The 144,179-nt window shown below is 41.7% G+C and overlaps 7 protein-coding genes, 1 long non-coding RNA gene and 1 pseudogene across 22 annotated transcripts; 5 read left to right on the forward strand and 4 right to left on the reverse strand.

Moving 5' to 3' along the window:
* Positions 1-8,380: 8,380 nt before the first annotated feature.
* On the reverse strand, positions 8,381-33,597 carry LOC147854266 (uncharacterized). Of its 5 annotated transcripts, XM_087330900.1 has the most exons (16): positions 33,144-33,283; positions 32,350-32,433; positions 32,188-32,259; positions 17,823-17,969; positions 17,586-17,731; positions 17,344-17,486; positions 16,988-17,064; positions 16,220-16,285; positions 15,260-15,372; positions 13,826-13,864; positions 11,388-11,498; positions 11,205-11,303; positions 10,071-10,380; positions 9,866-9,984; positions 9,297-9,440; positions 8,384-8,872 (listed from the first exon to the last, which is right to left on the reverse strand). In XM_087330900.1, the coding sequence occupies exons 3-15, from the start codon at positions 32,227-32,229 to the stop codon at positions 9,341-9,343; spliced, it is 1,512 nt and encodes a 503-aa protein (XP_087187026.1). In that variant the 5' UTR covers positions 32,230-32,259; positions 32,350-32,433; positions 33,144-33,283; the 3' UTR covers positions 8,384-8,872; positions 9,297-9,340. The 5 variants fall into 5 exon arrangements, with proteins under 5 accessions (XP_087187030.1, XP_087187026.1, XP_087187029.1 ...); XM_087330903.1 differs by lacking the exon at positions 32,188-32,259; XM_087330902.1 differs by lacking the exons at positions 32,188-32,259; positions 32,350-32,433; positions 33,144-33,283 and adding exons at positions 30,645-30,790; positions 31,165-31,549.
* On the forward strand, positions 18,411-19,998 carry LOC147854267 (uncharacterized; annotated as a pseudogene).
* LOC147854268 (uncharacterized) lies at positions 20,533-21,303 on the forward strand. The gene has a single exon (XM_087331494.1). It carries the CDS (start codon positions 20,674-20,676, stop codon positions 21,301-21,303), a length of 630 nt encoding a protein of 209 aa, XP_087187620.1. The 5' UTR covers positions 20,533-20,673.
* A 22,335-nt stretch (positions 33,598-55,932) lies between the features above and the next one.
* LOC147854269 (protein kinase STUNTED-like) lies at positions 55,933-61,111 on the reverse strand. Its single transcript, XM_087331196.1, has 11 exons — positions 60,433-61,111; positions 60,177-60,232; positions 59,971-60,092; positions 59,274-59,389; positions 58,307-59,098; positions 57,944-58,195; positions 57,689-57,849; positions 57,515-57,594; positions 57,113-57,260; positions 56,859-57,011; positions 55,933-56,605 (listed from the first exon to the last, which is right to left on the reverse strand). The coding sequence occupies exons 1-11, from the start codon at positions 60,626-60,628 to the stop codon at positions 56,321-56,323; spliced, it is 2,361 nt and encodes a 786-aa protein (XP_087187322.1). The 5' UTR covers positions 60,629-61,111; the 3' UTR covers positions 55,933-56,320.
* A 6,634-nt stretch (positions 61,112-67,745) lies between these two features.
* On the reverse strand, positions 67,746-71,764 carry LOC147854270 (uncharacterized). 4 transcript variants are annotated; one of them, XR_015531000.1, is made up of 3 exons: positions 70,012-71,764; positions 69,874-69,933; positions 67,746-68,385 (listed from the first exon to the last, which is right to left on the reverse strand). It is a non-coding gene; the product is annotated as an uncharacterized LOC147854270 (long non-coding RNA). The 4 variants fall into 4 exon arrangements; XR_015530998.1 differs by lacking the exon at positions 67,746-68,385 and adding an exon at positions 68,584-69,556; XR_015530997.1 differs by lacking the exon at positions 67,746-68,385 and adding an exon at positions 68,584-69,561.
* A 4,719-nt stretch (positions 71,765-76,483) lies between these two features.
* Positions 76,484-92,197, reverse strand: LOC147854271 (uncharacterized). Of its 4 annotated transcripts, none has more exons than XM_087331786.1 (20): positions 92,178-92,197; positions 89,511-89,672; positions 88,700-88,779; positions 88,241-88,484; positions 87,210-87,357; positions 86,851-87,041; positions 86,038-86,181; positions 85,710-85,903; positions 85,380-85,548; positions 83,979-84,320; positions 82,887-82,952; positions 82,491-82,585; positions 82,263-82,407; positions 79,935-80,048; positions 79,477-79,569; positions 79,189-79,363; positions 78,573-78,715; positions 78,295-78,494; positions 77,763-78,116; positions 76,484-77,433 (listed from the first exon to the last, which is right to left on the reverse strand). In XM_087331786.1, the coding sequence occupies exons 2-20, from the start codon at positions 89,637-89,639 to the stop codon at positions 76,755-76,757; spliced, it is 3,705 nt and encodes a 1,234-aa protein (XP_087187912.1). In that variant the 5' UTR covers positions 89,640-89,672; positions 92,178-92,197; the 3' UTR covers positions 76,484-76,754. The 4 variants fall into 4 exon arrangements, with proteins under 4 accessions (XP_087187912.1, XP_087187911.1, XP_087187913.1 ...); XM_087331785.1 differs by lacking the exon at positions 92,178-92,197 and adding an exon at positions 90,310-91,171; XM_087331787.1 differs by lacking the exons at positions 83,979-84,320; positions 92,178-92,197 and adding an exon at positions 90,310-91,170.
* Positions 92,198-94,590: 2,393 nt separating this feature from the next.
* LOC147854272 (uncharacterized) lies at positions 94,591-107,881 on the forward strand. Of its 2 annotated transcripts, XM_087331157.1 has the most exons (9): positions 94,591-94,706; positions 95,093-95,116; positions 95,894-95,999; positions 96,089-96,157; positions 96,732-97,225; positions 97,375-97,636; positions 98,095-98,303; positions 98,430-98,461; positions 107,673-107,881. In XM_087331157.1, the coding sequence occupies exons 1-9, from the start codon at positions 94,702-94,704 to the stop codon at positions 107,705-107,707; spliced, it is 1,236 nt and encodes a 411-aa protein (XP_087187283.1). In that variant the 5' UTR covers positions 94,591-94,701; the 3' UTR covers positions 107,708-107,881. The 2 variants fall into 2 exon arrangements, with proteins under 2 accessions (XP_087187283.1, XP_087187282.1); XM_087331156.1 differs by lacking the exon at positions 107,673-107,881 and having other exon boundaries at positions 98,430-98,718.
* On the forward strand, positions 103,673-107,280 carry LOC147854273 (pentatricopeptide repeat-containing protein At1g15510, chloroplastic-like). 4 transcript variants are annotated; one of them, XM_087331154.1, is made up of 4 exons: positions 103,673-105,932; positions 106,123-106,228; positions 106,318-106,386; positions 107,110-107,280. In XM_087331154.1, the coding sequence occupies exon 1, from the start codon at positions 103,877-103,879 to the stop codon at positions 105,845-105,847; it is 1,971 nt and encodes a 656-aa protein (XP_087187280.1). In that variant the 5' UTR covers positions 103,673-103,876; the 3' UTR covers positions 105,848-105,932; positions 106,123-106,228; positions 106,318-106,386; positions 107,110-107,280. The 4 variants fall into 4 exon arrangements, with proteins under 4 accessions (XP_087187280.1, XP_087187278.1, XP_087187279.1 ...); XM_087331152.1 differs by having other exon boundaries at positions 106,123-106,386; XM_087331153.1 differs by having other exon boundaries at positions 106,123-106,369.
* A 2,682-nt stretch (positions 107,882-110,563) lies between the features above and the next one.
* On the forward strand, positions 110,564-112,461 carry LOC147854274 (uncharacterized). Its single transcript, XM_087331158.1, has 2 exons — positions 110,564-111,111; positions 112,334-112,461. The coding sequence occupies exon 1, from the start codon at positions 110,664-110,666 to the stop codon at positions 111,099-111,101; it is 438 nt and encodes a 145-aa protein (XP_087187284.1). The 5' UTR covers positions 110,564-110,663; the 3' UTR covers positions 111,102-111,111; positions 112,334-112,461.
* The last annotated feature ends 31,718 nt before the right edge of the window (positions 112,462-144,179 follow it).

The following is a 144,179-nucleotide window of genomic DNA, read 5'->3' on the forward strand; positions in this document are numbered from 1 at the left end:
ATAGATCTTCTGGTTAGTGTAAGCAAACGTATGAATTATTATGGATCTTGTGGCGCTAGCATAAGGATACGTAGGAAATGTTATAGATCTTGTGGTTAGTGTAAGTAAACGTATGATTTATTATGGATCTTGTGGTTAGTGTAAGTATACGTAGGAATTTGTTATGGATCTTGTGGTTAGCGTAAGCATACGTAGGAATTTATTATGGTAAACGTCGGAAATTTGTTCATGTAAACCTGGGAACTTGTCTTTCCTTTGTCGTGTTCGATCTCCATGCCATCATCCTTGACGCCTCAATTATAGGTACTGTCACCTCTCTTCACACACTCTCACACACACACAAACAAAAGAATTGATTTCTATTGCTTATTTATTTATTCAATCATTCTCCAAGACTAATGAGTTCGATCTACGATCCCTTCCTTACAAGAGGGCTATGTGTGTGAAGTTTTTGTTTTCTCTTATGTTGACGTAAACCCCTAGGTATTGGTACATATATGATCACTTTGACTACATAATGGTGCAAGGGTTGAACAATCACTCATTTATTGGCACCTTCCTCGCTCTCTCCCTCTCTCCCTCTTTCTCCCCTCGTCTATCACAATAAATTATTAGTATCACTCGCTTAAGGCCGTAGAGTGGCTTCTTTAGTCGGCAAACTGCTTTTGGATGGGTGCTCGATTCAAAGCCGAGTGGTTGTACCATGTACACCTCCTCTTCTAATTCATCTTGAAGAAAGGTGTGCTTGACGTCCATTTGATGGAGGTGCTACCCTTTCGTTGCTATGAGTGCAATCATGGTCCGCACAATCGTCATCTTTGACACCGGGGCAAAGGTCTCTTCATAGTCGACACCGTGTGTTTGTGCGTAGCCTTTTGCTACGAGTTGAGCTTTGTAGCAGTTGACAAAACCGTCAACATTATACTTCACTTTGTAAATCCACTTGCAGCCGGTCGCCTTTTTGTGTGGTGAGTGGGGAATGAGACCCTATGTCTCGTTCTTACATAGTGCATGCATCTCCTCATTCATTGCTTCAACCCATCGTGGATCCTTGGCTACTTCAGAAAAATTTTCCGGTTCTCGAACTGCTGCCACCTTCGTCATAAACGCATAATGATATGCCATATAGTCATTGTAGCCGAATCGGCTAACCGGATTCTTCTCTCAGGTGGAGTGACGGAGTTTCTCATTTGATGTGGCAATGGCTTTCTCTACACAAGGTGTCCTCATGATGGGTACATCAAAGCCACCGAACTCATTGTCGAGTGAGTGAGTTGATTTGTTGCCGTTGAATTATTGTCTTCATATTCCAACATTTTGGCCTTGCCTTTATCCATCTTCGGACTTGGGCGAGATGTGCTTTGGTTGCTCGGGGCCTCTTGTGGCCCATTGAGCCTGGTCATGATTGAACTTTCTTCGAACGTATGCCTCAATTGATCTTCGTCTTCTATCTCTTGGTTGGTCAAATTCAGGCCAACCTTCTTAGTAGAGGGGTTGAAGCACTTGTACCCCTTTTGCTCTAGTGAGTATCCTACGAGGATACACTTCTCCGACTTGGGATCTAGCTTTTCTTGCTTTTCATCGGGGATCTACACGTATGCAATTGAACCGAATATCCTTACATGGGATAGATCCGGTTTCTTTCCATAGTACTTCTCGTGCAAGGTAAGTTCGTGCACGCCAGATGCTGTACACCGATTCATGAGGTAGATGACAATATTTGCTGCTTTTGCCCAATATGTCTTCGGCAAATTCTTTTCGTTCATCATGGCCCGTAATACTTCGAGGATGTGTCGATTTTTGTGTTTGACCAGTCCATTTCGTTGTGGTGTGTGTCAACACGAAAACTCTCATCGGATTCCTTCTTGTTGAAGGTACGTCGTGAATGCACCGGAGAAGTATTTCTTGCCTCCATTTGACCGAAGACATCGTACATGCCGGCCTGTGGCTTTCTCGACTTCATTCTTAAATTTTCGGAAGTGTCCGAACAATTCGCTCTTTTACCTCATGGGGAAGATCTAGGTGTGCCTAGAGAAGTCGTTGATAAAGGTGACGTAATATCGACAACCGCCGAATGTAGCCATATGAGCCGGTCCCCACACGTCTGAGTGGATGACATCTAGGAGGCCTTTGCTCACGGGGAATGGGTACCAATGTTGCTTGCCGAATTGGCAGGCTGCACAAATGCCTTCAATCTCTTTCTCTTTGAAGGTCGGGAGCCCGATGACGACTCCTTTCGATTGCATCACCTTGAGTTTATTGAGATTGATGTGGCCAATTCTCTTGTGCCATAGCTCTATGTCGGTGTTGGCTTTGGAGCCTTTTGCAAACATGGCCAATTTCATCTTGTGCGAATCGAGAATGAACATTTGGCCTTCTCTTCGTCCATGAGCGACGAGTCGGCCCTCTTTTTCGATGAAGCAACCGCCTTGGTTGAATCGGACTTGCATGCCTTGCTCCACAATTTGGTTGACTGAGACCAAATTCTTCGTGATGGTCGATACATGCAAGACATTCTTAATGTATGTTTGGTTGCCCTCTTTCCCGAATGGGACATTGCCGATGTGTCGAATCGGATGAGTAGTCTCGTCTCTGGTTTCGACATAGTCGAGTCAATTTGGTTCTCTGAAGTTTCAGAAGCATTCTTGATGAGACGTCATATGGTTCGAAGCACTGGAGTTGACGAACCATACATCTTCTAGACCGGAGCCACTAGTTGAAGTAAAGGCTGACATAGAATTGACTCTATGTCTCATCACGAACAATCCGCCATGGTCATCATAGTTAGAGTTGGTGGCGTAATTGGTGAGTTATCGGCATGTGGAAGCCGGCTCATGCTTCTTCTTCCGACACACTTCTTCGTGGTGGCTAAATTTACCACAATATCCGCATTCGGTTGAGTTTTGTTGGCTTGGGCCGGCATGAAAGATCCCCCTTCTTCCGAATGTTCCTTGATTGTTTCTGTTTTCTTGCTAAAATTGGGAGTTATTTTCATAGGTTGGACCTCTTCTGCCTTGTCCTTGGCTGAATCAGTGTCTTCTTGGTCAACCGCTATTGTGATAATCCGTCACTATCAACGGATCGTGAGGCGGAACTCCCGGGGTTATGGACTGGAATAATTTGTGCTCACCCGTACAACACAAGCAATATTTGAACATAAGACAAGTCGGAGGGAGAAAACGTTCGTTTCTTGCAAAAGAAAAATAGATTCTTTATAATTCTAGAATCATGTTACAATGGATTAGATATGAATATAAAAGATCATTCTTGAAAGAAAGAAGCCAACAACCATGTAAGGAGTGGTCCGATCTTAATATGAGAGATTATTCTTCCCCCAAGGAATGGGAGAGATAAGAAGAGAAAAAAACAGAAAAAGAGTGGAACATATACAGAGTTCTTTGTTGATCAAGCCGAGTTGACTAAAGGAGTCGGCACATCCGAACAAGTCGGAGCAAGAGGCGACGGTTGCAGAGTCAAGTGGAATAGAGCCGACCGGAAGAAGAAAGCCAAGACCCGAACATGGTCCGATGTTGTGAAGGGCTTGAAAATGGGAGACGAGTTGGAGACTACCAACTCGGACAAGAGCAGGAATGAATCGGTTGCCCCGTTTGTATAATTCGGCCACATGATCCAATCATCCATAAAGTTCAGCTAGTGCGTAATCCGTACGTGCATCACAACCAAACCATGCGTTGCAACCGAATTGTAGACGCGTCCGTGCGCGCAAGTCCTGACCAAATCATTTAAGCCATTCATTTATCCACACAATTTAGCCCAAGTCACCTTGAACAGTTTGTGCTTCACACATAAACATATAATAATAGGTTTTGGCTCTCCTTATATACTATGGGCCTCCAATGTTGACCTGTCTATCTGGGATATCTCACAGTTTGTATTCTTAATCTTCTCAAACTTCACACTCACATAACTTGATACTTGTTTATCCGTTTCATGTGTAGTAAAATGCGTTATGAAGCTCTTGAAGACATCTATCTTTCCATATCAATCCATTAAGATAATCTTAAATAATTATTTTACTAATTTTCATATCGTGTGTGAAAAACCACACGACACCGCATCCTCTTCCTTTGTCCGAGTGTGTGTAGAGCATATATGGCCTTCCGAGGCATTGCTCCTTGTTCGAACGTGGTTTTCCTCAACCACCAACATTGATTGAAGATTAAAGAAAGAGGGAGGATTCTCCCTTGCTAGGACAACGGTTCTCATCGCACCAAACCGTGGTGCAAGGCCGCCTAGGCATATTTGCACCATCTCATCATCCTCCACGTTGACGCTTATTGAGCTGAGTGAGTCACAATGCTCCTTGATCTCTCAAGGTGTAGCTTGTGATGGACATGTCCCTTGTTGAATATTATTTAACTCTTTAGGGAGTTGGAGCTTTCGTGCTGTCGTATTAATGACGAATATCTTCTTAAGATTCTCCCAAGCTTCTTTCTGCGTCTTGGCTTCCCAAATGTAGCCAAGCATGTGGTCATGGACACATGTTGCCAAGCAATACATCACTCGGCTTGCTGCTTGCTCCCACGTTGAGTATTCGGTGTCTTTTGGATCAGGTTTGTTTTCTTGTGCTCCTTGAATGTAACTGGGCCAATAACCTTGGCCGACAAGGTATTGGTGCATCTTGTACTCCCAATATGCAAAGTTATTTCTCTCCAACTTCTCGTTAGGGAGAGTGCTCCCCATTCGAGTATTCATTATGTCAATGTAGATTTCCTTCTTCTTTTCCTTCTCTCTCGAACATGAGCTATGTAGTGACACTACAATAGCGATGAGCCGATTCTTCTTGAATGGCAGCATAGGACACAACACACTCGGATGGGCTAGATCGTGCTATCAAATCGCTCTGACACCATGTAAAGAATCATATATGATTCTATGCAACGGAAGAGATGCGTGTTATGTGTGTGTGTGTGTGCGCATGTGTGTGCGCATGTGTGTGTGAAGAGAAGAGGAGAGAAGAGAAACACAAGATAGATAAGAGAAATGAAGTACTTAAGAAGATGTATATTAACAAAGAGAATATTTAGTACAAAAATGTAGCATTACAAGGAGCAATATCTTGGAGTAGCAAAAAGAAGCCAATCGTCGCTCTTTCGAGCACAGAGGCTAAATATAGGGGTGCGACTGTGTCTGCATGTGAAGTTGTCTGGTTGAAGCGAATCTTGAAGGATCTAGGCGTTCCCATCAAGGATCTGACTCCCCTTTACTGCGACAACATGAGCTGTATTTATTTGGCTCGGAACCCGATGTTCCATGCATGCACGAAGCATATCGAGGTGCACTATCACTTCAAGGGAGAGCACATTTAGGCTGGAGATGTCGACCTTCAACATATCAACACAAATCTTCAGACAAACGACATCTTCACCAAAGCCCTTGGAGCCGACAAGCTTCGACAATTCATGATAGACCTTGGATTCACGATACCTGACTTGCGAAGCTTGAGGGGGAGTACAAGAGAGAACCGGATACCGTCTGAACTAGAAGTAGCTAACATAGACATCAACTGAAAGAAGCCGATACAAGTTGAGCTTGAGGGGCTGTGTTGAGGATCAAGCTCAACCTATACTAGTGTGTCAACACACCTTTGAGAATTTATGAACATTCAAAGGTCAAAAGTCACCACCACTTTCTACACATTAACTATGTGTAATAAAATCATATTCTATGACACATAACTAATGAGTTCCATATTCCCCATGACTAATGAGTCTCCACGTTCCCCCAAGAATTTAGAGAGAGAGTTGACGTTGTAGTGAGTTAATGAAGAGAGAGGGTGACCTTAAATAAAGCTCCCTCCTTCTACTTCATATATTGTCGGTTGTTGCTCCTTATAATGCTACATTTTTGTACTAAATATTCTCTTTGTTAATATACATCTTCTTGAGTACTTCATTTCTCTTATCTATCTTGTGTTTCTCTTCTCTCCTCTCCTCTTCACACACACACACACACACACACACACAACACATCTCTTTCATTGCATAGAATCATATTCGATTCTTTACACATTTGAAGTAATGTCTAAGCCCATTGTCAAGAGGCAATACCAACAAGTGGCAAGACATATGATCCCAAAAGAGATTGTTGCACAACAAATGTTAAAATGAGACAAATTGTTCCTTAAGTTTGGCCATATTGGAGGAGCCTTTATTACTAAGCTTTGGACACATTGTCTCAACGCATTGTTTTGCCGTTTCGGGGATACTTTTGGAGTTTTTCCCTAAAACTTAGAGACATGTGCTTATCTATTGTAATGATTTCATTCCCATTTTGAATGCCATCCATTTTCACATTGATTTTGCCAATGCAATGTCTTGTCATAGCTTTCTACAATCCAAGATTTTGGATGGGTGAGGAGTAACTTTCCTACCACACGCCTAATTGCAACTTGTATGTGGATACCTTACACGCCACTTCCCTTTTGAACATGAAAAGGAATAAAAAGAAAAGGGATAAGACATGAGTAACATCCCACTCCTTTCTTTGTTTTTAATATATGAGATTTTCTTTCTTTAGGTTGCCTTCCAAATGTGTGCCTTTTCCTTTTTCCATTAAAAAAATGAGTTTTTTAAAGCAAAATGGAAATTGAGAAGAAGAAAAAAAGAAAGTGCTCAACAATGGGAGATGCCACATCATATGAAAATCAAATGGTTCCCTTGATTGATGGGCTAAATGATCCAACATTTGTGATTTTCTAGAATCAATGTCACTAGTGTGTCGTGACCACCCTCTCTATGAACAAGATAGAGTGCTCTTCCTTTATAGCCAGTGTCTTACTTAGACCCTTTTTTCTCATACAAAATTGTTCACTATGGCTCATAGTATTGAGCACCCATATCCTTCACAAGTTAATGCATCTATGAATGATACCCCCCTCACCAAATCCAAAATTGACACCAATATAATCATCATTACTGCCGCCCTCTTGTTTGTACTCATCTTGGCCCTTGCCATGAATGCTCTCATTCAATGTATACACCGGTATACCATACCACCTCAATTACATGCCACCACCCACCCAAGACCCACTAACATTGGCATCAAGAAAGAGGAACTCAACCTCCTTCCTAGTATTATCTTTCATGGGCAATCAACTCATAATGGAGCTAACTACATGGATCACAACTTCACACAATGCCCCATATGCTTGAGTGATTTTAAAGAAGGGGAGACAATTCGAGTACTTCCAATGTGTGGACATGGTTTTCACATTAAGTGTGTGGATAGATGGCTATATCGGCATACATCTTGTCCCATATGTAGAGGAGACCTAGGCTCCACACTCATGCTTTCAAGGAGAACCACTCAAGTAGAACTACAGATTGTGATAAGTTCTATGGAGCATAATGTAACACCATTAGTTTATAGGGTGTCATCAACAACCCTCTTAGGAGGACAACAACGTTCAACAATTGTTCCTTTTCCCCAATCACCATCTTGAACTACCGACATTAATAACATTATATAATATCCATTACAGACATACTAAATCAACTAGAGAAACATTTGTATGTTGTACATGTCAAGGGAATTTAGAAACTTATATCACTAGCTTGGTCTTAAATTCCTTACATAGTTCAATAATGGAATAATAATAACACATCTTCTCAATAACCTTTAAGCCTTGATCTTCATATGTAATACATGAAACGAAGGATGCTATATTATTGAGGGTACACAAGTCATGCAAAGGATATTCTGTTATCAAGGACACACAAGTGTAGCTTAGCATCTCCATTATTGTACATATCTAATCAATAAAATCATAATATCCATTCAATATGCGTATATATTGAATGTCCAATCCTACACAATGTTTGAGAATTAAGTTTCCATATACCGATATACATCGTACATCATTACCTAAAATTTACACCAGTTTAGAGTTACACTGTATTACAACATTTCTCATATCATCAGATTCCCTCCATGTTTTCATATGCTATCCAAAGTTCAATACATTGGACTATAAACAAACAAAACAAGACAACAGCTAATGATCCAAGCATCAGCTATTTTCGTATCACTTTTGACATCAAGGTTTACAGAGTTATGACAAGATAGCAGATCATACTTCAGTGTGACAATGTGAATATATATCATTTCTCAATACTGAAATTATTCATCAAAAGCAACAATGACAAAAAAGACTTGAACATCTATAGGCCTAAATGCATTGTGTTGGACCGTTGATTTGTCTTTTATGAAAATTAAACCCTCCTTTCGAAGATCAGGATGAATCAAAACTTCAAAAGCACAACCTCAACGTGATAAGAGGAATCAAAAATTTCAGTAGGTCACTGCAACCAATTAAAAATAGCACAATGACAGCATCGACATTAGAAAAAGACTTGGGACATTGTACAGAAAAAAATGACCATTTTGGGCATGACAATTATTCTAGGCCAATTTTTTTAAAGACCAAAGAGATCCTAAAAGTTCCAGAAATTCGATATCATCAGGCACCGGTTATGAGCAAAGTATCATGCCTAAAGAGAATAAAGAGATTGTAAAAAATTGTAATGTCCCCACTCAAAATATCTCTATCATTGTTGTGGAAAATGAAGATCTACTTTTAAACAATTTACTTATTGGGTCTAAAAAATTTCACTTCCAAAATACCATAACAAACAGTGATGGTAATATAGATACCAATAATAGTTCAGACGATACAAACGATGTCCCAAGTTCCAGCAACAAACTCTAAAAAGGTATGGAGAATATTTGTGGAAAGCATCTTTAGTCCAAAATGACCGATATAAAGCCCTCTACTGTTTTCAGCACAATAAAAGATTTACTAGTTCCATATCTTTGGTTTTGTTCCTTTCCATAGTCACATTATTAAAGCCTGCAAATTGCCAGACAAAGTCATCCTGTGGCATATTATAAATAGAATATTAATACCATGCAGATTAATGGATTCAAAATAATATGAAAATTTTACACTTACATCAATAATCATTTTACAAAAATATTTTTTCTTTCTGAAAAAGAAATCCTTAGCAGGTGGACATGCATGCTAGATGTCTGCCTATGTGTATGCATAGTGGGTAGTGTGTAGCAAGTACATATACAATAGAAATTAGAATATCGCTAATTTATATCTCAGTTTTACCTAGAACAAGTTGTGTCTGAAATACGGAAGAGAATCAGAAACCTCAATTCAGAAATTGAACAGCATGAAGATCAGCGTGTACATATATATGTATGTATGTGCACATATACATATGCAATAGAAATTAGAATATCGCTAAATTATATCTCAGCTTTACCTAGTACAAGTTCTGTCTGGAAATACCGACAAGAATCAGAAACCTCAACTCAGAAATTGAACAGCATGAAGATCAGCAGAGTGCCGCTCATCATAAAGACGTTGCTTAAAGGCTGTTGGAGCGACACGTTTGAATTTCAGGACTCTACAGTGCAAGTCAGATGAATACGTTATAATCATTTTAGCTCTACTACAAATTCCTAAAATACTGTAGTTTACAAACAATAATCGACACTGCACTTGTTACATTAGATATTGCCAGTACAATTGCTATATGATAGAAACTTATACAGTAATACAGATTTTGTTTCTGATAAAAAATAACAACTTACTACTGAAATACTTGACCATACGCATGCATAGAGACCAAATGCATACTAGATTACAAGTTAATACGTAGAAAATGCATTGATAATGGCCTATATACAGCAGTTAAAAATAGATATTTTAGATGCATAGATTCATTGCCAGCATAGATACACGAACATTCATGTAAGAAGAGATTAGTCGTCAGATACTCATGCAATTTTAATATTGGGGCAAAAAATCAAATCAATGAAAATTATGAACCTTTGAAAATAAGAGATTTGATTATCGTCGACTTTTGGAAGCACCGCTTTCTGAGGACCCACTGAATGTATTTTAGGCTTCTGTACAGTCGAGATGGGTACATTGTTCTGACTACTTCCCTGCGTACATAGAAACTTTAATTTATCAACGGTTTGTGTAGCAAGTTTTGCCATCAGAAAAAGATGCATCAAGTGTGAGAACATACCCTATCAATAAATTTATTCTCAAGTGATTGAGCCTCAATGGTACTTGGGCTTTCCACATGATATGGCTCTTGTGACAGCATGTCCCCCTCTATATGGCTTTCTGTTCTCTGGTCCAAAGTCTCGGTCACCATGATTTGACTCTCTGTATTCATAGGACTTGCGGATCTCTCTATTTTACTAATCCCATGCTTTGGAATAGGAGGCAAATGCTTTTGAATAGGCGGCAACTGCTGTGGATATGGCATCACAAAGCTGGTAAGTGCTGATTCACGTTTTTGTTTTCCAACAAAAGCAGCCTGCTCTGCATAACTGATTTTTTAAAAGAATAGAAACAGTTAGGATTATTTTCACATACTAAATAAGAATAATATGCTCAGAAAAAGTAATTACAAGCCTACGAGTTTAAGGTTTTTTTTTTCCCTATCAAAACAACTGAAGTGTATATCATTTGAAAAATGGTTGTGCATCTTTTCTTCCTTTTTGGAAATTAATGCGTATCTGTATTTCAGTAAGAATTCATAACTAGATATATGACCACTAGAGGTGCCTGACACTGGTGTGTACCCAACTGGGTGATACAACCAAGACCAAACTCTAAATAGTTGCAGCACTAAGGTGTGAAACTAACTAGTGAAGAGAGCTGCAGCTCAACAAAACAGAGGTTACTTATGGAGGTCAACTAGTCATCATGGTATTGATTTTTCTAACCTTGATATTACATGCCTCCTCTCAGCATATATCTACATTCTGTTTGACATTTGACTCCATGGCTATCTTTCCACACATTGGCATCTTCTATTTTCCTAATCATAGGCAGGACACTTCAGGCCTGAATGTTATTACTGATTGATGGCAGGAGATGGCAGGAGACAAGTCATATTGACATCATAGAAAGTACAGAATAAGTTAAGACAATATATCGCATTATCTGGATTTTCTGTCGGTGAAACTTCTCATCTCACTAATAACCCCACAAAACAGATTTTATCAGCCCATATGAAAAATAATCTCTCAAAACATTGTTTTCTCACAGGAGGCCATCTATCATATAAAGAGTTTTACTCATTCAGTTAGAGAAGTTGAAGTTGATGCATATGAATTGTTGCTTGATAGCTGGCTTATAGTAGGTGTACCTTAAATTTAATGGTTCATTACTGGGGATAGTGGGTAGAACACCTGGAAACAGTTCACCTGTAAAGAGATCATATGGCAAGGACTGATGGAAATTTCTCCTGCATTTTTTCAATGTTTAAAGACGTTTAATTAATTGGTATATAACATTCTATTAAAATGAGTCATTGTTCATATATGATTGCCTGATTTTCTGCTTGCACTCAATAAGAACCTGCAATCCTTGGCCTAGGTTGGCATCTCTTGGAGGGCAACCTACATCCGTGCCTAATCTCCTTGGAGAGGTTGGCTTCCAGCTTTAGATGTAAAACAGAAAAAGGTAATTACCATTGGAACATACCAAACGAGATTATTATTCTAGAATACGTAATTTATGGCAGTTTACAAAGAGCTATTGCATAAAACACAAATGTAAGCAGAGGGGGAATGATATATAAAGGAAAGGAGATGAATGGGCAAAAGAAGAAATAAAGATAGATCAATGTCTCCTGAAAAAAGAAATCCTCCTATGACACAAATCATGATCAGAAGAATAGGTAACCTAAGATCCATATTAAATAAATAAAAGCACAAAAGATGCACGGAAATGTTCTTATGCATGAGGTGGCTTTACAACTAGTAATGATTCTTAAAATGGTTTAACGAGAATGAAGTGCAAAACTACTATGTATGAAATGAGCAATGGTGAGCAGACATGGTTTACAATATTAGTTGTGTGGAGTGAGGCAATGACAAAGTACACTGATTGCATCTGAATGTTAGGTGGCGACTCTGCATCCCATGGGCTAATATAAAGGTCTATCTCTCTGCTTTTAAAGTCCATAAGGATTGTGGTATATAAAAATGCATTCTAGAGGAATAGCTAGATAAGCAATCAAACATATTACAGAATCTATAGGTGAAATTATTAACAAGAACTAAACTTCTGACAAGACATCATATTTATATGTCGGTGGATTGACACTATAAGTTAGATAATAAAATGGTGCAACAATGCAGTTGCACATCCACATGCTAGAAAATGTGATGCCAAGATAGACATACAAAATCAATTGCCTTAACTTTGCCTCATGCTAGATTTATGTGCAGAAGCCATTAGATATCATTGTTGGGGTAAAAGCCCTAGGCTCCCCTTATCATGTGCCACCTATTCTGTAATGAAGTTGCCAAACCTACTCTGTAATAAGTGTGGCAACATACCCAGCTGTTGATTCACATATTTTTTATGATAAAAGAGTGCCCCGCCTCTCCAAATGATTATCCCCTGACATTCGAAACCCTGTGAAAGTCAGGGACTTTACCCTAACCTCGTGTGCTTTTCTCTAGGTGGACAGAGCCCCCTTTTCACCTTTCTTGGTTTCCATCCTGCTTTTATTTTTTCCTTTCACCCAGGTGTATTCTTGACAGAATTTTACTTACAGCAAAGTCTGTATCTTCTGTACCCTAACCTCCTCTATCTTCTTATTTACTTATTTACTTTTATGTTTACTTAGTAACATTTATTTTATTTTGATTTGTTGTTCTCAAATAGGAGACAACACTTTAGATGTAATCGCTTGTTTGGTCTTAGAGGCCATTTTGGCCTCTTAAAAGAGGTTAACATATCTTTCTATATACTTGACTTGTTTATCTTACTTTTTTTATTATCTTTAGTCTCTTTTTATCTCACTTTATTTATTTATTTATTTTGATTTGTTCTTCTCAAAGATGAGACAACACGTACGATGTAATCTCTTCTTTGGTCTTATAGGCCATTTTGGCCTCTTAAAAGACGTTAATATATCTTTCTTTCCATAGAGTAGAAACCTGGAGACTGAGTCTTAACAAGGAAAATAACTGGAAAGGTTAAGAGAGACCTTTAGTCTCAATGATTGATGCATGATAATGAGCAAAGCATCGGTGCCCCATGATAAAATCTGGGCAGTGATGGGACCAGCCCCTATAATCAATGAGGCATTATTCTCATCCATGACTTGCACCCAATGGCATTGGGAGCTCCCTAAACAAAGGTTGGCATTTATGTCATCAAAACAGCTTGCTGAACATGGAGATATTCATTGTTGGTATGCTGAAATGCAACAATGGATCAAGTCACATGGGATAAGCATAAATGCACAACCTCTGTTCTAGTATCACATGGATTGCCCCCATCTAAACATGACCAAAGTAGAAAAGAATAGAGTGATCTGAACTAATATTATTAACTTGGAAAACAAGATAACATGGATCAGCCCCAAAACATCACTTCGTAGGAAGATTTTGAATATTAAGAACAAAAGGGAAATTTATCACCCTTAAAGGTTACTCTGGCCCACACAGTGTGAAGATTTTCAAGCAGAGATGCATTGCTAAAAAGATGAATACATGTGTATGTGAGATGCTTCCTCTTTGAGGTTCTAAGCATTCATGGTTAATCATTTCTGCATCTGCCATTGTTCCAGAATTAAAGAAAAAAGGAGTAGAATGGGGGAGTAAAGCATTAAAAAACATGGGCAAGGAAGATAATAACATGGACAGCCAAGGGTTAGCAGCAACAAAAATCTAGTCATTGTAGGAATACAGCCATCATGACATCCTTTTTAAACCATGTCACGCAACCAGTGGAATAAGCTGAAAACATTACCTATGAAGGTTCCTCAAAAATTTTGCAAATTTATTGTACCTGCAAAACGTATTTGAAGGAGAATTAAAACATGATTATAATAGGACTATATAAGATGGCAAGCGCCAGAATCACATACTTGTAGATAAAACTTTAACCAAGTATTCAGGAAGGTTTCATCTTATGCATTGTCTATCCATGCCTTATGACCATGTCAGTATTTCTTATCATAATTCCAGTGCAGAAGTTTTGAAAGACTCCCAAATCCTTATTAATGCAATCATCATCTCAAAGGCAGTCATTCTCTAGGGGATAGATTGTACTTCAGAGTACTCCAATGTCGTGCGAGGATGGTCAATGCTATTATCCCTATTTATGTGTCAAACCAGCTATTGCACATGACCAAAGGCATGGTTTGGATATACCTTGATGTATTTATACCCAAACGGTCTGCATAAATCTTTGGTTATCGTTTAAATGGTCAGGTTGTGAAGGAAAAAACAACCAGTACTATTGGCAGCCTTAGAAAAACCAGAAGGATGATTCATGATCAGTTTCAAAAATTAAAGGCTTTAGATATCAGTAATGGTACTCTTAGAATTGATTGTACAAGGACTAGTTCTACCGAACTTTATTAACAGATTTAAGTTATAATCACCCTATACCACACACAAAGCCATTCTTATCTGAAGCAATTGAAAAATCTAACAATCAATGGTTGAACAGAAACATAGACACTAGCAACCATAATCAGGGTGAGCCTCATAAAACAGACACGCTATGCAGGGTGAAGAAAAAAGGTTGAGAGCATTAAGGGAGAGAAGACGCATGGAAGAAGCACAAATCGGGAATCAGGAACAGAAGCTGAAAATTGCAGCAACTGGCCATTGCATGCAGCATAGCAGCACAATTGCCTGGAATTTGTCATGCAAGCAAAATGTGAATCTGCCATCATAGAAGATGCAATCCTTGAGACTGTTTTCTGAGAGGAAAATGCCACAAAAGAAACGGTGTCTCTCCTGCCTTTTTCTTAGACATTCAAAGCTGCAATCTAAGACTATAAAATGTGCAGAGACAAGTACCAAAACTGCTGAAAACTTTACTAACCAGCCAGATACTCCAAGGTATTATACTTGGATGCAAAATAGCCAAGCAAATATACATCCTTTAATCATGGTTATACCATACCATCTATGAATGTGATTGTCATATATTTTGTAACTAAAAAACTCATTGTTAATGCCAAATTCTGAAACAAGTACCAAAACTGCTGAAAACTGCTTACCAGCCAGATATTGACACTTACATCTCCAAGGTATTATACTAGGATGCAAAAGAGCCAAGCAAACATACATCCTTTAATCATGGTTATACCATACCATCTATGAATGCGATGGTCATATATTTTGTAATTAAAAAAAATCATTGTTAATGCCAAAATCTAGATTGTGGTACCTAATATGACCAGTTTTCTCACTATCTGAGTAAGAGAGAACTTCATTAAACTCTTTTTCAGAGAAGTGCACGCCAAAAGCCTCTAAGCTTTTCCGAAAATTTTGATAGTTAATCTGCAGAGAAAATGGTCTATTGAAACATTAACAATCTAAATCATAAATAAATTGCTGGATTTTCTCGGCATTCATACAAACCAAAGAAGCAAAAAATGACGATATATTAACGTCACTGAAAGACCTTAGTGGTCTATGAAACATAACAAACATTACAACTAACGATTCCCTTGGAGATAAAAGGGTTCATATATAGAATCGAATCTTCCAAGATAATATAAACAATTAATTTTATGCTTAAACCGTAATCTAATGGGATGTGAATCCTGCACACACTGGGCAGCTCATAACGTAACAGTTTCAGGTAATGACTCAAAAATGCATGTGTAAAAATTCTAAAAGATAACATTCACTAGGAACTCATGTATAATTAAAAATGTGCAATACTAGCCAGCTTCAGCAAGTTTAAGCTAAAGAAGACATAAATGTGTAAACCCATTGCAAGAAACCACAGAAATATTTATATATTTGTAAAGAGGGTTTGCAAATACATAAGGGTGTGAGTGTCTCTCGAACACTTGTACTGAGGAATAATGCTCTTTAAAATACAAAATAGATCAGTTAAATTTTGATCTGTCTCACAAGTTTGAAAGGCCTCAAACATCCTAGTGATTCCAAAAACTGAAAACCCCTGAAGGGAAAAATCTTTTAGTTACATGTGTGGATAAAAGAAAAATGTAAACCAGGTACCATCCATTGATGGTTAGCATCCAACCAGATAGCTGAGAATGCTACAAAAAGATGCAACTGATCCACTACTTCAAATGTTCAAACTCTCTCATTGTGTTAAGTTTAAGATATTGCATAAATGTCTGTAGAAAGGAAGGCAGAAGATAAAATTCTTAACCTGTCTTGTGTTTCCAGCATCAAATTTATTACATACTAGTGGCAGCATTCCGAGCTTTCCATAAACCTGGAGAAATGTCACTGTCAGATGACTTCACATTAGGCTGAATAGCTTGAATTTCAAAAAACTTTTAACTACATTAGAGCAAAAAGAAATGGAAAAGCAGAGCATATTCATGTCCATAGAAAGATTGTGTCTTTGTTTGCATCAAGACTAATAATATAATTATAAGAACTCTTCATAAGGTTTCTATTATTTTAAGGATAATAAAGAAGATCATTTCGAAGTGATCTCTACAGAAACTTCAAGACATCAACTATGAGACTTTGACGCTTCTTTATCAAGTGCAAATGTTGGACAATCTACCGATAATCAATAAATTTGTGAATTTATCATATGCTCAAAAGGTACATGATCAAAGAGAAGTTTGGGTTGTCACATAATTCATACCATTAAAAAAGGGAGGTGTATAGCTGATTTAATAGCTATAGAAATATCTCAAGGAGCAGGGTGACATCTTGAATGTAAAAAGCAGGGATTAAATGTAAATATAAATCCCAATAAAACGTTATATACACATATCCAACCATGCCATGAGATCTATTACTGTCACATCCATGTAAAGCTAGTTACACAAGACAAATAAGAAATTTTGGAAGCTAGAAAGAAAATATTAGTAAGTAGAAGAGGAAGAGCATCATTCAAGATTCACTATATTTCGTGTATATATTCAAGCTTGCTTGAGAAGACAAATTCTTTTGTTCTTACTTTATCTAGAATCTTTTCAAGAGAACCCCTTTCATCTCTATGTGGTGGAAGTATCTTTTTCTTCATCCAATTCACACCTGGAATAAACAGACGGACTTACAGTATGCATGCATTCTTATTATATGAGGAAAACCTTAATCTTCAGTCAGCTCGTGTAAAATTTATTTATTTAGACTAAGACTTCACCCACCCCCTCCCTCCTTATTGCATAGTGACATTGGGTACACATTTCCAGGACAAGGAACACAGGATGAGATAGGAATGAGAGAAACTTATGCATTAGAGAAATATGGTAAAGCTTGGATCTGTAAAGAACATGCCTAAACCTTGTGTTTATTGAAAGGTAAAGCACTTACTTTTATGAAGTGAATCTTGGTTCTCATATGTATATATAGGTTCAAGTGGGCTAGAAGTAATAGTTCTTCTGAATCCAAACTGCCTTTTACCAATGTCAATGTCATAGAGATCAAGGCCTTGTCCGAATATTGTCCTATTCCGCCTATATATTGTGATTAAATATGGAGTTGTTCTGTTAATACACATTTAAACAAAGAATATGTAGAACTTAGAAACATGATGAGCATTCATCTCTTCTTACGTGTGTGTCTTTTTAGATGGGTGAAACCCAGCATCATCAGTATAATCATGAGAACACCTGAGAAGCCTTTTACACATCGAAACTGGTTTGGTGCCAGGAATATCACTTGTATCTAACAGATCTGTCACTCTTCTAGAAAAAGGGACCTGAGGTAGTAAATTTCATCCATGAATCCACAAATATTATCACTTCGCTTCCTTTACAGTTAAAAACAAATCACTTGGTAAGTATATATACCATGTCACCGCAAGGTAATAGACATTTTCCAGAAGGCAACTTATACTTAGGATCAAGGGGATTTACAGACCGACATGTATCCAAGCTTTTGTACTTAATTGGCGGTTTTCTTGGCATCCATACTTCAGGAAACATCTTATCAGACACCTGGATAAATAGAAGCACAGTTCTTAATATGTTGACTCATTTTTCTACTCATGAAACTGCAAAGAATTCACAATCTACAATTAATAAAATTAGAAAACCAAAATAACTACATCCGCAATGAGATCTCTAATATGTAATTTGTATAAAAAGGCCTTTCTTTGCTTAAGGGAATCATAATAATGAGAGTAATCTAAATCCAATGAGGTGGAGTACAAAGATAGTGGAGGACAGAGAAGGGCACCTTTACATAGTAGCTTCAATTCTCCAATAGTCAAATGACAGTCCAAACCTTGGATTCCCATAATTGTTGATCAAACCATTCAGGAACATTACAGGCGTTTTGTGCATAAAGAGATCCTATGGTCAGACTAGAGGTGAACTAAGTGACAATCTTCAAAATATATGCAGCTTGAGTCATCCTGAGGTTATACAGTGTGGGCTATGCCAGTTGAACCTCTGACATCTGTCTGCTTGGAGGTCACAGTTGTGAGACCACAGTTTGACCCATCTACAGGAATCCTAGTTTAATGAAGATTGGATATAGATTAAGCACTCAGAGATATTTAAAACCTGACAATGCGAAGAAAGGTAGGTAGATAAATAGATAGATAGATATTTTTAAAGGCAAGTCCACGAGCTTCATATGGAAGAAAGGAAGAGCTACAACTAAAATCCATATCAACTTAGTGTTGGGGTAAAGGCCCTAAATGACCCCCTTATAGTGTGTACATGTGTATAGGCCTATTTATAAAGGCCAAAAGTCACTAACCACATTTCAGTGTGAACTTGGCCAACCCTAAATGGGTCATATAAAACATAAGTTAAAAACTTTTGGATCACTTCAAAGGTGACCTTCTCCAACTATTGCTCTCTCTCTATTTTTTCTACCATAGCTCCACTATTGCATCTAAAGGGCCTATACTAGAGTGAATCCTGAGTATTCCTTAGCCCTATTGACATCATTCCTAACCCTTACAACTGGTATTAGAGCAAATTTAGGACTTCTAACTAATGAATGGCTCCTTGATGATAAGCTCAAAGCCATTTTCCTGCTAATGACCCTACCCAACTCATGGAAGACATTGGTAGTCTCATTGTCTAATAGCCCCAACTTACGTTTCATGGTGTTAGGGGCTCTATACTCAATGGAGAGATCAGGAGAAAAGCAAGAGGAGAAGGTTAGAGGTAGGAGTTAGGACAAATAAGAGAAGTAACTATGCACATAGGAACAAAAGTAAAAGCCAAGAAAGGAGAAATAGCAGCAAAGTTAAAAGCAATGACATAACATGCTATCAATGTGCCAGGAAAGGCCACAAGAAACCTGATTGCCGCTCTTACAAAGCAGAACTTAAAAGAAAAAAGAATTCTGGAGATAAGAGAAAAGACAAGACTAATGCACATGACAGCCAAAAGGACGAAGAGAACGCTAATTTGGCCTCTAATGTAGTAATAGAGGAGCTATCAGATGTTGAGGGCATTTTATGTGCTACGTTTTCAGCTAATGATACTTACGCATATGATGCCTCTCTAAATATTCATTCAGAGGACATGTGCATCACTAAGAATGATCTTATTGATGCTTTGCTGACTGTCAATGATGCATTGGCCCAAACATGGATAGTTGACTCTGGTGCTTTATTTCATGTGATTCCGATCAAGGAGTGTTTTTCTACTTTTACTGTAGGCCGCCATGGCCATGTATACCTTGGAAACAATCATGCATGTTCCATTGAGGGTATTGGCACTGTGCGCTTTTCTACAAATGGCATTAATGAGCTGGTTTTGCATAATGTGCATTATGTACCAGGGATCAAGAAGAGCTTGCTTTTGGTGGGGCAAATGGATATGCATGGTTCTAGGATTCACTTTGAGAGAGGATCATGGAAAATGACAGAAGGTTCGAGGCTGATAGTGAAAGGCACAAAGAAAGGAACTCTTTATTGCTTATGGAAATGCTATATCAGGCAAATTTATTGCTTTGGTTGAAGTTCACTCCCATATGGAGTTGTGGCATAAGAGACTTGGCTAAAGGCACAAAGCTTGATTTCAGTAATGAATGCCAATATGGAAAGCAAGTGAAGCGTTCCTTTTACTCTAGTGTGTCTCGTAAGTCTTGTGTACTGGATCTGTTCATTCTAATGCGTGTCGCATGCCCACCAAATCTATGGGGGGTGCAATGTATTTTATCTCATTTGTTGATGATTTCTCTAGGAAAATTTGGGTTCAATTGTTTAAATCTAAGGATGAAGCCTTAGTTGCATTTAAGCGTTTTTATGCATTTGTGACCACTCAAACAGGCAGAAAACTGAAATGTTTGCGTACGAACAATGGTGGTGAATATACAAGTGCTGAATTCAAGAAATTTTGTGAAATTTTGGGTATTAAGAGGGAGCTTATTGTTCCATACAGCCCCTCTTCTAATGGTGTGGCTGATCGATATAACATGACACTTTGTGAGAGAGTGAGATGCATGCTATCCACCGCTAATCTCCCTCATGGATTTTGGGGAGAGGCACTCAAAACTGCAGTGCATGTATGCAATAGATCCCCTCACGCATCTGTAAAGGGTGACATCCCTTAAGATGTTTGGTTTGGCAAACCTGCTTCATATGATCACTTACGTGTATTTGGCTGTGAGGCTTTTGTACATATAAGGCCTGAGCTGAGAAACAAACTTGATGCCAAGTCCATTAAGGGCCTCTTCATGGGATATGGTGAAAAAGGAGAAATGCGTTATAGGATTTGGATTCCCCAGCTCAAGAAGGTTATACACAGCCGACATGTTGTTGTCAATGAGGCAAGGCTGCTTCAAAACAATTGTGCCTCAAAAGATGACCATAAAAGGTTTAGTTATCAGCATGACCAGCCACCTGTTAGACCCAGTTTTGACCATCAGGATCCACCACAAGGGACTGAAAATATTGATCAATCAGTGGTTTTGGAGCCAGAAGATGTTGGACAGCAAGATGAGGATCCTGAGAGGAATATGCAGCCAAATAATAATGCTGAAAATGGCACTGAAAATAATGGACAGCAGCCTAACAATGATGATTTAGACATGCCACCTAATGTTGATCCATTACCTAACAATATGGATCATTGGGTGAGACGTTGTACTCGTATAAGACGAAATGTGAGTAGATTTGACCCCTCGTTGCACTACATAATGTTGACCAATGAGGGAGAACCTCTTACATATAAAGAGGCAAAAGCATGTGAGCACAGCAATAAGTGGGAGCTTGCTATGCAAGAAGTGATTAAGGCTTTGCATTCAAATAATACTTGGGACTCGGTTGAACTGCCCAAAGGAAGGAAAGCTATTCCTAACAAATAGGTATATAAAACCCGTTGATGACAAACCCAAGTATTGTAAGGGTTAGGACTGATGTCAATAGGTCTAAGGAATACTCTGGATTCACCCTAGTATAGGCCCTTTAGATGCAATAGTGGAGCTATGGTAGAAAAGATAGAGAGAGAGCAATAGTTGGAGGAGCTCACCTTTTGAAGTGAGATCCAAAAGTTTTTAACTTATGTTTTATATGGCCCATTTAGGGTTTGCCAAGTTCACATTGAACTTGGCCCAAAAATAACAAAAAAGGTGATGAATGACTTTTGGCCTTTATAAATAGGCCTATATACATGTTCACACTATAAGGGGGTCATTTAGGGCCTTTACCCCAACAACCTCCCACTTAAAGGCATAAATGACGCCTTTAAGCTACGTGACTCCCACCATTTGTATACATATCTGATGTTGTGCTTTGGGTAAGCACTTGGTCAGTACATCCACAGGGTTCTGTGATGTGTGGACCTTTATCAATGTGATAAGGTCATCCTCAAGCACTTCTCGAATGAAGTGATATCGCACATCAATATGTTTTGTGCGTGCATGAAACATAGCATTCTTTTCCAAACAGATGGCACTCTGGCTATCACAACCAAGAATGGGTGCCTTTTCAGGCAAACCAAACTCACTGCATAGACGTGCTAACCATATTGCTTCCTTGTAAGCCTCGGTGGCTGAGATATATTCTGCCTCAGTAGTGGACAGAGCAACAACCTTTTGCAGCCTACTACACCATGATATAGCACCACCTGCAAGTGTGAATACATAGCCACTTGTGGATTTCCGTGTATCCACATCACCTGCCATGTCAGTGTCACAAAAACCCTTCAGCTCTAATGGGCCTTTTCCATAACAGAGGCATTTATTTTTAGTCCCTTAGTACCTCATAATGGACTTTACTACATTCCAATGTGCCTTGCCCGGATTAGCCATGAATCGGCTTACAACTCCCACTGCATAGACAATATCAGGTCTAGTAGCAAACATAGCATACATAAGTGAACCACAAGCTGAAGCGTAAGGTACACATTGCATTTCACTGATTGCTTCTTGTGTCTTAGGACAATCTTCCTTAGAGACTTTATCATATGGCTGTAATGGCACTCCTAGAGGCTTTGCGACAGCCATACAAAATCTGTCCAGCACCTTGTCAATGTATTTTTCTTGAGATAAATACAATGCGTGTTCCCTTTGTCTCCTAATTCTTACTAAGTACATGCTCAGCTACCCCAAGGTCTTTCATTGAAAATGCAGATTTCAGCTGCATTTTAAGGACATCAATAGTGTTCCTTTTCTTGGCAGCAATGAGCATATCATCAACATATAGTACAAGAATGATTGGGCTGCCACTTTCATCTCTTTTAGTATACAAACAGTGATCAGCATGGCTTCTTTTGTACCCGTGTATGAGCATAAAAGTGTCAAACTTTTTGTACCATTGTCTAGAAGCTTGTTTCAGCCCATACAAGCTTCTATTGAGCTTACATACCAAATGTTCGTTTCCAGGAATAACAAAGCCCTCACGCTGTTTCATGTAAAGCTCTTCGTCAATGTCACCATGCAAAAAAGCTGTATGTATATCCATTTGGTCTAATACCAAATCAAGTGCAGCCACTATAGCAAATAGCACTCGCAAAGTGGTCATTTTAACCACAGGAGAAAACACTTCCTAAAAATCTATGCCCTTAGTTTGAGCATATCCTTTTGCAACCAGCCTTGCTTTATACTTGGGTTTGTCATCAACGGTCTTGATTTTATATACCCATTTGTTAGGAATAGCTTTCCTTCCTTTGGACAGTTCAACCGAGTCCCAAGTATTATTTGAATGCAAAGCCTTAATCTCTTCCTGCATAGCAAGCTCCCACTTATTGTTGTGCTCACATGCCTTTGCCTCTTTATATGTAAGAGGTTCTCCCTCATCGGTCAACATTATGTAGTGCAACGAGGGGTCAAATCTACTCACATTTCGTCTTATACGAGTAGAACGTCTCACCCAATGATCCATATTGTCAAGTAATGGATCAACATCAGGTGGCATGTCTAAATCATCATTGTTAGGCTGCTGTCCATTATTTTCAGCGCCATTTTCAGCATTATTATTTGGCTGCACATTCCTTTCAGGATCCTCACCTTGCTCTCCAACATCTTCTGGCTCCAAAACCACTGGATAATCAATATTTTCAGTCCTTTGTGGTGGATCCTAATGGTCAAAACTGGGTCTAACAGGTGGTTGGTCATGCTGAAATCTAAACCTTTTATGGTCATCTTTTGAGGCACAATAGTTTGAAGCAGCCTTGCCTCATTGACAACAACATCTCGGCTGCGTATAACCTTCTTGAGTTGGGGTATCCAAATCCTATAACCCATTTCACCTTCTTCACCATATCCCATGAAGAGGCCCTTAATGGACTTGGCATCAAGTTTGTTTCTCAGCTCAGGCCTTATATGTACAAAAGCCTCGCAACCAAAGACACGTAAGTGATCATCCTTAGATTTAAACAATTGAACCCAAATTTTTCTAGAGAAATCATCAACAAATGAGATAAAATACATTGCACCCCATAGATTTGGTGGGCATGCTATACACATCAAAATGAACAAGATCAAGTACACAAGACTTACGAGACACACCAGAGTAAAAGGAATGCTTCACTTGCTTTCCATATTGGCATTCATTACAAAAATCAAGCTTCCTGCCTTTAGCATCAAGCTTCCTTAGATTACAAAGCCTAGTGAGACCCTTTTGGCTCATATGGCCAAGTCTCTTATGCCACAACTCCATATGGGAGTGAACTTCAACCAAAGCAATAAATTTGCGCGATATAGCATTTCCATGTAAGCAATAAAGTGTTCCCCTTTTTGTGCCTTTCACAATCAGCCTTGAACCTTTTGTCATTTTCCATGATCCTCTCTCAAAGAGAATGCTACAACCATGCATATCCATTTGCCCCACCAAAAGCAAGCTCTTCTTGATCCCTGGTACATAACGCACATTATGCAAAACCAGCTCATTAGTGCCATTTGTAGAAAAACGCACATTGCCAATACACTCAATGGAACATGCATGATTGTTTCCAAGGTATACATGGCCATGGCTGCCTACAATAAAAGTAAAAAAACACTCCTTGATAGGATTCACATGAAATGAAGCACCGGAGTCAACTATCCATGTTTGGGCTAATGCATCATTGACAGTCAGCAAAGCATCAATAAGATCATTCTTAGTGATGCACATGTCCTCTGAAGGAATATTTAGAGAGGCATCATATGCATAAGTATCACTTGCTGAAAAACTAGCACATAAAATGTCCTCATCATCTGATAGCTCCTCTATGAATACATTAGAGGCCAATTTGGCCTTCTCTTCGTCCTTTTGGTTGTCATGTGCATTAGTCTTGTCCTTTCTCTTATCTCCAGAATTCCTTTTTCTTTCAAGTTCTGCTTTGTAAGAGTGGCAATCAAGTTTCTTGTGGCCTTTCTTGCCACACTGATAGTATGTTACGTCATTGCTTTTAACTTTCTTGCTATTTTCCCTTTCTTGACTTTTGCTTTTGTTCTTATGTGCATAGTTACTTCTTTTATTTGTCTTACCTCTAACCATGTTGGCTGAGTTGAAACCTTCTCCACTTGCTTTTCTCCTAATCTCTTCATTGAGTATGGAGCCCCTAACACCATCAAAGGTCAAGTTGGGGCTATTAGATGATAAGACGACCAATGTCTCCCATGAGTCAGGTAGTGTCATTAACAAGAAAATGGTTTTGAGCTTATCATCAAAAGGAGTCATTCCTGAGTCTTGTAGCTGTGATAAGGTACCTGTAAATAAGGACAAGTGTTCAGCTGCACTCTTGGACTCATCCAATTGCATGCCAACAAGCTTTCGCATTAGGTGTACTTGATTAACAAGTGTATTGTTTTCATATGTAGCCTTCAACTTTGCCCATATTTTAGAAGCAGATTCCAACCCTTTGAGATCTACCAAGATCTCATCAGAAATAGCCATCTTAATATATATGACAGCCTTTTTGTTTAAAATTTGCCATGCATCTTCTGACATGTTCTCTGGTTTTTTTGCTTCCAACGCCCTCTCACAATCCTTCAAAAAAAGAATTCCTTGCATTCTTTCCTTCCACAAGTCGAAACTTGTTCCCTCAAATCGTCGAATCTCAAAAAGATTCTTCACTTCTGAGGAGGATGACGCCATAGCTTACAATAAAGAGGTCTGAACACCTATTCTTTGTTGTACAGCAACTATGCAAAAGTTTAGAAACCCTAAATTCGCTCTGATACCAGTTGTAAGGGTTAGGACTGATGCCAATAGGGCTACGGAATACTCAGGATTCACCCTAGTATAGGCCCTTTAGATGCAATAGTGGAGCTATGGTAGAAAAGAGAGAGAGAGAGAGAGAGAGCAATAGTTGGAGGAGCTCACCTTTTGAAGTGAGATCCAAAAGTTTTTAACTTATGTTTTATATGGCCCATTTAGGGTTTGCCAAGTTCACATTGAACTTGGCCCAAAAATAACAAAAAAAGTGATAAGTGACTTTTGGCCTTTATAATAAGCCTATATACATGTACACACTATAGGGGGGTCATTTAGGGCCTTTACCCCAACAGATCAAATTTCTTTTTTGCCCATGGGTGTTGTACAATGCATGTACAACAGATATTGCCTTTGGAAATTTATCTGCAAATCTGAAATTTTCTGTTTTCAATGTGGCTATATGTATATCATTGGCTGGTACTTGTTTGTACCTTAGTTCACTTGTGTGAGAGTCCAAGCTTGGTTTTTTTTGCTTAAGTTGGTCCTCCTTTTGGGCTAACAAATCATGATTGGCAGCAGTGACAATAGCCATCTTATGCACATCAAGAAGATTGAGGGCGCACATAATTTTGCGGTATGGAAAAAGCAATGCTACAACATCTTGCTGCAGAAGAAGCATGCAAAGCCTATTAAAGTCGAAGGGGTAAAGCCTACAAATATAGACCAAGATGATTGGCAAGAGTTGAACGAGCTTCCATGATCAACTATTAAGTTGTCAATTTCTGATGCCTTGTTTAATATTGAAGGTTTGGACTTTGCCTATTCTATATGGACTAGACTAGAGGAATTGTATGCCCAAAAGATGGCAGCTAGCAAAGTTTATTGGCTTAAGAAACTTATGGATTTGCGCATATGACAGAGGGCACACCCATGTCAACTCACCTGAGTGAGTTCAATTCCATTTTCAACCAGCTAGTTGCCTTGAAATTCATCATTGATGATGAGTTTAAGGCCACGTTTTTATTTTCACCTTGTCAGAAAGTTGGGATACTTTCAGGACTACTATGAGCAATTTAAATGCAATGTTTCTTTATGCTGATGTAGAGAGTTCTCTACTCAAGGAAGACATGAGTTAGCAAAACAATGCATCCAATAAGTCCTCTAGTGCATTGCATACTAGGGGTAGGTCGCAGCAGAGGCAAATTTAATAGTTATGGTCGTAATAAATCACATGGTAAACAGGTAGAATGCCATCACTGTGGTAAAAAGGGTCACTTTAATCGTGATTGTTTCAAATGGAAGAAAGAGAAAGGAAAGGGCAAGAAGATAGATCATTACATAGAAGAGAAGAGAGACATTCAACCGAGGAAAAGCAATGCTAAAATTGAAGAGGTGAATGTAGTCACTCATGACAGTGATAGTGGAAATGATGTACTCTTTGTCTCTTCATGCCATAGAGAACATGCTTTACTTGCAGATACGAATGGTGACATGCACACTTAGATACCCGATTCCGGTGCTTCGTTTCATGTCACCCCTCATCGTGAGTGTTTTCAGATTACACAAGGGGTCGACATGGTGTTGTCCATCTTGGGGACAACTATACATGTGAAATCATAGTACGTAAAATTCATGTTCGTCTAGCATAACATTCGTTTTCCTACGTTGGAAAACAAATGCGAATGTTATTCAAACATTCTTGTGTTTTTATTTGTTTTTTTACCCCTTTTTTAGGTTTTTTCCTTTTTTTTAGGTTTATTTACCTCATAATAAATAGTTAATCCAAAAGTATGGTATTTACCATTCTTCGAGGGTGTTTACCATACTCAAATGTTTCAATCATTCGTGAATGATCATGCACGTATGGTACATGTGGTTCATGCTATGTGTGAAATTGCAGGTACTAGCACTATGCAATTACAGTTTCAGCATGGTTCTGCTTTCACACTTCAGCATGTACGGCATGTACCTCAACTCAAGAAGAGCTTGGTTAGCACAGAGGACAGCTAGATGACGATGGATTTCAGACCACCTTTGGTGATGGGAAATGGAAGATTTGTAAGGGACCTAGAGTTATTGCCAAAGGTAGTAAAAGTGATACTTTGTATCCGCTCCATGTATCTAGTGTGAGTGACCATGTTGTTGCCATAACCGAGCAGCCAAGTGTTAAATTACTAGATAGCTATTACACTTTAAGAGAAAAAGGTACTACAGCTATTGACTTATAAATTGTTGTCTCTACTCTTCAAGGTTTAAGGTAAAGAATGATATAAGAAAAAAACATTTCTTTGTGGCATGGCCGGTTGAGACACATGAGTGAAATTGGTATGAAAGTACTTTCTCGTTTGGGCTAGTTGCCTTGTCTTCGTTATGCTGATTTTGAGCATTGTGATCATTGCTTTTATGGTAAACATGTACAAACATCTCATAAAAAGTCTCTTTCACTGAAGTCTTTGTTGGAGGGTGGCAGCTCCAGACATGCACTCTCTTTCATCTTTATTATCTTTGTTCTAAATTCTCTCTTTTCCTAGATTCTTCTCTCTCTAGAATCTGCGACTCTTTAAATGCCTTCTTTGTCTAGAATCTGCAACGCTTTAAACGCCTTTTCTCTCTTCCACTTTTTCCAAGATATTCCCTCTTATTCCTAGTTTATTGCACCTATTTTGTATAAATAGGCTTTACCAACCTCTTTTGTAAAGACTTTTACTTTTGTTGCTACTTAAAAACATCTTTTGGGAAAATCGCATGCATAAATAACCCAAAAAGACCGAGGAAGTACGTAGGGTTGTATTCCCAGAAGAAATACCTTTTAGATAGAAAAATGTGCCCACTGAACAGCAGCAAACACCTGCTGTAAACTTACCTGCAAATGCAGAAAATGAGGCTGGAAATGATCAGCCAGCTTTTGCCCATAATGATGAGCCACCAAATGTGCAGGAACAGCTAGAACAGCAAGCTGTTAATGCTGATTTGCAGGCTGAAATGACTGGATAGCAAGTTGAAAATGATGATTTGCAGGCTCAACAGCTACCAAACAATGAGCATTGGGTTAGGAGATCGTCTAGAGTTATTACACAGCCCGACAGATTTGTTCCTGATGCAAACAGTGTGGCTGATTATGTCATAGTGACTGGTTGTGGCGAACCGTCTTGCTTCAAGGAAGCAATGGACAGACAGGGCAACAAGAAATGGTATAAAGCCATGTTGTCAAAGATGGAATCTCTTGAGAAAAATGACACTTGGGATTTGGTGCAGTTGCCCAAAGGGCAGAAAACACTTCCATGCAAATGGGTTTATAAACCCTAATCCTCGCGCTACCCTTCAGCCATCAATTGCCAGAGGCTTCGATGTAGACACAGCCTCATCATCAATGACAATGAGAGTACAAAAGTAGTATATACAACTTCTAAGCCAATGAGCAGAAGAGCTGTGAGAAAACCATTGTGGGAGCTGTACTGCCATCCCAGCAACTGATTATCTATGAATGAGCTGACGCCATCAATTGCCAAAGCCTTCGATGTAGACACAGCCTCATCATCAATGACAATGAGAGTACAAAAGTAGTATATACAACTTCTAAGCCAATGAGCAGAAGAGCTGTGAGAAAACCATTGTGGGAGCTGTACTGCCATCCCAGCAACTGATTATCTATGAATGAGCTGACGCCATCAATTGCCAAAGGCTTCGATGTAGACACAGCCTCATCATCAATGACAATGAGAGTACAAAAGTAGTATATACAACTTCTAAGCCAGACGATCTCTATCTCAACAATAAGCAGAAGAGCTGTGAGAAAACCATTGTGGGAACAGTACTGCCATCCCAGCACCTGATTATCTATGAATGAACTAACACCATCAATTGCCAGAGGCTTCGATGTAGACGCAGCCTCATCATCAATGACAATGAGAGTACAGAAGTAGTATATACAACTTCTAAGCCAGACAATCTCTATCTCAACAATGAGCAGAAGAGCTGTGAGAAAACCATTGTGGGAGCTGTACTGCCATCCCAGCAACTGATTATCTATGAATCAGCTGACGCCATCAATTGCCAGAGGCTTCAATGTAGACACAGCCTCATCATCAATGACAATGTGAGTACAAAAGTAGTATATACAACTTCTAAGCCAGACAATCTCTATCTCAACAATGAGCAGAAGAGCTGTGAGAAAACCATTATGTGAGGCCATCAATTGCCAGAGGCTTCGATGTAGACACAGCCTCATCATCAATGACAATGAGAGTACAAAAGTAGTATATACAACTTCTAAGCCAGACGATCTCTATCTCAACAATGAGCAGAAGAGCTGTGAGAAAACCATTGTCGGAGCTGTACTGCCATCAAATATTATGGAGAACAAAAACAAAGGAAAGGCAAGATTACCCCAGAGTTGACATCAGATCCTCTATTTTTTGCACCATTGCCCTGGAAAAACTCATGCCATACAGTAGTAAAGGTCTTCAACATGATCAGACCTTTAATACTGAGTATCACAAGAGTGCAAAGTAATATATACAATTTCTACAGCCTGACTATCTCCATCTCAACAATGAGAAGATCTGCGGAAAAAGAATCATTGTTGAAGGGGATGTACTGCCATTGCATTCACAGAGAACAAAATCAAAGGAAAGTCAAGTGTGCCCTGGACGAGCTCATCTCATACAGTAACAAAAGTCTTCGACATAGACAGAGCTTCATCAACAAGTATCACAAGAATACATAGTAATATATACAATATCTACAGCCTAAATATGTCCAGCTCAACAATGAGAAGACCTGTGGAAAAAGAACCATTGTGTAGGGGGTGTGCTGCCATTGAATTCACGGAGACCAAATTCAAAGAAAAGATCTGCATTCTTCTAACGCTGACCAATTGCGCATCCCATGAATTGCTTATGCATGATAAAGCTCATGCCATATAGTAGTAAACAATGCCTTCGATGTAGATGAAGCCCTACAGAGGGTGTTATAGCTATTTAATTTCACAATGAACAAATATAGCCCCAAAGTTGAAATCAGATTCTGCATTCTTTTCACCAGTACACTGGGAGAGCATCCCACTAACCTGGTCATGCATGACTGAGCTCATCCATACAGTAGCAGCCAAAGTCTTTGATGTACATGGTGCCTCATCACCGAGTTTGACAAGGGTACAAAAGTAATATAACAGTTTCTACAGCCAGAATAACTCCATCTCAACAATGAGAAGAGCTGAGAAAAGAAACATTGTGCAGGGATGTTAATGATGTAGAAAGAAAGAAAGATATATTAACGTCTTTTAAGAGGCCAAAATGGCCTATAAGACCAAATAAGAGATTACATCTTAAGTGTTGTCTCGTCTTTGACAACTCGTCTTTGAGAACAAAATAAAATAAAATAAATATTTCACAGTAAATGTAAAAGTAAATAAGATGAAAAGAAAAGAAACAAGGGAATCTGGTTTTTCGCACATGTGAGATTCTCAAGTTAGGTATATTGTAGCTTTTGTCTTCGAAAGATCTCTAGCATAGGTTGATCTAGAATGGAAATGTCTCTACCACAGTAGAGAACAAAGGCAAAAGTGGTCAAAAGTTGATATCAAATACTGCAATTTTTTCACCGCTGCCCTGGAAGATCTTCCCACTAATTGTTCGTGTATGAATGAGCTCACACCATACAGCAGCCAAAGACTTCGATGTCAACAGAGCCTCATTGCAAGTATGACCCCCACTAACTGACCATGCATAATTCACTGCATGCTACATAGTAGCCAAAGTCTTTGATGTAGATGAAACATCAACGCTGATAGTAGCAAAATCGAAGTAAATGCAATTGCCCCAACGTTGAAGGACTGAGATCATTAAATGCAATAGCCAAATTCTTCAATATAGATGGAGCCTCTTCATCAAGCATGTGAGACCATCAGCTGTCCCTGATACACGACGAGGTGATATTGGAAATGATCATTTGTACTGCAGATAATATCTGTATAATGGAGCCCTAAGCAGCTAGCCTGCAAGTCAATCAGTCTTGCACATAGTAATCACTCCTAACACAAGCAAGAACATAGCCCACTCTGAGTGCCCGCTACACACTGGTGACCTTGCATCCACAATCTTCCACTGCATGTACACAACTGACATCAAATATCCGGAGACCAGATGCATATAAACAAACTGGGAAATGCACAATATCCATTGGGTAGCAAATGTCATACTGTATAGAAATGGCATCATGTTGTCCAAACAGTCTAACCAGAATGTAATCTCCCAATCCACCCAGAATATGAAAAGAAAGACATCATAACATCTACCCATGTATCTCCCAATTTCAAAGTAAACAGCAGAGGGGCTGTCTCTCTCAGATCTAATATCGCCACTTAAGCAGTGCATGAGAACATGCATCTTCATCAAACTACTTCATGCTTCGTGAATGATCCCACTGCCCGGATATGAATTCAAGATAACAAATTAGAGTATGCATCAATCCTGTGGTGGAAAAAATGCAACTGAAACTCAGTTTTAGTATCCATTGTAGATTTAAATGTCGGTTATACATGAGAAAGTAGGGACTATGTCTCATCAAAGAAATACTACTTTCCAGCTGAGAAGCAGGCAGGGATCCTCTACCTGCACAGTATCTGAGCAGTAAACAGAGATGGCATCAATCATCTTCAATAATACTCGAGAAATACCATACACCTGGCCAATAAAACCAGCATTCATAAAGGAAGTGAAAGTTCATTGCAGGGCTAACATCCCAACCAACCCAATCAACATGTGCACCCTTACCTAACTTGTAGTCCTGAGAATCTCTAGCACAGATAATCCAGTAAGATGTTGCTGCTCAATCTCCTCTCGAGAAATAAACGAGCACTGGATACGGAACAATGGAGAAAAACTTAACTCTATAAACTGGAACATGTAAAGGGAGAGATGGGATATTAGAAAGCTGTGTCAGTCTAAAGAACTGCAGCAAAAAAGTCTAATTTCTTTAAATAATCTATGAATAATTAATTTACTCTATACATCATGTTTGCAACTTCGGGTCGTCCATAGAGTTCTTTGAAGGATGATAGAATATTTTTCACATAGTAAGTATAGATAAGGTAATCATATTCAATCTGCCATGCAATTTCGGAAGCTTTGAGAAAGGTTTGCCTCATTAAAAACCCAAAATGGAGCTCACGTTCAATAGGGCAACCAGCATACAGCTACAGAAACATGAAACTGAGCTGTTTAATCACTAAGTTGCGAATCTGAATATGGCCTTCGAGTGCTTCTGCCCAATCAAAATTAAAATTTCCTATACATAATCAAAGTTTTAAACATAGTATTTCTTGAAGTTCAATACTTGCAAGCTTTGACATAATTTAGACTTTCGAAAACCATTTTACGCCTCCCAAGTTGAGGCAAAGATTGAAAACATCGAAGGCTTTCAAAATGTAAGGCAAGATTTTAAAGAAATTTAGGATTGCATATTCAAAACTTTGCAAGATTTCAAAGTTAAACCTTTGAATTTTTTGGGGTTTGAAATGTGAGCATAGTTGGTAGGGAAACGTAAAAGGCGGAGACTTTGAACTTACTTGGCCATGGCGGTACGTTCTAATAGACGGAGTAGGTCTAGCCTTATCAACATCATCTGTCGCGAGGCTATATGTCATCCCTGCAGGAGGAACAATCCGAAAACGCTCTCCATCGCTCGCATAAGGAGCCCAATCAACAGGGCTCGACATGACGACGACGACGACGACGATGATGATGATGACGAAGACGATGAAGGTTTCTGACAATCAGGGAAAAAAAAAGAACAAACGAGTGATCTTTCTAATATTCAGGGGAAGCTGTGGCGAGAAGGCTGATTAGGGTTAGGGTTAGGGTTAGGGTTAGGGTTAAGGTTAAGGTTAAGGTTAAGGTTACATGGTGTGTGATATGGCGAGTTGCGCGCTCTTTCTCGCTCAAATGTCTGTGTGTGCGTCTCTCTGAGAGAGAGAGAGAGAGAGAGAGAGGTGCCGAGAGACACTACTATTTGCATTTGTTTAATGAATTTACAAAACTAGCCTTCTCCTACGTTTGGCTTCTCTTTATAATTACATAAAAGTCATGGAAATCCCTCCTTTAACAAAAAAAAACTTTGGGATCCTGACCAATTATGGGTTTTATTTGGCAACAACTATAGAAATTATAACATTGATGCCGAAGGTCCTTTCCTTTATCTATACAGACCGAAGAGCACATTGTGGGTTGATCGGCATTCACGAGGTCAGGCGCCATTTTACAAGTGACTACTGATATTTTAGGGTGTCCCTGAGGACGGCAATCGTAGGCTGAGATTGAACAAGAATGGAGTCAGGTTTTACATAGGTCGACTCAAATTCAAGAGATAAAGAGATCGTTTTCATTGTTTCCTACGATATTCGGGATTGCATCATGTTTGGGAGATGAGCAATGCTTTTTGTATTTTATGATAGGCATGGAATGGAGTAAGAGCATATGTACAAATATTGAAGGGATTAGTTATGTGATAGTTTTATTTATTGGAGGAAGTCCAGATTGTTTCCTCGATGTGAGTGTTCGTCTTGCTAATTGGTTATTCAAGATGTCCCACAACCCATTTAACAATGACACCAGTCAATTGTAATATCACTTTAGTGTTTTTCACACATACAGAGAGAGAGAGAGAATATAGAATAGATTTTTTATCATCCATGAGGAGTCCAATTTTGACCTATGGAACCAAATAAACTTATCTTTTGCTATCTGACTCCTTCATAAGATGGGGGGTTACTACTCTATAGTAAAAACGTGACATGTGAAAATTATGCACACACACATGTGCTCACATTATTGGTGGGGATTTAAGTATTACACTTGCATGTGTAATAAGACATCATAATTCAGCATAACGAGAGTACGTGGTATTCATCCATCATTAGATTTTCACTGCATACATTGCATATCTTCACACTAGAGTCACAATGTCACAATGCCATAATGCTAACTCAACACCTAGCTTGTGTGATCAGTTCAAAGAATTATTAAGGCTCTTCAAGATCCAAGGTTCGTAGGGGTAGTAAGATGTGATACGTTCTAACATTTTTGCCTTGTATAAGGACCAACATTGGGGGTTAACATTTGCTCAAATGTGCACCACAAGGATAGGCTCCATCGAAATTACTCATTGGCGATGCACTATAAATGCATGGTGGACATAGTGTTAAAATACCCATGGGAACGGTACTAATGATGTACTTGGTGTTGATGAGAGAGACCGTATAAACCATGTTTAGGTGAGAGCTCTAAGAAACAAGAATTTGACATATGTTTGCAAATTCTTATTGTTACCCGTTCCTTTGGGTGAACACCTTCGATAGATCTACGTCTATCGGTCTTCAAGGGCATGGTACGTGAAGGCTCGTACAGAAGCGTCGAGAGAGATACAGGGCTCAGAGAGAAAACACTAGCGAGGTTTTGATAGGCGTGGCGGCGTGAAACTCATAGGTATAGATCGAAACACAGACTCATGCAGCAAAATAGGCACAATTAAAATATATTACTATGGCAGAAAAGGATTACAGAACACGGCCTATGGCCGGTGACCTTACGAGTTTATCTAATTCGAATGACTAAGCTAGTGCTTCCGCCTATAATTTTCTTCTCCCCCTTTTTGAGGTACTGCTCCTCGTTTAAATAACTTTTCCCCTAACACACAGCCGAGCCATCGGTGGCCCGTGATACTCGGACTCGGCGTTTGCTAATTTCCTAATTTTACATTTCTGTCCTCTGGACAACACCTGGCACGCTCGTGGGACAGGACCTTGTCCGTCGGACCCACGACTTACAAAATACTAAAATATTACAAAAATTACCTTTTAGGCGTGATCCTCGTTTCATTCCTCCTTTAAGATGTCGAGGATGCTTTTGGGGTCCGGGGTGGTGGCAGGGTGGTCTGGTTGGACTGTCGGTGCGGGGGGTTGAGTTTGGTCCGGGGGTGGCATATCTTCTCGGGCGTCCGCCCCGGGTGCGGCCGATTCTTCTGGTGGGGGTGTGGGTTCGTGGCCGCTAGCCTCTCCTTCGACAGGCTCTGGTACTGTGTGGACGTCCATGGGATGTCTGTTGGCCGGGGCAAGTTCCTCCTGTGCCGTGTCCGTGATCTCCTCGCTGGGAGGTTCTTCTTTCTGCTCTGTGGCCGTTGGAGGGCTGGTGGGGATGGCTGCGAGTCGTTCTCGTTCGAAGGCTTCTGCTTCCAGGCGAAACAACATCTGATCGTCATTGAAGTCCTCCATTATTTGCTCGATTGCCGCGGTGTGAGATTTTGCCAGGGACTATTAATCCTCGGTTAAATCTGCACGCAGGTTTTGAATGCTGGCTTTGTCCATTTTGTAGAAGCCTCGGCCCCCCTTCCGTCGATTCTCGGCGTCGGCACGTAAAATATGCAATTCGGCAGCTTGGGCTGCCCATTCGTCTCCCGCGCGACTTAATGTTTCCTCGACCTTTTTGGTAAGGTGTTGGCGCTGTTTCTCGAGCAGTATGTGGATGCGTGTCTCATCCATGCCGGGTTGTGCTCGGATGGCTGTTAATTCCTGTTTTAAGCCGTCGACCTCGGCCTGAATCTTCTGTGTCCTTAGCTCATAGATGGTCTGATTGTTCTTTGCATCCGCGGTTACGAGCTAGAGAGCCTGCTCGTAACGCTTGGTGAGTTCTTCGGTGGCCTGCTCCCGTTCTTTCTGACACATGGCCCGGATTTGTTCCCATTCGACGATTCTCTCTTCTTGAAGGGCGAAGTAGGAATCCGATAAGGCATCTTTTTGCTCCGAAAGTAGCTTGCATTTGATGAAAAACTTGTCAGCCATCTCTTTAAGGGTCGTCCACTGACTCTGTAGCTCGGCATTCTCCGCGTTCATCCTCTCCTCCCGTTCGCGATTTCTTTCCTCCTGCCGCCGGTTCCAGTCGTGTGCATTGTCGAGCGCGGCCTGTAGGTCTAGAACCTCCGTCTCTTTCTTCACCACTGTGGCTGCTTATTCCTCCAGCTTGCTTTTGAGTTCGGCTTCCTTGGCCGCGGCTTGCGCTTGTACCCGACCCAGTGCTTTGTTCTGCTCATGTATCCTTTGGTCGGCCTGGGCTCTTATCTCGACCATCTGCTTGGAAGCTTCTTCTTTTAGGCGAGCCATCGCCTCTTGATGCCGTTGCTCGTGTCTCTCGGTTCGCCATTGTTCTTCTTTAAGCTCCGCACGGTAATCCCGGAGCGGGGGTTCTGTCTAGGTTGCCACCTCCTTGGTTGCACACAGTGCGGGTAGTTCGGTTTGCTCCACGGTCGTGGCCGCCTCGGTTGTTGTGCAGGCATCAACCATTTGTAACGAGTCCGTTTGTGTACTGGCCTGCACCTTCAGGATGGAGTCGGTGATGGTGCTTTCATCCATCATCGTTATACGTGGAGGCGCTGGGAGGGCCTCGGTGGTCGTTACTAGAAGGCTCGGGACTTGTTGTTCCAGCCGGTTTTGCTCCCAAGCTGCCAGCTTCTGGTTCGCAGCGTGCCATAGTTCTGTAGCCATCTTAGCCTGTTTTTGGGCTACTTTTATCTTTCGGGCCATGTCTTTGGCTGCCCGCATAGTGCGATCCAGGTCCCGATATGCCTCGATAAGGGTCGTGTTCAACTCGGGGACCTCCATGAGGAGAGCGGCCTGTTTTGCCTGCTTCTTCCTTCCGATTTTTTGTAAAGCCCTGTCCTCCTGGGGCTCAATTTCACCTATTAGCGCGCGTTGAATCATTTTTGTTTCGGCGTGCTCTTCCGCCATCGGAGCGGCTGCTGCGACTTGGGCTCTGGCGAGGAAGTCGACCAGCTCGAATGACGTACCGAGGCGGAGGAGCGCACTAAATTCGTAAGCCTCTGCGGGGAGGTCCTTATACCCAAGGACTTCATCCTCCGAGATCTGTGTTGTCTGCCCATGCTCGATCGTTCCCTGGTTCAGCGATGCCTCCGCAGGGGTGATGGCCAGGTTGCTCTGTCTGACCACTAAGGCTTGCTCCTGATGTGGCTCCTTTTGTTCTTCCGAGGACTCGCGGTTGAGTCGTCTTCTTTTGCTTGGTTGTGGTTGGGGTTCCGGGGCCGGTAGTGTTGTTTCCTCCGCCTTCTTCCTTTTCTGGGGTCTTGGTGGTGCAGCCTGCTGTGTGTTGGAGCGTGGGCTAGGTCCTGGGGACGTTACCGAGGGGTGCAACGTTGGCTGTCGAATGGTGACGTCATCGGCCGTGTTGTCTGTCGTGGCTACCTCCCCCTCCCATTCTTGGCAGGTCTCGGAAACTACCCTTTTTTGTTGGGGTTGGGCGGGTGGTGGAGCAGATGCGGTTTTCTGGTCGGCGGCAGGGGGTGAAGGCGATGTGGGCTCCTCCCATGCTTCGTGGCTGATGGCCACGAATTTCTCTCTCTGCCTCCGTGGTGGTGGTGGGGACGTGAGTGCGCGAGGGGAAGGAAGCGAAGAGGGTGGGTATAGCACCATCAAAAAGTGGGTAAGAACAGACAACATCTTCTTACCGGACTGAAATGAAGCTAAGGCGGCGCGGAGTCCTTCGCCTGTGATGATTCCCCAATCGATTCTGTTTCCTTCATAAGCGCTGATGATGATGGCTGCCTTGTTCTGCGGCATGCTCGTTGGGTTCGTATGCACGAACGCATACTCCATCAAGATACGAGCAATCTCCCCGAAAGCTTTGTTGGGCCCGCCATACGTGCGATATGCCTTCCCTGTGGCTGAGTACTCACCAAAGTACACCTTCATCTTTGATGCCGGGGGTATGTCGACCTCATGGTCCCCTCCCTGTTGCAAGTCCAAAACAACCCGAAGCACGTTGTTGGTGATGGCTTCGGGACTTATATGTTTCGCCACAGTTTGGGCATCTGGGTGCGGGGGGGCATCGATTATCTTCATGTAACCGCCCATTCCTCGTTCCTGGAGCCAGGCACGGGTTTCTGCTGAGGCGGTAAGAGGCATAGTGGAGATGGAGGCTGGGTTCGACTGTGTGGAAGCGTGAAGCAAAGTGATGAGGCGAGGGCGAGCTACAGCAGGAGCAACAGGAAGTGGAAGTCCAGCAGAGAGGTTATGAGAGCGGAAGAGGGCTTGAGAGCAAGAGCGCTTCGCATGATGAGGGTGAGATGGGGTTTCTGATCTTGATGGCAATGGAGATGGAGAGCGATAATGGTCTGTGCTGCGTTTTGGAAACGGTTTTGGTAACTTATTCCTAGGGTTTTGTGCCTGCAGCGAATCCTGAAGATTCTGAGTCGTGGGTGCCATAATAAGTGACTAGCACCACGTGTCCTGAAGGTGAGTGGGGTGCTTCTAGTGCTTTGCATGTGGTTTGCATGTGTGAACAACTTAAATAGGTACTAACTGAGTGGTGGTGAGGGGTGGAGCATAGAGAGTTGAAGGTAACTTGAACTAAGAGTGGAGGTGAGGAGTGCTCCTAAAATTGTGGGTGCCTAAGTGGGTGGTGTAGGTGTAGCTAAACAGTGGCTAACTATGGTTCATCCTACCTACTACTACTTTTATTAATTTCAAGAAGGTGGGTGAGTCCTTATTCAGGGGGACATGTGGCGTCCTCCGTGGTGATCTCCTGAGTCTCGTTGGTGCCGTGTGGCTTGGTAAACGGGTTGGGTGGTGTAGTCCCTCGATATGGTCTAAGCCGAAAACCATTGGCCCAGCTTTTGACCGTGTCGCCAGCGAGTGTGTCGAGCTAGAACGTCCCGTTGAACTCGTCGATAATCCAGAATGGACCAGTCCACCGAAATCTTAATTTTCCCGGCATTGACCTAAGTCGTGTTTGAAAAAGAAGAACTGGTTTGCCGATGGTGAGCTCCTTCTCCAACCCATGTCGATGTCGATCCACGAAAGCCTTGCGTTGCCGTTGGTGTCGTTCGAGCTGGGCCATACTCTTTATCCTATCTTCCCCGAGTTCGAGGAGTTGTTCCAGCCGATATTGCTCGGATTCGGCCTCGAGGAGCCGTGCTTTGACTTGAACTCGGAGGCTCGGAACTTGGAACTCGACGGGCATTACGGCTTCTAACCCGAACGTCATTCGAAAGGGGGTCGATTGGATGCTTGTTTTGAAAGTCGTACGATACGCCCACAGCGTGCTCTGGAGTTTGTCATCCCAATCGGTCCTGTTTTCATTGACGATCTTCTTCAGTATGGTTTGGAGGATTTTATTTGTTGATTCTGCCAAGCCGTTCGCCTACGGGTAGTATGGTGTGCTTTTCTTGTGCACCACCGCGTAGTGGTGTGTAAGCTCACGTATTATATGATTGATGAAGTGCCCACCTTGGTCACTAACGAGCTCGATTGGACATCCGTAACGGCACCAGAGGTGCTCGTACACAAATTTAGTCGTGGATGCCGCCGTGTTATCTCGGAGTGCCTTAGCCTCGACCCATTTGGTGCAGTAATCCGTGGCAACGATAATATACCTATTCCCTGTTCTGGCCGCGGGTGGTTTGAAAGGGCCTACAAAATCCAAACCCCATTTTTGAAATGGGTCCAACGGAAGAATCGGCTGGTGTGGCATCCGTGATTGTTCCATTGGTTGCCCCAGACGTTGACACAAATCGCACTGCCGACAAAATTCGTGAGCGTCTTTCTTTGTTGTCGGCCACCATAATCCACTTTGCCAAACTTTCCTTGCCGTGGAATCCCCGGCATAGTGTCCCCCAGCTGCTCCCTGGTGGGCTTCCTGAAGAACAGCGTTCTTCTCGAATTGCCGAATCGCTCGGCGCCATATGCCGTCTGAGCCTTTGTGGTAGAGAATGTCCGAGACGAGGCAAAAATTCCGGCTACGCACTGCTAGACGTTTTCTCGTGTCCAGGGTCATGTGCTCGGGAGGTACACCGGTAGTGAGAAAATGAGTCATCTCTGTGATCCATTCATCTCCGTTATCGTCTGGTACCGTGGTCAGGTTAAATAGGCTGGCGTCCGGTAGCTCGTCGTACGTTGTTTTCGCTGGTTCTCCTGACTCAAGATGGCTCAAGTAGTCGGCGACGGCATGTTGTACCCCGGGTCGATGCTGAATTTGAAAATCAAACTCTTGTAGTAGGAGCATCCACCGAGCCAACCGTCCGGTGAGGGCTTTTTTATTGACCAAATAAATAAGGGCCGAGTGATCCACGTGAAAGGTAAATCTTCGGCCCAAGAGGTAATGCCGAAATTTATTGATGCTATAAATCATTCCGAGGGCCTCCCGCTCGGTGGTGGAGTAATTCTTTTTCGCGGTCGAGAGCCGTCGGCTGGCGTAGTACACATGCCTATACCAATTCGGGGGTGTGCATTGCATCAGAGCACTTTTGATGGCGATGTTCGAAGCATCTACGAAGACGTGAAACGGTTGGGACCAAACAGGAGACTGGACCACCGGGGCATGTGACAACATTCGTTTCAGGGTCTGATAAGTCGTATCCTCGACTGACGTCCATTGGAAAGGAAGGCGATGGATTGCCGCGTGTAAGAGTGTCGCGAAATTGGCCAAGTGTCGTATCAGTCGGCTGTCCCACCGGATCTGTCCCAAAAAACGGCTTAGTGCCTTAACATTCGAGGGTGCAGTGGCATCCAGGATTGCCTTTACTTTATCCGGGTCCATAGCGATGCCTTCTTGACTAACAATGTGGCCGAGAAGGTTGCCGCTGGTGACTAAGAACGCGCATTTCGCCGGGTTTAAACTCAATCGAGCTTGGCGATATCGGTCCAGGCAGAGTCGTAAGTGGGTCATGTGTTCCCGTCGATTGCCATACACGGCGAAATCGTCGAGAAAAACTTGCATGAACGTCGGGATGTAGTCATGAAAGATTTCAGTGATGATGCGTTGGAACGTCGCCGACGCTGTTTTTAGACCGAACATCATAACTTCTGCTACAAAAAACGCCCCATTCCGTGACGAAAGCGGTTTTCTCCTGATCCTCCGGGTGCATTCTTATCTGGTTATAGCCGCTGAACCCGTCGAGGAAACTGTAGCATTCGTGGCTGGCTACCGTGTCGAGGACGCTATCCGTGAATGGGAGAGGGAAACCGTCGGTGACTGTTGCCGCGTTAAGCTTCCGATAGTCGACGCAGACGCGAATTTTTCCGTTCTTCTTTGGGACTACTACGATCGGGCTCAACCATGTAGCCCGTTTAACAGGGCGAATGAAGCCCACTTGGAGTAACTTGTCAATTTCCTCTTTGACTTTAGCGGCGTAGTTGGGGTTCATCCTGTAGCGCCTCTGCTGAACCGGCCGAGTGTCGGGTAAGATGTGAATTTGATGTTGGTAGTATTGAGGATCCAACCCCTTCATATCGGTGTAAGACCAAGCGAAAACATCCTGGTAGTCGGTGAGTAATTTTACGAGGCATGCCCGTTCGCCGGTTGGTAGATTATTGGCAATTTGTACCGTACGGGGGTTCTCGTCCGAACCGAGGTTTATTGTTTCCAGGGTTGATGCTTTCACTCGTTGTGAAACGGCGAGTTCGCGTTCGAAAGCTTCCCGAGCATGACGTAGCTCAGCAACTGTGGTTGCATCGGGTTCATCCTGGGGTGGTGACTCCTCCGTGACTTCCTCGTTTTTAGATGGCTCGATGGTTGGTAAGGCATTGATTTCGAAGAGAGGAATGATCGTGGGATGCTCATCTAGGAAGTCATCGACCTCCTCATCGGCCAATCCGTCGAGCATATGGACCCCTTCCGCGTATAACGGCGAAGTGTTGAGGGCGACGGGTACTCGTTCTTCAGTGATGATTCAGACTTTTGTCTTCCCTCTTCGGAACGAGATCATGTTGCGTTGCCAATGTTGCTTGATATTCGCTATGCGCAACCATGGTCGACCTAGTAACATTGGGTAGGCACCTTGTGTCTCCAGTCGTAGCACGACGGTCGAGATCGTGAACATGTGGCCGCCGAGTGTGAAGTCGAGATGGCGGATTAAACCAATGGGGCGAACGGAGCGGGTGTCGGCCATCCGAAGCCAAAAGGGGCATGGTTCCCATTGATTCAGGCCGAGTTTGAGACACGTTGATTCGCTAATAACGTTTACGCCAGATCCGCCGTCGATGATGCATCCGTGCAGGTCTTGTCCTTTAATGATGATTCGCACAGCTGGGTTCTGAGAATCCATGAGTGGTGGACCGATTCCTGCTTTGGTGAGGTGTACCGGTGGTGTCACGGCCGTAGTATTGGCCTGTAGTGCCGCCAAGGTGTCCCGAAATCTCGGCATGAGTGGTAGCAGTTTATGTAGGGGCAGCGAGATGCGGGAGTTGGTAAGAACATCCCATAGTTGGTTGTCCTCCGACGACGTGGATGGTGCCGGGGTTTGTGGTACTTCACTGGGCCCGTCCTTCATGTCAGTTTGCATGCGTGCGACATTATTTTTATTGGCCGTGTCGACCCATTCTTTTGCTGCCTGTCGTACTTCATCCTGGATTTGCCACTGAGTAGTCTGTGCTTTACTCCGGGTAGTGACCGTTTGAACATCGGCCATGATACTGTTTACCGCGGGTGCCTTGCCACGGTTGGTTGTCGGACATTGCGTGGCGTAGTGGCCTGGTTGGTTACATTTAAAACATGTCACATTGGCCGAGCTGCTGGTGTCCGGTCGGTCTGTGTGTGGGAGCTGTTGTTGTTGATCCTCGGTCTCGTTTGGTGGTGGGTTGTTCCGAGGTGCGTTGGAGTTGCGCTGGTCATGTTGAGGAGCGTCCCGTCGGCGGTTGTGATTAGGTCTTCTGTTGTTGCGTGTGTTTCGCCGATCCATGCGTGACTTCCTTCGGTCATACCGATCATCGCGATCGTCATCATATCGAGCATAATCGTCGTGCCGGTCATCGCGATAATAATCACGGCGATGATCACGTTGGTAGTCGTCGTTTCGGCGCCATCGATCCGGGGATCGCGGTTGGTCGTTATCCTGGTCGCGGTAGATATATCGCTCGTCTTGCCGAGAGTATGTATTTCGTGGCTCGATCTGGCGGACCGGTGCCGCCGTTGTACGGTTCAACATATTATATTCGCACTGCTCGACCGTGTGAGCTCAAGACTGACAGATCGGACACTGTGGTCGGTGGGGACATTCGAGGGCTAGGTGTCCTGATCCTGAACACGCAGTGCATTGGAGGGCTTGGCGAAAGCGATTGTCCTCTTGGGGAAGAGCGTTGTGCAAGGATGTCATCGAGAAGGTCGTGCCGTGCTGGTTCCGATCGAGGGCGAGAACGCGCGCTATGACTTGTTCAATAGTATGGTTGGCGAAATTTGTAAGTGCGAGAGTCGTTCGTAGAGGCTCTCGTAAACTGGATAGGAAAGTGTCTGGTATATGTTGTGCCGAGACATCATCGGCCACTTGTCTGTAGAGATCCTGGAACCGGATCGTGAACTGCGCGACCGTTTCGTGCGGTTCCTGGCATATAGAGAAGAATTGTCGTAGCAGTTCCCGTTTAGGCACCTCGCGATGAAAAGTTCAAGGAACTTTGTGCGCACGATTTGGAAAGTGGTGACCTCTCCTATTTCGAGACGAGAGTACCATCGTGCGGCAGAGTGTGAACTCGGCAATCTTCGATGCATCGATTTCGGCCCGTGTGAGGCGGTGCATGGAGTGGTTAGCCTGCCACGTGGATACGAAGGCACGGACGTGTGACTCCGCGTCAGGTCCTCGGCATATCGTGGGTATGGGTACGACATGATGTCGTACTGTGGTTCTTCTGGTAGCACCGGAAAAGGGTTTAGTTCCGGTTGGTTGACCTCCAGAGGGCTCGACGGGGGCACTGGTGGTGAATCCACTTGCAATCGAGTGTCCGGTGGCGAGGATTGCACTGGACAAGCCCCCGATTGCTCGGGAAAGGATTGGTCAGTGACCGCCGAGTCGGAAGTTCCTTCGACTGGCTCAGGGCGTCGTAGTGACCGCCGAGTCGGAAGTTCCTTCGACTGGCTCAGGGCGTCGGGCAGGTGGCCGAGACCTCGTGGTGCGAGAGGGCGCCGTAACGGCGGCTGGTGGTTACCTTCAACGAAGTTCGCTGTGCACTCACAGCTATAACCGGGCGTGCCAAATTGTGTTACCCGTTCCTTTGGGTGAACACCTTCGATAGATCTATGTCTATCGGTCTTCAAGGGCATGGTACGTGAAGGCTCGTACAGAGGCGTTGAGAGAGATACAAGGCTCAGAGAGAAAACACTAGCGAGGTTTTGAGAGGCGTGGCGGCATGAAACTCATAGGTATAGATCGAAACACAAACTCATGCAGCAAAATAGGCACAATTAAAATATATTACTATGGTAGAAAAGGATTACAGAACACGGCCTATGGCCGGTGACCTTACGAGTTTATCTAATTCGAATGACTAAGTTAGTGCTTCCGCCTATAATTTTCTTCTCCCCCTTTCTGAGGTACTGCTCCTCGTTTAAATAACTTTTCCCCTAACACACAGCCGAGCCATCGGTGGCCCGTGATACTCGGACTCGGCGTTTGCTAATTTCCTAATTTTACATTTTTGTCCTTTGGACAACACTTATTAGAAGATGCCACTTACCGATATGGTTGAGTGGGAAAGATTGTGGTTGATCATCTTCAACTATTTCTTCAACTTCTGTTTTCTTCTTTGTGTTGGATTCTTAATACATGAGTGACCTCCATATGTTGTTGGATTCACACTTCATCCAAAGATGGAGGGAGAAGAAATTTAGAGCTTCCGGACAGAGCCATTGAAGTACATAAGGAAGACTTAGATGCTAATGAAGCTTAGGAACTCTTTGCATGACTAGAAGTCAAACTTTTCATCACTACTACTTACAATATGAATACAAACAAAAAGGTGGACCATTTTGGCACCAAAGTTCTCAATGAAAAAAAAAAGAACTTTGGCAAAGCGAAGAGATAACTAAGGGGCATCGTATTTGTGGATTAGATAGATTGAGACTACTTGACTAACATGGAGGTTATTGCTAAAATGAACCACATCCCAATTCTCGAGATGAGTTTGGGATGCTTGATGCTTGGTATTGCCATGTTAAGGGAAATATGTTATATCCAAGTCAATAAACCCTAAAATTATGCATGTGATTGGGAAGCACAACGTCATGATGAACATGTTATACATAGTTAGACGAGGAAAGTGAAGTTTTGTTGTAAGACAAAGATGTGGGTCTTGATTGTTTTAAGTCAATGTGTGTGGTTATGAATTGTGCAAGTGCTTGCTACATTCAAGGAGGATGGTTATGAAAGAGAATGGCTACATATAAGATAATCATAAGCCCAATGACTACATATGCCTCATGGTCTAAAGAGGAGGCATATAAGATTCAAAAGAATGCTCATAAGTACTCTTTGCAAGGAGGATATCTACGAGGGACACCCGAAGAAATGACTATGAGCACCACTCTCTGCAAGCCATCTCACTAATGGAATTTCGTGATAGGAAATGAGAAAGACAAAGGGGCAGTTGGGAGACATTCGCGAAGTTGAAGGAGAAACACTAGTGGTTGGGAATGTAGATAGAGGAGTTACGATTAGAAGATCATGTGAGGCTTGTTAATTTCACTCAAATGTATGATACAACTAACAACCTGATGGGTTAAACCCAAATTAATAACCGAGACAACATTATTTTTATCTAACAAAGCAACTCCAAAATGCTACTGTAACAAAATGAGCAAGAGAACTCATTGTTTGGGGTCACTGTTTTGCAAATTTAACCACCCAAGCTTCATCGAGGGACTAAACTACACGGTAGTGAATGACGAGGGTGCATGGATAACCAAGGCAACATGATCCATTGATCATAGACTCACCATGCTGAAACTCAAGGATATTCCCTTGACACTCTTTTGAATCTTAATTTTTTCTTTCTCTTAAAAACTTTACAATATATGGAAAAGGGTTGTCCAAAAGATGTAATTTAAATCATTCAATCCATGTCGTCGAATTTGATGTAAAATATGAGTTCTATAACCACAATTCTCCTTGCATTTCTATGTTATAATTACAAGTGTATAATGGGATTATTTTGTTTTACATTTCTGACCCATTGTAACTTAATGATCTAGAGCTCTTACTTTGTCCCCTTAATCTTCAATTTGAGTCAAATAACAATTAGGTTAAGAGCTACTTAAGCTAAACCTTAATCACTTTTGTGGATTCCATGTACTCACACCTAAACATGTCTACTCTGTACCCTTAATCTTCAATTTGAGTCAAATAGCAATTTAAGTTAATAGCTACTTAGGCTAAACCTTAATCATTTTTGTGGCTTCCCTATACTCACACCTAAACATGTCTATGACTCGATGGAGTTACCTCCCGTCAATATCCTTGTGTCTAGGATCCATATATGTGTATAACATATTGGTAGTGAACAAGGCAAGAGTGGTTGTCGAGCACTCTTGAGCTACTAGGTTAACTAACCTTAGTGATTAGTGCTTACACCTTTTTTTTCGAAAAAAATATTCTTCATTAGTAGAATTTTGCATACATGACGAAATGATTAGGCAAAAAAACATTACAAAGGCTCTGGCCATGATGACCTATGAAAATCACAAATAAGAGTAGTGAAAGACAAAAAAGGAATGGCACGAGACATCATATATGTATTGAACATAGAACATCGTCCTCCATTCGAATGTGACCATGTCCTCCAGTTCCATAATGAGAACAATTGTACTTGTTTTCCTATCACCTATTCTCCACCTTGCAACTCTTGTAATGTCACATGAGGTATGATGAATGATTTGTTGTAGAACGCGGTGGGCCGCCTTGGTTAGCCCACAACTATCCTCCCCCATGTCGAATCTGACCATCTCCTTCATCTCCACCACCGTCAAGAATATCCTTCTATAAAACCTCCAAACCATCAACACTCAGCTTTATCACAACCTCAAAAAGTATTCTTCATGTTTCCCCATCAGCCATCTCGACGGTTACCACCAAAATCCTATACCTACAACAACAAAATGAATATAGTGTCCTCATCTCCTCATGAAAATATGTTTCAACCCCCACACCATCATCGCTCATCCTTATCAAAAACATAAAATTTGCTTCATTCAATCCACATCAACCATCTCGCCGATTACCACCAAAATCCTGTACAAACAACATCAAAATAAGTCAAAAACAATTCCTCATCTCATCATGATATGCTTCACCCCCCACACCATCATCACTCATCCTGGTAAAAAACTGACAATCTGCTTCATTCACTCCACATAAACCATCTCATTGTTGTTGATTATCACCAAAATCTTGTACCTACAAAAAACAAAATGAATTTACTCTCTACCTTTCCTCATGGAAATATGCTTCAACCCTTGACACCATCATCACTCATCCTTATCAAAAACATAAAATCTGCTTCATTCAGTCCACGTAAACCATCTCGCTGATTACCACCAAAATCTTGTACAAACAACAACAACATGAGTCTAAAAAGTTTCCTCATCTCCCCATGGTAATATACTTCGGCCCCCACACCATCATCACTCATCCTGATAAAAAACAAAAAATTTGTTTCATCAAGTCCACATAAACCATATCGTTGTTGCCGATTATCACCAAAATCTTGTACCTACAAAAACAACATGAGTCTACTCTCTAAATCTCCTCATGAAAATATGCTTCAACCCCGACACCATCATCACTCATCCTTATCGAAAATAGAGAATATGCTTCATTATTCGCATCAACCATTGCGGCAATTACCGCCAAAATCTTACTTACATCAATAGACCATTCCAATATGCCGCAACCACCTCCTCCATCTTAACTCATGTTGTTTGCACTAAGAACGGCATAAGTGGAGGGAACAATCAACAAGGTGGAACGTAGTTCCACTTAACATTAGCACCTGCATCCAACATGATAGGAATAGATGACCAAACTCGTCGAATTCTCCTTCTTTTCTAATTAGCTTTATTTTCATAACCCTTATAACTATCATAATCACCTTTAACTGCATGTACCAATAAGTCCCAAAAAGACTTAACCTAATCCACAACATGAGTGTTTTCATCATTGTATAGCTTGGAACACCTAGCTTTCCAAAGAACCCATAAAGCCAAAGAGGAGACAATCTGCCAAACATAACTTTGCGAGAAAAGCTTGATTCCCTGCGAGGAACTTGAAGTAGGGTACACCTAAAAACTTCTCACATGTGAAGTCAAGGAAGAATGATGATAATGATAAATGATAATTTGTTGATCCTACATTCCCCAGAAGACTACACCCCACGTGAAAATAGTTGACCTATACTTATGACCTAGAAGCCTAAGAATTTGAAACCAAAAATGTTTAGCGGCAACACATTCCCAAAATATATGATGTTATGTCTCAGATGCAGACCCACACATAACACATGAATGATCAGGCATTGATCCCCTTAGTAATTCTCCTACTGGCAATGTGTAATGAATCATCAACCATAAAAAATGCAATACCTTGTTCATACACTTAATCGACCAAAATTGTTTCCAAAACATCACCATATGAGAAGATGCCACATTACCTTCCTCCCAATACTTCTTTCTAGCAAGTACTGACTCAATCAGATTCAACATAAAGTTTCTACCAAAAGCCACAAAATATGTGAAGAATGGAACTTAGGACCTTCGTTTTCAAAGTGTCAAACATGGATAGGTTCCGACCATAACTAAATGAACCCCACTGCAGATCAACAATTGGCCTAGAGTGTAAAACCCAACTATGAGACGATTAGTTGGAAATTAATGGATTAGGATCGATAAATATATTTTTATCTAATCTAGCAATTACTTGCACTAGCAACGAATTTGTTGACGACATAATTGGAGACTCCTCCACTAATATCAACCTACCATTGTCCAGAACTTCATAAAAATAGAGGCTTCCATTTTGATGATATAAGCGAACTCTTATAAGTATATTAAGTGTCGAAAACATATCGTACCAACTCTGAAAATGATCAAACTACAAAGCTGGCACAGTGACATGATACACCATGCACCATTTTGAGAACATAATTTTTGCCCCTCTTAAGTTAGATAACATATTCCTTTGGCCTTGTGTTGAAGTCTGTAGAAACTTTAACCAATTCGCAACCGTATGGGTTGGACCATTGTCCATTGCAACCCAAGATAACCTAGGGCGTAGACCCAAAACACATGCAACTTCATCAATAAATAAAGGATTCCATATCAATGGTTGATGCATGAATTGATGATAACTTTTCAGTGGCAAGAAAACAAGTGTTTGCCGAAGACTTTCCCATGCCTAGAAAAATCCATTAAAGAAGTTGTGGACTTAGGTAATGGAAAATCTGAATTAAAGAACCGTCTAAGAAGATCATTCCATTGACCACCTATTGACGAGTTAACCTTATGTGAGTGCTAAATCCATAACTTTTTCCATAACTCCTCTCCTGGCAATAAACTCCTAACAACATGTTTAGCGAGTAATGCTTTAGTTTGCATGAAGAGAACAATCAAACCTAAACCTCCTTTATGTTTAGGTTGTATAAGAACCAACCAAGCTACCTTTGCTATAGGATTGTCTGAAATAATGTTCCCCCAAATAAAATTACGTACTAAACGTTGAACTTTAAGCATTACTGACTTAGAAAACAGCCATGTAGATGTTATATACCAAATCGAGAACAAAAGCACCAAATTAACAATTATGCGTCCTGCTAAGGATAGCTTCTCCTTATTCCAGTATATTAGCTTATTCCTTAATCTTAACAATAAGGGCACAATCATATCTTCTGCTTCAGATACTAGTAAAAATAGAAAAGGAGCAAGTGGACGTCCCAGCCATACTGATCTTGAAATACAGAACCGCCTACCAACATCCCCTGCGAATAAAAGAGAACTATATGCATTATGATATAATGTTAATACTCCTCGTATCCATATTTTTGGAAAACCCATCTTGAGCAATGTGCCTTCCATAAAATCCTAGTCTTCTCTGTCATAAGCTTTTTTAAAATCAAGAAATAACACTACCAGATCTTGCTTATGCAATTTAGCAAAGGCCACCATTTCCTAAAAAAGAATAATATTATAAAAAATACTTCGCTCTTGCATAAAACCAGTATGGGAATCATGAATCAACTTAGAAAACCATCTAGTTATCGTTTTTGCTAATATATTATAAATAACATTCAACAAGGTAATTGGTCTCCAATTACGAAGCTCTTCTAACTACCCACTGGTTTTAGGAATCATATAAATTAAATCCGCCTTCCATTCTTGTGGCATATTTCCCGAGTCTAAAATCTATTGATAATATGTTGATTAGTGCTTACACTTACTCTTCTTCTTTTTTTTACTCTCTCTCTCTCTCTCTCTCTCTCTCTCTCTTATCGTAAGTACCTTACCCTCGTGGTAAGTTGTTACACTACAAGCACTATGTCTTGTAGTTGTTACACCACACAAGAGTAGAGAGATTAGGGCTTGTCTTAACTAGCTCTTAACCCTAATCGCCCTTAGCTCTAATAGAAGATTACAAAGATAGAGTGAAAGCTCTTAATACACTAATAGAAAGGAGAAAAGCTATTATTCGAGAAGAGCTACAAAAGACACCAAAGGGTGGCTTTTATAGTTGTTACTGTTGGGAAATCGGTCCCTCCGGATGGGATCTGGTTATGAATGAAGAGGACCCGGTGAGAACCGGAAGAGATCCGGAAACCAGATCGGTTGGACCCGATGAGAACCGGAAGAGAAGACATATTTGTAAATATGTTTTGAGTAAGCCTATTGAGGGTATATTTGTAAATAGCCCTAAGTTCATATAAGTATAAATATGACTTAGGGCAATCACTCTGTAGGGTTGTCATATTGTTGTTGTTGTAATTGTTGTATAGAGAGAGAGAGAGAGAGAGAGAGAGAGAGAGAGAGAGAGAGAGAGAGAGAGAGAGAGAGACTAAGATACAAAATGATTTCTGTTGTAACCGCCTGTTGGCGAAGATACAGAGCTCGAGGTCATTGCCTCTGAGTCTTTGATTGTACCTTTCTCATATAGTGATAGTTTGGAGTCTGTGGGTTCCCGTGGTTTTTCCCTATTAGGGTTTTCCACGTAAACATATTGTGTACTTTCTTTTGGTGTATGAGTATTCATCTCTATTCCCATTTCTATGTTTGATCCTTAAACGAAGTGATCTAAGATTTGGTTGTGGCCGAGCAATTTTCCGCGCTATTCTCTACAATTACAAGGTTGGTGGGTTCCTTTCACACTAGGTTGCCCTCCTATTTGAGTTTCCTCTATCTCCTTTTCCTATAGTTTTGTTGAGCCATGTGTCCCTTGTTGGTGCCTTTGTCTCCATAACCAATGTCTCGGATGTCAGATACTTAACATTACTCTACCCTTGTATGGTGCTAAATACTCTTTTGTAATAAGAAATGTGTTCATTAACTGTTATTCTTATTAAGTGTGTATTGTTAACCAACATCTTCTACTAAGAGAGAGAGAGAGAGAGAGAGAGAGAGAGAGAGAGAGAGAGAGAGTAATCATTGATCATTAGGGTTAGTCAAGCTAGTGGCTCAAGAGTGATCGACAACCACTCTTCCCGGTTCGCTACCAATAACGAATACACCAATCTGGATCTTTGGACCAATGATATTGATGGGAGGCCTAACTCCATTTATTTGTAGATGTTTTCCGGTGTTAAGCACTTGGAAACCACACATTATAGTTGTAATCTCCTTGTAATTCAATAACAAATATCTTTCCCTCAGAGTGAAATCCTCTTGAGGCTCTCCATGAGACAACGCGCATCATTCTCTCGTGGAATCTATAGAGATATTCTCTTGTTAATGGCCGAATGAGTCACTCACTAGCCCTCCACTTGAGGCCGCATTACTCAAAATCGTTACTATGATGACATGATTGCCTCATTCCATTAAGAAATCCACATTTGCGAAAACAAAATTTCCTCCCCTCTCCCATATAGGCTAGACACAAAAGAAGCCCTTATAAAGGTTCTCCATGAAAGATCACATTTGTTCTCTTGTAGAACCTATGAAGTGAATCTTCTATGAAGGCATGAGAGAGCCTCCTCAACATTGAAAGTACATGCTTCTTGAATTTAGGATCAACATCAAATCTGAGGATTTGCAATACCTAATTTATTTTATCCACTTCACACCTTAAGTAAAATCAAGACAATATACATATACATTACCCCTTTCTTTTGAATTCATTTTGTTGCTAAACTACACTCCTAAGTTCATTATATACCCATAAGGCATTGGTAATCCCACTCAACATTATACACCCATATGTAGATTTCCGTGACAATGTGACATTGTGGTTGACATGTGTTGTCTCCAATAGTTGTGGTCAACTTCAATCGACAATTATGTGGAAACAATTAAGGATCTAATCCTATGGCAAAGAGAAGAGAGGATGCAAGCTTCTTTCTTATTTAGGTGGTACTTGTCTTAGTAGGACACTTAATGATATTGTAGTTGAAGGAACTCAACTCACACAAGATTGCAGACTCATAACTAACACCTAATTAATAATGTGGTGAGACAACCACTATACACAATATGACAATTACGCACTCAATCATCTCTTCATTCTTTACATTTATATATGGGCTCTTATCGCCTAGTGCAACATGTAATCATTGCTTGCCCACAAAGGTAAATGGTTGTCCTCTAGAAATTCCCATGTAATTACTAATTGGATCCTTACATGATGCTTACTGTTGGGCATTACTTCATTGTTTTTATCATTACATGTCTTCCTATATTTTACATGTCCTTTGCAAAATGACCAATAACACACGTGATGTATGTGATAAATTCATTGGCCAGATGCTTTACTTTAAGTGTTCTATTTTATCATAGACATCTCCATATCCATTAAATTTGTGGTCTAGTTTGCTTGTCAATGTTCTAGTACTTTCCTACACATTTGACAAAAAATATATTCTAAAATGCCATGAATTAATTTTGCATAGTTAGGTAGGTAGGATGGCCATGCGATTAAAGTTAATCATGTCACATGTGATTAAGGAACAAATTTTAATTTCTAAGTATTAAAGTTTTTTGATAGTTAGTTATTAAAAAGTTCTAGAAAAAAGAAAACAATAGGATACTTTACTAAGCCTAAACATGTTGGCATATCACATGGTTGATACCATCGAGCTAACTTTGATGTCCACTTTTTTGCCTTATTTTCTCCAACATTGTTGTCGGCCTCATTGTTGCTTTGAGAATGGATGAATTCACATATAAATGGCGCCAAAAATATTGTGGAAAAGTTGTCTCAGACTGCTCGTCTTTACTCTGTCAAATTTGTTTCTCCTTGATGAAGTCACATTCAAGGTTGTTCCAATGTCAACCCTTTTGGAAGCGAGATAGATAGAGGAGGTTGTCAAGCTTCTCTCATCTTTACTTGGTCAAAGTTGTTTGCTCTTGATGAAGTCACATTCAAGGTTGTTCCACTGTCAACCGTTTTGTAAGCCAGATAGATAGCACAGGTTGTCAAGCTTCTCTCATCTTTGAGTTACTATTTTGGTGTTAAGGAAATTATCCTTCCATACTTTGAGATATCATGAAAGATATCATGAAAGATGTTGATTCAACAACCATACTCTTAATCTCTCCTTAAGGAATGTAACTATCTCACAACAGGAATGAGAAAAAATACCTTGTTTCGATGACTTAAACTTAATACTAGAGTGAGCAAACTCGTAGGAAGGTTTAAGCCTAAGTGTGTAGAAGATGAAATTCAAAAACATTCATAAATTAGATTTATTTACCCTACGGCCATTCACACTTGTTTGGACAATTACTGCACACACATTTACATCAAGGTTCTAATGTCGATACATGTGAATCAATGTGGGGATAATAATGCATTGTGCATGGCCAATACTTGACAACATGTCATATTACCTATTTCCTATGGTTCATAGGTTCATGACATTATCTTTATTGAAGCGATTAAATTTGATGACGTATGCTAAAGATTATAGTTCAAGTCTCTCAATCTAGTTTGAAATGATGCACACTAATGACTTGTGCGCAAATGATTACTTTACAAATTCATTGTCCACAACCCAAGGGCTTTAGGCTAGTGGAATGCTAAAAGCTTGGATTTTTATTAATATTAGAGGTTGTTATACCATCAATTCCCCTAAATATTCTCCCATTTTGCGTAAAAAGTAAAACTTTCCCTTTGATATCCTAATTCTATGATATGTGGGATGACGCTCCAAAGCTTTTACCATTTTTCTTTCAAATAATGAAAAGTTGTAGTCGGATGTGATTCCTACATTTTGGTTTTGTTATTGTGTCACTCTCTACTTTCAATGACGAAATTGGATGGCTCCCAATTCACATATGGGGAATCTACCAACAAAGCATTTAAATAAAGGGTTAATATTGGCATTTTGTGCAAACTTACAAATAAAGGCTCTTAGACCGTCCACCTCAATGAATCTATTTGTAAGGACTTCTCTAGATTTTCCCATACCATTCACTTGTAAAGACAATTTGGCTAAGCCCAAAGAATTTTGGCTCTTACCAAGGTGGGGGATGTTCGAATTCATGTATGTGCAAGAACGTCAATTCAATTGATCCCAAAGAATCACTTTCATCTCTCAATGGGAGGCAAACTGTCCATGGACTAATTCCAACCTTATGCACTCCTAACAATATTGCTTTACATATATAATTATCCACGAAGTGGTCTTGCATATGTTGTATAATTATCAACGAAGAGGTCTTCTAGTACATTGTGGGGTGCTACATGCAAAGACCTTTTTGATAACTATACGACATGTTGTCTTATAAATATCAAAGACGAGGTCTTCTAGTACATTGTGAGGTGCTACATGCAAAGACCTCTTTGATAATTATATTGTCTCAGAGACGTCTTTTAGCAAATCGTGTTTTGTTGTATGCAAAGGCATCTTGTTGCGTAGTTACCAAAGAAGTCTTTAAGTACATCGCATGGTGTTGCATGCAACGGCATCTTTGATGACTATACTCTCATATAATTATCGAAGATCAAGTCTTTTAGTACATCGTGGGTGTTACATGCAAAGGCACCAACATTTTTCGCGGAAATTCAAATCATTTTAAGTCTACAAATAATTTAGTGCTACATAGCAATATGTATAAATTTAAGTGCATACATGGCAACAATTCGAGCATTGATTTTCCAACCATAACAATTTGTGGTTACGATTCGCTCAATATTATATTTAACCAAGAAACTACAGATTCAATTCCCCTTGTAATCAATGATCACAGTCGTACAACAGAGTGATCCTGATGATGAATTGTTTGGTGACACCAACCATTTAGTTTAATCAATGTAAAGTTGGAACTCTCCCTTTTTCTTTATGATTAGAAACAAAACAAAGCTGGTACAATCAATCATGGAATCACATGCCACACTCCAGAAACAGTTGCAAATAAAATAAGAAATCAATCTGTGTATTATGAATATGATTTACATATAAGAAATTCCTTTGCACTTATCTTTCAATTTTAACTCATCCTTCAGAGATTTGGGCTCTTGCTTTAAATGCAAGAGATCAAGAGTTCAGGTCCCCCCCCCCCCCCCGAAAAAAATAAAGCCAAACACATGAACTACATCTCAAAAATAAAAACAAGAAAATGATGCCTTGGCTAGGGTTTGGAATATGTACAAACAAAACTCGCCAGCAAAAGGAAGTTCATGAGAACCAGATATGACATTATACATGGAGAGGAAGAATTCTCAAAGGGAATATGGTGTATATATAGATAGATAGATATAATTTCTACAAATCAGGGTGCACTTCTATTGGAAGCTACTCGATCGACTAAAACGGTGGCCTAAATATTCTTCCAAGTACTTATTGGAATGTGAAAGGTTCACACTATGTTCAATGCTCCCTTGTGACGCTGCATCATCATCTAGACCAAGGAGTGCAAGTGTTAAGTGTTTCCGAATGTCGCTATCTCCATTGTAGTTATTCGGTATATCATCGAATCCATCATCAGCAGCATCCTTGTAAACTGCCATGTCTTGTTTGCTAGTATCGCTCTCTATGTCTTCCATCTCCCCATGCAGCACCTTCAAAATCTATTACAAAATAAAAATGAGAATTGGCAAATGTCGTGATTGTTGTTACAATAAAACAAACAATATCCATGGGATTTGTGTGGATAAATTTATAGTGAAGGCCTATTGGGTCTTCATTTAAGTGCAGTGCAGTGTAAGAAGCATCAATTAATTCCAAGTTAGGGGATTTCGCAAGTTAGGTGAATACAATAAAACAATTTAAGTCCATGTACCAAACAAGTATTATACATGCACTCCGGTTTCACAGTCATACCCGACTCATGCGAGGCCTCAGTTGAGGTGATTGTCGAAGACAAAGAGATGCAGCAACCACCATGTTCCGAAGTTGCCCATCTTTGTAGTTCCCCTCCAAGTTAGGATCTATGAGCCCACCAAAGTTTGGCTCATCTTCCAATAAGGGTCTTGCCTGACAGAGTAGGACAAAACAATTACATCCTGTAAGATACAATATTTATGAAAGTAGTAAAATTTTGGATCTTGTTTTATTCTATAAATAAATAACCTTACCCAAACTTCCAGATTTTCCTCTCCCTTTGCATGTCCATTATCAATAGGTCGTCGTCCCGTGATCAACTCCAGCAAGACTACTCCAAAGGAGAACACATCTGTCTTCTCGCTAACTTTTCCAAACATAAAATATTCCGGGGCAAGATACCTGAAAAATATTAGAAACATAACCTCCATGAGGATTCCATATGGCCACATTCATAAGCTGTTAGTTAGGATGTGTGTGACTGATCCTTGTGGATTAGGGGGTTTTGTTTTTTTTGTTTGCCTACTGATCCTTGTGGATTAGAGGGTTTTGTTTTCCTACGATGTAGATGAGAACTTCAAAGTTTCAAGACGGGGACAATACAAAGTTACGTCTATTGAAGGAAAAGAAGTGGGGAGGGGGGCACACGTTCTTACCCGAATGTACCGACAACATCGCTGCACGTAATTATTGATGATGATGTTGGTGCCCATTTAGCAAGGCCAAAATCTGTTAACTGCTTAGACATGTCACATAGGAAAAGTCAATATCTATCTTTGCTACATGGTTTCTCAACAATTATACACAACAGACAAAAATATTTGGAAAACCTGTGGCTTGAGGCTGGAATCGAGAAGAATGTTAGACGATTTCACATCCCTATGGATAACAGCCCGCATACATTCATCATGCAGGTATTTCAAGGCCTCGGCTATCCCAATCGCTACTTTGTATCGAGCATCCCATGGCAAGATTTCCTTCAAATTCCCACCTAGTTTAAAATAAAACCAAAATACACTCTTTCAATACTAATACACAAAAGCACAGTATTTTCTGTAGTAATGGACTAAAATCATCATACATACCATGAAGTTTTTGTTCAAGGTTTCCCTCAGATGCAAAATTATATACAAGATAATAAAATTCTGAGCCAACGGCATATCCAATAAGCTGTACAATGTGGCAATGATGGAGACTACTGACAATCTCCACTTCGGTAACGAACTCATCAACAGAATCGGGTGCCAATGCGTTTATGCATTTCACAGCAACCATATTCCCATTCAAAAGGATTCCTCGATATACTTCACTACATCCACCTTTTCCAACCATGTTACCTGAAATAAATATTACATATCAGCATCATAGGAAGCATAGGTATCATGGATCCCCAGACAGATACTAAAGACACACAAAAGAAGCATTTGTATGCACATATAAACATTTACTTGTTGAGAAATTGTTTGTTGCTGCTTGCAATTCGAGCAAATGAAACTCCCTGCAAGTTTTATTGTGGCATACTAACTCCACTTTGGATGTGATGGTATTCACATCGCATGGATACGTACCAATAGTGCTACTGTTTAGTGGGGGGTTCTTATCTTTGCTTATGTTTTCACAGATAATTCTGCATTGCTCTTCTCTAGTAAGCAGAAGGCATCGAGGATTGAGCTTCTCTTTTGGCCTATCTGGCAGTTGCAAAGCCCACTCAATAACCGACATCCGGTGACAGTTTAGATTCTCAGTATTCTCTTTCACCATCGTTGTAGATCGACGCAACAATGGCCACCCAACATGTGATGAGTCGACATCATCCTTTTCTACCCTAAATCCCAGAGTTTTATCTTGTCGACAATGCTCCAAGGTCACATTGAAGGTACTACCTTTATCAGATTTGCCCTCTGGGAGGTAATGTTGCTGAACCTTTAAGATTTGCTGGTTAGATATGGGCGAGTATGGCGAAGAGACTGAAGACGATGATGATGGTGATGGTGATGGTGATAATGACTCCGTCTCACTAGGCATTTGATCCTTTGAGTATGACAAAATTTGTGATGTAGGTGTATTGACAACAATAGAATCATCTTCTTGAAGTTGTCGAAGAGACTGCACAAGATGCATATTTCTTTGCTTTACGGCAACTTGCAAAGGTGCTAGAGGTATACATTTCCGATTCTCAGCTTTCTTACTGGGGTTTCTGATGGTTCTCTGAATAGTGCACAACACTATACATGTATCGTCTGCGAATGGAAAAGATCCATGAAATAGAGTTAAACTCTAATATATTAAAGAAGAAAAAGAAAGATCCCTTTCTCTCTAAGCCAATTCAGTACAGGCAATCCAAGACGTTAATTACACACAAATACGCTCCAAGGAACAACAGAAAACTATGAGGAAACGTAGTCTCTCCCTTACCATCATTTCTCAGGCTGCCTTCTTGTTGGAATGCTATCTCTCCTTTCTGAATCACCATAACTGTGCATGTAGAAGGCAACCTCTTTGAACAATATTTAGCCAAAGAAAAGGATGACCTGTGCAAATGCATAAACCGATTAATCATCGAAGGCAGAATGGGGGCGGTTCAAAAGGACATACTGAAGTGACCTTTGGTCATATAAAACAAACACAAGTGCAAATTGATGAAGCATGCCATTAACTGAAGTGAACTTTTCCACAAATATAAATAACCCAATTCCCAAATTTCAAGCCATTCTTTACCATAAGCAGAACAGGGGAGGTTGGAAATGAATCATAAAACAGGGTAATGCATACCGTAACTAAACTTTGGTCATACGCATACAAACCCAAATGCAAATCCATAAATTAAAATTATCTGAAGCAAGCTTTTCCGTCTTTATTAGTGGCAGAACAGGTGAGGTTGAAATGAGCCATAAAACACGGCATTCCTTAAGAGAACAGATTTACCAAGATCACAGCCTAAGATTCAATCCATCCTTTATCAAAGGATAAGCAGAGATTTCCCACAAGCATAACCCAAATTTGAGTTTACAGATTAAAAAGAAGTACAGAACCTACATACCTTAAGTGAGATTTCCCACAAGCATAACCCAAATTTGAGTTTACAGATAAAAAAAGTGCAGAGCCTACATACCTTAAGTGAGATTTCCCACAAGTATAGCCCAATATGACTTTGGAAGCATTAGTCCTTTTGGCTTCCTCTATGAGTGCTTTCTTCACAGAGCGGCCCTCTGCAACCTTAACCTCCAGCTCTACCTATGTTTAGAGCAAGCAAGAATGTGTCTCAAAGCTAGTACTAATTTTTTTCTTCTAAGAGATTATATCAAGGAGTTTGATTACCTTCTTGATGCTGAAAATGCTTTCATATACCCCAATAATTGAATCAGTGTGGAGCACTGTGTATACAAAAAAGAAAAAGACAAAGAGAATTGATAGCTTCATATTAGGAAGGTGGGATATCTGTATACAGAATTATATACACACATATATAGAATTGGATTTCACTATGGATTTAACTTTATCCATAGTTATATAGATGAAGTGGAATTTAGGCATGGATGCATCCACAAATGAATGAAGGGATATGATCAATTACCTGATGATGTAGAAGAAGAAGAGGAAGGAGAAGGCGGTGAGACATGGAAGGCAATAACAGAGTCCCCTGCTTCAATGAATTTAGAGAGAGTGCAAGTGAGAAGCTCTCGTCCATCATAAGCATCAAGCTCTTTCATGCCAACTATGACTACATTTCCTCTCTTCATTGCCTCTCCTGCATCTTGCCCTACTGTCATATTTGGCAGTCTTCTTCTTGTAGGAAGGGGTTTTCTGCTTAAATATCAAAACTACTACTTAGGACTTAACAATACAAATGCATCACTTTCTCTGCTCCATCAGACACGTTCTCCATCTCCTTGTGATCTATCTTCACAATTCAAAGCCTTTTAGCTTACCATAACATAATCATCACCATCAGTATTATCTCTGTCGATCCGATTGAGAATTGAAACTCTCATTCAATTGCATCAATGAATTTGCTTTTATGGTTTTACACTAAAGATTTGGTGGGATGCAGTCTAGATTGAATTAGAGGAGGGTATAAATGCAAATTGCAATGACAAATGATTCTAAGACCTTTTTTGTGGTTTGGAACTTCTAACTAACTAGCTAGAAAATAACAAGATGTAATTGAGAGATCAGAACTGATGAGCCACTAATTTAAGCCATAGCCATAGCCATGAGATTGATGAGCTACTGAATGGAAAGAAAAGAAGGAAAGAAATGGCTTCCCCTTCCTGCTTTTCTGTTCTTCTCCTTCGACTTCTGCCAAGAAAACTATGGCCAATCTCCGCCCTTCTCATTAATCAATCAGGGAAAGAAGAAGACATAAATTGCCCATCACAATTATAGAAAGGAGGAATGAATTCAAAAACTCTTCTTTAATATTTCCTTTTACACCAAATTATAAAAAGAAAGAAAAAGACATTATTTTTTATCATTAAATTTTTTTAATAGAAATAAAACGATAAAGAGTTGAATTTAACTTTTTTCATTTTTTAAACTCCGCAAGCATTTCATTTGCTTATATTTTAAATGCATTCTTTTTTGTTTTGTTCTTGCTGTTTTTGATGCAAAAAGATAGTCGCAACAAAAATTTACATCAATCTCAGTTTTTCTCTGATTTTAATTATATTCTTTTCTGTAGCCCAAATTTTCTTTTAAAATTTCATTGTTTCTTTGCATGCTCTATATCTATACATATATACATATACATTATAATCAAAATATGAAAGAAAAACTTCTTAATCAAGAAACAATTTGCGTTTTAGCTTTTCCCTTTTGATTTTCTGCTTTTTGCTTTTTTTAAAACTGTCGCTACCTTAATGCAAAATGATGAATTCAATCCGTTCGTTTCCTTTTTTTTCTTTTTCGTTTCCTTTTTTACATTGTAATGATGTCCTAAGAAATCAAAAGCTTTTCTTTCATTTCTCTTCCTCTGTAATTTAATGAGAAACATGGAGTGTGTCGATTTAACTGATTTAGTTATATTCGGAGGGAGATTAAATAAACTAGAAAGAAGAAAATAAAAGAAGACTGATTAAAAATGGTGGTAACAAAAAGATTTGGTAACCGTTGGATTTAGCTGCCTCCAAATCTCATCATTTCAATGGAGAAACTACACTCAACAATGAATGATCATTTGATATATGATTACACATATAGGTAGCTGCTTTGAATCATGATTAGAGCCTAATTAAACATAGACTAGTCTTAATCAAATCTGGATTAGTCCCTAACCACGAGCCTCGGATTAGGCCTTAATATGTTGGATTATCCCTCACGGAACGGCTTTTACTACATTGATGAGAGACCATTCTCGCCTTCGGATGCGTGTGAAACACATGCATGATGGTTTTTACGAAGTCCCGGGGGCTTTATTTTAAGAGAAGATTGTGAAAAAGAAGAAGAAGAATTACAATTGATGATGTGCCAAACTACATTACATTGATTATTAGTTAAAAAAAGGTATTGGAAGTTGGGATGGATGATGTATGGGAGACAAGGGAAGTTCTTTGTTAAAAGTAGCGAATGCAAACTTGGTAAATGTGACTTATTGACCCCCCTTGTCCCTAGGGAAAAAAGTTTCGCCTGATCATAAAGCAAAGGTTAACCACCTCATATTTCACCTTAGACTTTAGAAATAAGGTATCTTCTCTAGGTATGCCATCAATTGGCTAATGGCCTCCTTGGGATACAATAATGGCTTATCAAACACCGAATGGATTCAAAGAGAGGACGTGATGTAAAAGTGACAAACCAAATTATGGCTCGTGAGGATAAGTTGTAGAAAATTAGATATGCAATGTTATAGTATATGATCCATGAGAGTTAACCTCTAAAATTCATTGCATCTTGAGAAAGAATGGTTGACAATTAGGGCATGCTCTCTTGGTCCTCATAACCAATGTCATCTATTATTAGATTGTGCACGAAATTGTAATATAAATGAAATAATCACGGTGCAGGGATATGTGAAGCCATAGTATTCTTACCAAATATGTAAATGAAGCAATTGATATATATATATATATAGAGAGAGAGAGATGTTAAACCAATACTCTCTTGCATGTACACAATGTGTGATTGCACCAATGGTGAGTTGTTGACAAAACAAAATGCGCATGATAGTTGCAAAAACAAAAGATAGGAGATGGGAGGTGAGAGAAAATGATAGATGAGATCCATGGTATTTAAATGAGTGATAACTCTTAATAGATTAACTTATGAAAACAACACATGCACAACTTGAAGGAAATTGTAAAACTGGTGGAGTCGAACTCGTTAGTTTATCTTGTTTTAGGGACGGGAAAGGTAGGAAGGGCACTCTAAAATCCAATGTCACATGATAATAAAAACATGGCTTAACCACTAAGGTTCTACCTTGAACAAATTCTAAATTTGCTTCCATCATGAACATGACATTTGCCCAACCCTCAAATCCACATCTTCAATGATGCACGACACAAGCATTCCCAAAAGTAACGTGCATGGATTGTTTGTGGAATATAATTTCACACCCAAAGTCTTTTCTATAATGCTCAAAGTCAATGCATTATCATGTAATGTCTTGTTTTTATCTTTGAGTTTGAGGATTCCCCTTCATGTGGATGGTATTTTACATGTCATGGTGCACCCACTACCGCAACGAATTGTGTAAAGAAGTGATTGCAATATACTCCTTGTAGCTATCATATACAAACTCCCTGAACAACATACAATTTGCCATCATATTACCAATGCATTGAGATGCGCATACCGATGTAAAAGAAAAGCAAAAGTAGAAAGAGTTTAATTGCGTGCTTTTAAAATTGCTTTACAGGAATCAAAATCTAAGTAAAAGAGAAATGAAATTATCGCGATGAGCTTACATCCCAATTGTACACTCCTTGCACTTGAAAGGCATAAGAAAGTCATGTTGTGGTTGGTGGCGCATACGGAAATATAAAACTTTCATTGTTGGTAGTTAGTTGTATTCTTGTTCTCGATAAAATAAGATAGGAAGTGATTCAAAAATCACGGAAGCAAGTCTCATGTCAATTGCATGTAATTGTCTGTTTATAGTAGATTATGCAATGACCAACATGTCAAAGATATAACTATCACGTGTAGGAGAATATATTATGACACATGACACAAAATCATGAACTTCCAAGGCCTTGAGTCAAACAATACTCTTCAAGAAAGCAAACACACACACGCATGCATGCACGCACACACATATACATAGATGTTTCATGCATTTACAAAAATAATAATGGTCGATTACGACATTGTCATGAAATCCTTTGGAAGTTCGTAGTAAAAATACAAGCTAGGAAAGAAAGGAGGTCTGCAATACTCTATGTTTCCAACGTTGTCCACAACTTTGATAAAATCCATAGGCGAAAAGACGATAAAAAAAGGTGGGACAAATGAAAGAAGATAAAAAAAAAGTGGGACAAATGACCGATTCGCCTTTAAATATAAAAAAGTGATGCTAACTAATATTTGGATCAATGTTCTACCAAAGTCAATGCTAAAAAACGAAAAAATATTACTTGTAGCATTTCACGCTTTCCTCGTTGAGCATATAATTACGAGAGCACGTGTTTGAATTTACCACTATTAGTAGTATATTGTGGCATTTGCTGAGGTGTAACCATCTTATGAGGCCGTGTCTTTTAAATGATTTTTTTTAAGGAAATGATAAGATTTGTGTAGATTATATAGCATCTTATTCAATTGGATTTACATAACTTGCAGTTAAATGAATACAAGTTTGTGCATTGATTGTGCATTATTATCATCAACGCACAACTTGAGATAATAACGACATTAAACATACTCATAGAGCTAGAGAAACGGAGAGGGATAGGACCCGAAGGCAATGGGTACACCAAGTCCAACTTTCCTCCATAACATTACATTTCCGCAAACTATCAATTTCAAATGTATTCAAGACACAAGGATCCCTATTGACCTTGAAACCGCATAAACTTGTAATATAATTAAGACTATATATCTTATGAGACTATTATTTCTTCTTGATTAGTGCAACAATAATAAATTATACACTACATTGTAAGCCACAAAAAAATGGGATATAGATACATCCAGATCCAAACCTAAAGTGGATCCTTTAATGTGCACCGTGGTGTGGGATAGTGATATATCGCCGAGTCTCAAAATCATAAGCTTTTAAATATGATGAAAACTAGGTATCCTTCAATATTGCTATATTAAATATATATATCAACAAGTGACAAAAAGGTATAAAGAGTACTTGTAATAGAGTTAAGCTTGAATATAACACACTAAAGAGGAGCCACAAGTTGAACATCAAGTAACGTAATATATTCCTCCATTGATGTTACCGACATCATGTTGGAGCTTAGCATTTCTTTTCAAATTTCCATGCTCCCTAACTAATAAACAATACGTCGTGGTTATGCTTTGATCACACGTCAAGTAATATTGCATGTACCTTGATCTTGATAGCACATCATTCAAATATATTTAAAACCTTAAACTACCCTATTTTGCTCCGGATCAAATAGTTGCCAAATATCGATGCCATTTCTTCTCATCGCCGATGAATTGTCCAAAAATATATACAATGAACATTACTTTGACTACATGAGGTAATATTTGTAAAGAGCTAATAGATTTAGTTATATACAACCAACTAGATTAAATAAGATTTGTGTTATGTATGTGCGTGTGCGTGTGAGAATAGAATAGATGTTTTATAACCCATGAGGAGACCGATTTCGACCTATGGGACCATATAAATATATCATCTTGCATATGGCTCCTTCCTAAGAAGGGGGATTACTACTCTTTAGAAAAAACTCTCTATGTGAAAAGAATGAATGTGTGTGCGAGAGAAAGAGATTGTATTATCATTTTCGGAGGTCACATATGACCTATGAGTTCAAAGATGTTACATTTTCAAGTAATAAATGTGAAAGTGAGCAACAATTCTCGATTTTCAAGAACTTTACTAATTAATGTTGCAATCGAGAGTGCACATTGTGATTGTGAGAGGAATTTGTGCAAGGATTGGGTTTGGTTTAAGTTATGCAAAAAGCATAGTCAAATGTGGTTAAACACAAAGCATTATATCAAAGTGTGATACTCAAACTCCCAAACTTGTTTCGGGCAAAGTGTGAATAATTGACTACTCTCATCACTTGTGCCCCAACTCCTTGTCTTACATCGCATTGTGTGTGAGCTATGTCGTTGGGAAGCAATGGATCGGATGGCCGACAACTTTACTAATCAAACATGTATCACTATTTGTGGTTTCCCTGTTTGACAAAGAATATGGTTTTCTAATTAGGTGCAACCATAAAATGAACCATACGTACCATACGTGCACTCACATTCGAGAATGATTCAATCAAACGTGTATGCTAAATCATCTCAAAGTTGGAAAAAATAATACATATGCACCGTACTTATGCATATGCATAAGACTAATTCACATACATAAATAAGTTAGATTGGGTTTAACATTGAGAAAATTTATTGTGATTTGTACTACATATACACAAGATTAACTCACATACATAAGTAAATCAGATTGGATGTATCACAGAGAAAATTGATTGCGATTTTTAATGCATATGCACAAGATTAATTCAAATACATTAATAAACTAGATTAGGTGTATCAATGAGAAAACTGATGTGATTTTTACTGCATATGCACATTGCAAACGATTAACTCACATACATAAATAAATCATATTGGGTGTATCACTAAGAAAATTGATTGTGATTTCTATTGCATATGCACAAAGATTAATTCACATATACAAATAAATCAAAATGTTTACGTTTATCTAGTGAATACCTTATTCTCAAGTATGGTTTTGGAACCTCTTGTGACCAATGATTTGGATCATTAGGTTGAAGAGAAAACCAGAAACATGATACAACGCGTGTTCTCAACATTGTGTTAATAACATCGAGGGAGATAACACGGTTGTTAAATGCAGATAACAGACCAATCGTTGAATCATTGGATTGAATGCCATTTTGTGAGCATAATGACGTCGATAGATTCATGGACTGGTGATGCCTATGATTAGAAGCAACATTATTGGAGGTATAATCTTGTTGTGAAATTAATCTAGCCTTGCCGCTCCGGATAATTAAATCAAATTGTAATAGGCTATTGTCATAAGCGTTATAAGGGTTTTTGATAGCGTTTTTTACCTTGATGTTCCCTTCATCATCACATAAAGCCTTGATATGATCTAATGCATGCCATTGTTGAAGCTTTGCATCTCTTATGTTAAAACTAAATGGTAGAGCATGAATTATTGCGGAGGCTTTGGAATGGCCTCCTTGGAGAACATTGAAGCGTTTACAATCGGTGAAACGACACACTCTTGAAAAAAATTACAAAAAAGGGAAAAAAAGGAACACATTTTTCCCTTTCCAAATGTTTTAAGAATCTAACACTTAGTTTCTCCACTATTGCATGTGTTCTCAAATGCATAATATGCTCTCTTTCTTGCCTTTACGTAAAAGGTAGCACATTCATTCCATCTCTAATTTGATGGAACCTCAAGGCCAATGTATTCAAAGCTTTCCACAATTTCAAGTAGCTCATTATTGTATATAATACATAGTTTTTCCCTTGGTTCTTCACTAATATAATCCTTGTTTTAGAGTTGTTGACACTTTAATATGTATGCAAAAATCTTCCAATGCTTAATGCCCTTATAAGCTTTTGCACATCTCTTAAATTATTTGCGAAAAGCACCACATCGTTCACATACAACAAAAACATGATGACTACATTTGTAATAATAACTTTTTCAACGCTTTCTTTCTTTATAAACTTGGCAACCATTTGTTCTAGTTAATCAATGCATAAACCAAATATAATTGGTTAGAATGGGCATCCTTGCTTAACACGAATAGTTCCACCAATAGTGATATTGAATGTTTTTGAAAATGTATCACCCATACACACACAACATATAACATTTTTATATATTTGGGAAATTGATAGCATATATTCACTTGACACTCCAAGTTCCTCCATTCGCCTCGAAAGATGTTTATGAGGTACCACATCAAAAGCTTTCTTAAAGTCTACGAAGCAAAAATCTAAACCCTTCCTTTTCAAGCGACTTTTCTCCATTAATACTTGAAGGGTGACAAAGTGATTAATGGTGCTATGGTGTTACCGAAAGGCAACTTGTCCATAAGCTCTCTCACCATTTTTTTTAGCCCATGCACTTACATTCGATTCCATCATACATCCAAATAATTTTGCCATGAGCAAGTTGACCATGATGGTTCGATAATTGTATAAATTATTTACATCTCCACCTTTACGCAAACATTTGATCCAATTTGTACTCCAATAATCGGGCATGCCATGTTGCAATACATGATTAAACATCTCACTTATCCATGCATGTGCTTCCTTTCCCATCCATTTGAGCATTTCAACCTTTCTCTTGTCTTTTGAGAGACCAATTTCTTACATCCTACACATACATCTTTAATCGTAAAGAGGGGAGACATGTGAATGAGAACCATAACATATCATCTTTATGGCAATTGTTAGCTTGACATATAAATTCTTATAATGCATAGGTAAGTCCTTTAGAGTTAAGTTACCATACTCTCAATTGTTAGCTCATATAAATTCTTACAATACATAGAAAAGCCCATTAGGGTTAAGTTACAATAACTCTCAATTGTTAGCTCATATAAACAAGTCCGTTTGAGTTAAGTCACAATAACTCTCAACACGTTTTCCCTTTAGATTCCCCCAAAATTTAGCATAAATCAATTTCACCCCAAATATCCTATCATCTTTTATCTACCATGTCACACGTCCCACAATCAAATTGTCGATTGGCATACTCACTTTATCAATTTTTCTCTTAAGCATTGCCAACCCCAAGTCATTTTCTCACATGTCTTCGTGAGCTCTCTCTAGGTTCTCGTCTCTATTCCAAGCTTCACACTAGTCTTAATGAGTCGTCTCCTAACTCCTTGTCTTTGTTTGAGTTCTAGCTTAGCAATTAATCAAGTTTCAACTTTCCACCCATCAATTCTCCTCCATTTTTACTCTTACAATAGCTCTGATTTCCACACGCCCTTACAATCGATGATTGTACTCTATTAGAGCTACTTCAAACCACATCTTCCTTGTAGAATTCCCAACTCGATGAGTTTACCACCTTAGTTCTTGCTAAAAAACCAAGATGAGCTCCCAAAAGTATGGCGGTCCACCACTCGCAGGATGTAGATATATCCCTCCCCAAATGCAAGCATGGATTTTGGTCATGATCACATTCCTTATTAATGGTGGCCTTTTACCAATAATTGCTTCACAATGCATGCTTGCATATGGCTCCCCTGTCTTTGTTACACTAGCCTTTCTGGAGCTCATCTTGTTACGGATTTTTCTACTAAGGCCGAGTTGAAGTTTCAGTCTAAAAAATCCGCAACAAGATGAGCTCCCAAAAAAGAACAGTGTAACAATCCATATATTTGAGGTTTGATGGAAGTGAAAAAAACCATGTATCTAAAAGAGCATATATCATACCAAGATTCCAAAGTATGGTTGGTCTTGTTCAACTATTGGTAGCGTAGTGCCGCCCATTATCTACAAATTATGCAAATTGTGCTTTTCTCTTCCATTGGTATCTGCCCTAATCAATGCAATACACTTCACATTAACTACAGTTTGTGCAATTTGTGTTTTTCTCTTTCATTTGTATCTGCCCTAATCAATGCAATACACTTGTTTGTGCAATTTGTGCTTTTCTCTTCCATTTGTATCTGCCCTAATCAATGCAATACACTTCCGAGGTACCATTATGAGGTGGTTCACATTACCATGGACATCAATCACAATGACCATCATCGCCATTTTCACCTTCATTCACATGCCTGGGAGAATACTTATATAATAATACACCCAATGCAATCATGTATGACTCTCAAATAAGACTTGTGTTTACCTGTCATGAAGCCTCAGCATTTGTCAAGAGCAAATGAACTATGATATCTCATCCATCTATCTGAAATGTATGTACACAGCATTGGCAAAGGCATACAGAGGAAACCATTAGTTGATCCAAATCATAAATTCAACAAACCTCCACATAATGCATCAATAAACAATGTTGGAATGATACGAGCATATCTGCGGAACACAAGATTTTGTGATATCCGCACGATTGTCCTTGTGCTTCTGCCGAACGAAATGCATAAACCAATCATTCATTCTATACCTTCAACTGTGTGTGCAAATCTAAACTGAGATCACATTTAGGGTCGGATACCTGCACAAAATCCATGTATCCATACATTAATACAGATGATCACTTTGATTGCCAAAATTTCCACAATCAATCATATTTCACATTCCTTATTTCGACTCCAAATGGTTTCACTCTTCCAGTGCCACCACTTTCCAGCTTACATGAACAGTAAAAAAAATACCAGAGATAGTAAACAAGATCACACATAACAGAGATAAGTAAATCGAAGCATTGCTAAAGGTAATGACTAAAGAAATAGAAATTTATGAACCGTGGTGCATGCAGATCTTTTTACGCACGATTTCCTCTTTCCATTATCTTTACTGCAATTTATGCTGATGTTCATCTTGGACTCGACATTTTCCACTTAAATCCTCTCATCAACAATTTCAGCAGCACAAGCACTCACTAGATTGTATGGAGGTGGTTGCATATGCATGAAACTTACTACTTGCTAAGACCTCATCATCATTGGATCCGCATTCATTTGCTATCCAACTCTGGCATACACATGAGAGTAGGAAATGAATGGAAAAGCCGTAGCTGAACCGCATGAACAAGAATCCCTACCTTCTGAAGGGAAGAATGTACACTGTGTTCACCTTCAAGGTAAAAATAAATAAAAACATGATTTCCAAGTGTTTCTGGAATAGGTTCAATGAGTTCAGATGGTTGGCTCAATGATAAATTGCCTCATATGTTGCTGCTTGATGGGAATAGCCATTGCTCAGTTTTCTTATGCAGGTCTCCGGGGTAATCGATAAACTCCATCAGGGACTAACCCTAGAAATGCAGAGACAACAACATTTAAACCATGAGCCATAAACACTGAACATACCTGCACTTTGCTTCATGCATAGACCATTCCATCCTAGCCATTACCTTCAATTGCGAAAACCTGACTCTTAAGATCTATCCATTAAAAACGAATTTGATTCGCACACTCGAGATCAGATTTAGCACCAACAAACATGGAACCTTTCAAAACTAGCAATGAAATGCTTGTCAACACAATCAAACAACTTAAAAAAGAGTCATTCAAAAGTTGAACAATCATTTCAGTCACATACAGAAACATATCACCCAAGGTCAAAGAGCATGTTTCTCATGCATTGTTTGTAAATCAGAATTAGATGAAAGGAAAAGTATAGGTTTGCCAGATTTAGCACCAACAACATGGAACCTTTAGAAACTAATAATGAAATGCCTGTCAACACAATCAGACAGCATAAAACAAGCCATGCAAAAGTTGAACAATCATTTCAGTCAAGAGCATATTTCTCATGCATTTTTTGTAAATCAGAATTAGATGAAATGAAAAGTATTGGTTAGCATACTCGAGATAAGATTGAGCACCAACAACATGGAATCTTTAGAGACTAACACTGAAATGCTTGTCAATAATCAAACAACATAAAACAAATCATTGAAACGTAGAACAATCATTTCAGTCACATACAGAAACATATTACCCAAGGTCAAGAGCACAATTTCTCAGGCATTTTTTTGTAAATTAGAATTAGAAATGAAAAGCATTGGTTGGCACAATCGGTCAGATTGAGTAAAATGGAATCTTTGGAAACTAGAAATGAAATGCTTGTCAACAAAATCAAACCAATATAAAACAAGTCATTCAAAAGTTGAACAATCATTGGGCCACATACAGAAACATCTTACCCAAAGTTGGAGCTTGTGGCCTCAATTTGGGCCAATTTATGGGCTCTCCAAAGATAGAGCTTGTGATGTTTCTCACACACCTACATAGAAGAACATCCCGGGAAAAGGGTTTCATTCGCAACGGTTTGAACCGAACTGAACCGCAAAACTGTTGCTTAACGGCTTAACAGTTTAAACGGTTCGGTTCGGTTCATGTTCAAGTTTTTTTTAACGCTTTGGTGTGGGGGGTGAACGGTCCGGTTTGATTTAAACAATTTGCCGGTTTTTTAATTTTTTTAATTTTTTAAAACAACCTTTTCATTTTAAAGCCTAATTCTCACATTTTAGGAAAAATCTTTAAATTTTGAAATAATGAAAAATTTTACAAATTGAAAATTTAAATTTTGAGAAAACCGAAAATGAACCACGACACCCTGGTTTTAACGGTTTAATGGTTTAATAGTTTAACGGTTTGGTTTTTTTAATGGTTTCGATTTAACTAGTTTCATGGTTCGGTTCGGTTCAAGTTTCTAAACTTTTAAATGGTTTGGTTTCAAACCGGTTTAGTTTTGACACTTTCAAATTGAACCGAACCATTGCAGATTGTTATGTGAAAGTTAACGTTATACAAGTACTATCTGATGTTTAAGTGCCACATCCCATAAACACTTTCTTGAGGTTGTGCTTTCTTGTTGAGATGACATTATGCACATAAACAAGACTCGACTTGAATCCAAGTGGTTGTGAAGTACATTTTCGTAGGTAGCACAAAAGTGACTTTTTTTAGCTCGCTTACAAAAAAAGGTGGTCCCCGTTTACATTTGGGTGGCCATTTGGCCTAAAGCTCTAGAAGCAATTTTATTCTATCCCCCTTTTTCTTAGTCTTACCCTTAGCGTGGTACCTACGCCGATGTTGATGTCTTCATGGGGCCCTGCTACATACAATGGGCACTTATCAAATGGTTCTTCTATGTAAGTTGCGTGATAGACCACACCATATTTTTTAGCATTTTCTAATGAATTTGTAGAAAAAATCCACAAACCCCAAGATTTATTGATTATGGTAGACAAATTGTGATAGTCTATTAGTCTCGACACTCTCGCAACTATATTGGATGCATATAGACACCTTTATGTAAATAATGTATGCCTAGAATCCCACTTGCTTTGCCATTGAAATTGCATTTCTCAGGTTTGGCATAGAGATCGTATTCACATACATAGCTTTATCATTCTTTTCAGCCTATGCACTTAACTTTGATTAAACATTTATATTGCTTTTCTCCCACTATGTGTCATACTCCAAAGATACCACTTATCTAAACATGTACTTCCTTTCCACTGTATTTGAGCATTTTGGTCTTGATATAAGCTTGAAGATCTCTTGCATTGCAAATGGTCAATTCCTTAATCGTTATGCATGCTTACTCAATAGTAAAGGTATGAGCCTTACCTTAGATTAGTTCTTACAACGGATATAAAAGTCCATAATAGTTAAGTTACAATAATTCTCTACATGTTTCACTTTACGATTTCTCCAAAATTTGCCACATGCATTTGTTTTCTCTTTCATTCAACAATTCTTTTGCATGAATGTCGATACTTTTAATGGTTTTTTCCTTATCTTTCACTACATCTAAAGTCGTAACATAGTTCAAGGAGACATGGGATCTCTTATCAAAAAGGTTTTTCCTTCAGCCACATTTATTGATGTCATTGCAATGCATATGCTTAATCAAGGGAAGGTGAGGTCATGGAGGTTTCTCTCCCCAACTTAGGTATTGCCTAGCTCTTGAGAAAACCTTAATGATAACCAAAATAATCAACTCCACGTTATGCCACTCATCATTAAAGCATGTAGACAATAGAACTCTTAATTATTGTTTAATTGAAGTGGGGAGACAGGTGTTGTACCATAGTTGATAACAACACTATATATATATATATATATATATATATATATATTCATATGCCGAAGATAAGAACTTGTCTTAAAAAACACTAATAAACCATATAACCAACTATAAATGACACTATATACATGAGACGGGGCTTGAATTAGTAAAAAGTTAATAAAAGTCTTGTGATGATGGATTAGTGAGTCACATATCCAAGGTATCATTTAACAACCTACAATGATTCAATTCGATTCGCGAGTGTCAAAACCGAACCGTTTAAAATTTTGAAACTTGAACCGAACCAAACCACGAAACCATTTAAACCAAAACCGTTTTAACCGAACCATTACAAAATCCAAAGCGTTAAACCATTAAATCGTTAAAACCTTGGTTTCGTGGTTCGGTTTTGGTTTTTAAGTTGGGCCAAAATTCAACTTAAAAAAATTTCACTTATTTCAAATTTCCAATTTTTAGAAATTTAAAGATTTTTCCTTAAAATGTCAAAATTAAGCTAAAAAATGAAAAGGTTGTTTAAAAAAATATTTTTAAAAAAATCAATTGGCAACCCTAAAACATCAAATATTTTAAAAAAATGTGAGAATTAAGCTTAAAAAGGAAAAGGTTGTTTAAAAAAATATTAGAAATAATAATCAATTGGCAACCCTAAACCATCAAACCATTTTAACCACATTTTCAAAACATTAAGCCGTTAGGCCACGGTTTTGTGGTTCAGTTCAGTTCAAACTGAACCGTTGTCGATTGTTAGGTATCATTACAATCAATTAGTCATCTCCTATTCATTAAGTTAATTACCTCAACAACGTTCATTGTTTGCCTACTTTTCCATCTTGATACACATAGGAAGGGGAAATTCTATAACCTATTAAAAAAAAGTAAGAAGAAGTGATTACAATCATGATTCTACAAGAAAGTATTAACATAATGTAGGTTTTTTTAGACTCAAATGTGATAAATACTTGTATCGGATAAATGTGGAGTTTCCACATGTAAAATTCATTTTGATAACTATGAATATAATTGCCATTTTTTAATCTATGTTGGTCATCTAACATACGTATTACCAAAAAGGGACATAATTATACATAGATAGAACAATACTCATAATTAGGTTACTTGAAAGGACCCAATTATGGATCATTTGGGAATCACTACACAACTGCCATTTACTTTTTCAAAGGCAAAACAATGATTGCACAAAACCCTAAGCAAATAGAGCCTTGTATAAATTTGATTTCGTTTTTCATAACTATAATGTGGACTACCAACACAAACTGTTTTGGGAAATGTAGACTATACATTTTCATGATTAACAAGATGCCATCGTAGAATGTAGCAATTGAATGCATGACCTTATAGTCTTTGTTGGACAACCTTACCAAGTGAGCTAAAACCATTCGGCCATATGCAACCTTTAAATTAATGATCTCCCCCTTTTATAGTCTCAATATTGATGTTATTGCTTCGGTGCAAAAGAAAGGTAGCAATGTTGACTCATAAGATATAGCAAACCCGCCCACATTTAGTCAAAATTGCACAAACACAAGGAAATGGGTAAGAAAGAAGGGATACAAACTAGTGTAGTTGGTTTGGTAGTCCTTATACTATGATATCTAGTTATACTTGATCAAATGGCCAATGTGTTAAATATTGATCTCACTTCTATAAGTTAGGAAAAAACCACAATGGTTACATTCTTGACGAGGCCAAAGAATATGGGAGACAAAAATAAACCCACCCACCTGCTTCCCTTCATGGTGAGGGTATAGGATCAATATTCATAAGTGGGAACCAATGCCAATAACCTTTTGACCATAGACAAAAAAATTGTATTTCATAGTAGTGTTAAAATTCCATTATCTATAAAATGCAAGAATCAAGTATATGTTAAGATAGGTTTTCTTAGTCCTAACTCCAAATCATTATTGGTACAAGATTATCCACATCATAAAAGCTTTTAATTTACATATCTTGGATGTACACCTCAAGATGTTGAAAATCCTATCACCACAATGGAGGCTTGATCTTGTGTAGATTTCTTTATTGAAAATATGTATGGGCAAGTTGATTATTTCATTTTTATATATCATACATAGCGTCTATTCTTCCATAAGAGTTCATAATGTTGTCCATTTGTGTGGTATTTCCCCACGTATTCTATTTTTTGTGACCAATTCTAAGGTATTGCATCTTTATTTGGTCACAACAACTCAATCTAGGAATGAGAAATAACTTAATTCCATTGGTGCAATGTTTTTTGTTAAGTTGTAGGCGCAAGGGATCTCCAACATGGTAACTACTCAAGATCATTTTTATGTCACCTTGTGTAGGACCTAAGAACATACAAACACCAAGGCTTTCTCAAATTTGTAGTGACATTATCATGCCAAAATGAAGCAAGAAACTCGAGCTTTTTGAGTTAATGAAGCGTTGATCCAAGCAAATCAACATGTTTGTTCAAGAAAATGATAAATTAATCATTAGAAAAACTTGATTGTGTTAAAAATAATGACTAATTACTATTACATTGGTGATAGTCAATCCATGGTTTAACCTCAATTAATACCACTAATCATCTGGTTATATTTTGGACATCTGGGTTAAATAATCATGTAACCACGTCCATATTAGACCAAAGGAGACATGTTTCTACTAATTAACTACTTGGACAAGAATAAACATATGTTCAACTTTGTGAAACATGTCGAAAACCTCGTATCGATCCAAATATGTACTATGCAAAAGAGGATACACCTGTTTTCTGGTATGAAAACACATTTAGTCTTGGGTTATGTTTGGCTGAAAAATAAAAATTAATATACTTGATCATAACATGCCTAGTAGTTACAATGCATTATGCAAACTCAGTTGCACAGATACAAGGGCTTAGTGAGAATTGGCAAATTCGCATATTGCCATAATGAGATAGAAACACAATTTCGCTTGTATTGATCACAAAAAAATACAAAAATACAAAAATACAAAGGTGTCCTGATAGGATGTATGTTAGGAAGTTGACAATTGAAGAGGAGGAACCACAAGCTTTTGTGTGTTGTCTGGCATGGCTACTTGCATACCATTTTTTGCGATTGTGTTTGCATTAGGAACAACATTCGCGTTAACCTCCGAAAATACTTGTCGCCACATTATCCTCCTCCGAAGTGGAACACATCCCTCCTCAATGGCATCAGACAATTTTCTTTTTATATTTGGGAACTGTTCATGCATCTCTCTTTGCTCAAATTCTGGTGATCCCACCATTGATTCAACATAGTTTGACCTCGAGTTCGAGTTCTTGGAGCTTTTTCCATCTCTCCATCCATTCTCCACTTCTTGAAATATCTGAAAATCCTCTGGCGAACGTTGTCTTTGGAGCTTAGATATGGCCCAACCTGGCAAGAATGCACTTATTACACCCAACACAAGAACCATCCAGAAACTTTCAGAAGTATACATCTTCATCCCAACATCGCTTAGTTCGTTGAAGATGCTGATTGACAATCCCATATAAGAAAGCAGAGATAGGAAAGCAAAGTAACTAAATATAGACATCACCCAAACGCACACAGTCGACATCGCTGTCAAATTATTTGTGCACAACATTATCTTCAGATTGACCACGACGACAGCTAGTGTGTAAGACAACACACCCATATTGAATATCCCATTGGTTGCTCCATTTTGTCTACATACATGTGTAAAAAGAAGGCACTTAGAAATACACTATAAATCATGATGGTTATTTCTACATTTCCATTGGTTTGCATGGTGCATTCTATATTAGAGCTGCTAAGTTAACTATGGTCAATGTAAGTTTTGAAACTTCTGAGTAATTTTTTTATTACTATTGTAAACATATGGTATGCATCTATGTATGCATGGTTAGATGTATGTATAAAATGCATGGATGGATGCATACATGCATGTATTGTATGGAAATTTGTATGTATGCTATGCATGTATAAATGCTTTATGAAAAACTTTTGTTTTCATTGAGAGGGAGAGGAATTTCACCCTATAGTCTGTGTGGATGCCAATGGAAAGAAGAATACTACAATAGAATGCCAGAAAGCCGAGATCAACCAGCAACCAGCATCTCGAAAGAAATTTTGGATGTCATCTTGTTGTGTTTCCTTGTACAAATGAGGATTGGTCAATACAGTGTTTTGATTCACATCTTGATCAAGGATTGAGAGAGCCATCGTGGGTAGGAATGTCCACAGAAGGTTGTACGTTGCTAACAATACATTAGGATAGAGAGATTGTGCCGAAAGTCCAGAATAAAAAGAGAAATAGCACTGTCCCATCACATAAACCATATTTTTGTAGATAAAATACATCACTAACAGCTTATTTCTTTTATAGGACCTGAAAGACAAGGGAGAATCATTAATTTACAATGAATCTATTATAAAACTCTATTTGAATTATTATGCCACACCAAGAATCTACATACAAATACATCAAGATTCAAATAAATCGGCAGAAAACTGACAGTTTAAATGTTTTATTATCTTAGATTCATTGACTAAGGTAAGGTATAAACCATCTTCCATGAATTAGGAGAAGCCTTGTCAAGAAACGAAACTGCCCAATCGAATAGTCACTAGCAAGAACAGCTCCATTACCCTCACGACCACTGATACCAACTCCAATATGTGCAGCTCTTATCATTGCTACATCATTTGCTCCATCTCCAATAGCAAGAGTTACTGTCAAATTATTTTCCTTGACCATCTGTGTAACCTGAGAAATAGGAATCAATTATTTCCTTTTTCTTTTTTTGTACAACAATACACTGAACCTTTAACCATTTGAAAGTACCAATGCTTTCTGAAGAGGTGACACACGGCAGCAGAGAACAGTTCGACATTTTTGGCATAATTGTAGAAAAGTCATCCTATTATTTTCCTCTAAAGCAACGGCTAAAGCATCGCCTTCAATAATAACAGCCATCTCTGCTGGTTCTGCACAAGAACTCCACATTATATCAGTTTCAGGAATGGCATAAAAGTGGCTATTCACTGCACCACTTCTACTGCATGGCAGTACAGATGGGCTGCCACTTACAACTAATAATTATCGGTTGCTGTAGGACACATGTAACAGAAAGCTAAAGATGACATTATCACTATATATGGTCATGTAATAGGTTAAGCCAGTTCCCATTTAGAATAGGAACGTGTTAAGCGAAATTAAAATAACTGAATGAACTCATGCAAGCAACACTTGATATTAAATCCAAACAGGTGGAAGAATATAAGTTGAGAAAAAATTGGTACAAGACTAAGTCGCCAGGGGAAAAACAAAGAAATCGAAACTAACAATAAAACTTCTGTCTACATTACCTGCACCACATGTATGATACGTCAGACTATCTTTGAATTTGGTATTTTGCATTCATAGTGCACAGGAGAAGAGGTTTTTAAGCACACATTACCTTCAGATATTCTTGTATGTGTCAGCTTCCTGGCTTCTTCGAGCATATTATGGAGCATCTGAGGTACACTATTGGACGAAGATTCACATAGTAAGAAAATGTGCATAGAATCTGTCAAAAGGTTGCAGGCTAACCCTACTGCAACCGATGTCTCAAGTTTATCACCTGTAAGGACCTGATTAATTTATTTACATCAACATTAGCATCACAAAATTCTTCCCAGATCATTTATTTAGCTAGCTGATTAACATCACTGAAGATTGCTTTCATCAAACTCATTAGATATACCCATAGTTTAATTCCTGCTTGTGCAAGAAGTGTCACACTCTCTTTCACACCATTCTGTAACTTGTCTTCAACGGCCGTTACACCAAGAAGTACCTGCTCAGTAAGAGGAAAGTCTCACTGAACACATGCATAAGATTAGAACTTCATCTAATTATAAAGCTTTGGATTGAAGCCACAGAACACCTTGATTATAAAGCTTGGGATCCATACTAGGGCTTTGGATTCAAGTCACAGGACTTTCATGTTCTCATACCCTACTACAATGCAATTTACCTTATCGTACTTCATGGATGGCAGGTAACAAGAGGACAATCCCACTTAACATTTTGCTACCCATCAATTCATAAGGTAATGCATACATTTGGTCTCATTCAACTTTTCATTGCTAATCTTTCATCTATGAGCATTTATCTGCCAACCATTTCACATTTGATTGAAAAGATTTGTCATATACCAACCATATCGCGTTCAATTGAATCTGTAGCTTCAGCTAACTTTTCTTCACGATCATCCAATGCAACACTTGCAGCTCGAAATTGGTACGCCCACTTTTCAAATTCATCTTCATCAATCTGCAAATGATTTTCCGTTTGTTTTCCAAAGAAATTTTTCATCCGTGCATATTGTGATTCACTACAAGATTGTGACTGTAATTCACTTACAAACATGATGGCATGGAGATGGGAAAATGGAGACAATAGCAATGAGAGGTTTCTACCAAATATTTTTTTACAGACCAATATAAAAGAAAGTATGTGGCAAACGCCAAGTCAGACGGAAAAATGGAAACGTCAAAAGGAGATTTCTATCAAATATTTTCCAACAAATCTATAGAAAAGAAAGGTTGTGGCAAACAAAGTCAAGTGATTATGTCGCAAAAAAACAAATGATACACCAATATGCCAAGCCCTACGCTTAATGCTGGTCCCTTGAGAGTGCAGATACCCCCAGGTCATGGGCTGCCATCCTTGGATACAAAGAGGCATGAAGTGTGTTTGGTTTCTCATGATACTATCTCGTATTCCTCTTGCTTGGAAGATTTTCAAGTTAGGTGTGCCAATGCTATGTGAACATTTTTTGGCTCCACCACCAGATTATAGAACATGCAAGCTCTACGACATCCACCAGCCCTCACCATAGGCAAGTTAGATGGCACAGCAGATCAAGATCACAAAATCTTGGAATTCTTAAGGATATCATTCTTGGATTAGAACTGGAACTGGTACCAATGCCAAGATCAAGCAATATGAAGTTCCCCATCTCTCCAGATGCAGCCATTAAGCAAGCTTGGAGACATAGGAATGCAGATGCATTTTGTGCTATTATTACAAGCTGCATACACTTCAGCCAATATCCCTATTATGGTAGTTTTTTCTGAATACTTAGCCAAAACTGGTGGCAGATCACCAGATCCCCAAGTAAGTGGTCTGTGAATGCAAAAAAGCAGCTAGACAATTCACAAGTTGTGATAGTATTTAGGTTTGTCATTCTTCCTAATAATATTTTCTGGCTACTTCTCAGACTTGCATGTGCCTTCAATTTTGCACCCATGCTAGTGTTCCTATTGGCACATGAGTGAAAAAGCATGTTGAGAAAAATGCACCTGAATAATTTCAAAATCCCCTACCATAGTCTCTGGTTGCACCCCCCATAAGGTCTTGTGAGAACTCTATCAGTTTATTTAAAATTCAAATCCTAAGACTTGAGGATGCAAACCATTTTGGTACATACAGTTGGAGTGCCCAAGTGCCAGTGGCTATCTATCTTTTGAGAGAGAGGATAAGAAGCCAGTCTTCATTGTGCATGCTTATCATACCCAATGTAGCAAATGAGCATTTGAGAACATCGAGAATTGCTGATGTAAAGCCCCTTCACAAATATGATTACTTGGATTCATAGTTAGCATGTAGTGAATGCAACTCAAGGAGCATCATCCCCTCCCATGTTCACAACCACCACACCACCCCCTTCTTCAACAAATATCCTGACATACTTGCATAAATATGTATTTAGGTTGGTATTTCCATATCTAGATATGCAGGTATATCTGCATTGTTATGTGCGCCAGAATATTTGTAGGTTGTATGCATTTATGTTTGGGAAACATATATCATAGCTTCTGGCGATTAACAAAAGAGATGATAGCATGAAAGAAGCTTTTAACATCTTGGTCTCCTCTTGCTGCCTGACTCAAGCTCCCATAAATATACCACATAAAGAAATCCATCATAGAAGAAAAGAAACCCCTGGTTAGCCTTGAGAAGACGTGAAAAAATAAAAAAGAATGATTAGGGACATGCGTTCCAACCTATTGTTGTGCAACAACGGATGACGCAGCCAAAACAGCCTGGACAATATTTTGGATATGAGGGACAACAACAAAAACAGAATAATTCAAATTTTGGGTTGTGGGAGATATGCCATATAATTAAATATTAAAGACTGTAAAATGTTTATGCCACCTTAAAAGTAAAAATAATACAGAAAATAAAAAATTTAAAATCCACATCTGTGGCAGCACGCAAACGGCTCTAGACCCTATGCTCTACAACCATTCTCTAATCTACTAAGAAACTATCTCACTTTCCACGGCTGCCAGCCTTACCACCTACCTTAAGCCATTCCAGATCACGGCCACAAAGCCAAACCCATTTGTTGCTTCCTGCAAAATTGCTGTTCCTGTAGATGTTCACATTCATGTTCCAGGTGCCCGTGATTATAGCTTAAGTAACACATTAGCAAATATGATAGGGAATGCCAACTAGAAATAATGTGTGTCATTATACCTCACGCTCTGCTATGCACAGAGTACGGTAACCAGCATGGGCAAATTGTTGCATATGCTTAAGACTAGTTTCTGCAATCCCACCTTGATCTTTTGCCAGACGTTTAAGAATCATAGTGTCTGCACCTTTGCAGTATAGCTTTATCCTGACCACAAAATCTGGTATTTATGACTTTGAAGCTTAAAGCAAAATTAGAGCAAATAATCATTGTGTGCATTTAAAAACTACCGTCCATTTGAATTTTTGCAAATGATGCTCATCCTCTTTCTTTCACTGGTGAATTCTAAAACTGCCAAGATGGTGTGTGCTTCGGGAAACTGACCCTAAAAACAGTCAGGGAGACAATACTTCTTAGAAGATTTCACCCAAGCCCCTCAAACAGTCATCACGTGTATTCTAACTGACTCACACACATATTCATTTATATATACACTGGTATAATGCAGTGCAAGTATATACATACTATGATGCAGTAAAAAATGAAGCAAATATATACATAGAATATAATTACAATGAATACCTACCCAGTAAATATTAATACATATCCCAAACACATGGATACAAGAATGCAGAACATTACTCTGAAATAAAAACCACGGTCCATTAAATTTTCTATATTGGAACCTGGCATTCTGTTGTAAGCATGTCTGAATCCCGCCCAGTGAGCTGGAAACCACAAATAGCTGCTCCCTAAAATAATCAAACATCTTATAAAGCATGAATAAAATAGTGTCATTGAAGGCCACTTTATAGATAGCTTGTAAGCATTCGAATAAAATGATGTAGTCATGCACTTGGAAACATATATCACTGTTGAACACTTCTCTTAAGCAAAAAAACATGAAATTTGGGCAATACTACCAAAAACACATCATAATGCCCCAAAGATTCATAGGACGAACATGGAAAAGGAGGAACGGGATGCATATTCTATTGGGCATGGCATTGCATTAACTGCCACATGAGGGGAAGTCAATATGAGAATACCAATGTTTCAGGTATTACTTGGAAGCTTCAAAGAATGGACATTTAGAATCCTAGGGTTTTGGCACTGAATTGAGCTTGAACAGACATATGACAACCAATTGAAACCCTAAAGAGGAGGCCAGGTCAACATGTGGCAAACTCAAAAATGCCAAACTATTTGTAATGAGCAGCAAATGTAGAAAAAGACTTCAGCAGCACATGGATGACTATTGCCTACTATATCAGAACTCGCATGAAACAGATAAACACACCAAAATTCGATGCTATTATAGTCCAACAGAATTGATCAAACAAGTGACTTCAACATTCTCTACGACAAAAAGAGGTTCAAGGTGTTGACTGGAATCATTCTGGAAAGTTATCAGTGATCACTACAATCTCCTTGAGTGAAGGCCGAGAATGATGAGATGTACGGATAGACTTTAGATGCCTTCAGAATTATGAATGTCAATTCTTTCAATGGACTTTAACGTCACTTTTAGTTGCACAAACTTGATTTATATAACAATGACTGAAGTTAAGGGGATAAATAAACAAAAATGTAGCTGTGACTGGGTTGAGAAAAGAATAAGAGGATCATATGTTGAAAGAAAGTAAGTTATAATAACAATCTAATATGTATGAGATATCAAATCCACCTCAAAGACAGTTCTTAGCGCTGACATCATCAAATAAGAGAAAACTCATGGATACTCATAAAAAACTATTTTAATCAGTTAAATTACATACCTTCACTAAGGCTTCTTCATCTGGTGAAGATGACTGGTATATTATCTCTCCAGTCTCCTCTTCATCAGCATAAGTTGGTATAGCTGTATGACAGATTGCAAGGTGCAGAAAGAAATCTTTGCATTTCTGACTTTGTGAATTTGGGAGTGCATCGACTTTCTGCAACTCTTCTATAAGATATTGATCTTCACATATGGTGTGCATGCAAGGTTCTGATTTTGACTCTTCCCAGATTCCATCCCTTGTAAAGTCCCCATAAATAACACCATTTATAGAGCATTGGACGAACGTCATCACATTTTGAGTAAGAGTACCCGTTTTATCAGATAATACATCATGCACCTGTTGCATTTGTATTATGATGAGTTGGAAAACTGGGGACATACAAAGAAAAAAAATAAAAAAATACTGAAGAAAGCCATTATTTCTAAGCAATTTTGTGGCAATCCAAGAAGCACTCTTAATACAAATAAAAACACTATTTATCATAACTGTTTTTAACATGAATCCAGAACAAATATAATCATAAGTTATTTGCCTCACCTTCAGTTTCTATTATTCTAATGTTTGTAGCTTATATTAGCTGTGCTCATAAGGTCAATTAGAATCGGCATGTCGCAAAGGAAGTAAAGAGATTATACAAACTAGGAGCGCGAGCACTGCAACTATCTAAACATGTATAGAACTGTAAAAGGAAACCTAGAAGAGCCATCAGTAATAGGCCACAACTGGCAAGAGGTGGGGAACAGCTTCGTGGATTTACAGAGCTTCATTATGGCAAAAACAGATGCACCAACTTGTTTCAAAACGCTGAGGGAAAAATCTGTAGGATGCTTCAATAGCAGCACCAAAGATAAAACCATATTTGCCCCCCCTCAGAGAACAAAAATATAGTCAGGGATCTTCACTTTATCATAGTAGAGTCTAATTAGTCTGTATACTGAGCTGTAGATGATGTAACCCTACCTATTGCACCATGTAACAATGAGCAGTGTCATATTATTTATAGGTAAGAGGTTTCTTCAAATTAAGGCATATAATGCTCTCCTTTTATCCGACTTTATCTCAGGGCCATGTGGGTGCTAGATTGCTTTGCTAACAATTTTCACCTTCTTTACGGCCACGAAAATGGGCATAGCACAACCAGTAGGATATACAAACTTCTTGGATGGTACAACACTAGGATGGGATTTCGTCAGTTGTTGATCAATGGAGTACGCTTGGTTTCTCAACCAGTTTTATATGGTTTGTGTCATTAATTGCAGCTTGTGCAGTTTATGATTTTTCCTTGATCATATTCATTTGCACCAACAACACATGATATGTTTGTAGATTCTTAACTGTAAACATGATTAAATTTTATTTACAAAAGAAAAGCCAAAAGTAAGTTCTCATTTTCACCTGTCCAAGCTCTTCATTTAGATTTAACGTTCGTGCCTGAGCTGGACCACCTGCTGGCTTGTGAAACATCCGAGAATCCCAATGTATAAAACAACATTGAATGACCTTGACAAGCTCGAGGGTAATACATAGTGAGATGGGTATTAGCGAACTGAGCAGGATGAGAAACCTGAACAGTATAAAATGTCTAAACTCAAATATAGGAATTGCAAAACAGGAAAATTTTCTGCAGAGATATTTCATCCTCAACCCACCATACCAGGTACCACGGGAAATTGCCATTCTTAAGATATCTTATCCAGGCTACAGAAGAGAAACGAAAGAACAAACCTTAAAAGCTGTATTAGAAGGCCTGGAAGGTCCAAACCAGGTTCGGGCCAAACATAATCAGCTGCAAGATAAAAATGGTGTAGATTTCTCTCTGTCCACATGAAATGACCAATTGCCAATCCAAGACATAGAATCAACTGATATACAAATAGTCCAGAAACCAGAACGTTCATCTTCCTTTCCAAGCGAGAGACCTAATTATAAGCTTTTGGGTGTTAAAATCTATAAATGATCATCTGCACATCTGCATATGCTATGAATAAATTATCTCACATTTCAAAAACTAAAGAATTAGAGGGACCTCCTAGAAACCACAAATATGTTATACTTTTGTCGGAGCTGGAACTATGGTCCTCATATACTTTGTATCAGCGCCTGTAAACACAACTGCTCCAATCACCCATTCTGTATTTCTTAGTGTTGCCCCTCTAAGCAATATCTGACTTATATCTAAAGGCATTAATCCCTGACCCTGCAGTAAATATTACAAAATCCTTCAGTATTATGTTTTTAAATTAGTATACAATCCTTATATCAAGAGAAACAACTAGCACTTCAATTTCTGTAAAAATGTCTACAATTAATCTGAGAGTATCTCTCATTCGGGCATGTTGGCTGCAGTCAAATGTAAGTGGATTTGGTTTAGATCAATAAAAACTCCTTAACATGGGTCAAACAGGAAATAGTTTGACCTTAGGGTTTCAAAAATTGTGACTCAGGTGCAAACTAGAATTTGAGCATCTTTCATATGCTTCGTTAGGTAATACTTTTGCATTATTGTTTTGAACCACCCCAAAAAAACAAAAAAATCTGATGAACATCCGCAAATGTATATGATTCCCCGTTGAAGTTTATTCAGTGGAGCTACAAAAATTAATGTCCTAAGAACTATGTTTAAGAATATTCAGACAAAAGTTTCTAGGTTAGAACTTGATAAATTATTATAATGCCTTGGCAGTCAACTGGATAAAGCAAGAAATGCATAGATGGGAAGATACAACAATCGAATATGTCCTCTTTCTTTTTATGTAAAATGCTATTTACACTATCAGCTTGGAGCAAATACTACCATCTACATGCATTTTCAAATTTGTTCCTTTTACATACAAAGTTGTTGTAATATTTTGTACACTATGGGTACCTGAAATGACACAAATCCTTCAAATTCATTCACTCTATTATTTGGTTGTTCACATTCTATAATAAGTCCCGATAACCCATGGAATGACACATCTCCATCTTCAGAATTCATTGTCGATGCTTGATAAAAGGAGTTTCGAATTTTAAGATTTGTCTCACCGTCCAAATTAGTTGTCTCAAGATATGCCATCCCTGCCACAGCCACCACAATCACATAACCTATCAGCAGACACAAACAGATGCAGACAGCTTGATCATTTTTGAGAAAGGAAAATAATATTCAACCTTGTGGATGTTGGCAGGACGATGCCTTTATTAGAATAAAGATTATATGCAATATGAAAATAAATAAAGCACAACCTTGTGCGTCAGACGACGACAGAAATAGTAGATCTGCAGGAATTTCAGAATTATTTTGCACTCTTATAATATCTCCAACTATGATCGATTTCCATTCTAAAGGTTTAAGTCCTCCTCCTTGTAAAACTTCAGATTTGCGTGCATTCACCTGCTCATTACTTAGAAAAGAAAAATCCTGCAGTGACTACATTACACATAAATGTCCATAAATTCAATAAACATTTTATGCATTCTCCAACTTTGTTTCATGTTTTAACTTTTCGCACTAGCTATACCCTAAGTATGTGAATCCATTCTCTTATGAAGACATGTATATCAATACATGAAACCTCGAGGCAAGCAAGCTTCCACTCATCCTGCATAGGTCATTCTTCAGGGCATCTAAGGATAATAAAACTTAAGAAGTCTTTCACAAACCTAATGTGCTCAATTGTTAAGGTATGCACCAACATCTCTAATGAGAAACACTTCAACACCTAGGTATGGCTCCAGAGAATACTATCATCTGGATGATACTAAAAGATATTTAACTTATAATTAGGAAGTTCAGTACCATAAATTACCAAAGACCCTAGACATAAGATTCAACGAACACTACTTTCTACTTAAACTAATGATTTTGAGACCAAACAACACTTTGAGAGGTTCATGTGTCTATGCAGTGTCTATGACATGTGCCTGCATTTTCCTTCACTTGTGAACACCTTGTAGGCGTTTACTATCCTTATCTGATATGTTTACATGCCAAAGAAATAGAGTATGTAATATTTGCTCATAAGGGTCCTATAGAAGCATGAGTGCAGTTAGAATTACAAAATAGTACTGTTGTACAAGGAAACAACCAAAGATGTCCTCCTTTCCAAAGTGAAAAGTCTCCAAAGTGCAGTGAAATGCATTAGTTGCCTCCCTTTTGAATGTGAAACATTAAAGGCACTTAAAATGCACAAAAAAGAGCCAGATACATCAAACATTATTGAGAGAATGAGAATGATAAAGGGCAGGTAACCCTTCAATGTACTTATAGGTTATACCTCTGCATCAGATTTGTGGCGCTTATAATCATAATGAGCATCTTTGAGAGCATTTACGAGCAGCACAAATAAGAGGGGCACCAACGTAGTTTCAATACCAGTTGGTGACAGCCCTGGGATGAGCTGAATGACAGATATCAAAAGAAAATACAGATTTACTGCTCTTGAAAATTGCTCGAAGAGGTTGACAGGTATAAATGTGGTAATCTTATACTTTGAAGTAACAAGCATATTGTCACAGAACCTGCAGGTTGAAGGACAGATGTACAGATTACCATGTATTCTCTCATTTACTAGATATAGCTGGAAACAGTTAGAATCACAGAAATTGGAACGCCTGACAAGTTCAGATAAACATAATGTATGAAGTATTTGTATGCATGAAAAACAACCGATGAAATATAGCATCATCATATTCAAGGGATGTGAAATCTATATATAATCGATATTGGACCCTACTCTTGAGACTGAAGAGCCTTGATTCGAGCCCTGCGTGTGATATGCATACGTACAGCACGATAAGTTTGTCGATCTGCCATCTGCATGGATCATACATAACATGGAAAATGTATTATATGATAGAAGATGCAAACAAAAAAAAAGCAAAGGTAAATTTCAGAAGTTCATACACTAACATCAACCTAAAAACCTCAATCACAGAAGTTATAAGTTTGAATTTTGTAAATCCTGAAACTTGAATCTAAGTTTTCAGATTTTCAAACAAGACGTGTTGTAAGGAGATATTTTTTCATCAGTTGCCATTTTTAAGGATAAATGAGGAGACAGGAGCCCATGAGTGATATGAAGCCAACCAGCCCGCGCTACATGATTCTAAGATTGATGGGCAAGGACACATAAGAGGCTGGAAACCACCTTATAATTCAGCCATGTACATTGAAGAATATGTATGGAAATATAGAGAAAGAAAATGGATCCACAGGAAAAAATGAAAAAAAAGATCGACACAACGACTTAATTATTACTGCAGCAGAAAGATGCTTTCCTGCATTGGGCTCATAAAACAAAGCACAAACGCCACCCATTCCCCTTTGGTTTCTAGTGGGAGAGATAGGAGTCGGCACCCAGAAAATAGAAGGGTAAAGACCTAGCTCTGTGCTTGGCTTTTTAACAGGATGGCAGAATGGAAGGAAGTTATTGGCCTACGGAAACCTTAATCTTAGAAGTTACAAATTTGAAATTTGATCCAATATTCTATGAAGCTAAAGTTAGAAACGGAAACTCAAGAACCAGAAATTTCAAAAAATTAAACCTTCTTGGGACTGAATGAATCTCCTCTTCTATTGGATGACCTCCTGGCACCAGGCCAGTCTTCACCATCTTCCATCAATCTGGATGAGAATCCTTCATACAAAGGGTTGGTGAAGTCTTGGGGTCTCATGTCCACTCCGCCGTCATTCTCCAAACTCGATGGCTAGACGAAAACAGTGTAACCAATTTATCATTCAAAATCTACCAAACATATTTCCATTTTTTGTATTTTTTCCAGAATTTATGGGAATCAATCAATACATCAATTCTTTGATAAAAACCTTGATTTTGATTGCGCCAATAAAACCTTCATTTAGAGGTCATACCCAAATGGCTCAACATCATATCATAACTAGGATGGTTGAATGAAGAGGAAGTGCAACGTCTAAATATGAATACCAAATGTCCTATAATGAGCCTCCATAAAAAACTTCCAAGATTTCACGTCAATCATGACAGCCTTTTCCTCAAACACAAGCTCTCATCAATTCATATGCATTAATAAAAGAACTATCCTTTGGAAGCAATATATCGAAAGAGGCACCACTATATAGTTGGATAATCACTTCTTCAGAGAAGAAACATCTTTAGGTTGATGATGATGATTGCTAATTTGTGGTTTTTGGATGTGAAATGATACGTTATAATGAAGCTTGAGAAGTTGAAAAGCTATCATTATGAAGATTATACATGTACAAGATGAATGCACCAAAAACTGTTGTTAATGACTGCCCTAAATTAGGTTATTTTTGTAAAATTACAAAAAGAGGTAGTTGTAATGTGGTTGATGACTGCCCTACCTGAGGTTATTTTGTAATTTTGTAGAAAAAGTTTGTAATTTTACAGAAATAGTGGGTTCTGAAGCAAGGGTCTAACACTGTTGTTGCTGGTAAATATTTGGATGATTTAGCGTAAGTTTTACTGGAGTGAAGGTCCCAGAAGCATTTGGTGAAGGCTGATCGTGAGAATTTCATTACTGGTATTTAACTGTCTCTTTTCTGTTGTTATCCCACAAGTTTTCATATTTCTTTTGAATAGATGCACCAGGTTGCATCATCAATCATCACATTGTAAATGATAGGTCTCAATTGTGTCCCAAGAATGCACAAAGATTTCTCTAAAAGCATCGTTTCACAATTTGTGTATACTGTGATGCTGTATTGTCATCAAATACGTCAATGCTAATAATATATGGATGATACACTACAAACTGTGATCAGAAAATATGGTTAAAATGATCAAATTTTTGTGGATAGATTGTATTACACAGGGATAGTTGATAATGCAATGCTAATAATGAACATACTACAAATGGAATGCAAAACATGATCAAGAAATCATAGTAAAATTGATCCAGTTAGAAAACCCTGTATTCAAATATATGGCCAGAATAGGGCCGAAAATAGAACTATTACAATAAATGTATCGAGAGAGAAGGCATTTGGTAAAACAAAATGATCAAATCAACAAAAACAATCAATCAAGCATAGACAACAAACTATGCATTTGCCAGGGTTTGCAGGTTCATGCAAACAAGGAGGAAAACAAATGTGTCTATCTTGTAAAGCATTGGGTAAATACAAAATGATCAAATCACGCAATAAATAAATAACAATCACGGATAGCAAATAAAATATGCATCGACCAGAACTACAAGGTTAGTGTAGATGAGGAAGGAAAAAAAAAATGTGTATATCTGTGAACACTCATGGATGCTGCTCGATCAATGCTAAAAACAGCAAACCTCCCAAACACCTTTTGGGAAGAAGCCGCCGCGGCAACAGCTTGCTATTTACAAAATCAATTGCCTACGACAACACTCAGCTCTCAAACACCATTCAAAAAATGGTCCGGTATCAAACCGGATCTCTCTCACCTAAAGATCTTTGGCAGTACAGCATACTTGTATGTACCTAATGCGACTAGAAATAAACTAGAAGATCGAGCAACCAAACAAATTTTTGTCGGCTATGGTGACCGCTTCGGCAAGAAAGGATATTGTCTTTACAATCCAATCACCTGTAAGTTTCAATTGAGTAGAAGTTGCATTTTTTTATGAAACTTCTATCTTCTCACCATCACCCCAAGATACTTCTATCTTCTCACCATCACCATCATATACAATTACTTGTTTCAAAAGACAAAACCTATACCCAATTCCCATCACACCCATCAAAATATCAAATGCCTCTCGTCAAATCCATGATGCTGGCATTCAAAACACCCTCAAATGGCGTCTTAGGGTAGGTCACCCACAGCTTAAGTTTCAATTGAGTAGAAGGTGCATTTTTTTATGAAACTTCTATCTTCTCACCATCACCCCAAGATACTTCTATCTTCTCACCATCACCATCATATACAATTCCTTGTTTCAAAACACAAAACCTATACCCAATTCCCATCACACCCATCAACATATCAAATGCCTCTCGTCAAATCCATGATGCTGGCATTCAAAACACCCTCAAATGGCATCTTCACAGCTTAAGTTTCAATTGAGTAGAAGTTGCATTTTTTTACGAAACTTCTATCCTCTCACCATCACCCCAAGATACTTCTCATGACCCATCTAATCAAAACTCAGAAAATCTAACCCCTGATGAATTAAACAGGGCACATTAAATGAAATACATGCAGAAATAGAAAGCGAGTGCAATAACCAGGGAACCTGAATTCGTTGCTTCTTCTGCTGGAGGGTGCATTCGACAGAGGCAGAGATGATGCTGCTGGGACATAAGGAAGCGTAGGACGGAGACAGAGACAGAGACAAGTGTACCGGCCAGAACAGTTGCCGCCGATGGGCGCCCAGGCGGCAACAGCCTTTTGTCCGGCCAGTGTGAAACCGCCCAACAAATCGTTTTGTGATCTTCCTAGATTGGTCATAGATTGGTCGTACACTGGCCGTATATTGTAGAGGGGTTTTGGGCGGGGACACGGTAGAAAAGGCAGGGGAGTGGGGGATTCGGAAATCATTCCCAACCAAACGAAAAGTATAGTTCTTTTCTCTCCGCTTAAACATACGATCGCGTCCTGTCACTTTCATTTCCAGAGAGATGTGTTTTTGTTTTTTGCAAATTTGTGGTTGGCAAAAGTTGGGATGCATAACAAATCAACACGCATGATCCGTCGTCGTAAGCGAGGATTGTGGTTGTTCCTTGACTAACCTTTTTCATCTATTGATGCTCCTTGCCAATTAGAATCCAACCCCTTGATTATATTATAAATGGTGAAGTTTAGAGTAAAATCACGCTAACACCCAACAAAAAAGTACACTCTTAAGATTGACATAGAAGTTGAAAAGGCTCGATTGTTTGGTTGGCACGTGTTCCTTGCTTGTCCAATTGGATATCTTTTGTTCTAGTATATGAACAGTAGAGACTTTGTTGTTCAAACCACCTATAATTTCGTGATCGATTATTTTTTAGACATAACATAATTTCCTACTTTCACATGTGTTCCAAAGATGTTGACTATATGTCAACTACAATTTGAATCAAATAATCCGTAGGTGTTCGTAGAGGGTATCTTTGTTTCTGATGAAGTCAAAATTGACCTATGGGACAAAATAAGCATATATTATTGTGTCTGAACCTTTTCTAAGAAGGGGGTTACTACTTTGCAGTAAAAACTATCTATGTGAAAACAATGTGCACACATACGCAATCACCTTGCTTGGCGGGGATTCAAGTATGGTACTAAAATTATTATGTTTGTCTAATAAGTCCCTTATTGCGATTTACCTTATACATTGAGCCATGCAAAGAAGTGATATTCATCATCCATTATGGTTTCATAACATACCTTGAATATCTTCATATCAAAGCGAACATACCATAATCCTCCATCAACCCCTAATGATTGTGAATGAATTCAAGGAAGTGTCAAGGCTCTCTAGGAACTAAGGCTCATGTGAGTAATCAAAATTGCTTGGATATGTTCTAACCTTTTTTTAGCTTGTTTTAGGGCCAAATCCTGGGGTTGTTTGCAATGTGATATTCCAAATTTTGACATTTTAACATTCTTTGTTGATGTGTTTTTTTCAAGATGTGCACATCAAGAAACATCGAGTTTCTAAGTGTGGCATGTTGGTTGCAAGCTGGACCACACTGGGTCATCGTCACCGCCCAACAAGGTACTTAACCAACACCTTCCTTGACAACAACCATAGATCAAGAGTTTTTTAGTGTGGTTGGCCAATTGGTTGCAAGTTGGACCACATATAGGTCGTCTACACTGCCCAACAAGGTACTTAACCAACACCTTCCTTGACAACAACCATAGATCAAGGGTTTATTAGTGTGGTTGGCCAATTGCTTGCAAGTTGGACCACATATAGGTCGTCTACATTGCCCAACAAGTACTCAACCAACACCTTCCTTGACAACAACAATAGATCAAGAGTTTATTAGCATGGTTGGCCAATCGGTTGCAAGATGGATCACATTGGGTCATCTACACTGCCCAACAAGTACTTAACCAACACCTTCCTTGACAACAACCATAGATCAAGAATTAATGAGTTTGCCCGGTCAATTGGTTGCAAGTTGGACCACATTGGGTCGTCCACACCGCCCAACAAGTACTTAACCAACACCGTCCTCGACAACAACCATAGATCAAGAGTTTATTAGTGTGGCCGGCCAATCGGTTGCAAGACGAACCAAACAGGGTCATCTACATCGCCCAACAAAGTACTTAACCAATACTTCCACGACAACAATCATAGGCCCAAGAACCCGATCCAACTCACATGGATAGTCACACCCGATCGCAAGGCCTGACCCGAGAGCAACGACAACATGCATTGATGAGAGGTGCATTGTCGAAACACTCCAAATCAAAGCCAAATCAAAGCTAGTGTATGTACAAGGAAGGAGCCCAAGTTGTGGTCCCCCAAAATCAAAGCCAAATGTAGTGTATGTATGAGGAGCCCAAACTTGATGGCACAACCTTAGTGCTACCCCCTTGATATGAGACATAACTACAAAGTCTCTTCACACACATACTTTAGTCTCTCTCTCTCTCTCTCTCTCTCTCTCTTTCTCTAAAGACCCTCCCCTCTCCCCTGTTCTCTAAGATCTCCCCTGTTCCTTCTCCGTCTCGCAGATTTTCCTTTCCTTTCCTTTTTTACAGAGACGTAGCTCCCCACACACACACAGGCCGCAGAACACCATATCTCCAAGTCTTGGTTTATGAGGTAAATGATCTCCTCTTCTTTCTGTCCCTTCTCTGTGGCATCTTTCATTGCTTTTTTTTTTAGGATCTGTCCTCTCCCAGTCTTTGTTATTGCTTTTGTTATTATCCTCTCCTCTTCCTTTGATATCTGACTCCATCTTTGTTAGTCTCTCTCTCGCTTTTTTATGTTTCTATCTTTTTTTGTTTCCACAACAAATCTTCTCTTTAATCGTGGCTATGCAAGACATCTCTTAATCGGGTTCTCATGAGCCATTCGTTTTTTTTTGTTTCATTTCCCCCTCCATGATTCATGCTCTTTTCTTTTTCACTTTCTTCAGTGAATCGAGTACTTTTGAAGCTCCTCATTGCATTTTTACTTATAAGTCTATTTGTTGCTTTACTTTGCAGCACTAAGGAGAGACCAACCCTTGGGTAAGCATTCGAATATTCATCTTTAAGAAAATGATCTCTTATATTAGTCTATTTAATCCATCAAATATTGACATGCTCATATAACATCGATGTATCACAAAATGTGCATCAAAATCATGGTATAAAGGTAATTTGCCTTAAAGTCACAGCATTTTGATGCATAACTATGTTGTTCTCTCTGGTGTCATGCAAGCAATTCACATTGGATAATGTAGATTCACTCAGACAATTCACGTTAGATTATGTACATTGGATAATGTAGATTCACTCAGACAATTCACATTAGATTATGTACAAAGTGTGTTTATACAACGGTTGCATAATCAACTTCATATCTTTGAATTTGGTAACGTAAATGCATGTTAGATTTACTTCACATGGTGAATCGTGATGCATTTTCTAGATGAAATATCAATCTTAACAATATATAAAAACTGTAGATATTTTGCTGCATGTATATTTATGTTCACAAATATCTGATACTGTTATATTATGCATGATATTTTATGTGCATCGTTTTTTGACACACATGGTCAACTAATATTGTGACGATTACTGGACAAGTTTGGATACTTAGCAAGCAAATGAATTGATGAATGAGATAAGAGTGGCATGTTTGGGGCTTACTGCAGTGTCAGAAACAATTAAGCTTCTGAGGACTTATTAAGATAGTGGAAGAAAACATTGTATAGATGCACACCTGGATTCATGAAGGATAGATAATATGTTTTGTGTGTGACCTAATTACTTAATTACATATTCATTATTTTACTACAGTGGCACGCGGATCAAGACCCGCAAACGAAATATAGCAGCTCCTTTAGACCCTTCGAGTTTTGCAGATGCAATTGTCCAAGTCTATCTTGAGCATGAGGGAGACCTGGTATATCTCTAGGAATAGCACAAATTTTTAGGGCTGATTATATAGGTCATAATGAATAATTAGTATTGAAATGTTGTGATTACTACCAGGAACTTATTGCCAAAGATATTGAGGCTTCCGACCTTGACTTCTCAAGATACGGCGAAACCTTCTTTGAGGTAACATCTTGGAAGCCACCACGATCTTATGTGTTGCTTTGCCCACATTATTAATATTCTTATTATTTTTTAGTGTAGGATTAAGTAAGTTGTATCTTTATTCAGTATATCGTACTTCTCTGATCCCCAGATTGTACCTTAACAAAAATATAACTTGTACTTGGGAGAGAAGAATGGAAAGAGAGTTCTATTAATTCCTAGTCGTGTTGGTTTGGACATAAGACAACGCACAATAATGAATATGTTCTTATAATTCTGATCTTTGGTAGTTTGTATGACTGCTGATATTTTGCCTAGAAGACATACCAAATCGTGTATATACTCTTATAATTCAAACCTTTCAAAGTTGGTTTTGTATGACTGTTGAGTTGCTGTAAAATTATGGATGTACTGCAAGAGGCTGAAATTTTGAATGTGACTTCCAAAGTCTTACATGAATATGCTTACAGTTGCAAATTCAGCTAATAATGTGTGATATGTGGATATGTATGTGTGTATGTAATTGATGGATGGATGGATGGATGCGCATGCATGCAGTTCTGTGGATCATCTAAAGAAACCATTACGTGTGCAGGTGGTGTACACTGGTGGACGCATTCAGCTTGGAACTACAAAACCTGAGGAGGGTGAAAGACATCCATTCTCTATTTTGAACTGTGAGCCTTCACGAGATAAGATTGTCCCACATGTGTTATTTATTCAGAAGATCATACGTCGGCGACCTTTCATGATAAAGAGCCTTGAAAATGTGATGCAAAGGCTGCTTCAATCATTAGAGCTCTATGGAGAAGATGATCGCTTGAAACTAGCAATATTTACTGCCCTTACATTCTCCCAAAAGCTCTCGGGCCTTCCTCCAGAAACAATCTTTTCTGCCTTACTAAAAGATAGTCTTGTCGCCAAAGGTACTGTTCTTGGTTTCATAACAGATTGCTTCAAGGAATACCTCGTAGAGAACAGTTTTGATGATCTAGTTGGACTTTTGAAACGGGCAAAAATTGAGGATCGCTTATTGGAGTTTTTTCCTATGCAAAAGAGATCTATTGAAGGATTTGCGGATCATTTCAGGTCTGCTCTTGGACATTGTTCCTTTACATTTGTAGAATATGGGGATAAGTAAGAGAAAGGAGGAATGCACACGAGACATTTGGATTCTTTTTCAGAAGTGCAACTATATTTCAGATAACATTTGTTATTAACTTTTTCTTCCTTTGCAGCAAAGTGGGGTTAGGCCAGCTTGTAGAGTACAATAGAAAGAAGGTTTTTGATGTAAAGCTAAAAGAACTGAAGACTAGCTTGACCGATCAGATTGCAGAAGATGTGGCTATGAATGAGGTTATTGATTCTATAAAGCTGCGATGCAAGGACTCTAGTTTACCGGATGTGGATGTGGTACGGATGGTGTGGGCAGCTCTAATGGACGCAATCCAATGGTCGGGGAAGAACCAACAACAGAATATCAACTTGGCATTGCGACAGGTGTGTGGAATCTTCAATTTTGGCTCTTTTTTGTTTTTTAAAACAAACTTAATAGGAATTACATTCCCAAATATTTATGATTTACACTCAATTTTCGTGAGTGATATTTTCAGGGCTTCTTTTTGTTGTGGGTAATTTGCTCTGATATTTTTTTGTCTCGTTTTTTCTTCCTTGTATTATTGTATATTGCCATGACTCAAGAATGAATGCTAAGTTAAAGTGAATCAGTACGGAAAAAATAGAATATGAAATTCCAGAGTATTTGTAATCCCCCAATATTGTGTGCATTCTAAAAGACCACTTATCTATGATTTTATCAATGATTAAAGTGTACCCTTTTCGCCTTCCATGTGTATATTCCGTTATAATAGGTTATCTTCTCTATGTAAATAATATGTAAGGAAGGGCATAAAAAACCCTATAATTTGTTGAGCTCACATGGCAGCGGGCCTTTGTAGGTGAAAACTTGGGGACCCTTACTTGGTGCTTTTACTTCAACTGGAAAGCTCGAGTTGGAACTGATGTATACCATCCAGACATACTGTTATGAAGATGCAAAGCTTATGAAGTTGTTTCCAGAAATTATCCGAGCTTTATATGATCAAGATGTGCTTGCAGAAGACACTGTACTAGTGTGGTTCAAGAAAGGTTCCAATGTGAAAGGAAGGTCAGAGCCGATCCTTCAATAAACTAGTTTCTTTTTTGTGTTTTTAATTTTATATCCTTCAACTTCTTGCCACCTGAAATTTAGTTAATACTAATCGTATGATTTGGGGCTTTCAATTTGATATAGACAAACATTCGTGAAGGCTCTGGAGCCATTTGTGAAATGGCTGGAGGAAGCTGAGGAGGAGGATTAACCAAGACAATTTGTTCTCTTACTTTTCTAAGTTGGACTTCTCAAGTGGGGGAGTTTCAATAACTATTATTATGAATGGCTTTATAGTGTTGTGCTTTGCTATATATATGTTGTAGTCTCAAGTCTCATTACTGTGATTGTTGATATCAATGCTTCTGAAAGGGAAGTCAACAAAGATAATATGGATATGTTTGCATGCAATTCTATTGTTATAAAATATTAATGTGGCAAGAGTTGTAAGTTCTGAACGATGGCACCAAATTGTTCCAGATTGTTGTGCATGGTGTTTTTTGATAAATCCGGGAGAAAACTTTAAAATCTGTACACATTATCAGGAAAATCTGAGACCATCCTGAGAACTACAATGCAATTGTTTCATAATATGTTGAAAACCTGTCTCATGTGTTGTATGATGTGGATCTTCAGCAAACTGACCAATAATAGAATTCCATCTTTGCCATCAGTTCAAGCAGGTTCTTGTTTTAATATTTTTAAATTTGTTTAGTTCTCTCTGTTAGCACAAATAGGCCATTAAAAGAGAGATTTGATAGAATACTAACGTGAGCTGGATATCATTAGCAACATCTATAATCTGAACCGGGATGTGGTTATTGCATTCTACAATGTGTATGCACAACAAGGATGGATTGATGTCAACATAATCAGAGGAAGTTGGTATTTTACTATTGCTGTGATTCATATGAGCTTTGGCTATTTTGAAAGTTACAAAGTAGCAATGTTCTATGTTTTGTTTCAAGAGATTCTATTGCATGAGATATTTCTTTTTGTGCAAACGTTTTTGTGCTTTCAGTAAACAAATCCATTATATGGAGATGTGAGGCATTGTCTTCTTTTTTAGATTGATTATTTCTTGTTCCAATGAAAGCTTATCCTCTTGACAACTCATCCTAGAAATCCTAATGTTACTAGCTACGCCAATTTTAATTTGGTTCATTTCTTATTAATGTTTAAGTTACATACAATTATCAATATTCAAATGGGCACTTGTGAATGAGTAGTTTATATTAGCAACTCTTGATCTGCGATAAAGTTCCATTAATTCACGTGTTTTTTGACAAGTTTCATTGTTTTGTAAGAACCTTGAGAATAATACTTGATTTCTTGAATTTTTGCTTCATATTATTACAATTCCTACATAGGCGAGGGAATTAATTGAAACATAATTGAGAATGAAAGAAAGGTGTAGAATATAACAAAGTTTCGGACTTATAAGCTTTATGAAGATGAATCACCTTAGCAAACTTGTAATGTATAAAGGTGAAATGAGATATTTTAGTAGAAAACCTGATTATGGTTACTATGTGACTCATAGTAGTGGGTAACAAAGGTGTAGGAAATATAACAATGTTTTTTATTTAAAAGGTTCATGAAGTTGAATCACCTCAACAAGCTAGTAATGTATAAAGTTGAAAAAGGAATATTTTGTAGAAAACTTAGATTATGGTTATCATATGACTCAATGTAGTGGGATATGATTGGATTAGCAATCGAGACACAAAAACTAGGAACGAAGGCCACCAAAGCAAATAGAGAGCACAACTTTGAGAGTATGAGATAGAATCCAATGGGGGGCGGCACAAAGGTTTAGATGTATGTGTATTGGTTAGTAGTGTTTGTCTCGTACATTTCACTTCAAATTGAAGTAAATAAAGATAAGAATAGTTTTACAAATGATCTTGAAAGTAAAATTCCAACCTCCTCACACCATCATTGCATGTTGATAAAGATGATGCTATTCTTCAAGGTAGTTTACTTTTTGGCAGATAATGACTAATTTTCATGGGCAATAAGGAAAATGTACATCTTATATGCTTTGCAAAAAAAAGCATTGGAGTATAAAAGTGTGGTTATATATGTCCTTATGATATTTCAATTCAATCAAATTGAGGTGACTTGACAACCTGGATCAAGCACTCCACGGTTAAAAGGTGGAGATAATTGGGGATTTATGGTGGACAGGCAAATGCCATTCGACGACAAAGTGTCAAAACTAAAGCATATTTCTAGAGAATCATTAGTAAAGTCCATGATATATATCTGATGGATAAATGTTGTTAATCATTAAGATGTCAAAGTATCATAATTGTCCAATTGTTTATAAGTTTGAAAAAGTTATTCTTGATTTTCTTTCCACATTGACTTTATTAACAACCTATTTAAAGTTGCACCAAAAATTGTATGTGCACATCAAATGCTATTTTTTGGAAACACGTAAATGAAAAATTGGGTAAGAATTATCATTTACTTTACAACCTTCCAAAATCAAGGTCATCTATGACCAATGGGTCACGGATCTCAATAATAAGATCTACATTAGAAATTTAGGAAAGTAGAGGAGATGCACCTGTTAACCTTGGGACTATTATAATGCACCCCATGCGAGTAACAAAGTAGCCTTGGTTCTAGACATGTAGCACAAAACACTTACATGAAAATTTGGGTAAGAATTATCATTTACTTTACAACCTTCCAAAATAAAGGTCATCAATGACCAACGAGTCAAGGATCTCAATAATAAGATCTACATTAGAAATTTAGGAAAGTAGAGGAGATGCACCTGTTAATCTTGGACTATTGTAATGCACCCCATGTGAGTAACAAAGTAGCCCTAGTTCTAGACATGTAGCACAAATGACGAAACAAACAAAGGTCGTAACACACAGGAAACAATTGTGCCATGACAATGATGGAATTCCCATATTTTCCGTCTTCCACCACAACATGAACCAAAGAGGTTGGATTTTTTATTATAACGCCCTCTTAGTTCGATGAAACAATGGTAAAATAACATAGAAGCATGGACCATTGCACCACTTTGAATGGCATAAGAATGACTATAATTGAAACTTCCAATGCATAAACTTCTACTTCACCTCGATGCCAATAAGATGGTAGTATCACATTGATTCAAGGTTTTGTATTGTTCAATTGGAAGGTACTATAGGTTTCATTCATTAAATATCATGTTTAAAATCAAATAAAAAATAAAATCCATTCATTGGTATAAATAAGAGGTGTAATTCTCAATTGATTGACGGATGGACAACGATCTTGTTGGTTGAAAATGCCAAAAAGGACTATTACATTTTAAAGATAGAAGTGGAGTATCATCCTAGGGAATAATAGTTTGGAGGTACACGGCAATTATAGCATATGAAACCACAATAAAACCATTCTATTGTCCTTTTAAACTATGTACCATGTTAACCCAAATATCACCCATTGCTTCAAATGGTGATACCCTGCCTTGATGAAAATGGGGGATCATCAAGCCTTCCAAATATACCATATGGTGGTACTACTCAATAATTCCAATAATGGTTGGATCTCCATCCTTCTTCCTAAAAACTCCATGGTCACTAAACGAACTACCCGAATTGTTCCATAACAAGTGTTGAAAGCATGGTCAAGAGATTGATCATCATAATAGAACAAAAGTAGACAAGTGATGTCCAAACCACCATTCCCCATGTAAATATTGAATGTGGAATGTAGTTGGCAAAGATTTAGAGAAGATATTTCCGCATCAGTTGAGACTCAAAAGTTAGTCCCATCAACAATGCTTTTGTGATTCTTCCTTTGAATAACACCAACCACAATTAGAGGATACACTCATTTTATCCAATCACGTATCAATTGCCAAGACTTGATGCACAAGCAATCACTACAAATGATGTATTTGACATGAGTGTTTCCTTTCCTATAACTTTCCCCAAAACTTAAAAAGAAACTTTGGCATAAGACCATGTTGACTCTAGCATTGAAATCTCGTTGGTGAAACATCCCATGAACTAGACAATATGTGTGTGCCTAATTGCATAGAATATTAGAAAAAATTAAATTTTTTACCAATAAATGGATTTTTATCTATCCATGAATAGTCACTTGGGTCCCATGGCATCATAAACAAAGGTTGCTCACCACTCACATCTTTTGGTGTGACTTTACTTCCTTTATCATGAGGTCAATATATTTTTTCCGATCAACATATTCTATTACTCTTATTTTTTGTTCTATAGAGCAAAGATAGAATATCATTTCTATCAAAGGAGACAATTGACTTGCATTATCCATGACAAAAGAGCGAAAAGTTCCATCCTAGAAGTAACTCTTTACAACTAGGAATACTTCCAATTTCGAGAAACTACCTATCCGTATGAGGCAAGAGCTAGTATGGTGGTTCTATCCATAGGTTCTTGAATTTGCCAATGCATTATTTGCCCTCCATGAATCACGGCTAGTACATGCTTTTTGTTCATGCCAAGGCCGAGATAGAAAAATCTGCCAAGTCCTAATTGAGTTACGAGGACCTTCTACCATTTCCTCCCACGCCAACCAATGTCTAGAACCTACATTAAACCATCTGATGTTATAAAATGCGGATTCCAAATTAGCCATTGTCTTAAATACTCTTCATATCTAGTAGGTGCATCGTGGAGCAATCTAGGTAAGACTTGATTCCATGCGGAAAGAATAGTTCTAATAATTACGTGCTCCCACATATGAGATGATGCTATTTAGATCATTTTCCCAAAAATCCATCTTACATCCATTGGTCAAAAGTAATTTCCATACCCCATGACTAAGAGGAAATCCTGTAATAATCATCTTTACCAACAATTCTAAGGTTTGGATCAACAATGCATAGTCCTCCTTTGGATAAAGGTAATGCAATTGCATCCCATTTAACTTTGGACTAAGCATGATGATCAACTTTTGAAGACCACAAGAAATTTCGTATTTGTAAAAACATGATTCGGAAAGAGATTCAACAAGGCAACACATACCATGTTGCTCATGCCTATTCGGAAAGATTTGTCGGGAATTCGGCAAGTTCTGTCGTGTCTTGTGATGCCCATCCAATAGACATTTCGTCAAAAAATGTACAGAATGGTTCTCATGATGACAAGAAGGAAATCATGTTCCAACTTTTAGGGTATTGAGTGGGGGTTGCAACACAATTGGAATATGTATGTATGTATGTATGTATGTATGTATGTATATATGTGGCATGCATGCATGTATGCATATATGTATGTATGTATTGTGTTGTATCAGTATGTATGCAGCATGTATGAATGTCTATGTATGTATGTATATGTACATATGTATGTACTATGTATACATACGTATGTATGTGTATCTCTGTCTGTCTGTATGTCTGCCATGTGTATTGTCCGTACGTACGTGCGCATCTATGTCTCTGCTGCAGGAAGATGGATATACTGCTTGCTCTTTTACAGACACACTCGCAGATGCTCCACGCTTTGATCTACCGAGAAATAATGGTGGCTGCATAATCCTTCTGACCCCAGTTGTTTGAAGACAGCCTACATCAGCTCAAGATACTTATCGAGAACATGCCTGATGCTCGTGCCTTCAGCGGATTAGTTCCACAGAAAGAAGTTTCATGGAAATTCCTTATCAGTGGCTACCTAAGACAAGGAAAGCCTTTAAAAGCTCTCGCAATGTATTCAGAAATGCAAAAGGATGTTTCCGTATGTCCGTGCAAGCATACGTTTGTCGCTTTGCTAAAAGCTTGTGCAAAAACGAAAGATCTGAGGACAGGCTCTGAAGTGCATGCTAAGATTGAAAGAACAGGGTTGATAGATAGAGATGTATTCATTGGTAGCTCATTGATTGATATGTATGCCAAATGTGGTAAACTTGATAAAGCCCAAAAAGTGTTCGACAAACTTCTGGTTCGGAATGTGGTGTGTTGGAATGCATTACTACGAGGATATGTCGAACATGAGCAAGGAAGTGAAGCGTTGAATCGTCTTGAAAAGATGCAATTGGAGGCCATTTCTCCCGATGCTGTAACATTCATCTGCATTTTGAAAGCTTGTGGTAGCATAGGTGAGATAGTCAAGGGGAAAGAAATGCATGCTGAAATAGAAAGACAAGGACTTCTGGAAAAAAACCTTATTATTGGCAACAGTTTGATTGATATGTATGCTAAATGTGGCTTACTTGATATGGCACAAGAAGTGTTTGATAAGCTTCCAACTAGAGATGTGGTTTCTTGGACTTCTCTGATTGCAGGGTATGTTGAACATGGAGCTGGGGAAGAAGCATTGAAGTGTTTTCAGAAAATGGTAGGTGATGGTGCTCCTTGTAATGCTATTACGTATGTTTGCATCTTGAAAGCTTGTAGCAGCATAGGAGATAGCAATAAAGGTCAAGAAATACACAATGAGATTGAGAAAAATGGACTTCTTGAAACAAATCTCCTCCTTTGCAATGCGTTGTTGGATATGTATGCTAAATGTGGGTTACTTACGAAAGCACAAAAGGTATTTGATAGGATTTCTATTCGAGATGTGGTCTCTTGGACATCAATAATTGCAGGATACACTGAGCATGGCCAAGGTGAAGAAGCAATCAATGCATTTGAACTGATGTATATGGAAGGTGTGTGCCCTGATGTTGTCACATTCCTTTGTGTCTTGAAAGCTTGTGGTCATATTCGAGACATGGTTAAAGGTGAAGAAATTCATGCAAAGATTGAAAGTCGAGGATTGCTAGACATAAATATCATTGTCGGCAACACGCTGGTTGATATGTATGTGAAGTGTGGCTCATTAACAAGAGCACAAGAAGTGTTTGATGGGCTTCATGATAGGAACTTAGTTTCATGGAATGCATTAATTTCAGGTTATGCTGAGCTTGGACAAGCTGAAGAGGCTATCAAATGTTTTGAAAGAATGCAGCTGGATGGTGTCTCCCCTGATGGCATCACTTTTGTTTGTATCTTAAAGGCATGCTCAAGCTTAGGTGCTACAAGCAAAGGGATAGAAATACATGTTGAGATTGAGAGACAGGGTCTCATAGAGAGAGATATACTAGTTGGCAGCACCTTGGTTGATATGTATGCGAGATGTGGTTCCCTGGTAAAAGCACATCAAGTTTTTGACAAACTGCCTGTGCGAGATGTAGTCTCTTGGACTGCAATCATGGAGGGGTATGCTCACCTTGGACAGAGTATCTGTGTTTTCTCTAACTTTGATAGGATGACGAGAGAAGGAATACAGCCAGATCCAGTGACCTTTATCGTTCTTCTTAATACTTGCAGTAGAGCAGGTCTATTTGGTAAAGGTCAAATGTATTATGAGGCAATGAGCAAAGACCATGGTATTTCTCCTAGCCTCCAGCATCATGGATGTATGGTTGATCTTCTAGTTCGTGGAGGCCATATAGATAAGGCAATAGCAAGAATAAAGAACATTCCTGATATTGTGGCATGGCGAACAGTGCTAAGTGCTTGCAGAAATTGGGGAAATGTAGACTTTGCGAAACGAGCATTTGCATATACACTACACTCGAAATGAAAATGATGCTGCAGCTGATTCCTTAGGCGTTGGATCTACTTGGGTAGTATACCTCTGGAAACACTCCAATCAACTTTGTCAACAGGTATGAGTGAGTGAATAGATTGTCATATATCAATGTATAGATAGTGGAAGAAACAAATTTTTTCTCTATATCAATGTTTACTCCAACTCTCCTATTCATGAAAGATTAAATAACAGATTTGGTGCTAAATACATATGTTTTTTTGTGTATGAGCGAATAACTTAATTATATGTGCCCTATTTTACTACAGTGGCACACAGATCAAGACCCACAAATGAAATATAGCAACTCCTTCAAACCTGTCGAGTTTTGCAGTTGCCATTGTCGAAGTCTATCTTCAGCATGAGGGCGACCTGGTATATCTCTTGGAATGTCACAAGTTTTTAGGGATGATTCTATAGATCACAGTGATTCATTACTATTGTACTCCTGTGATTACTACCAGAAACTTATTGCCATAGATATTGAGGCTTCCGACCTTGACTTCTCAAGATATGGTAAAACCTTCTTTGAGGTAACATCTTGGAATCCACAATGATCTTATGTGTTTCTTTTGCCGACATTATTATTATTATTATTTTAATGTACAATTAACTAAGTTGTATCTTTATTCAGAATATCATACTTTTCCAATCCCCAGCTTGTACCTTAACAAACATATAACTTGTACTTGGGAGAGATGAATGGAAAGAGAGTTCTATTAATTCCTAGTCTTGTTGGTTTGGACATAAGACAGCACAAAATCATGCATACGTTCTTATAAATCTTGACCTTTGGTAGTTTGTAAGACAATTGAGTTTTTGCATATCAGACGTACAATATCGTGCATATACTCTTATAATTCGGACCTTTTGAAGATGATTTTGTATGACTGTTGAGTTGCTGCAAAATTTGGGATGTACTGCAAGAGTCCGAAAGATAGGCTTAAAAAAACTAGATTTGACTTCCAAAGTCTTATATGTATGTTTACAGTTGCAAATTCAGGTTATAATATGTGAAATGTGGATATATGTATGTACGTAAATGTACATGCATGCAGTTCAGCTTGGAACTGTACTCCTGTGAATCTTCAAATTTGGTTCTTTTTTGTTTTGTAATACAAACTTAACAGGAATTTCATTACCAAATATATATGAATTACACTAAATTTTCATGAGGGATATTGTCAGGGCGGCTTCTTGCTCTCGTAGATAAATTGGTGTGATTTTTTTTTTTCTTCATTTTTTCTTCGGTGTAGATAGCCATGGCTCAAGAATGAATGCTAAATCAAAGTGAAGCAGTACAAAAGAAATAGAATATGAAATTCCAGAGTATTTGTAATCCCCCAATATCGTGTGCATTCTAGAAGATCACTCATCAATGATTTTATGAATGAATAAAGTGTACCCTTTTCTCCTTCCACGTGGGTGTATTCATTCCCTTATAATAGGTTCCCTTCTATATGTAAATAATATGTAACAAAAAAACCCCTATAATTCATTGAACTCACATGGAAGCGAGCCTTTGTAGGTGAAAACTTGGAAACTGGATAGCTCGAGTTGAAACTGATGTATACCATCCAGACATACTGCTATGAAGATGCAAAGCTTATGAAGTTGTTTCGGGAAATTATCCTAGCTGACACTGTGCTCTGCGAGGCCCAAGAAAGGGTCCAATGTGGAAGGAAGGTGAGAACTGATCCTTCAATAAATTGGTTCTTTGTTTGTGTTCCTATCTTATATCATTCAATTTCTGACCTCCTGAAATATAGTTAAACATTCTATTGTTCTGGACTTTTAATTTGATATAGACCAACATTTATGAAATGGCTGGAGGAAGCTGAGGAAGAGTATTAACTGAGACAATTTGTTCTCTTACTTTTCTAAGTTGGACTTTGAAAGTGGGGCAGTTTCAATAACTATCATTACGGATGGCTTTATAGTGATGTCTTTTGCTATGTATATGTTGTAGTCTCAAGTCTGATTACTATGATTGTTAGTATCAATAGAAGGGAAAGTTACCAAAGATAACATGGACATGTTCTGAGTGCACTTCTATCATTATGAAATATTAATGTGGTGAGAGGAGTTAAGTTCTGATCGATGGCATTGTCGAGCATGGTGTTTTTTGTAAGTCTCAGAAAAAACATCAAAATCCATACACATATATAAGGAAAATATGAGACCATTCAGAGGACTACAATGCAATTGTATTATAATATGTTGAAAACCTGTCTCATGTGTTGTATCTTATGGGTCTTCAGCATTAACTGACCAATAATAGGACTTCGCCTTAGCCATCGGTCCTTGATTTCGTAGACGTAATTTATTTTTGGTTCGCTCAATTAGCTCAATCAGTCCATTAGAATAGAGATTTGATGGGGTAATAGTGTGTGGTATATCATTAGCAACATCTTTTGATCGAAATTGGACATGTGCTTTTTGTATTGTGTTCTAGATCATGTATACACAAGGAGTTGAATCACCTAAGCAAGTGCATGATGTATAATGGTGAAAAAGGTATAGTTTGGTAGAAAACCTAGATTATGGTTATTATATGGCTCAATGTAGTGGGATATGATAGGAGGATTAGCAAGCTAGATAAAAAAACTAGGAATGAAGGCCACCAAAGCAAGTAGAGAGGCACGACTATAAGAATATGTGCATTGGCTATTATTGTTCTTTTCATGTATTTCACTTCACACTGAAAACTTCAAAGTAATATTGTTATTGTGTAAAGATAAGAATAGTTTCCAAATGATCTTGAAAGTAAAATTCCAACCTCCTCACGCCATCATTGCATGTTGATAAAGATGATGCTATTCTCCTAGGTAGTTTACTTTGTGATAGATGGATAATTTTCATGAACAATAAGGACATTGTACATCGTATATGCTTCACAAAAGAAAAGTGCACTGGAGTGTACAAGTGTGGTATTCAATTCAATCAAATTTAGATGACTTGACAACGTCGATGAAACACTCAATAGTTAAAAGGTGGACGAATAATTGGGGATTTATGGGGGGCAGACAAATGTCATTCGACGACAAAGTGTCAAAACTGAATCATATTTCTCGAGAACCCTTACTAATTCCCATGATATATATTCAATGGTTAAATTTTGCCAATCACTTAGATGTTGAAGTATTATGCATTGCCCAAATGCTGAAAGTTTATAAAAGGTATCCTTGAGTTTCTTTCCAATTTGACTTTATTAGTAACCTAATTCAATGTGCACCAAACATTGTACGTGCACATTAAATGCTTTTTTTGGAAAACAATTACATTAAAATTAGGGTAGGAAGGATAATTTACAAATACACAATCTTCCATAGCCAAGGCACATATAGAACCCATTTGCCAAGTAAAAATTAGGGATGGATAAATGCCACCAACAAATTGTAATGGTCCTAGTTCTAGATATGTTGCCAAAATGAAGAAACAACCAAAGGGTGAAACGTATGATTAATACTGCTACTATGACAATGTCTTATGTTTGCTTTGGTCTTAGAAGATGTTAATATATCTTTCTTTCTTTGGGGCTTTGGCTAGCAGCAACTCTGACCATAGGTACATAATACATTCAACCAATGTTTCGTCGGTAAGGGTGAAGTTTAAAGGGTGGGTGATAAGTGTTTGGGTCATGGTGACAATCCAAGGGAGTGAAATCAAGTTCTAGCCCAAGAAAAGGTCCACTTGTGCAAGGGAGATGCCCTATTGTGCGAGTTTGAGTGTGGAGTCTGGACCACATACACGAACACACACACACACACATATGATACACGTACTCATATACATACACATACACATATGGTACATGTACACATACACATACACATACACACATACACATGCACATATGGTACATGGACATACACATACACATACACATACACATACACACATACACATGCACATATTGTACATGGACATACACATACACATATGGTACACGTACACGTACATGTACACATTGTACATGTACACATACACATGCACATATGGTACACGTACACGCACACATACACATACACACATGCACATATGGTACACGTACACGTACACATACACACATGCACATATGGTACATGGACATACACATACAAATATGGTACAAGGACATACCCATACCCATACCCATACCCATACCCATACGCATACCCATACACATACACATACACACACGCATATGCATACACATACACATACACACACACATACACATACACACACATACACACACATACATACACACACATACACATACACATACACATACACATACACATATGTCATACACATACACATACACATACACATACACATACACATACACATACACATACACATACACACATCGACATTGAAATTTGAGATCTACATCTACATCTACATCTACATCTACAACAACAACTACATGGAGATGTACATCCACACCCACATATGAGAAGAGGTGTGAGACAGGTAGAGTGATTTGTGCTATCAGAATGAAGGAGAGATCTATGCTGGTCCCCAATCATCATGAATCAATCAATCAATCAATGAATCAATCAATTCCATGTGCATTTTATGTGTGTGTGTGTGTGTGTGTGTGTGTGTGTGAACACACCCTTACAATCATGTACATATAAATAACTATGTAATGTAATGTACATATATGAAGAGAACCCAAAGACTGAAAAGCAGACCAAAGTCTTCCTCCCTCTCTCTCTGTCTTTCTCTGCATTTTGCTGTGCCCTTTCCCAGAGCAGAAGAAGAAGAAGAAGAAGAAGAAGAAGAAGAAGAAGAAGAAGAAGGAGAAATCAGAAAGGATATGGCCACTGCCCTGGTGAACGAGAAGAAAGAAGGTGCCGAAATAGTCCTCGGCCATGAAGCCTCTTTGCCTAGAGCCATTGCCATGCTTCGCGACCAAGGCCTCCCTGATGGTCTCCTCCCCCTGCAGGACATCGAAGAGGTTGGCTATGTCGCTCAAACGGGTTTCTTCTGGGTCAAGCAGAAGAGAGCCACCGAACATTTCTTTAAACTCATCAAGACTAAGGTCTCTTATGCTCTTGAGGTGTGTGGATACATCGAGAAGAACAAACTGAGGAAGCTTCAAGGCGTTAAGGCTAAAGAATTTCTCCTTTGGATCGGTGTTACTGATATCTATGGAGATGATTCTCATCCTGGGCAGACTTTTGTCAAGTCTTCTGCTGGAATTGGTCGATGGCATCCTACTGAAGCGTTCTTCCTCGAGCAGGAGAAGAAGTGATAGGAATCAGGTTTTTCTTTCTTTCATTTATTTCCACCTCATTTTTTAATCTCTCATTTTTGGATTCATTATGTACTTGTTCTTAAACGTTGCCATTCGTCCTTGTTTTTTTTGTCATGGTTTGAGTAAGAATTCGAGATCTCAGATGCTAGAAGCACATGTTATTGCTTGGTATGTTGTGTCCATTCTTATGTTATTGTTGGTATATTATATATCATACATGGATATGCCAGATTTCGTCTTCCATGAAGACTATGTTGCTGCTGCATATGATGTGCATTTTATGTACATGATGATGTTTGTGACGGATTGCTTCATACAGATAGGACGGATTTCAGATGCCATAAAGACATGTTTTTCTTCATTTTGTTGTGTTTGCACATGTGCATATTCACGTTGATTATGACATATGTATATGCCATAATTTCAGATTATATGGAACATATGTTCTTGTTGAATACGCTGTGCATTTCATGTACACATTTTTGATTATGTTTGTGAACACACAGAGGCACCGACGACTGATTTCAGATTCTACGAATACATTGTCTTTTGCTGAATATTTTGTTCATTTCATGTTGTCAATGTCAATGTATGTGGAGACTTATGGCATGCTTAAAATAAAGCGTGTATATATTATGTTAAAGGCTGGTATGAGCGTGGTTATATTAAATTATAGCATGCATGATGTCCATAGATGGAAGCATGGGTGTACATGTTCGCACATTTAGTGTACATGTTCTTCCTGTTGTATATGAACGCCTCTGACATATGTAGGTGACTGGCCATAAAGCTAATGATGGGCTTTGGCAAAATTTACGTGTAGCATGGGATCCATGGAAAGAACCATATGCACTCATGGCATATGTACATGACTATAAATGTCATCATGTAGAATGCAAACGTTATCATGTGCTTGAGTGTATTATGCACATCATGAACTCCATGGGTTGTTCTATTTGGTACTAGTTTTTTGCTTTTCTCGACAGTCAACCCACTGTTGCAATCTATATTGTATTCCTCCACTAAAGCACATCTTTGGTGGAAGTGTTTTTCTATTATCTAAGACTAGACTTGGCAGTATCGGTTTGGAATCCCATTGAAAAAATTGTTATTTCAAAAATTTTGATTTTGTATCTCTTGAATTGATTTGTATTTTTAGTGGATATCTATTTTTATTGTTGATTAATTTTTTCACTTTTGATTAAGACTTGTGCTGTTGTATGGTGCAGGGAAAACATTTGGAGAATCTCCCCAACACTATGTTTGCAATGTCAACCATTGGCATCTATTACTAATTGGTGTTAATTACTATTCAATCATGAAATTTCTAATGTTATGGTTGATATTTTGGTGCTTAGTATCTAGCCCAAGAATTTCATCTTTCTTTTGGACTCTAGTATTTAATGGTGATTACTAATAAGAAATATCGCTTCTAAAAATGCATGATGCAATTCGGGCATGAGTAAATAACTCTGATTAATTATGATTCAGAAAAGAAATATTTGACACGAAAACTTTAGCCTATCTCATAACCAAATTATGATTAACTACTGTGATCGGACATTTTGCATTATACAATAGTTCTCAAAATAGTTATATCGCGTCATTCATAAATGAAGACATGAGTCTATCAACCCAAGTAGTTGTCATCGTAGTGGCTCATGTTGACCATTACTTGGAGTCGCAGCCTGTCCCATGATGTTCCATATATGGTTGGGGCCATACAATTGCGTCTCATTTTTTGCTCGTCATAGTTGTTTGCGATTGGTCTCTTGCTTTAACGTTAAACCATACTTAACATGGGCATGCGCAAGAAAGTGGTATATTGTATTTAGATGGTCCTCAATTCAATGTGTTTTATGATGATGAGAGTACTTAATGGCATGGTGGCTACCAATGTAGTCCATGTTATGATTTTGTAATTTGATTCTTCTTTGTTTGTAATCTCACATTTTTTCTCATGATTCTTTTTCATTATCGGTCTCATCCTTTTTTAAGCAACGGCATGCATCTAGGGAATGTTATCATATGTATATTTATATGCTCGAACATCTCGAAGGAACAATATAATGGCGAGTATTAAATAGCCTAGAGCCAGTGCAAAATGGAGGGATGACTTGGACCAAAATTCTTAAAGAATATGATATTGGTAGGCATACTTTGTTGTAGGTGCACTTCGTCAAATTGTAGATTGCTATGAATCTTTCTTGCACAAAGTTGGTAGGTGTTCTCTCTCTCTCTCTCAACCTTGTGTAGAATAGATTTGCAAGATGAATGCCAAAAGTAACACTAGAATATTGCGACAAAGTACGTTGAGATCGATTCTCTAGCGAGTGCCATTCCATATTGGAGGATTCAAGGAAAGATTCAACAAGCTTGCACACTGGTCGTTCAAAGGGAGGACGGAGTGGCTCGAGAACACTACTCCGATTTCAGGTATTGTAGGTAGTTGTGGTCTCGATAGGGTCTTGGCAGCCCACTTGACTTGCATATACTGAAAGCTTAAACCCTCTCACTTGCATTTCCGTTTGTATTAGTGGTCAACTTGAGGTCGCTCACTTGGTGCCTCCTTTGGGGTTCTTCTCAAGGGTAACTTGAGACCAATTCTCTAGCGAGCGCCATTACATGTTGGTAGGTCCAAAGAAGGGTTTCGGCAAGCATGCACACCCTGATTGTTTGAATGGAGGACAGAGTGGCATGAGAACACTACTCCGATTTGAGGTATCGTAGTCATTAGAGGTCGTGATCTCGGCGACCCACTCAACTCGCCTACACAGGAAGCTGAACCCTCTCACTTTCGTTTTCGTTTAAACTTGATGGCTGTCTTCTAATCGTTCATTGTATCACTTCTCGTTACTACCATTGTACCTATTTACTATGTACATGTGTAAAACCTATTTTATAAAGGGATTGTTTCGCAAGTAACCACCCGCAGTAAAGTCAACCAGTCGGAGTGGGATGTTCACGACAAGATCCGTAAAGCCGCAAAGGTATGGATAGAGAAGGTGAATAGTGCGAACGCCGCCGAACGAATGCAGACAGAGATGCGCGATACCACAATCTGCAACCTCCACACACATGCCTCCGCTTCGGCCACTGCCGAACCCCTCGAGGAAGACCCGATTTGGCAGGATTTAACCAGTTGCCAAATATTGATGCCACTAAGGAAGCTACTGCATCTCCTTCTAAAATTCAAGGAAACTGTGGCGACCATTACAAGCGACAAGGAACATCCAAGCGCACTTGTTCACCTTGCCGAAACAAGCTAAGGACCAACAGTGATGGACACACAAAGCCCACCCGAAAAAGCTTTTCGTCAAAAGGACAGGAGGTACGCGGATGTATAATCGATGGTGGTTTCAGCATGCCTTTTTGATCCCGACGGTCATGCTACGACTAGAAGCCTTGGGGGGGTGCTTACTGTGGAAAGAACCGTACATTAAGCAGAATTGGCAGCGTAACATCATAACATTCTGTCGAGGAAAGACCAAGATTCGCGTCCCCACCAAAGAGCGAAAAACGTCCACCAAGGAAACTGTAGGGATTTCGTTCCCTTTGAGTTCGTGGGAAAGTTTGACTTAAGAAACACATCAAAATACATAGTACATAGTATTTACCATTGTCGAGGTATTCCGCACAGATGCGTAGAAACGGGGCAGGACCATGGGGGTCTTGAACCAAGGAATCGAGAAAGGAGGAAGAGGCCCGCGCATCGCGTACACACAAACACCGTGAACAGACAAAGAGGAGTAGGAAGGAGGTCGTCGTAGGTTTCGGACTCAATGCAATACGAGAGAATAGCAACACGAGAACGACACAGTAGAAAAACAACGTAAAGCAACGGAATAGATTATCAATAGTAGTTAGGACGCGTGCATGAAGCGCAGGGAATACAACTGGTCAGAGCCGGGAACAGAGCATCGAGCTCTAGAGCAAACACACGAAAAAGGGGACCTCTAGCCGGGAACGCGAGCCGAGGGTTCTTTCCAGGGTTCCTAGGCATTTCACAACGTTTCCCCCTATGGCTTGGAATCTTCACGACATCCACCCCCACCAAACTGCACATCCTTCGGTATGTGCCAGGTAGCGAGTTTAGTGGAGGATTCCAGGGCCAACTGTTACTCGTCCTCTCGGTCCGAGTCATTGCTTTCGATTCCCATCGTCGATTCCGGTTTTGCTTCGTTCTACCTTTTGAAGGCCTTTATCCACTTCCTTGCTACCAGTGTCGTCATTCGGGTCCTGTCGAGCTCCGCGAGATGGTATGTCGCGTTGTTGTTTGGACAAGTCACCGCGTACGGCCTGAACCACTGTTTTGCAAACTTACGCGTAGACTGATGTTGGTTGTCGAGGCTGCTGTCATAGATCAACACCCAGTCGGCTTCATCGATCTTCTTTGGCCGGAGTTGGCGCGTCTGGTCGAACCTGGCCTTGTTTCTACTTCGTGCCTCTTTTACCCTCGTTGTTGTCCGTTCCACGTCTTCTGGTCTTCACTCGAGTTGTCAGATGTGTGCCGCCAACAACTCTTCTCGGCTCATTTCATCGATCCAATTGACCGCCATCCAGGAGGTAATTGTTCATTCCACCGACATGATGGGTTTCTGCCCGAACATGAGCTCTCTAGGCATGTACCCAGTCACTGAACTGTGAGTAGTCCTGTCCGCCCATAGCGCATAAGAGAGTAGTCTTGGGCAGTTGCCGACTTGTCCTTCGCATGCACGTACTATGACTTTTACGATCGGTCCATGACCCCGCTCGACCTTCCCATTTGCTTTTGGGTAGTATGCCGTTGTGAGGGTCAACTTCACCCCTAGTCGGTCAAACAGTTCCTTGGCCTCCTCCGCATCTAGCTCTCCTCGATCGGCCACAATCTTTTCTATGCACCTGTACCGTGACGGGAACTCACGTTTCTTATGCGCAACGCTCGGCCACAATCGAGCTTAGAATCATACACACAAAAAACGGTGAAAGAATGCACGACACGAAGAAGAGAAAAGTACGCAAGATGTTTACGTGGAAAACCCAAACTAAGGGAAAAACCACGGCAGCCCACAGGCTGCAAACTATCACTATGTTTGAATGTACAACAGTGAGTTTACGGAGGCAACGACCTTGTGCTCACGATCTTCGCCACAGGCGGCGGTTACAACAGACGCAACGACCTCTTTCTCTCTCTCTCACTCTCTGTACACAATTACGCGCTCTCTCTATCCTTGCACCAACAAGAATGACAACCACTCTACATCACACACAATAAGTTTGCCCTAAGTCATATTTATACTAATATGACTTTTCGGCTATTTACAAATATAGCCTCGATGGACTCTCAGAAACATATTTACAAATATGTCTCTTCATCTGGTGAGCACTCCTCACCGGGTCTTCACCATCCGGCTCTCCGTATCCGGGTACTCCTCATCCGGTTCTCACCGGGTCTGCACCATCCGGCTCTCCGTAGCCGGGTGCTCCTCATTCGGTTCTCACCGGGTCTTCATCATTCGGCTCTCCGTAGCCGGGTGCTCCTCATCCGGTTCTCACCGGGTCTGCACCATCCGGCTCTCCGTAGCCGGGTGCTCCTCATCCGGTTCTCACCGGGTCTGCACCATCCGGCTCTCCGTAGCCGGGTGCTCCTGATCCGGTTCTCACCGGGCCTGCACCATCCAGCTCTCCGTAGCCAGGTGCTCCTCATCCGGTTCTCACCGGGTCTGCACCATCCGGCTCTCCGTAGCCGGGTACTCTTCCGGTTCGCTCATCAACATTGTTCTTCTCCCTTCCCATCCAGAGGGACCTGTCTCCCAACAAACTCCCCCTTCACTCCGGCATGGGGTGTCTTACTAGTCTGATCCGCTTCCTGCATGCATCCAGCTTGTCGGGTATTAGCACTTTGGTCAGCATATCTGACCCGTTCTCGGCCGTGTGGATCTTCGTCAGCGCGAACTCCTGGTCATCTACTCTTTCCCGGATCCAGTGATACATTCGCTGGATATGCTTCGTCCGAGAATGGTAGGCCGCATTCTTAGCAAGGTGGATGACACTTTGACTGTCGCAATAGAGCCGATATTCCTCTTGCCGGATACCGAGCTCTCCGATGAAGTCCTTCATCCATAATATTTCCTTGCCAGCTTCCACAGCCGCCATGTACTCCGCCTCCGTGGTTGACAATGCAACCGTCTTCTGCAGCCTCGACTGCCACGATATAGCTCCCCTTGCATATGTCATTACATACCCGGATGTAGACCGGCTGGTATCCACATCAGCCGACATGTCCGAATCGGTGAAACCGTCAAGCTGAGGTTTTCCGGAGCCGAATCGAAGACACATATTTGAAGTGCCCTTCAAGTACCGGAGTATCCATTTGACAACGTTCCAGTGCTCCTTGCCGGGATTGCTCATAAATTGGCTCACCACTCCGACTGCGTATCCTATATCCGGTCGGGTACAAACCATTGCGTACATTAAGCTCCCGATGGCAGAGGCATATGGAATCTTCATCATGTCCGCCTTCTCTGCTTTCGTGTTCGGGCTTTGCTTCCCGGATAACCTGCAGTTTGCTGGAAGTATCATCCGATCGGTTTCGCTTCTGCCATGTTGAACCGATGAAGCACCTTTGTCACGTACTTCTCCTGCGACAGCCACAATTGCTTCACTGACCAGTTTCGGATAATATGCATCCCCAACATCTGTCTTGCCGGACCCAAATCTTTCATTGAGAAGGTCCGGTTGAGAGCCTTCTTCAGCATCCGTATTTTGACTTGGTCCCGTTCGACGATCAACATGTCATCCACGTACAGAAAGAGTATCAGGAAGTCGCCTTCTTCGAACTTCCTCACAAACACGCAGTGATCGGCCTGCGTCTTGTGGTACCCTTGATCGGTCATGAAGGAGTCGAACTTTCGGTACCATTGTCGGGGAGCCTGCTTCAGTTCGTACAAGCTCTTCTTCAGCCGGCATACCAAGTGCTCCTTCCCTTTCTCCACAAATCCCTCCGGTTTCTGCATGTAGATCTCCTCTTCGAGGTCGCCGTGAAGGAATGTCGTCTTCACGTCCAACTGTTCTACCTCGAGGTCCATGCTTGCCGCTATACTCAGCACCGTCCGGATGGAGGTCATCTTTACTACCGGGGCAAATATCTCGTCAAAGTCCACGCCCTTTTTTTGTTGGAACCCCTTCACCACGATCCTGGCTTTGTATCTCGGGGGGTTGCCGGCATCTCCCGGTTTCAACTTGTACACCCACTTGTTTCGGAGTGCCCGCTTTCTTTTCGGCAACTCCACCAATTTGTACGTATGGTTCTCATGCAGGGAATCCATCTCGTCCTGCATGGCACTTACCCATTTCCGGCTGTGGGTGTCATCCTTCGCTTCTTCGAAGCTTTCTGGCTCCCCCTCATCGGTTAACAGCACATGCTCTGCATCCGGAAATCTCCGGGGGGCCCTTCTCTCTCTGAGAGGATATCTTCGTCTCTGGGCTTCGGTAACCGGCTCCTCTATTTGCTCTTCATCCGAATCCCATTCAGGGTCTTGGCCGGTTCCGGTTTCAGCTTCCTCTACTTCTTCTTTTGCCGGTTTGGTACCCTCACCGTAACCGGCTGGTTCCTCGAGTGCTAACCGGTCTCTTGCCGGTTGGGTCTGCTCATCGTAGAATTGATCCTTACCGGTTGACTCAGAGTTCATTATCTTCTTCTCCGACTCCCAGTCGGCAAGCGTCTTGTCCTCCATGAGGATAATATCTCGACTCCGGAATACCTTCTTGTTGACCAGGTCCCACACTCGGTAGCCGAACTCATCGTCGCCATAACCAAGGAATATGCATGGCCGGGTCTTTGGATCTAACTTTCCTCTGCGGTCCTTAGCTACATGCACGTACAGATGTTTGACCGGCTAGGGGTTAAACTCTCGCTCACCACGGCGTACAATCCGGAGACGAATGGGAAGGTGGAATGCGGACACGGGCCGATCATCAAAGTGTTAGTGCGGGCATGTGGAGGCCAAGTTGGAAACTGGCCACGGCTCTTACCCTATGCGTTGTGGGCTGACTGAACTACGCACAATTCGGTAACCGGCGGAGTTGATGTACGGGCAGAAGCCGGTCATGCCAATAGAGCGAACGATCTCCTCATTGGCAATGGTGGACTGGAGAGACAAGATGAGCCAGGAGGAGCTGTTAGCGGCGCGGATCCGACAACTCGAGCGAAGACCGGAGGATGTGGAACGAGCCGCGGAAAAACTGTGGGCTGCGAGGGTAAAGAACAAGGGACAATTCGACCGGACTCACCGACTAAGGCCGAATAAAATCGAGGAAGGCGATTGGGTTTTGGTATATGAAAACAACCTCGATAACCAGCACAAAGCAATGCGGAAATTTGCAACGAGGTGGTTCGGGCCTTACGTTGTGACAAGCGCCAACGACAACGGGACCTACCATCTCGCGGAGCTTGACGGGACGAGGATGTCAGTACCGGTGGCCGGGAAAAGGATCAAAGCGTTCAAAAAGTGGCACAAGGATGAACTAGACCCGAACGACTTGGATAGCGAGGACGACCAGTTTGGAGTGAATGGCGATCCAGAGGACGAAGGGTAAGCGCGGGCTGGTCTTCTCCGACAAGAGTCTAGTCTGGCGCATATCGGCGGATGTGCGGTTAGGTGGGGGCGGATGTTGTGGAGAAAACCGTCCCTAGGTGGAATCGGAGAATGATGTGCGTGAACCGGCCCTTACACATGGGCACAAGTTTTGTTGCAATGTACATATTTAGGTACAAGTCGGTTGATGTGAATATCCTAGGTCGCATGGATTTGATAGCTAGGAAATCGAGGCATATCTTTGTCCGAAAGGACCGAGAATAAAGAGGATGTAACAAGTTGTAACGGCCTCCCTCCTTGGGCTATAAAAGAGAGGAGAGGAATTAAAAAAGGGGATCGCTTTTGTGGAGGGCGAAGCGCTGTTGGTCTGGGACCGAGCTCTTCTCCTCTGTCTTTCTCTGTATTTGCTGTGTGTAGGTTTCGGGAGGCTGACTCTGTTCCGCTGTCGAGGTATTCCTCGCGGATGCGTGGAATGAGGCGGGACCTCAGGGGTCTTGTATCGAAGAGCAAGAGAGAAAGGAGAAGGGAAGAGACCCACTGGGTGCGAGCGTAGATCCACAGGGACACGGCCCTTCGACACAAAGACGCGAGTGGGACAGCGACACAGAGAGACACGAATGTATGTATGTATTAACAAAGACAAACAACAAGAACACGAAGTCGGTTACAACCGAACAGGCCGGCGAACAGATGCTGATGCCTGTTCGTAAACGCACAAGAAGAAAGGAGTAGGTTGGAGGTGCTGCCGGAAGCACTCGGGCTTTCCTCAGAGCAGCGCGAGCCTCCCGAAACCTGCACAGAAAGAAGCTATGGAGTTTGGAAGAGAGAGAAGCCTTCGGCCCGCAATCTGACAGCACTTCGTCCTCTCTTACTTCGCGATCCCTTCCTCCTCCTCGTCTCCCTCCTTTTATAGGCAAGAAGGGAGCCGTTTCCTATTAACTTCCTACCTACCAAATCTACCTACCTAGGATCTTCCATGTCCCTAATTCTCTCCTATGTACAACACAAGGCGTACGTGCATGAAGAGCCGGTTCCTATGCTCCGGCGCACCGATTCCGCTTGTGGACGATTTTCTTCACGACATCCGCCCCCACCTAACCACGCATCCACCGGCATGCGCCAAATTGAGTTGGGACGGAGAAAACCGGTCCAGCCTTTATTCCCCGCCCGTCGGTTCTTCATCGGTTTCGGATTGTTCATCGTCCCGGTCCAGGTTATCCGGATCCGGCTCGTCGTCGTGACGCTTCTTGAACGCTTTGATCCGCTTCCCAGCTACCGGTATCGTCATTCTCGTGCCGTTGAGTTCCGCCAGATGGTACGTCCCGTTGTCGTTGGCGCTTTGTACCACGTAAGGCCCGAACCACCTTCTTGCGAACTTCCGTGTCGCTCGGTGCTGGTTGTCGAGGCTGCTGTCGTAGACTAGCACCTAGTCGCCTTCCTCGATCTTCTTCGGTTGGAGCCGGTGCGTCCGGTCGAACCGGGTTTTGTTCCTCTTCCTTGCCACCCGAAGCTTTTCCGCAGCCTGCTCCACGTCCTCCGGTCTTCGCTCGAGCTGCCGTATGCGCGCCGCCAACAGTTCCTCCCGGCTCATCTCGTCTCTCCAGTCCACGGTTGCCCATGAGAAGATTGTACGTTCCATCGGCATGATCGGCTTCTGCCCAAACATGAGCTCTGCCGGCATGAATTCGGTTACCGAACTGTGCGTAGTTCGGTCCGCCCACAACGCGTAAGGCAGCAGCCGCGACTAGTTCCCGACTTGACCTCCGCATGCCTGAACTAACGCCTTGACGATCGGTCCATGTCCGCGCTCCACCTTTCCATTCACCGCCGGATTGCACGTAGTGGTAAGCGAGAGCTTGACTCCTAACCGGTCGAACAGCTCCTCGGCTTCTTCGGCGTCCAACTCCCCGCGATCAGCCACGATCTTCCCGACGCACCCGTACCGGCATATCATGTCCTCGATCAGGAACCGACATACGGCCGCGGTCATTTTGTTCTGAAGGGCTCGACCTTCCACGTGGTTCGTCAGATCTTCCCGAGCCAGGACCAGATACCACATCTGTCCTACGCCCATCGGCATCGTCACCAGATCTACCATCCATTTGAAGTGGATGGTCGGAGGGTACGTAGGGTGAAGCTCGTCCCGATGCCGGACTATGGAGTGCATCTGACAGCTCGCAAGTTGTCACGAACCGATGCACGTCCCGGTACAGTCCCGGTCACCGGTACTTCCCCTTTATCTTCTTGAACGTGGCCCATGTTCCACGGTGTCCAGCCCAAGGGCTGTCGTGGTAGGTCGTCAGCAGCTCCTCCTGTTCTTCCTTCATCGCCACCACCCGGAGCGGGACGCCGTTCCTCTTCTTCGGGTGCTTCCATAAGTATCCGTCCCGAAGAAAGAATCGGTAAGCTTTCTTCTGGATCCGGTTGGCCTCGTCCTTCGTCCATGACGCATCCGGCGTCATTGTCCTCAAAAATCCACCGATCTGGAGCCACTCGCCGTCGTACTTGCTCTCGTCGAAGTCGTTAAGTGCCGGAGTGCTCGTCCCATCGTCGTCACGTACGCCGCCTCGAAGAAGTCCACGCCGACTTCTTCGTCCTCCGAAACCATGCCGCCCTCGTCATCAAACCTCACCCTCGAAAGCATGTCGGCCATGGCGTTGTCCTTTCCGGAAATGTGCCGTATTTCCGGATCCAAGGACTTGATGTACGCTATCCACCTGAGCATCGCCAGGTCCGGTGTCGCGCATCCGGAAACCATGCTGAGAATTGGCAGGCAATCCGTCTCGATAATCACTTCCGTCCCGATCAGGTAGTCTTTGTCGGCCTTCACTGCCGAAATGATACCCCAGAGTTAGCGTTTAACCTGGGCGTACCCTCGCTGTCGCTCACTGAGGACCTTTGCACCGAATCGGATCGGGAACCGAATGCCGTCCCCGTCTTCTTGGTTGACGACCCATCCGATCCCGGTCGGACTCGTATCCACCGTTATGTATACCGGGGTACCCTTCTCGTAGACAGCCTTCCGGAGCGCCGGTGCTGCCGCAAGAGCTTCCTTCAGCTTCCGGACCGACTCCGTGTGCTCGTCTCGCCACTCGAATTTTCGCCCTTTCTTCAGCAACCCGTATAGCGGCTCCGCAACGTGGGCGTAATGCGGGATCCATATGTGGTAGAATGCGCATGCCCCCAGGAACCTCCGAACTTCCGTAACCGAGCTACAGTCGGTCTTCATCGCGGAGATGGCTTCTACCTTTGCCGGAGACGGCTTCCGGCCATATGGTCCACATAGGTGTCCGACCACCAGGATTTCTGATTGCCCGAAGGCCGATTTCTCCCCGGAGAAGGTGAGCCTCGCATCCTCTAGCCTTTGTAGCACCTTCTCACAGTCGTCGATGTGTGTTGCCACGAATCGCCGGCATCCATCCGGTCCGAGTTTTGCGTCCTTCTCTTCTACCGGGCACCCCTTGATCGGAATGTCGTCCAGAAATGGCATGGTGATGTCCGGGATGCAATCCCTCAGTACCTTGTTCATTGCATTCACCATGTGGGCCACCGAGTTGGTTCCTCCTTGTGGCAGGGTACACATTCGCACTAGGCCGAGGGGGGTTCGCATCGTCGTAATGTCTCTGCTCTCCACGGCTAGCTGGAACTGGTCGTACCCCGAGTACAGATCACCGACCGAGTAAATCGACCTTCCGGCGAAGGCCTCCGCGAACTCGTCTATGGTCGGTCCGATTCCTGCGTTCCGAATGGTCACTCTGTTGACCGGCTGCAGGTCTTGAATGAAGCGCAATGTTCCGTTTTTCTTTGGTACGGTAAACCATCGGTTCGAGTATGGGGCACTTGACAGTTTGAGAATGCCCATATCGACTTTCTGCCTCAATAGCTCCATCAACTTCGGGATGTGAGCTCTCGGTACTGGAATCGGCTTGAGATTCCACGGCACATGCGGTACCGTGAATATCACATCGGCTCCACGATCGTCGGGTCTACGCACCCGATCTCTTCCGGTGAGAATGGAAGGCTTTCCCGTGCCTTCCGAGCATCCTCTGAAACCGGTCTTCCTCCGTTGGCAGTAGGAACCCGCCCCCACCGATTTTGAGCTCCCGGAGCGTTCCGTCGGTGAAGGTGTGTCCTATGCAGACCGGATCTCGCAAACTGGGGTCCGACGCAACCCCTCTGATCCGGGACTCGCTGCCCTCCGGTAAAGGTGCCGCGACTGGCCTTACCTTCCGGTCCACAGTCTTGTACTTCGTGCTAACTCGGGCTGTCCGATCCGACCCGAGCCCCCGACTGAAGTTCGCGATGACTTCGTACATCTCTTCGGAACATACCGGTATCGTCCGGTCTTCGTTAAGGTCTTCTTCGGCTACCTCCCTCAGCATTCCCAATTTCTCGACGTCGCCGATCTTGACTCGCACGTTCGGGCAGGCCCCATGCAGTTCCTCGGTGGCGCGCGTCGCCGCCCGTATCTTCCACCCGTGCTTGGTGTTGATCGGCCACTTTCCCTTCTTATAGAAGTCCATGGACATTAGGTTTATTTCCGAACCGTGGTCCACCAGTGCTACCACCGGTTCCTGAACATCTCCGATCATTACCGGGGTCTCCATGGTCGCTCGGGCCCAGTGCGGCCTTGAATAGTGGCTCTCCGCCCACTCATCTTCCAGCGCCATGTCGTCGATGTGCGTCGTCCGCACCTCCACCGGTCTTTCCGGTTCCGTCTCCGTCGACAGCCTCCTCCGTTTCACCAGGTCCACAATGGAGTCGTGGAACTCCTTCTTGGCGATCCCTAGCACCTCCCGTAATGACAACTCCACTTTGCTGTCGAGGATCCGTTCTTCTAGGACCTTTCGTAGGTCCGTGGTCCTTTCTATTTCCGTCCCCAGTCGGTATCTGCCCTTCCTGGGGTTATCTTGCGAGCTGAACCCACCGGCATCGTTCCGTCGTTGCCCGAATCGGGTCTCGTACCGTTGTGAGGGCCCAGCCGATCCGGATTTCCCCACTCGTTTGTCTTCTACCAGAGCCTCGTAGTTCCGGCAGGCGGCTTCTACGAAGCCCGTCTTCTCCTCGATCGGGTCGCTCCACCCGGTTATTTCCCGGACCCGTCTCTCAGCGCGGTCCGTTTCATCTTTCCTCAGCCATGCGCCGGCGAGGCCTTCCAGCATTGCCGACCAGAATCCGTCTTTGCTCTCCTTTCGGGCCTCGCTGCCCCCGACCCGAATACCGGCCGACGCCGAGTAGTGGATGGCCTCCACGTGTCGGGCCGCTGCCTCTTCCATCAGTCTCTTCATACCTCCTCGCCTGTCGTTTCGGTTTAGGGCCCTTCTGGTGTCGCCGGCATGCACCCGGCCTTCCCACAGGTACACCACCCGGTTCCTCAACGCTTCTGCGAAATCGCTGCAGTCCTTCTGGATGTGGCCGACCTCGTCGCACCACATGCACCTGTTCCCTGCTGCCGGCCGTCGGTCACGAGCCGGTTCGCCGCCTTCCCTTCGAGCCTGGGTGATCTGGAGATCCTTTATCGCCCGCATCAACTCCTCCAGCGCTGCTCCTCCGGATGAGCCATTGACCATGCCGGTCGAAGCCGAACCGGTTTCGAGCCACTCCCGGGCTTCTGCCCTTCGCTCTTGCGGTGCCGGTTCAAGCCTCCTTGCCGTGACAGAGCCCGCTCCGGTCGCCCCGTTGTCAGCCCATTCTCGCCGTTTGTCGAAACGGCCACAAACTCTCTTAACTGCCATCCAGTCGGTCGTCAGCCCGTCTTCGGTTTCTAGCAAGGAGCCGACTTGATCCCGGTCCCGCTCGTCCACCGACTTGACGAACAGTAGGACCCGGCTCGTATCCAGAACGGTTCGGTCAAGCGCCGAAAGGCGCGCAAAGCGTTCCTCAAACTCCCGGAGGAGTGCCAACGCGTTTCTTCCCTTGCCGGGGGACTCCACCCATTCCATGAAGTCCCGTTTCGAAAGCCGGAGCGCGTCGTCCAGCCCGTATTTTTCTAGGAGCCGGCCCTCGAACTCCTCCCAGGTACGGCTCTCCGCCCGTACCTCGAGCACCTCCGCATGGATGCTCGGCATTGCCACTCGAGGGAACCCGGCAAGACGCCTCTCTTCCGGAATGTCCCGCATCAGCATTTCTGCCCCGTAGGACGCCAAATACTCCGTGGCATCCTTTCCGCTGAACCGGCCGATCGTACCGACGACCGCCTCAATGGCTCTGTCGAGGGCGCCGGAGCCCTCGCGTGCGCTCAATATCCGATCCACGGCCGAAGCCATGGCCTCCGCAAGATCCGACCCTTTCATCTTCTGCTCTTCTGCCGCCTCCTTCACGTCGGGTTCACCAAGATGTCGAGGTATTCCTCGCGGATGCGTGGAATGAGGCGGGACCTCGGGGGTCTTGTACCGAAGAGCAAGAGAGAAAGGAGAAGGGAAGAGACCCATTGGGTGCGAGTGTAGATCCACAGGGACACGACCCTTCGACACAAAGACGCGAGTGGGACAGCGACACAGAGAGACACGAATGTATGTATGTATTAACAAAGACAAACAACAAGAACACGAAGTCGGTTACAACCGAACAGGCCGGCGAACAGATGCCGATGCCTGTTCGTAAACGCACAAGAAGAAAGGAGTAGGTTGGAGGTGCTGCCGGAAGCACTCGGGCTTTCCTCAGAGCAGCGCGAGCCTCCCGAAACCTGCACAGAAAGAAGCTATGGAGTTTGGAAGAGAGAGAAGCCTTCAGCCCGCAATCCGACAGCACTTCGTCCTCTCTTACTTCGCGATCCCTTCCTCCTCCTTGTCTCCCTCCTTTTATAGGCAAGAAGGGAGCCGTTTCTTATTAACTTCCTACCTACCGAATCTACCTACCTAGGATCTTCCATGTCCCTAATTCTCTCCTATGTACAACACAAGGCGTACGTGCATGAAGAGCCGGTTCCTATGCTCCGGCGCACCGATTCCGCTTGTGGACGGTTTTCTTCACGACACCGCGGAACGCCCGAGTGCTTCCGGTAGAGTCTCCATCTCACTCTTGTGTGTGTGTGTGTGTAGGCGTAGGAGATTTGTCGCTCACTGGCCTGCCGGTTGTAACCCTTTTCATTGGCCTGCCGGTTATATATATACATATACACATTCGTCTCGTTTTCTGTTGTTTCATTCGGGTGCAGTTTTTGTGTATCTGTGTGTGTGTGTGTGTGTGTGGAAGCATGACCGTTGTCTTCCTTGCTCCTACTCCTGGTCGGTTATTCCTCGTTCCAAGACCCCCAAGGTCCCGCCTCGTTCTATACGCACGCGCGTAACAACGTGACAACGTACTCGTTTTTCCGCGCGGTTAGCTTCTCTCTTCTTCAGCCTCCTTTCGGAGAAGGTTTCCTGTACCACCGGCCAAAACCCGGGGTTGGTATCGACGTTAGCCGCCTTTCCACTTACGCGAATGCCGGCCAAGGCTGTGTAGTGGATGGCCTCGACGTGCCGTGCCGCAGCCTCCTCCATCAACCTCTTTATGCCGCCTCGTCCGTGGTTTACTTCTAGCATTCTCCATGTGTCGCTCGCGTGCACCCTGTCATTCCAAAGGTACACCACGTTGCTCCTGAGTGCTTCGCTGAAGTCGGCACAATCTCTCCAGGCATGGCCAAGGGCATCACACCATATGCACCTTTACTTGGCCGGTGGTTGCGGGGCTGGCCTTCATCGCTCTTTTGGGCCTGAGCGATCTGGAGATCGTGCACCAGTTTTGTCAACTCTTTTAGAGCCGCGCCCCCAGATGGTCCCGCGATTACGTTCGCCGGGGTTGGGCCTGGCTCGAGCCACCTTCTCGTTTCTTCCATTCGGGTTGGCGCCGGCTCGACCCTCGTTTCGATAGTCGGTCTGACTGTCGAGGACCCCTTCTCTTTCCAGTCTCTGCGCTTGTCAATCCGGCCACACACCCCTTTGACCACGGCTCAATCGATCGTGAGTCCGTCGTGTTGGGATTACGGTCCCTTTCGGATGGGATGGTCGGATGTCGGAGATGAATACCGACGAGCCCGGTTTCGGTTTCGGAACCGGATGATGAAGACCCCGGCTTCGGAGCCGGATGACGAATGTACCCGGAGAGCGATCCGGACGCAGGGACATATCCGTGAATATGTTTGCTATGGGCCCCTGAGGCTATAGTTGTAAATAGCCCCAAAGTCATATATGTATAAATATGACTTAGGGCAAACTGTTTTTGTTGTTGCTCATTATTTTTCTGTTTTTCCACTTAAGAGGAATGAAGAGGGAGCAGCCGTGAGAGTGAGAGAGAGATAGAGCGTGAGAGAGGAAGAGGACGACGCCTCTGTGTATTTCCGCCGCCTGTGGCGAGGACAGCGAGCTCAAGGTCGTCGCCTTGTAGCTCGCCATTGTATACTTCTCTTTTGTATAGTGTTGGTTTGGAGTCTTGTACTCCCGTGGTTTTCCCATCTAGGGTTTTCCACATTAATCACTGTGTATTCGTGTGTTTCTCTCTGTGGTCCCTATTTTCTGCTGCATTGATTCACGATTACTTGGTTGTGGCCGAGCGGAGGAGGTGAATCGAAGCGTCGATCCCCAACAAACTGGTATCAGAGCGAGCTGCTGCAGAAAATGGAAGGCGGCGGCAGCGGGCAGCCGGGGATGATGGTGCTGAATGCGCAGAATTACGCCGACTGGAAGATCAAGATGGAGGATCTTCTGATTGTTCGGGACCTGTACGAACCGATTGACAGGTCGGAAATACCGAAAGGGGTACTTGAGTCGGAATGGAGGCTTCTGAACCGGAAAGCCGTTGCAACCATTCGGCAATACGTAGACGTGAGCGTTCTACAACATGTGGCGAACGACACCAATGCATATGAGATGTGGCGGAAGCTGTCGGGCCTCTATGAGAGGAAGAATGCATTGAACCGGACCTCCCTGATGAGGAAGATAGTGAATCTCAAGTACCGGGATGGCGAGAGTATGGTGGAACACGTAAGCACGTTCATGGGATTCGTGAATCAGCTTGCGGCGATCAAGTTCCCGTTGGAGGATGCAATGCAAGCCATCATCCTGATGTGTACATTGCCGGAAAGCTGGGAGAACTTGGTGGTGACTCTCAGCACCTCCTGCACCGAAGATAACTTGTCCTTACAAACGGTAAAGACAAGTATTTTGAACGAAGAAGCGCGTCGGAGAGACAAAGAACCGGCCTCTGACTCGAAGGCGCTGCTTACCGAATCGGATCGGGGAAGACAATGGAACCGGAGTCCGCAAAGACGGGAGAAGTCGGGGACCCGGTCGCAATCAAGAGGAAGGCCCACATGCTTCCACTGTGGGAAGCCGGGGCACTTCCGAAAGAATTGTCGGCATTACCGAAAAGACAACGGAGCCGACGACACCGATTCGAAGAAGTCACCGGAGAGAAACGGTGCATACCGGGGAGCCACGGACCGGAGAGGTCCGGATCGGCGAGGGCAGGACCGGAGAGGAACGACGGCACTCGCGGCAAGTGAGGAAGAAATCATGCTCATCACCGAAGAAGGTGAACTAAACATTGCCGGCGATGAGACGACCTGGGTGGTCGATTCCGGAGCATCGTTCCATCTGACACCGGAGAGAAGATACTTCTCATCCTACACAGCCGGTGAGCATGGCTGTGTTCGGATGGGAAATGAAGGTACGTGCCGGATTGCCGGCATAGGAGACGTGTGGTTGACAACCCCGACCGGATGCAAAATGCTGCTGAAGGATGTCCGACACGTTCCGGAGGTTCGATTGAACCTGATTTCGGCCGGGAGGCTAGACGATGAAGGCTACACAGGTAGCATCCGGAACGGCGTAATGAAGTTCAGCAAGGGGAGCCTGATAGTGGCTCGGGCCCGGAAAGACAACACACTGTACCTGATGAATGCCCGGTTATGTCCGGAAGAGCTGAATGTGGCAGCCGACACTGCCGGTGAGCTGTGGCACAAAAGACTGTGCCACATGAGTGAGAAGGGGATGAAGAGGCTTGCCGAAGACAACCTCATTCCAGTGAAGCATGTGCACCTGGAGAAGTGCACCGATTGCCTGGCAGGTAAGCAGAACCGAACCTCCTTCCATTCAAGGCCACCGACGAGACGTAGCGCACCATTGGAGCTGGTGCACACTAATGTGTGTCAGGTAGAAACGAAGTCACATGGCGGAGCCCAGTACTTCGTAACATTCATTGATGATCACAGCCGGAAGCTGTGGTCGGCACCATTGAAGACAAAGGACCAAGTGTTGTGCGTCTTCAAAGAACTCCACGCGAGAGTGGAAAGGGAATCCGGCAAGAAGCTGAAAGCGATACGAGCGGATAACGGAGGTGAATACCGGGGGCAGTTCCAGGAGTACTGTCGCTCGAAGGGAATCCGACTCGAGTTTACTGTGCCGAAGACGCCGGAACTAAACGGGCTGGCCGAGAGGATGAACCGAACCATAATGGAGAGGGTCCGGAGTATGCTGGCGCATGCGAAATTACCCAAGGGGTTTTGGGCTGAGGCAATGTCGACGGCGACATACGTGATAAACAGATCACCCTCAGTACCTTTGGACGGAAACACGCCGCAGAAAGTGTGGACCGGTAAGGAAGTGTCCTACCGGCATCTGAAGGTGTTCGGGTGTCTCGCATACGTGCATGTGGCAAAGGACCGGAGAGGAAAGCTAGATCCAAAGACCCGGCCATGCATATTCCTCGGTTACGGCGACGACGAGTTCGGCTACCGAGTATGGGACCCGGTCGACAAGAAGATATTCAGGAGTCGAGACATCATCTTCATGGAGGACAAGACACTCGCCGACTGGGAGTCGGAGAAGAAGATGAAGAGCTCCAAGTCGACCGGTGAGGATCAACTCTACGAGGAGCAGTCCCGACCGGCAAGGGACCGGTTAGCACTCGAGGATCCGGCCGAAGACGGTGAAGAAACAGAACCGGCCGAAGAAGATGAAAATGATACCGGAACCGGCCCTGATCCCGAAATGGATTCGGATGAAGAAGAATCGGAAGAACCGGTTACCGAAGCTCCGGAACGGAGATATCCTCTAAGAGAGAGAAGGGCCCCCCGGAGATTTCCGGAACCAGAGCACGTGCTGCTAACCGACGAGGGGGAGCCGGAGAGCTTTGAAGAAGCAAAACATGACACCCAGAGCCGCAGGTGGTTGAGTGCCATGCAGGACGAGATGGATTCCCTGCATGAGAACCACACATATGAACTTGTGGAGTTGCCGAAAGGAAAGCGGGCACTTCGAAACAAGTGGGTGTTCAAGCTGAAACCGGGAGATGCCGGAAACCCCCCGAGATACAAAGCCAGGATCGTGGTGAAGGGGTTTCAGCAGAAGAAGGGCGTCGACTTCGACGAGATATTCGCCCCGGTAGTGAAGATGACCTCCATCCGGACGGTGCTGAGCATAGCGGCAAGCATGGACCTCGAGGTAGAACAGATGGACGTGAAGACGGCATTCCTTCACGGTGACCTCGAAGAAGAGATCTACATGCAGCAACCGGAAGGATTCGAGAAGAAAGGGAAGGAGCACCTGGTATGCCGGTTGAAGAAGAGCCTTTACGGACTGAAGCAGGCTCCCCGGCAATGGTACCGGAAGTTCGACTCCTTCATGACCGACGAAGGGTACCACAAAACGCAGTCCGATCACTGCGTGTTTGTGAAGAAGTTCGAAGGAGGAGACTCTCTAATACTCCTCCTGTACGTGGACGACATGTTGATCGTCGGACGGGACCAGGTCAAGATACGGATGCTGAAGAAGGCTCTTCACCGAACCTTCTCAATGAAGGACCTGGGTCCGGCGAGGCAAATACTAGGGATGCACCTCATCCGAGACCGGAAGAAGAAGCAGTTGTGGCTGTCACAGGAGAAGTACGTGACGAAGGTGCTTCACCGTTTCAACATGTCGGAAGCAAGACCGGTCGGATCGACCCTCCCGGCAAACTGCAAGCTGTCCAGCAAGCAAAGTCCCAAGACAAAGGCTGAAAAGGAGGATATGACGAAAGTGCCGTATGCCTCAGCCGTCGGGAGCTTGATGTACGCCATGGTGTGTACGAGACCGGACATAGGATATGCAGTCGGAGTGGTGAGCCGGTACATGAGCAATCCTGGCAAAGAGCATTGGAACGCGGCCAAGTGGATACTCCGATACCTGAAAGGCACGGCAAACGTGTGCCTCCGATTCGGCTCCGGTAAGGCCAAACTCGACGGCTTCACCGATTCGGATATGTCGGCTGATGCAGATACCAGCCGGTCCACATCAGGGTATGTGATGACGTATGCAGGGGGAGCCGTTTCGTGGCAGTCGAGGCTGCAGAAGACGGTTGCATTGTCAACCACGGAGGCGGAGTACATGGCAGCTGTTGAAGCCGGCAAGGAAATAATATGGATGAAGGACTTCATTAGAGAGCTCGGTATCCGGCAGGAGGAGTACCGACTCTACTGCGACAGTCAGAGTGCTATCCACCTTGCGAAGAACGCGGCCTATCACTCCCGGACGAAGCACATCCAGCGAAGATATCACTGGATCCGGGAAAGGATAGAAGACAAGGAGTTCGTGCTGACAAAGATCCACACGGACGAGAACGGGTCGGATATGCTGACCAAGGTGCTCACACCCGTCGAGCTCGAAGCATGCCGGAAGAGGATCGGATTGCAAAGACATCCCATGCCGAAGTGAAGGGGGAGTTTGTTGGGATTACGGTCCCTTTCGGATGGGATGGTCGGATGTCGGAGATGAATACCGACGAGCCCGGTTTCGGTTTCGGAACCGGATGATGAAGACCCCGGCTTCGGAGCCGGATGACGAATGTACCCGGAGAGCGATCCGGACGCAGGGACATATCCGTGAATATGTTTGCTATGGGCCCCTGAGGCTATAGTTGTAAATAGCCCCAAAGTCATATATGTATAAATATGACTTAGGGCAAACTGTTTTTGTTGTTGCTCATTATTTTTCTGTTTTTCCACTTAAGAGGAGTGAAGAGGGAGCAGCCGTGAGAGTGAGAGAGAGATAGAGCGTGAGAGAGGAAGAGGACGACGCCTCTGTGTATTTCCGCCGCCTGTGGCGAGGACAGCGAGCTCAAGGTCGTCGCCTTGTAGCTCGCCATTGTATACTTCTCTTTTGTATAGTGTTGGTTTGGAGTCTTGTACTCCCGTGGTTTTCCCATCTAGGGTTTTCCACATTAATCACTGTGTATTCGTGTGTTTCTCTCTGTGGTCCCTATTTTCTGCTGCATTGATTCGCGATTACTTGGTTGTGGCCGAGCGGAGGAGGTGAATCGAAGCGTCGATCCCCAACACGTCGTTCGTCTCTAAAAGGTGACCCACATTATCGCGGTCGAGCAAGTCGAACGACTGAACAAAGAGCAGGACCTTGCTTGTGTCAAGCACGGTCCGGTCCAGTGTGGAGAGCCGTGCGTATTGCGACTTGAACTCCTGAAGGAGCGCCGATGCATTCCGACCTTTGCCAGGGCTGTCAACCCAATCCATGAAAGCCTTTTTCGATAGCCGGAGCGAGTCATCGAAGTTGTACCGTTCGAGAATCTGCTCCGTGAAGTTTGCCCAATTGCGACAACCCACTTGTACTTCGAGCGCTTCCGCATGGATGCCCGGCGCCACGACCTGAGGAAACCCGGTCAACCATCTATCCTCCGGAATATTCCTAATCTACATCTTAGAGTTGTAGGCCACCAACTAACTCATGGTGTCTTTCCCACTGAACCGGCCTATCTTGTTGACCGTTGCTTCTATTGCCCCGTCAAGGGCACTCATGCCCTCACGAGCGCTAACCAGGCGGTCTACAACCACCGCCATCGCTTCGGCGAGTTCTCTGCTTCTCATCTTCAGATTACTTTGCCGTCTCTGTGTTTCACGTCGGGTTCACCAAATATGTCGCGGTATTCCGTGCGGATGCATAGAAACGGGGCACGACCACGGTGGTCTGGAACCAAGGAATCGAGAAAGGAAGAAGAGGCCCACGCATCGCGTACACACAAACACCGTGAATAGACAAAGAGGAGTAGGAAGGAGGTCGTCGTAGGTTTCGGACTCAATGCAGGACGAGTGAATAGCAACACGAGAACGACACAATAGAAAAACAACGTAAAGCAATGGAATAGGTTATCAATAGTAGTTAGGACGCGCACGTGAAGCACAGGGAATACAACCGGTTAGAGCCGGGAATAGAGCTTTGAGTTCTAGAGAAAACACATGAAAAAGGGGACCTCTGGACGGGAGCACACGGGTGTCTGACGCGAGCCGAGTGTTCCTTCCAGGGTTTGGTCATAGAGGTTTGGAAGAGAACGAGAGAGCGAGCTACTTCTTCCTGTTTGGCAGCGTCTTCTCCTCAAAACATCGATCCCTCAAACAATTTGAGGTGACAGGAATGCACACTCCCTTCAACCACACTCGGCCACAACTGAGTCTCGAATCATACACAGAAAAACGGGAATGAATGCACGACACAGTGAAGAGAAGAGTACACATGATGTTTACGTGGAAAACCGAAATACGGGAAAAACCACGGCAGCCCACAGACTGCAAACTATCACTATGTCAGAATGTACAAAATGGTAAAGCACCGAAGCAACGACCTCGAGCTTTCTATCTTCGCCATAGGCGGCGGTTACAACAGAGGCAACGACCTCTTCCTCTCTCTCACTCTCTCTGTACACAATTGCACGCACAAACTCCCCCTTCACTCCTATGGGTGGAGTTGGTCAGTGCTATCCTATGTTGATAGACTCTGAGTTTGTCCATCAGTAGGTTTTTCATGAGCTTGTTGGATCCATTATCGTCAGTATGGATCTTCCAAGGGTGAACTCTCCTTCCTCCACTTTCTTCCGAATCTAGTAATACCTTCTTTGTATGTGTTTGGTTCGGGAGTGGTACATTGCATTCTTGGCTAGATGTATGGAACTCTGGCTATCACAAGGAAGTACGAACTCCCTTTGCTTCATTCCCAGCTCACTGAAAAAGTTTCTCATCCAAAACAACTCTTTGCCGACCTCTACCGCTACCATATACTCTGCCTTTGTGGTTGACAAGGCCATAAACTTCTGCAGACATGCCTGCCATGATACTGCTCCCCTTGCATAGGTCATCACGTAGCCAAATGTGGATTGTGTCGAATACGAGTGTATAATGGCCGTATTCACACTGTCCCTTTGGACAACCCAAGTTTGGGATATTTCTGTAAATAGCATAAAGGGCAGTTGCCCTAGGCTAGTCACTATATAAAGTGACTTTGTAACTTTTAGAAAAGGTTGGTTGTCGTTTTGTAACTGTTGCTATAAGAAATAAAACGTTTCTTTGTGCCTCTCTCTCTCTCTCTCTCTCTCTCTCTCTCTCTCTTTGTGTATCTTGTTTCATTCTCATACACAGGTCCTGCAACATCATAGATGTTGTTTGTTCTTTCACACTAACGACCTTGTCCCCAACAGATCGGCTAGAGTCTGTATCGGCTTACCGCTCCCACAACAAATGTTATGTCTGGTCTCGTGCAGACCATAGCATACATTAAACTGCCGACGACTGAGGCATATGATACTTTCCTCATTTTAGCCTTTTCTTTCTCCCCTCTAGGATATTGCTTCACATTCAACTTGCAGTTAGTCGATAACACAGAGCTGACTGGATTTGCTTCTAACATGTTGAACCTCTCCAAGATCTTTGTCACATACTTCCCTTGTGACAACCACAACACTTTCTTAGTTTTGTCCCGAACTATGTGTTTCCCGGTCCAAGATGTTTCATTGCAAACAACTTGCCTAAATTATTGTTTCTTCAACCTCACGATCTGATTCCTGTCTCGTCTGACTATCATATGCATGGGGGCACCTATTTAAATGGTGAAAGAGAAGATCAAAGGGGGAGAGGTATGAGATATCAATCAAATATATATTACATAAGAGATACCATAAAATAGAGAAAGAAAGGAAGAAGTTCAACATAAAGGTGGAGCTCTAGCTTGGCGATCGCGGTGGTCAACTCTTAACAAGAGGGAGGCGGTTCGAGCCTTATCTTCATCAAAATATTGAAGTGAAGATTGTTGTGGCCTACTATCAAGAAAGAGAAGAGCGATTATCTTGTGAGACCAAGTTCGAAGAATCAACGACGCTTACCACTTTTGTAACTCTTTCATCAAATAATTATAAATCTCTTTTATTCCTTCAAATATCATTCAATATCCTTTCTTGTCATATCTTGTTGATCTCTATTTACTCTATCTCTACTCTTTCGTCTCTTCCGTCCATAATCCCAGTGATTCCTTCCTCACTTTCACAATATCTTTTGTCTATGCAACGCTACGCTTCTAGGCAAGCCATGCCACGACACAATTTGGCACTCTCCCTACCAAGAAGTTGGATCGAAACAACTTTGCATCTTGGGAGTACAAGATGCACCAATACCTTGTCGGACAAGGCTATTGGAGCTACATCAAAGGAGCACATGAAGACCAACCCTTCGAAATGGCTCCCGGATATGCGACATGGGAGCAAGCCACAAGCCGCATGATGTATTGCTTGGCGACATGTGTTCACGATCACATCCTCAACTACATTCAAGAAGCCAAGACACCGAAGGAGGCATGGGAAAATCTATGAAAGATTTTCGCGGCGAACACAACCGCAAGAAGGCTTCAACTTCGCCAAGAGTTGAACAACATTCAACAAAGGGACATGTCCATCACGACATACACCTTGAAGATCAAGGAGCTTTGCGACTCGCTCGGCTCGATAAGCGTAAATATCAATGATGATGAGATGGTGAAAATATGCCTCGGCAGCCTTGCACCACGGTTCAGCGCGATGCGAACCGCCGTTCTAGCAAGGGAGAAATCTCCCTCCTTCTTCAAGCTCCAATCAATGCTATTCGTCGAAGAAAACTACGTGCGTACAAGGAGCAATGAGTCGGAAGGCCACATGCTCTACTCGCTCTCGAACGGAGGAAGACAACGCGGACGAGTGAGAGGCCAATTCGGCCAAGGACAAGACAGACGAGGTCTGACCTACGACAACAACTCCCAATTTCGGCTGCAAAACGGAAGCCAACGAGGAACCTTCGCAAGAAGCGGAAGCTTCCACTCCGGCCCAAGCCGTCAAAATGCAACTGAATGCAGATATTGCGGAAAGCTCGGCCACCACGAAGAAGAGTGCCGAAAGAAGATGCGCGAATCAGCTTCCACAAGCCGACAACTCATGAATTACTTTGTCGTGGAGAAAACCGTCCCTAGGTGGAAACTGGGTATAACGTGTGTAAACCGGCCCTTACACGTAGGCACAAGTTTTGTTGTATAGTACGTAGATAGGTACAAGTAGGCTGAGGTGAAATTCTAGGTAGCACACACTCATTGGGGAGAAAATCGAGGCGTATCCCTGTCTGAAAGGATAGGGAATAAACATGATGTAACGGGTGGTAACGGCCTCCCTCCTTCGGCTATAAAAGAGAGGGAGAGGTATTGTAAAGGGGATCGCGTTTTGTGGAGGACGAAGTGCTGCCGGACTGGAACCGAGCTCTTCTCCTCTGTTGTCTCCATAGTCGTTCTGTGGAGGTTTTCGGGAGGTTGACTCTGGTCCACGAAACGCCCGAGTGCTTCCGGCAGAGTCTCCATCTCACGTTCTGTGTGTGTGTGTGCAGACGTCCTTGCCGGTTGTAACTCCTTGATTTATATATACATATACATTCGTTCTGTCCCTATTGTTCAGAGTTAGTTTTAACTCTTGTGAATCTGTGTGTCTGTGCGCGTGTGAAGTACATCGGTAGTTTCCTTCCCCTCTTCTCATTCGGTTATTTCTCGGTCCAAGGCCCCCATAGTCCCGCCTCGTTCTCCACGCACGCGCGTAACAACGCGACATATTTGGTGAACCCGACGTGAACAGGCGGTAGAGGAATAGAAAGATGAGAGGGTCGGATCTTGCATAAGTCATGGCTTCGGCTGTGGATTAGATAATGAGTACGTGCGAAGGCATAGGCGCCCTTGATAGGGCTATTGAAGCAGTCGTCGACACGATAGGCCGGTTCGGTGGGAAGGACGCCATGAGCTATTTGGAGGCTTACCGAGCCGAAATGGTGATGAGGGACATCCCGGAGGACAGGCGACTGGCCGGATTCCCTCGGGTGGCGATGCCGGGCATCCACGAGGAGGTGCTTGAGGTACGAGCTGAGAGTCGGACCTGGGAAGAGTTAGAAGGTCGGCTCCTTGAAAAATACGGGCTTGATGACGCGCTTCGGCTATCGAAGCGGGACTTCATGGAATGGGTGGAGACCCCCGAAAAGGGGAGAAACGTGTCGGTGCTCCTTCGGGAGTTTGAAGAACGCTTCACACGACTTTCGCCACTGGACTAGACCGTACTGGACACAAGTTGTGTCCTATTGTTCGTTAAATCAGTGGATGTAAGGGACCGGGAGCAAGTGGGCTTCCTGCTGGAGACCGATGACGTCCTAACAACCGACTGGGCCGTGGTAAAGCGAGTCTGCGGCCGTTTTGACAAACGGCATGAGTGGGCCGATAAAGGCTTTAAGGGGGCGGGTTCTGTTGCGACAAGGAAGGTCGAGGTACCCCCACCGGTGCGAAGGGCTCGACCCGAGACTGGCTCGAGACCGGCTCGACTTCGACTAGCATGGTCAAAGGCTTGTCTAGAGGAGCGGCTCTGGAGGAGCTGACTCATATGGTGCGGGACCTCCAGATTGCACAAGCAAGGAGGGACGACGGCGAACAAATCCGTGACCGAAGGCCTTCGACTGGGAACCAGTGCTTGTGGTGCGACGCGGTCGGCCAGCCCGAAAGGACTGCGGGGACTTTGCCGAAGTGATAAGAGCTAACGTGGTGTACCTATGGAACGGTCGGGTGCATGCTAGTGAGACCGAAAGGGTCCTCGATCTGGATGTTGGACGAGGGGGTATGAAACGACTGATGGAAGAAGTGGTGACTCGCCACACAGAGACTGTCCACTACTCGGCGTCAGCTGGAATCTGGGTCGGAAGTGATGAAGTCTGGAAGACGAAGGAAGCCGGATTCTAGCCGTTGATGGTGGAGGGCCTTGCCGGTGTACGGCTGAGGAAAAAGGAAGCGAACCGCGCGGAAAGACGGGTCCGGGAGGCAACCGGGTCGAATGACCCGATCGAAGAGAAGACGGGCTTCGTTGAAGCCGCTTGCCAAAACTACGAGGTTCTGGTGGAGGACAAGCATGTGGATAAGATCGGAGGGGCCGGACCCTCACAACGGTATGAGACCCGGTTCGGGCAAAAGTAGAATGATGCCTATGCGATCGACGCACCGGATAAAGCCAAGAGGGCCGGGTACCGATTAAGCACGGAGATCGAGAGGACCACGGACCTGCGAAAGGTCCTCGAGGAATGTATCCTCGACAACAAAGTGGAGCTGTCACTGAGGGAAGTGCTCAGAATCGCCAAGAAGGAGTTCCACGACTCCATCGTGGACTTGGTGAAGCGGAAAAGGCTTTCGACAGAGCCGGAGCCGGAGAAGCCGGTGGAGATGTGATCGACGCACCTAGAAGACATGGCTCTAGAAGATGAGTTGGAGGAGAGCCACTATTCAAGGCCACATTGGGCTAGAGCAACCACGGAGACCCCCGTTAAGATAAGAGATGTTCAGGAGCCGGTGGTGGCGTTGGTGGACCACGGTTCAGAAATCAACTTGATGTCCATGGACTTCTACAAGAAGGGGAAGTGGCCGATCAACACCAAGCACGGGTGGAAAATACGGGCAACAACACGCGCCACGGAAGAGCTGCATGGAGCTTGCCCGAATGTACAAGTGAAAATCGGCGATGTGGAGATTGATCAGCACTTCTTCGTGCAGGAGACGTCCTCGCATCCGGTTATACTCTGGGAACCGTACATCACGGCGGCACAGATGGAGACAAAGGTGCTGGACAACGGTTCGGCATATGCACGAGTCAAGAGCCAAGATGGGTGTCACTCGGTTCAGTTCTTGACAGTGCGACCGAACCATGAGCGTAACGGCGAGACCCTCCATGGCGAAAACTGAGGGGATTTTTAGAGAGGGCTATCAAGGCGTGGGGCCGCGATAGTCCGGACACCCCAGAAAAACCCCACAGATGTACTATAGGAAAAAAGACCTGCACCATAGGTAGGAAATTTTGGTTCTCCGATAGCGGAGGTTGTACGATAGCTGGCGTAGTTGGTCGGGAAAAGAAGCGGGCGGAGGAGCGACTTCGGGCATGCGGAGTCCTCGGCCCTAAAGGGGGTTGCGTCAGACCCAAGTTTACGAGATCCAGCTAGCATAGGACACACGTTCACCGACATAACGCTACGGGAGCTCAAGATCGATGGGGGTGGCTTTCTACTGCCGGCGGAAGAGAACCGGTTTCGGAGAATGCTCGGGAGGCACGGGAAGGCTTTTGCATTCTCACCGAACGAGATCGGGTGCGTAGACCCGACGGTTGTGGAAACAATGGTGATCTTTACGGTACCGCATGTGCGGTGGAATCTCAAACCGATTCCGGTACCTAGAGCTCACATCCCGAAGTTGATGGAGCTGCTGAAACAGAAGGTGGAGATGGGCATCCTTGAACCGTCGAGTGCCCCATGCTCGAATCGATGGTTTACCGTGCCAAAGAGGAACGACATGTTCTGCTTTATTCAAGACCTGCAACCGGTCAACAAGGTGACCATTCGGAACGCAGGAATCAGATTGACCATAGACGAGTTCGCGGAGGCCTTCACTGGAAGGTTGATTTACTCGGTCGGTGATATGTACTCAGGGTACGATCAGTTCCAACTAGCCGTGGAGAGCAGGGACATTATGACGATGCGGACTCCTCTCGGCCTAGTGCGAATGTGTACCCTCTCGTGAGGGACGAACTCGGTAGCCTACATGGTGAACGCAAAGGAGGGACAAACTCAAAGGATGCCCGGTGGAGGAAAAGGACAGATGTCGGAAATTCGTGGTGGCTCACGTCGATGACTGCGAGAAGGTACTGCAAAGACTAGAAGGAGCGAGGCTCACCTTCTCCGGGGAAAAATCGGCCTTCGGGCAATCGAAGATCATGGTCGTCGGACACCTATGCAGGCCATACAGTCGGAAACCATCTCCAGCCAAGGTGGAGGCCATCTCGGCGATGAAGCAATACTACAATTCGGTTACGGAGGCTCGGAGACTCTTGGGAGCATGTGCATTCTACTAGATCTGGATCCCGCATTACGCCCACATCGCGGAGCCGCTCTATGGGTTGCTGAAGAAAGGGCGTAAATTCGAGTGGAGAGACAAGCATACGGAGTCGGTCCGGAAGATGAAAGAAGCACTTGCCGCGGCACTGGTGCTCCGAAAGGCTGTCTACGGCAAAGACACTCCGATTTACGTGACCATGGACACGAGTTCGACCGGGATTGGATGGGTGATCAACCAAGAGGATGACGATGGCGCGAGGTTCCCCATCCGGTTCGGCGCGAAAGTCCTCAGTGAGCGACAACGAGGATATGCCCAGGTTAAACGCGAACTCTGGGGGTCTCGTTTGGGCGGTCAAGGCCGATAAAGACTACCTGATTGGGACAGAGGTGATAATCGAGATGAACTGCCTGCCGATTCTCGGCATGGTTTCCGGATGTGCGACGTTGTACCTGGAAATGCTCAGGTGGATAGCGTACATCAAGTCCTTGAATCTGGAAATACGACACTTTTCCGGAAAAGACAATGCCATGGCCGACATGCTTTCGAGAGCGAGGTTCAATGACGAGGACGGCATGGTTTAAGAGGACGAGGAAGTTGGCGTGGACTTCTTCGAGGCGGCGTACATAACAACAATAAAGGGGAGCACTCCGGTGCTTAACGAGTTCGACGAGAGCAAGTATGATAGGGAGTGGCTCCAGATCGGCGGGTTCCTGAAGACAATGACATCGGACGCGGCGTGGACGAAGGAAGAGACCAATCGGATTCGGAAGAAAGCGTACCGATTCTTCCTACGGGACGGGAGCATATGGAAGCACCCGAGGAAGAGAAACGACATCCCACTCCGAGTGGTGGCGAGGAAAGAGGAACAAGAAGAATTGCTGACGGCATACCACGAGAGTCCCTGGGCCGGACACCGCGGGACGTGGGCCACATTTGAGAAGCTAAAGGGGAAGTACTGGTGGCCGGGACTATACCAGGACGTGCATCAGTTCGTGACGACTTGTGAAAGCTGTCAGGTGCACTCCATAGTCCAACATCGGGACGAGCTTCACCCGACCTACCCTTCGACCGTCCACTTCAAGTGGATGGTGGATCTGGTGACGATGCCGATGGGGGTAGGGTAGATGCGGTATCTGGTGCTGGCTCGGGAGGACCTGACGAACCAGGTGGAAGGCCGAGCGTTGTAGAACAAAACGATTGCGGCCGTATGCCAATTTCTTATCGAAGAAGTGGTATGCCAGTACGGGTGCGTAGGTAAGATCGTGGCCGACCACGGAGAATTGGACGCGCAAGAGGTGGAAGAGTTGTTTGACTGGCTAGGGATTAAACTCTTGCTCACCACATCGTACAATCCGGAGGCTAACGGGAAGGTGGAACGCGGACACGGGCCGATCGTCAAAGCGTTAGTACGGGCGTGTGGAGGCCAAGTCGAGAACTGGCCGCAACTCTTACCCTATTTGTTGTGGGCGGACCGAACTACGCACAGTTTGGTAACCGGGTTCATGCCGACAGAGCTAATGTATGGGCAGAAGCCGATCATGCCAACATAGCAGACAATCTCCTCATGGGCCACGGTGGACTGGAAAGACGAGATGAGCCGGGAGGAGCTGTTAGTGGCACGGATTCGGTAGCTGGAGCGAAGACCGGAGGACGTGGACCGAGCCGCGGAGAAGCTACGGGTGGTGAGGGTAAAGAACAAAGGACAGTTTGACCGGACTCACCGACTGAGACCGAAGAAGATCGAGGAAGGTGACTGGGTTCTAGTGTATGACAACAGCCTCGACAACCAGCACAGGGCAATGCGGAAGTTTGCAAGAAGGTGGTTCGGGCCTTATGTGGTGAAAAGCGCCAACGACAATGGGACCTACCATCTCACGGAGCTCGACGGACAAGGATGGCGGTACCAGTGGCGGGGAAAAGGATCAAAGCATTCAAAAAGCAGCATGAGGCTGAACCGAACCCGGACGACCTGGATGGCGACAACAACTGGCTCGGAATGGATGTCGATCCGGAAGACGAAGGATAAGCGTGGGTCGGTCTTCTCCGGCAAGAGTCTAATTTTGGCGCATACCAGTGAATGCGCGGTTAGGTGGGGGTGGATGTTGTGGAGAAAACCGTCCCTAGGCGGAAACCGGTTATAAAGTGCGTAAACCGGCCCTTACACGTAGGCACAAGTTTTGTTGTATAATACGTAGATAGGTACAAGTCGGCTGAGGTGAAATCGGCCTAGTACGGATGTGTACCCTGTAGTAAAACAATGCTCGGCCACAACCGAGGAATAGGATCAACTTTCAGAAAACAGGAAATACAAAATGCACGAAGTACAATAGAGAGAAGAGTACACGGGATGTTTTACGTGGAAAACCCTAACTGGGGAAAAACCACGGGAGTCCTCAAACTCCAACTATCACTATAGACAGAGATGTACAATGGTGAAGCTACAAGGCAACAACCTTGAGCTCACTGTCTTCGCCACAGGCAGCGGCAGTACACAGAGGCAACGACCTCTTCGTCTCTCTCTCTCTCTCTCTCTCTTCCTCTCTCTCTCTCTCGGCTGAAAACATAAAAAATGAGCAACAACATAAACTGTTTGCCCTAAGTCATATTTATACACATATGACTTTCGGGCTATTTACAAATATAGCCTCAAGGGCTCTTAGCAAACATATTCACAAATATGTCCCCGCATCCGGATCTCTCTTCGGGTACATTCAGCATCCGGCTCCGTAACCGGGGTCTTCATCATCCGGCTCCGTAACCGGGGTCTTCATCATCCGGCTCCGTAACCGCAACCGGGCTTGCCGTCATTTATCTCCGGGGACATCCCATCCGGAGGGACCGAAATCCCAACAAACTCCCCCTTCACTTCGGCATGGGATGTCTCTCCAATCCAATCCTCTTCTGGCATGCTTCCAACTTGTCGGGTGTGAGCACTTTGGTCAGCATATCTGAGCCGTTCTCGTCCGTGTGGATCTTCATCAGCACGAACTCCTGGTCTTCTATCCTTTCCCGGATCCAGTGATATCTTCGCTGGATGTGCTTCGTCCGGGAGTGATAGGCCGCGTTCTTCGCAAGGTGGATGGCACTCTGACTGTCACAGTAGAGTCGGTACTCCTCCTGCCGGATACCAAGCTCTCTAATGAAGTCCTTCATCCATATCATTTCCTTGCCGGCTTCAACAGCCGCCATGTACTCCGCCTCCGTGGTTGACAACGCAACCGTCTTCTGCAGCCTCGACTGCCACGAAACAGCTCCCCCTGCATACGTCATCACATACCCTGATGTGGACCGGCTGGTATCTGCATCAGCCGACATATCCGAATCGGTAAAGCCGTCGAGTTCGGGCTTACCGG

The sequence above is a fragment of the Azolla caroliniana genome, unplaced genomic scaffold (assembly GCF_043228905.1).
Source record: "Azolla caroliniana isolate FFs.n. ecotype wild unplaced genomic scaffold, voAzoCaro1.0.p SCAF_15, whole genome shotgun sequence".
Lineage (NCBI taxonomy): Eukaryota > Viridiplantae > Streptophyta > Polypodiopsida > Salviniales > Salviniaceae > Azolla > Azolla caroliniana.

Coding starts and splice junctions, on each gene's coding strand:
- LOC147854268 (XM_087331494.1), top strand. CDS start 20,674: ATGGGATATGGTGAAAAAGGAGAAATGCGTTATAGGATTTGGATTCCC.
- LOC147854266 (XM_087330899.1), bottom strand. CDS start 33,293: ATGTCGAGCCCTGTTGATTGGGCTCCTTATGCGAGCGATGGAGAGCGT. Junction 16,286..16,987: donor TTGAAAAGATTCTAGATAAA/GTAAGAACAAAA, acceptor ACATTTCTCCAG/GTTTATGGAAAGCTCGGAAT. Junction 10,381..11,204: donor AATGAACCATTAAATTTAAG/GTACACCTACTA, acceptor TTAAAAAATCAG/TTATGCAGAGCAGGCTGCTT.
- LOC147854269 (XM_087331196.1), bottom strand. CDS start 60,628: ATGACAGTAGGGCAAGATGCAGGAGAGGCAATGAAGAGAGGAAATGTA. Junction 59,390..59,970: donor TGTGGGAAATCTCACTTAAG/GTATGTAGGCTC, acceptor GCATTTGCACAG/GTCATCCTTTTCTTTGGCTA. Junction 56,606..56,858: donor TGAGGCCTCGCATGAGTCGG/GTATGACTGTGA, acceptor ATTTTGTAATAG/ATTTTGAAGGTGCTGCATGG.
- LOC147854271 (XM_087331786.1), bottom strand. CDS start 89,639: ATGAGACCCCAAGACTTCACCAACCCTTTGTATGAAGGATTCTCATCC. Junction 88,780..89,510: donor ATTCATTCAGTCCCAAGAAG/GTTTAATTTTTT, acceptor TGATCCATGCAG/ATGGCAGATCGACAAACTTA. Junction 79,570..79,934: donor ATTCAATTGAACGCGATATG/GTTGGTATATGA, acceptor CTTACTGAGCAG/GTACTTCTTGGTGTAACGGC.
- LOC147854272 (XM_087331157.1), top strand. Junction 97,637..98,094: donor TCAACTTGGCATTGCGACAG/GTGTGTGGAATC, acceptor GGGCCTTTGTAG/GTGAAAACTTGGGGACCCTT. Junction 98,304..98,429: donor GGTTCCAATGTGAAAGGAAG/GTCAGAGCCGAT, acceptor AATTTGATATAG/ACAAACATTCGTGAAGGCTC.
- LOC147854273 (XM_087331152.1), top strand. CDS start 103,877: ATGCCTGATGCTCGTGCCTTCAGCGGATTAGTTCCACAGAAAGAAGTT.
- LOC147854274 (XM_087331158.1), top strand. CDS start 110,664: ATGGCCACTGCCCTGGTGAACGAGAAGAAAGAAGGTGCCGAAATAGTC.